The 144,179-nt window shown below is 40.1% G+C and overlaps 1 long non-coding RNA gene across 1 annotated transcript; it reads left to right on the forward strand.

Moving 5' to 3' along the window:
• Window positions 1-6,227: 6,227 nt before the first annotated feature.
• Window positions 6,228-9,597, forward strand: LOC137501501 (uncharacterized). Its single transcript, XR_011018580.1, has 3 exons — window positions 6,228-6,323; window positions 6,407-6,470; window positions 9,324-9,597. It is a non-coding gene; the product is annotated as an uncharacterized lncRNA (long non-coding RNA).
• Window positions 9,598-144,179: the final 134,582 nt, after the last annotated feature.

The following is a 144,179-nucleotide window of genomic DNA, read 5'->3' on the forward strand; positions in this document are numbered from 1 at the left end:
ATTAACGTACAGCACATGTTGTAAACAGTGGAACAGTTCGATTATGGCCTATGATAAAGAATACCAACGTTGTTTTAATGAGACTCGCCAATTCAAGGCCATTAAATTTGGAAGTTTATTGAGGTTTATGTTTGCGTTAAATACAAGCTGTAATGATTTGCATTCCCTGCAATTTGCACATAAATACCATTCTAGCCTATCATGGTAATTTCTCGTATCCTATGTGCTTAAAAATCTGTCGCTACCCTTGGGCTTATGAAACACCTACTTGCATGCCATCATTTACTGAGAAGTGTATCTTTAAAGTGCCAATAAACTTATGGACGAAGATCTGAATTTAAACATGAGGGCTTTACAAAAATACCTCCTTGTTCTTTTTTTCCTTCGTCTTAATTATATTACCCTACGGGGTTGGTTTTCCGTCAGACTGAGTGAGGGATACCATCTCTACTTCCTCAAGGGCAGTGTCCTGGAACGTGAGACTTTCGGTCGGAGGATGAAACTGAGGAGAAGGACCAGGACCTCACCAGCTACGCTTTGTGGGAGATGGGAAGTTTGGAAGGGATAGACAAGCAAGAGGGAAGGAATTGGCTCTGACCTTAAGTTTGGTACCATCCCGGCATTCACCTGGCACGTGAGTTGGGGTGTTGTTAGCCTGGAGGATGCACCAGTTGTTTCTCCATGAGACTGGTTTTGTCTCTAGGGTGTTTGGTAATTCCTGCGAATCCTGGACATGCTACAGACGGCACATTTAAAAGTTGGAACAATATCACCATCTATGTATAAGGAGAATTCTGCGTATAACCTGGCAAGATAGACGCACAAATGTCAGCGTCCTTGAAGAGGCACAGACCACCAGTATAGATGCTATGATTTTAAGACTTCAGCTTCGAAGTAAAGGGCATTTAATACGCATGCCCAATAATCGCATTCCCAAGCAAGTGTTTTACTCTGAGTTAACACTGGGTTTACGTTGTTTGGGAGGTCAGAAGATTGAATTTAAGGAAGTAATTAAGGCTAACATGATGATGTGCCACATTTATCGTAACAACTGAGAGACCTTACTTCTCAACCGTTCAACCTGGCGATCATTAGTTCATCGCGGTATATTACGTTTTGAAAAAGCCGGAGGCGAATAGCGAACAATAATAGGCAAAGTAGATGTGAAAGCGAACGAAATAGGAGAAGAATTGCTGCTCCACCTGGGAATATCTGCCATCTGTGTGGCAAATTGTGTTCCTTCCGTATTGGACTGTATAGTCACCTACAGACTCAGAGATGAAGAGGCGTTCTGTCAGGAAAACCAAGATATTTGTTTTTGTCTGTTTGCTATTGCTGTAATACCGGGGATTCACTGTTGAATCCAGAGGCATGAATTCATGGTGTAGGCTACAACACCACTGATGTCAATGAAGGCAATGAAAAAAATTACCAAAGAATATTTTAACATTAACCTCCTACTTTTTCTTCGGTAGCGACAAATCGTCATGAAGCGCCTTCTTAATTTGTTACGTCCTTTTAAACGTTTTCCTAAGTTTGAATCAGTAGTGAATGTTGACATCTCGGCAATCTCAATATGTCTTCAATTACAGCAGGGGCAGATGCTGCGGAAAATAGCCGCTGTAGAATGAAGAGGCAGTGTCCATCTGCTGTAGCGTTCTTCACTGGAACAAATCAAATGACGTTTTCACAATTTGCAATCTATAAGTTTACAAACCGTATTTCATATTCGTTGCATTTCTTGACACTGAACTTTTCATTAGCCCGCAGCTTCCTTGTATGGACCAAAACCACTACTCTTCAAGGCGCCGCAGTAGGGCGAAGTGACGAGGCTTACCTCGTGTGTATCTCTTCCAATGGATGTTATTGAAATTCGGATTCAGTGATATTGTATGAATTAATACTCCGTCCAAATTTAGGACTTAGCACTCGGTCGTACAGTGAGTAAGCGAGTTTCTATAATTCTGAAAACAATGAAATAAGACAGCGGTTTTCAACCTTTGCATCCGTAAATAATTTCACGCCCCCTAATGAACTATTGATTTACAAAATTTCAACTTTTCCGTTAGGGTTAATATCTCAAAAATATTTTAGCGATTTCATTATTATTAATTATGAGTGCCAGTAGTATAATTGGACAGTTCGGCCGCCTCCTCCTCCTCCTCCCGCCGCCTCCTCCGCCGCCTCCGCCGCGGCCGCCGCCGCCGCCCGCGGGAAATTTGAATTTTGGCGGGAAATTTGAATTTTGGCGGGAGATTTGAATTTGTAAACAAAGCCACGTGCTTTTTGACAGCTGTCATCGCCAACAACGCAACGCTAACCTCACTGCTGCCATCTTGACGGGCCTAAACCTCACTAGTGCCAACTTAACCTAACTAGCATGAGGTAAACAAAGCCACGTGTTTTTTGACAGCCACGTGCTTTTTGACAGACAACAACGCATCGCTAACCTCAGTACTGCCATCTTGACGGGCCTAAACCTCAGTAGTGCCAACTTAACCTAACTAGCGCGAGGTAAACAAAGCCACGTGCTTTTTGACAGCCACGTGCTTTTTGACAGATTTGTAAACAAAGCCACGTGCTTTTTGACAGACAACAACGCATCGCTAACCTCAGTACTGCCATCTTGACGGGTCTAAACCTTAGTGGTACCAACTTAACCAAACTAGCATGAGGTAAACAAAGCCACGTGCTTTTTTGACAGCTGTCATCCGCCATCTTTGAGCACAGTGCTGTCCTCTAAACAAAGCTACGTGCTTTTTGACAGCTGTCATCCGCCATCTTTAATCCAGAGAGAACAGTGCCGCCCTCTATGTGGTGACGGTAAATTCCACGTGCTCTTGTTTGTAAACAAAGCCACGTGCTTTTTCAACTTAACCTAACTAGCGCGAGGTAAACAAAGCCACGTGCTTTTTTTGACAGCTGTCATCCGCCATCTTTAAACTACAAAGCACTGTGCTGCCCTCTATATCGCAGTAGCTGCAAAATTCGTCACCTGTCATCGGCAGTGCTGCCATCTTGACGGGTCTAAACCTTAGTGCTACCAACTTAACCTAACTAGCGCGAGGTAAACAAAGCTACGTGCAGCTGTCATCCGCCATCTTTGAGCACAGTGCAGCCCTCTTTAGCTACTTACCTTTGAAATGTGGTGGCGGATAATTTGAAAAATGCTTTTTTGACAGCAGCCATCTTGCATCGCAAACCTCAGTGCTGCCCTCTATGTAGACAAATCCACGTGCTTTTTGACAGCTACGTGCAGCTGTCATCTGCCATCTTTGAGCATAGTGCTGCCCTCTTTAGCTACTTACCTTTGAAATGTGGTACGTCATCTGCCATCTTGCATCGCGAACCTCAGTGCTGCCATCTTGGCGGGCCTAAACCTCAGTGCTACCAACTTAACCTCACTAGCTCGAGATAAACAAATCCACGTGCTTTTTTGACAGCTGTCATCCGCCATCTTTGAGCATCGTGCTGCCCTCTTTAGCTACTTACCTTTGACAGCTGTCATCCGCCATCTTGCATCGCAAACCTCAGTGCCGCCCTCTATGTAGACAAATCCACGTGCTTTTTGACAAGTACGTGCAGCTGTCATCCGCCATCTTTGAGCATAGTGCTGCCCTCTTTAGCTACTTACCTTTGAAATGTGGTACGTCATCTGCCATCTTGCATCGCGAACCTCAGTGCTACCCTCTACCTGTGGTGGCAGACAATTCTACGTGACAGCAGTCATCTTTGAGCACAGTGCTACCCCTCTTTGTAGCGGCGGGAAATTCCACGTGCTCTACGAATTCACGTGCAGCTGTCATCCGCCATCTTGCATCACAAACCTCAGTGCTACACTCTATGTGGTGGCGGCAAATTCTAAATGCTTTACAAACCTATGCGCTTCAGCTATCATCCGTCATCTTTAATCACCGTGCTACCCGGTGGTGGTAAATTCCACGTGCTCTTGTTTGGAATCAAAGCTTTTAATCCAGAGAGAACAGTGCTGCCCTGGTGGCGGTGGCAAATTCTACGTGCTCTTGTTTGGTAAACATAGCTATGTGCAGCTGTCATCTACCATCTTTGAGCACCGTGCTACCCTCTTTAGATGTAAATTCGTCACCTGTCATCCGCAGTGCTGCCATCTTTAGCTAGATACCTTTGAAATGTGGTGGCGGATAATTTAAAGAGAAAAATTCTACAGCAGCCCTCTCTCGACGCTAATTGCATAAGATGGTGGCTATACATGACTCCTTAAGGGTGCTTACGCAAGATGGCTGCTATACACAGGTTCTTATGAGACGCCCTTGGGATGCTTGCTCAAGATGGTAGTTATACATGGCTCCTTATGAGATGCCCTAGGGATGCTTGCTCAAGATAGCGACTGCTCTTATGGGACGGCTTAAGTGTCCTTGCACAAGATGGCTTGAGACGCCCTAAGGATGCTTGCGCAAGATGGCGGACACAAGATGACGGCTATACATAACTCCTTATGAGACGCTTTAAGGGTGCTTGCGCAAGATGGTTGCTACTCTTAGCTTAGAAGCTAACGTGTCGTGCTAGTTCGATTCATTAAATTTAGGGCTTAAATGCAAAATGTTAAATATATCGAAAACGGTGCACCGTAGAGCAAAACGGACAACATTTTTCTGCCTAATACCTAGGTTCGCAGTATAAAGAACAAGAAAATCATAGTCTAATGATAGGATCAACGGTTCGGTTCCTACTTAGGCCCTTTGGCATTTGCTCTCTTTTAGCTTGTATTGAAGCGAGTCTTCGTAACATGATCAGGTCTAGCTATGGTAGAGAGTATAACGTACCGTGCAGGTTCGATTCATTAAATTTGGAGGCTTAAATGCAAAATGTTAAATATCTCGAAAACGATGCATCGTAGAGCAAAACGGACAAAATTTTTCCGCCTAATACGTAGCTTCGTAGTTTGCATCAGGAAGGGCAACTCAACAAATTCTTGCGATATTTCATGTAGCTATTTCTAGCTAAGTGTAGTCTAAAAAATAAATCCTAGTCTTGTTACATCAGGAATGTAACAGGCTCTAGAACGAGGAAAAAATATTCTGGGATAGCGTGCCTACACACACACGCGCACGCAAGCTGCATCCGGCTCGCTAGCTCCTCGCTGGAATGCGTTTGCCTCAGCAGGGTACAGAGTCCACTACACGTGTACAGTTCGCATTAAAATTATTAGCAGCTTCTCGAGTTGAGCTCAAACCTCCCCCCCCCCCAGTTCAATCATAGTACAAGTACGTCAGCTTGTAGAACTTGTATATTTCGGTACCTCAGCGTTTCGTGTTATTGCTAGCAGGTAGGGGGTACGGTAGATGTAGACTTAGCTTAGTAAAACTCACGACAATGTCCGACCTCAGTAGGCTGAAACTTGGTTTCTTCCGAACATTACAACATAGCCTACTCCTACCGGAGAAGCCAGCTTAACGCCTCCATCCGACAAATGAATCACCCTCAAACACTCTTCAATCATTCTCGCTACTTGAAGATAGCGGGTTCGAACTGGAAGCCGTAAATGTTAGGCGAGGGACCTGTGCGATCGTCATAACATGATCTAGCTAGATGCCCTTCCCGACGGTATAAGTTGCCAGGATTTGAATCGCGTACCCCGACTAGAAGAAGCCTGCACATAGCTTAACGCCTCCATCCGACGAATGAATCACCCTCAACACTCTTCAATCATTCTCGCTACTTCGGAAGATAGCGGGTTCGAACTGGAAGCCGTAAATGTTAGGCGAGGGACCTGCGCGATCGTCATTGCATGATCTAGCCGGATGCCCTTCCCGACGGTATAAGTTGCTAGGATTTGAATCGCGTACCCCGACTAGAAGAAGCCTGCACATAGCTTAACGCCTCCATCCGACGAATGAATCACCCTCAACACTCTCCAATCATTCTCGCTACTTCGGGGATAGCGGGTTCGAACTAGAAGCCGTAAATGCTAGGCGAGGGGGCCTGCGCGATCGTCATTACATGATCTAGCTTTAGCTCAATACCTACAGGTAAGGAATACTACGTATGTACACTCGAGAAGTCGAGGATCACACGCTAACTTTCCAAGGCTCGAACTCTTAAATTCTGACACCTCGGCATCAACAGGAGATTCGAATACGTCAGCCTGCAGGTGGGAGCTCTTGTTGCATTCGTTCCGACTGTACCCGCAGTTTGTCAGCGATTATCACATCCGCTTGGTGATAAGGAGCATATTTAGTCGCTACAGTCTGCGCGAAGTGCTCCTCACAGTTCTCTGTATGCGTTTACTACATGCACACATCTCCCGTCTGCAGTGAATATTATTCTTCAGCCTTTATCTTAAGGTAAGGTAGAACTGTTAGTTACTTTTTTGCAAAGCAACTTCTACGCTAGACATCTACATTCATATATGTTTATTCTTTTTTAGGTACCGTTCGAAAGTACACAATTTTATTTATCCGAGTAACAGTCTGCAGTGCGAAGATTTTAAGGTATGTCTGACCTCTATTCATTGAAACTTGGTTTCTTCTAAAACATCGTAACTTTAGTCTATTGATAAATAGTTGTTCTCTTTAATCCTCACGCTATAGACGAGGTGCGTACATAGCTATGTCTATCCTCAACAGGCTGAAAATTAGTTTCTTCTAAAACATCGTAACTTTAGAGTATTGATAAATAGTTGTTCTCTTTAATCCTCACGCTATAGACGGGGTATAATTTCAAACAGGCAGACATGGCTATGTCTGCCCTCAACAGGCTGAAACTTGGTTTCTTCTAAAACATCATAACTTTAAGCTATTCATAAATAATTGTTCTCTTCAACCTACATACTATAGACGAGGTATAATTTCAAACACGCACACATAGCTATGTCTGTCCTCAACAGGCTTAAACTTGGTTTCTTCCGAACATCGTAACTTTAGTCTATTGATAAATAGTTGTTCTCTATAATCCTCACGCTATAGACGGGGTATAATTTCAAACAGATGCACATAGCTATGTCTGCCCTCAACGGGCTGAAACTTGGTTTCTTCTAAAACATCGTAACTTTAGAGTATTGATAAATAGTCGTTCTCTTCAATCCTCATACTATAGACGTGGTATAATTTCAAACACGCGTACATAGCTATGTCTATCCTCAACGGGCTGAAACTTGGTTTCTTCTAAAACATCGTAACTTTAAGCTATTGATAAATAGTCGTTCTCTTTAATCTACATACTATAGACGTGGTATAATTTCAAACACACGTACACATAGCTATGTCTGTCCTCAACAGGCTGAAACTCGGTTTCTTCCGAACATCGTAACTTTAGAGAATTGATAAATATTGTTTCTCTTTAATCCTCACGCTATAGACGAGGTATAATTTCAAACACGCACACATAGCTATGTCTGACCTCAACGGGTTGAAACTTGGTTTCTTCTAAAACATCGTAACTTTAAGCAATTGATAAATAGTTGTTCTCTTTAATCCTCACGCTATAGACGGGGTATAATTTCAAACACGCATACATAGCTATGTCTGACCTCAATGGGTTGAAAGTTGGTTTCTTCCGAACATCGTAACTTTAGTCTATTGATAAATAGTTGTTCTCTTCAATCCTCACGCTATCGACGAGGTATAATTTCAAACACGCACACATAGCTATGTCCGCCCTCAACAGGCTGAAACTTGGTTTCTTCTAAAACATCGTAACTTTAAGCTAATCATAAATAATTGTTCTCTTCAATCCTCATACTCTAGACGTGGTATAATTTCAAACACGTACACATAGCTATGTCTGACCTCAACAGGCTGAAACTTGGTTTCTTCTAAAACACCGTAAATTTAGAGTATTGAAAAATAGTTGTTCTCTTTAATCCTCACGCTATAGACGTGGTATAATTTCAAACAGGCACACATGGCTATGTCTGCCCTCAACAAGCTGAAACTTGGTTTCTTCTGTAACTTTAAGCTAATCATAAATAGTTGTTCTCTTTAATCCTCACGCTATAGACGAGGTATAATTTCAAACACGCACACATAGCTATGTCTACCCTCAACAGGCTGAAACTCGGTTTCTTCCGAACATCGTAACTTTAGAGAATTGATAAATAGTTGTTCTCTTCAATCATCATGCTATAGACGAGGTATAATTTCAAACACGCACACATAGCTATGTCTGACCTCAACGGGTTGAAACTTGGTTTCTTCTAAAACATCGTAACTTTAAGCAATTGATAAATAGTTGTTCTCTTTAATCCTCACGCTATAGACGAGGTGTGCACATAGGTATGTCTGACCTCAACGGGCTGAAACTTGGTTTCTTCTAAAACATAACTTTAAGCTAATCATAAATAGTTGTTCTCTTCAACCCGCATACTATAGACGTGGTATAATTTCAAACACGCGCACATAGCTATGTCTATCCTCAACGGGCTGAAACTTGGTTTCTTCCGAACATCGTAACTTTAAGCAATTGATAAATAGTTGTTCTCTTTAATCCTCACGCTATAGACGAGGTATAATTTCAAACACGCGCACGTAGCTATGTCTACCCTCAACGGGCTGAAACTTGGTTTCTTCTAAAACATCGTAACTTTAGTCTATTGATAAATAGTTGTTCTCTTTAATCCTCATACTATAGACGTGGTATAATTTCAAACACGCGCACGTAGCTATGTCTACCCTCAACAGGCTGAAACTTGGTTTCTTCTAAAACATCGTAACTTTAAGCAATTGATAAATAGTTGTTCTCTTCAATCCTCATACTGTAGACGTGGTATAATTTCAAACACACGCACATAGCTATGTCTATCCTCAACGGGCTGAAACTTGGTTTCTTCCGAGCATCGCGAATTTAGTCTATTGATAAATAGTTGCTCTCTTTAATCTCACATGCTGGTTAATCGTTAGTAATTAAATTTTCGTTTTTTCTTTGTGACTAGAGGAAAGGATATTGAGTTACTATATTTTTTAACAACACGAGTGCTTCGACTTTGTTAGGTATAGAACATTTATCGCTTTCTGTTTGCTTTTAAAAACTCACGACCATGTCTGACCTTAATCAGCTGAAACTCAGTTTCTTCCTAGCATCGCGAATTTAGGCTAATCTCTATTGATGAATAGTTGCTCTCTTTAATCTTACATGCTGGCCTTAATAGGCTGAAACTTGGTTTCTTCTACACGTTGCAACTCTAGGCTAGGTGACTTGTCCTTTCGATATCCTATTATCACATTTGCTTTTACGCTAGGCAGTAAAGGTCTTCAGCTGGGTTACCTGTTAACAAATTAACTTACTTTTCTATATCCTATCATCACAAGTACTTCCACGCTACATCTATATATTTTCGTTCTTTTTAGGCACATCGACATCTCAAGAAGTAGATGAATATACTGTTGCAATGTCGGATGTGAAGATCTAAGAAGGAATAAATACACCAGGCAAATGCTGGGGCTGTACCTTCATTAAGGTCACGGTTACTTCCTTCCCACTCCTAGCCCTTACATACCCTATCATCACTATAAGACCTATCTGTGTAGGTGCGATGTAAAGCCAATTGTAAAAAAAATAGGCACATCGACATCTCAAGAAGAAGATGATTATACTGTTGCGATGTCCGATGTGAAGATCTAAGAAGGAATAAATAATATAAAATAAATAATGTAGAATTAACATATTCTTTTATTTTAGTTTAGGTATTACATTCTCCTCCTCCTACTCCTTCCTCTCGAAGAAGAAATAAGACTAGGTGTTGATTAAATTTGAAAGTATGTTATTGTCTAGCTTATGTTCAGAAAGAATTTTTTTTTCTAAACAGTGTTTGATCGCAATGCAGTGTTCTACGACATCGCACTATAAACAGTAGTATGTTTTCAAGTCTAAACCTAATTTTTTTCTTAGAACAAAGGTATACCCCAGACATGTTGTAAACACATCTACTGATGTTCTGATCATATGTAGTATCGGGTACAGTGTTCGAATCTAGTCTTGATCACTTATCTAGTGTTTTGAACACATCAATTAATGTTCTGATCATATGTAGTATCGAGTGCAGTGCTCGATTCTAGTTTAGGTATCACATTCTCCTCTTCCTCCGACTCCTTCCTCTAGAAGAAGAAATAAGAGTAGGTGTTGATTAAATTCGTAAGTATGTTATTGTCTAGCTCATGTTCAGAAAGAATTTTTTTCTTTTTCTAAACAGTGTTTTGATTGCAATGCAGTAACAAAGGAATACCCTAGACATGTTTTAAACACATCTACCGATGTTCTGATCATATGTAGTATCGAGTACAGTGTTCGAATCTAGTCTCGATCACTTATCTAGTGTTTTGAACACATCAATTAATGTTCTGATCATATGTAGTATTGAGTGCAGTGCTCGATTCTAGTTTAGGTATTACATTCTCCTCCTCCTCCTCCTCCTACTCCTTCCTCTCGAAGAAGAAATAAGAGTAAGTGTTGATTAAATTCGTAAGTATGTTATTGTCTAGCTCATGTTCAGAAAGAATTTTTTTTCTAAACAGTGTTTGATTGCAATGCAGCGTTCTACAACATCGTACTATAAACAGTAGTATGTATTCAAGTCTAAACCTAATTTTTTCTTAGAACAAAGGTATACCCCAGACATTTTTTTTTTTGCTAGGGGCTTTACGTCGCACCGACACAGATAGGTCTTATGGCGACGATGGGATAGGAAAGGCCTAGGAGTTGGAAGGAAGCGGCCGTGGCCTTAATTAAGGTACAGCCCCAGCATTTGCCTGGTGTGAAAATGGGAAACCACGGAAAACCATCTTCAGGGCTGCCGATAGTGGGATTCGAACCTACTATCTCCCGGATGCAAGCTCACAGCCGCGCGCCTCTACGCGCACGGCCAACTCGCCCGGTATACCCCAGACATGTTGTAAACACATCTACTGATGTTCTGATCATATGTAGTATCGAGTACAGTGTTCGAATCTAGTCTTGATCACTTATCTAGTGTTTTGAACATCAATTAATGTTCTGATCATATGTAGTATCGAGTGCGGTATTCGATTCTAGTTTAGGTATGACATTCCCCTCCTCCTACTCCTTCCTCTAGAAGAAGAAATAAGAGTAGGTGTTGATTAAATTCATAAGTATGTTATTGTCTAGCTCATGTTCAGAAAGAATTTTTTTCTTTTTCTAAACAGTGTTTTGATTGCAATGCAGTGTTCTACAACATCGTACTATAAACAGTAGTATGTATTCAAGTCTAAACCTGAACACACTCGCTTTTGCGATGCATGTTCGATATTAGTGCAAGAACTAAGATTTTAATTCGCTGTATCACGAACTATTGTTTTACAGCCGGATGCCCTTCCTGACTAAGATTTTTAAAATCACAGGAATTTGTTGAGTCGCCCTTCCTGATGCAAAACTAGTAGTATCTAAGCTCTTACACTATTGTTTTCAAACGGTTGCCCTTCCTGACGTCAAAGAACTCGGATTAAGAATCTGTCGAGAATCGGGGGTTTTACAGCTAGCTTAGATTTTAAATCACGAACTATTGTTTTACTGCTGGATGCCCTTCCTGACTAAGATTTTAAATTGCAAGAATTTGTTGAGTTGCCCTTCCTGACGCAAAACTGGCAGTATCTAGCCTCTTCCACTATGGTTTTCGACCGGTTGTCCTTCCTGACAATTCAGATTAAGAATCTGTCGAGTATCGGGGGGGATTTACAGCTAGATGTACTTCTTAGATTGTAAATCACGAACTATTGTTTCACAGCCGGATGCCCTTCCTGACTAAGATTTTTAAATCGCAAGAATTTGTTGAGTTGTCCTTCCTGACAATTCAGATTAAGAATCTGTCGAGTATCGGGGGATTTACAGCTAGATGTACTTCTTAGATTGTAAATCACGAACTATTGTTTCACAGCCGGATGCCCTTCCTGACTAAGATTTTTAAATCGCAAGAATTTGTTGAGTTGTCCTTCCTGACGCAAAACTAGCAGTATCTAGCCTCTTACACTATGGTTTTCGACCGGTTGCCCTTTCTAACGCTGAAAGACCAGGATTTAGCCAGTTACCCTTCCTGATGTAACAAGACTAGGACTGCACTTAGCTAGAAATAGCCACACGAAATTATTATATAGAAAGAGAATTGCTGGGCTGATGACAGCTGTCAGAAAAGCATATAAGTTTGTAAAGCACGTCGAATTTGCCGCTACCAGGGCAGCACTGTTCTCTCTAGATTAAAAGCTTTGTTTCCAAACAAGAGCACGTAGAATTTGCCACCGCCACCAGGGCAGCACTGTTCTCTCTGGATTAAAAGCTTTGTTTCCAAACAAGAGCACGTGGAATTTACAACCACCGGGTAGAACGGTGATTAAAGATGACGGATGATAGCTGAAGCGCATAGGTTTGTAAAGCATTTAGAATTTGCCGCCACCACATAGAGTGTAGCACTGAGGTTTGTGATGCAAGATGGCGCATGACAGCTGCACGTGAATTCGTAGAGCACGTGGAATTTCCCGCCGCTACAAAGAGGGGTAGCACTGTGCTCAAAGATGACTGCTGTCACGTAGAATTGTCTGCCACCACAGGTAGAGGGTAGCACTGAGGTTCGCGATGCAAGATGGCAGATGACGTACCACATTTCAAAGGTAAGTAGCTAAAGAGGGCAGCACTATGCTCAAAGATGGCGGATGACAGCTGCACGTACTTGTCAAAAAGCACGTGGATTTGTCTACATAGAGGGCGGCACTGAGGTTTGCGATGCAAGATGGCGGATGACAGCTGTCAAAGGTAAGTAGCTAAAGAGGGCAGTACGATGCTCAAAGATGGCGGATGACAGCTGTCAAAAAAGCACGTGGATTTGTTTATCTCGAGCTAGTGAGGTTAAGTTGGTAGCACTGAGGTTTAGGCCCGCCAAGATGGCAGCACTGAGGTTCGCGATGCAAGATGGCAGATGACGTACCACATTTCAAAGGTAAGTAGCTAAAGAGGGCAGCACTATGCTCAATGATGGCAGATGACAGCTGCACGTAGCTGTCAAAAAGCACGTGGATTTGTCTACATAGAGGGCAGCACTGAGGTTTGCGATGCAAGATGGCTGCTGTCAAAAAAGCATTTTTCAAATTATCCGCCACCACATTTCAAAGGTAAGTAGCTAAAGAGGGCTGCACTGTGCTCAAAGATGGCGGATGACAGCTGCACGTAGCTTTGTTTACCTCGCGCTAGTTAGGTTAAGTTGGTAGCACTAAGGTTTAGACCCGTCAAGATGGCAGCACTGCCGATGACAGGTGACGAATTTTGCAGCTACTGCGATATAGAGGGCAGCACAGTGCTTTGTAGTTTAAAGATGGCGGATGACAGCTGTCAAAAAAAGCACGTGGCTTTGTTTACCTCGCGCTAGTTAGGTTAAGTTGAAAAAGCACGTGGCTTTGTTTACAAACAAGAGCACGTGGAATTTACCGTCACCACATAGAGGGCGGCACTGTTCTCTCTGGATTAAAGATGGCGGATGACAGCTGTCAAAAAGCACGTAGCTTTGTTTAGAGGACAGCACTGTGCTCAAAGATGGCGGATGACAGCTGTCAAAAAAGCACGTGGCTTTGTTTACCTCATGCTAGTTAGGTTAAGTTGGTACCACTAAGGTTTAGACCCGTCAAGATGGCAGTACTGAGGTTAGCGATGCGTTGTTGTCTGTCAAAAAGCACGTGGCTTTGTTTACAAATCTGTCAAAAAGCACGTGGCTGTCAAAAAGCACGTGGCTTTGTTTACCTCGCGCTAGTTAGGTTAAGTTGGGACTACTGAGGTTTAGACCCGTCAAGATGGCAGTACTGAGGTTAGCGATGCGTTGTTGTCTGTCAAAAAGCACGTGGCTGTCAAAAAACACGTGGCTTTGTTTACCTCATGCTAGTTAGGTTAAGTTGGCACTAGTGAGGTTTAGGCCCGTCAAGATGGCAGCTGTGAGGTTAGCGTTGCGTTGTTGGCGATGACAGCTGTCAAAAAGCACGTGGCTTTGTTTACAAATTCAAATCTCCCGCCAAAATTCAAATTTCCCGCCAAAATTCAAATTTCCCGCGGGCGGCGGCGGCGGCGGCGGAGGCGGCGGAGGAGGCGGCGGGAGGAGGAGGAGGCGGCCGAACCCGCTTATTATACTACTAGTGCCTAATGCATAATATTACATATTTTATGATGATGACGATGATGATGCTTGTTGTTTAAAGGGGCCTAACATCGAGGTCATCGGCCCCTAATGGTACGAAATGAAATAACAAAAAATCAAATTCATCGACTGACCAAAAAATAAAAAATGTCATGAAGAATGAATGGATGGACATAAACCCTACAAAAAAACAAAAACAAACAAACAAACAAACAAAAAAAAAGTGGATCAGACTCAAAAAGAAGGTAGTTAATTAGAGTATTACTGACCAAGGGACCATTTATAAAGTACAATGATGCTTGATGTCCGAAGGGGTGCTAAATTCACGTCTCAGGCCCCGCGGAATGGTACATGTCGCGAGTAAAGTAGAACCATGTTAGTTGTCATTTTGGGGTACTGATCAAAAGTAGCGAAGACCCACGGTGGTCCACACAAGATGGTACTACTCACAAGTATTGCAATTCGAACAGGGAACGCAGACCTATGGTGTTTCTCACACAATGGCGCCACTCATAGCCAACGCAAACCGGTAAGGTTCCTCACGGGCGCCGGCATTCCCGTGGTGTTCCTCACATAGTGGGTACCAATCACAGGCAACGCAGACCCACGGTGCCGCTCATATAGCGGTACAACTCACAGGCTACGCCCAGACCCGCGGTGTTGCCCACACGGATACAATGCACGGGTACTGGAATCCACCAGGCCAGGCTTTTTACTACAACTAATCACAAACCTATTTCGTACCAATTTAGTGATACTACTCGCAAGTACATGCAACCCATGGTGTTCCTCGCTTGATGGTACGAATCAAGAGTAGTTTCATGGTTCTAATTCAATCATCCCTTGGTCGCCCCTTGTAGTCGCCTCTTACGACAGGCAGGGGATACCGCGGGTGTATTCTACATGTGCGTCCCCCACCCGCAGGGGGTAGTGTGTTTGGTCCGCGAGAGGTATTTTATTTCCCTCAAGTCCGCCGGCAAGCCGGTTAGGACTCCCATATCCGCCACCTGGGACGCGCCAAGTGGGAGTATCGCCTCATATTCGTGGTTACGTATTTTAAGTAATAACTATAATGCAATGACTTTACAAAGAAAATCGTGAATAACACAACAAGGGAATAAAACAAATTACAGTAAATAAGGTACGGATAATTCTATACTCACTGCAATTAGCATTTCAGTGTGATAGCGCACATCTCAGATGACGTTCAACGTCTAGCCACGCTTGATGTTTGATTTGATATAAGCCAGTGTAGAAAACTCAGATTTACCTACGAGGGGCGTTCAATATGTAATGTAACACATTTTGTTTCTCGGCCAATTTTGGTTCGAAAAAAATGGAAATTTGTTAGGGACATATTTGTATATTCGTCTCGCAGAGTTTCATTAATTTCCGATAGGTGGCAGTGCTATTACCAACCTTCAAAGTATCGTCCGTAACGGAGTTGCGTACAAAACAGAGAGCAGTTATTGCGTTTCTTTTGGCGGAAGGCCAGGGCATCACAAATATTCATAGGCGCTTGCAGAATGTCTAGGAAGACCTGGCGGTGCGACAACGCAAGACCTCACACAAGTCTGTGAACTCGACATGAGCTGACAAAACTTCAGTGGACTGTTCTTCCTCATCCACCCTACAGCCAGGATCTCGCGCCTTGGCACTACGTGATGACTAGGACGTTATCGATGCAACACGCCGTTGGCTCCGATATCGAGCAGTCAAGTGGTACCATGCAGGCATACAGGCCCTCACTTTATGGTGGCGTAAGGCCGTAGCATTGGACGAAGATTATGTTGAAAAATAGGGTATGGTAGCTAAAGGATTGGGAAATAACATGGCGTATTTGAATCCTCAATGAAAGCAACCTGCTTTCAGAAAAAGTGTCTTCCATTATATATTGAACGCCTTTCGTAGATATTTTGATGGAAACTGCACACTACAATTCGGAAATAAAATAAAAATATTAAAATTATTTCCCGTAAATTTGTCATACATTCATATTTGTCAGTTCATACACCAGTTTATTATCATTGTCATTTTATTACATTTTTACACACGTATAAAAAGTTTGCATAAAAATGCTATAATTTTTGCTATACTTCCGGATAAAAATTCACGAATTTTTGTAATTATTTACACATTCGATTACACATTTGTTAAACATGAATTTCTTATCCCAACTTTACTATAAAGTATTAGGAAACTTTTTTCTACGTGTACCATTTAGCGGTAGCGAAAATAAGTTTTTTCTAGTAAATTCGTTTCGTTGACACAACTTTTTGCAGTTTGGCAAATTCGTGCGTGTTTTTCATTGATCACCACGTCTCCCCTGAAACACTCCAAGACCTCCTCATGTTGAGAACCGTTGGACTAAGGAATTAGTTGTTATTTCCTACGGGAAAAGAAGCAGATCATAATCTATAGAGAATGCCATTCCCGTGGTGAGCAAACCATCGGTATAATAATAAATATGTATATACAGGGTCGTCCTGCTAAGATGTCAACCACAATGTAATTCATTAATCGTTGAAGGTATCGATGTTCTCTTTTCATTTTCGTTACTGCTATCAAATAGCGCACCACGGCTTGCTAGCCAAGGAATTTTCTGTATTCAAGGCGCCGCCGGCTTTGAAAGCCGAAACTGTAATGAAGGCACAACTCCGCAGAATCAGCTATGTGGGCAAGTAAGTTACATCTGGCTGTTCCCCTACTGTTGTTTTTGAGAGAGGGCTAAGCCATTTTCAGCCAGTTACCTGCTACAGATAATGTACCCTTAGTGGAGTCTCTCTTCTCTCGCTCGAAATATTATGGACTATAATATTTACCTAGAAGTAGCTCTTCCGCTCGAAATCGTGTCTCTTCATTCGTTTCCTCGTTAAGCTTCATCGTAGCATAAGTCCGCCTCCGTAGATTAACGGGTAGCAGTATTAGCTACAGTCTTCGTAGGCCTGGTTTCGATTCCCGGTTCTGCGAGAAATGTAATAATGACAGGAGTGGTATGTTTTTCAAATGGTACATGGAGCTCCATTGGGGGTGTGCCTCTTCAAGAGTTGCACAAGCTCAGAATGAGGAAACGAGTTGTCCGGCTCCATGGCTAAGTGGTTAGCGTGCTGGCCTTCGGTCGCAGGTGTCCCGGGTTCGATTCCAGGCAGAGTCGGGAATTTAACCATAATTGGTTAATTCACCTGGCACAGGGACTGGGTGTATGTGACGTCTTCATAATCATTTCATCATCATCATCATCATCACGACGCGCAGGTTGCCTACGGGAGTCAAATCAAAAGACCTGCACCTGGCGAGCCGAAGTGCTCGGACACACCCCGGCACTACAAGCCATACGCCATTCCATTCCAGGACATGAGTTTTCATTTTACATCGTAGCATAACAACAGTCAGTACGCCAATAGAAGGCAGACAGTGTGGAAGTTATCCTGGATTTATATTTGGTGATTCACTTGTTGATAATAATAATAATAATCTGAAATATCTAGAAGTAATAGGACATCTAATAGTGTCTCGGGCTGTTATTCCCAAATCCTTTGAAATCGTTTCAGATAAAATTTGAATTACCACATGAGACGAAATTATCAGAGCGATGCTGAAGAAATCGTACCTAATTTTAGACCATCACGGTGCATAAATATACATTTTCACATTGTAAGCAAAAACATATTTTGAGAGTACATGTCCGATGGGACTACCTGCAATGAAAGACAGTTTTCAAATAAATAAATAAATAAATAAATAAATAAATAAATAAATAAATAAATAAATAAATAAATAAATAATATCAAGAACTTTCACTCTGGCTCCTTGACTGAATAGTCACTATAGCGGGCTTCAACTCGGAAGAGTTCGAGTTCATTTCCCAGTTGATCTGGGTATTTTTGTCGAGTCTGGTTAATTCCTTCAATTTTTTACAATACGTTTTACGTCGCAAAGACGCAGATATGTCTTATGGCGACGATGGGACAGCAACGGGCTAGGAGTGCGAAGGAAACGTCGTGGCCTCAATTAAGTACAACCCCAGCATTTGCCTGGTGTGAAAATGATTAATTCGTTTCAGCATAGAGACTGGGTGCTTGGTTGTTCCCTTAATACACATCTCGTTTTTTACTCACGACATACCACATTGACAACCACACACAAAAAGTAAATTTGAGCATATACCTCCAATTAGCACTGGTGCCAGGAGGAGCCTCCGACGTGAAACTGGATCAAATCGTAATGCACGACATATATAGGATTTTGGAATAGTGTGAAAGAAAGATTATTAAAAATGTCCTGAATAGTTCCTATTTATGAATTATTGAACAGGAACTGAAAAAAGTGGAAATTTAATAATCATTACTTAATTCTAGCAGCGCCCAGTTCGTTCCTCTGACTTGTGAACTGGGTGTTAAAGTTCGAATTCGCACCTCTTCATGTACACTCAGTCCAACAATGTCGCTAAATGGTCAGCGTCTTGGACTTCAGTCCTCGGGGTTCAGAGTTTGAGTCCCAGCCAGGACGAGGTATTGTTCTCTTAAACAGTTAATTCCCTTGTGTTAGAGGCTGAGTATTGGTGTTGCCCCCGACATCCCTGAAACTCTTTAACTTTACATAGTCTAACACTACAATCCATTAAACTAGCATGCCAATGCTGCACCTTCGTCGGAGTGTCTGCCTTTCATGGCTTTCATCATGCTCTAATAATCACATGAAGTGAATTCAGGTACATGAAACAAACCATACCAACAACCACCACACAGCTTGGGGTTGGTGACGACAGGGGAATCTGCTAAAACAGAGCTTATACACGTGACTCCACCGTAGTGTGAAGAAGCGTCAGAAGAAGGTTTAATTCCCGTTTTATGAACGTCGTTGTTATAAATGATTTTTCATTTCACAAGTTGAAAACAGAGCAATAAAATTACTAAATGTTAGTTTCTTAAACACTTAACAGGTGTGGTATAAGGCTCTACGCGAATGATATTGTTACAAAAGTTCAATTCAACTAAGTGGTTAACTATATAGCTAACTTTCTCATTATACTATAGGATACCGGTTGCAAACAAAAATAACCTTCGCTTATTTTGCGTGAGATGTTAGCAGGTGTGCGGGCGGCAGTAAAGTTAATTCAAATCTCCATGCTTTACGCTCATTAACCTCGCTGGAGTTCGCTTCGATGTCTACCGAGCGAAATGGTATCTGCGTCAAGACTATAATGTAGGCCTATTTCAGGTTAATGAGATATTTTGGTGTGACAGGAAACTTGCTTTATATAAGCAGGGTTCTGTATTATAGGTTTCAATAACAAAGCTGTACTTCGTTTCCGAGCTAATTTAAACACACCATTCTTTAATTAAAAGCCTCCAAACTGTGAAAGCTGCTCAGTTACATTAGTTGTTATATTTCACTAAACCCTCTCTTTCACTCAGCAAGAAAGGTGGATTCCTCTGTCGGTCAATGATAAGGGCGTCCCTCTCCATTACCCCAATAGATCGTGAGTTCGAACTCAGCAGCGGTATCTGGAAGTGCAGAATGCAGTCCGTTCGAAAGTCCATACCGTACTGTATAGGAATGAAAAAGGCATCTGTTTACATAAACGGTGCTTATCCGAGAAAGCAATTACAAATACGGTCTCAAATCGTCTAAACAGAGCCCTGGATTCCCTGTCATCTGATAAAGCAAATCCGGTCGATAAAATACACACGTAACTAGGCTGAATGTTGTCAATCATAATATCTGCAACACGATGGCTGAGACCATGCAATTATTAATAGATTGAGAGATGATGGATTGTGTAATAGCTCTCTGGGCGTGTTGGAAGGAACAGTCTCTAGCTGTATGCTTCGTATGTTGTTAGTTCGAGAGTACTTTCTGAATCAGAGGTACGGTTGCGTGTGCGCTTTTATTTTACCTCATTTACGATATTCCCAGATGTGTATGTCTGTCAGCCTACTATGAAAATTACGTCATCATTACAGCCTAATTTAACAGGATTGAGTATAAGTTTCTTAAGAACCATTAGTTTTAGTTACATCAGTAGATCTAGTGCTGAAAAGTCCCTATTGATATATGTATGGTTGAAATTATGCATCAATAATAATAATAATAATAATAATAATAATAATAATAATAATAATAATAATAATCCCGTGTGGGGATTTACCGGTTACCTCCATCGGGCGCGTCCCATTGAAATTGGGGAAGCTCGCTGGCTCTGCCGCCAGCAGAGTCAGAGGGTAGTAGGGAAATAAAATACCACCGTGAAAAAAAAAACTGGTCCCTTGCCAGGGTTACGGCGAAGACTGGTAAATGACCAGAAGCCAGAAAACATCTTGAGGCAACCTCTAGGGCTAACAACCCTAGTTGTAAAAGGATGGGTACCCGTCCAAAGCAAAGTCAAGTCAAAAACCATGATGGCACAACATTTCAAGAAACATACCCCAGGGGGTAAATCTTCGGATAAATCCCTCGTCGTGAATGCCACGGCGCACGAGTCTCGTTCGGATTCTGGGGGAGACTCGACATCATGCAAGAGACGAGTCGGAGCGTCTCGGTGTACCCCGAAGAGTCAAAAACTCAGGCCAAAATCTAAAACCTTTCTAGCAACTTTCAACATAAATTCACTTACACAAACTGGCAAGCTGAAAACCCTCACCAAAGCTCTTCACGAAAATCAGATATCCATAATGGCCCTACAGGAATCAAGGTACCCAGATGAAGAGATTTTTGAATCCGAAGGCTACCGATTTTTCAAAAGCAAAGCGCAAAGAGGAATCCTCAATGGAGCTGTGATGCTTGGAACCGCGTTTGCTGTTAGAACCAAGATCCTTAAATCGGTTGCAAATTTCGAACCTGTGAATGACAGATTGTCTATACTCACAATTAAATGCTCGAACAAAACCTACGCTCTAGTTAACGCACATGCTCCTACAAACGATAAGAACAAGTCTGATCCAGACGAAGTCGATAATTTCTGGAACCTACTGGATGAAAAATTAAACAAAATCCCCAAACACCATGTCAAGCTCCTTTTGGGTGACTTCAGTGCCCAACTAGGTCGTGAACAGAAGTACAAGAGAGTTATAGGAAATTACCCTGATCACAAAAGAACCAATCCCAACGGCAAAAGACTGGTGTCCATTTGCGAAAATCACAACCTGCAGGTCATGTCGACCCATTTTCGCCATCTACCCAGAAAGCAAATGACTTGGCGTTCTCCCGTCCAAGCTCTCGGAGAGTTCCAAATTGATCATGTTGCAATCTCCAGGAGAATCAGCCCTGAGATTATGAATGTCAAGGTAAAGAAAGGCATCAATGTGGCATCAGATCATTATATGTCTCTTATCAAATTCAAACCAATTTCCGCAAACACAAGGAAGACAACCAAACAGATCACACGCTTCGACAATGATAAACTTCGGCAAAGTGTCGAGGAGTTCCAGGAGAAGGCTAGACCAAATGACACTGACTTTAACAACGCCAAAAGTCTCCTTGTTGAGGCCGCCAAAGACGTTACAGAAATCAAGAGAGGTAAAAAGCATGCCTGGTGGAATGGTACCTGCGAATCAGTCCTCCGAGAAAGACTCAATGCGTGGAAACAGTACTACTCTACGAAATCAGAAAATGATTGGGAAACCTACAAAACCCAACGTGCCCAAGCAGCTAGGGTGTTCAGAACTGAGAAACGTAAATACGAAAAATCTCTCATTGAAAGGATAGAACAAAACTTTAGGAAGAATGAAAGCAGAGAGTATTACAGAGCCTTCAAACGCAAACTCACTGGCTATAAACCACCATGTCTATGCTTTGAGCGAAAGGACGGCACACTGGCGACATCAAATGAAGAAAATTGAAGCATTCTGGCAGATTACTTCAAGAATTTACTTAATTGCTCTAAACCTCTAAGCGCCATTGAGACCAAGGAACCCTTACTCAGGTACCCAGATTCCAGACCACCCGACAGACATTAAATCAAGGGCCACATTGCCCGTCTCAAAAATAACAAAGCGCCGGGGAAAGACTCATTAGTAGCAGAACTATGGGAATATGCCCCAGAAGAATCACTTGATATCTTGCAAAAGCAAGTAGAAGAAATTTGGAACAAGGATACCCTACCCGAAGATTGGAAAATAGCTTTGATCCATTCATTACACAAAAAAGGCAGCATGAAGAACATCAACAACTACAGAGGAATATCTTTGCTACCCGTGACTTACAAAATTCTATCACTTGCCATCCTGGAGCGTTTGGAAGCACAAGTCGAACATCAAATAGGTGAATACCAAGGAGGGTTCAGAAAAGGTCGCTCAGCAGCTGAACAGATCCAAAATCTCAAAAGATCATCAGATATTGTACACTAAGGTCCAAGCAGTATGTGTCTGTCTTTGTGGACTTTAAGAAAGCGTACGACTCCATTGACCGGGAAGTCCTGCTAAACATCTTAAATGAATTTGGAGTTGATTTGAAACTTCTGGCATTAATTAGAGCCACCCTGACCGATACAAAATCCAAGGTGAAGTTCCACGGATGTCTCTCGCATTCCTTTGACATCAAAACAGGAGTCCGACAAGGTGATGGGCTATCCCCTATACTCTTCAACTGTGTTCTTGAAAAGATCATCAGAACCTGGCGGGTGAGATTACAGGAAACCAACTACAGTCCATTGAGAATAGGAACCAAATCCAAGGGGATCGCAACAGACTGCTTAGCATTTGCTGATGATATTGCTGTTCTCTCAAACGACATAGAAACCGCTAGAGCTCAAGTTGAAATTTTAAAGGAAATTGCCGAACAAACTGGTTTGCAGATATCGTTTGAGAAAACAGAAGTAATGACTTACATCAAAGAGGCTCCACCAAAACTCCATACAAAATACGGGGACATCACCCGAGTAGACAAATTCAGATACCTGGGTGAGATCATCATGAAAAATGGACTGGACAAAGAAGCACTTCAGGAGCGAGTACGCAAACTGGAAATAGCCTACCAAACATCCCGCACAGTCTACAACAAAAAATGCCTTTCCCAAAACACCAAGATACGTCACTATGAAACAGTTCTGAAGCCGGTAGTTCTATATGCAGCCGAAACCCTGTCTCTAAATGCCAACAAAGGACTCCTTGAAGAACTGGAGAAAGGAGAACGCAAAATTGTGAGGGGAATGTTGTGATCAAAGTACAGAAATGGAATCCATCAAAAGAGATCCAACAAGGAAATCTACAGCAAAATAGAGAAAATTACCGACACAATCAGAAAAAGACGGGCACGATTTTACGGTCATCTGAAAAGAATGGACGGAAGAAACTTAACTAAAGAAATCTTTCACTTTTTGGATTCAAACCCCAAAACCACAATTCCCTGGTTTAGAAATACCAAAGATGAATGCTACATATCTCAGCTGAAGACGCCCTTAACAGAGATCTCTTCCGCAAGAAAATATTGACGAACGGGCTAAACCGAGACGAGCAGCCGAAGAGAAGACACGGTGCCCCTTGGACAGAGGAGCGTAAGCAGGCCCACTCGCAAAGAATGAGGGAAATTTGGGCTCTAAAGAAGGCCAAGTTCAGTGTCAAATGCAACAAGACTTAACGTGGTCCTTGATGGCCCCAGCGAATTATATAATAATAATAATAATAATAATAATAATAATAATAATAATAATAATAATAATAATAATAATAATAATAATAATAATAATATAAGAATAAGAGTTTTATCTGTATATTGCTTCAAACTTAAAAAGAATGGTACTTCTACATAAGTCGTGTCCGTAGTATCAAGGAAATGCACTTCTTAATTTTCCATCAATTTTCTGTGTCTGTCTCTCTGTCTCCCTACCTGTTTGTATGTATATACGCGCATCACGATAAAATTGCTGAAGGGAATTTAATGAAAATCGGTATGTAAAGTCGGGCAATAAGGTACAAAGATCTTGGATATAAGTAATTGTATTCACGCCGAGTGAAATAGTAGTATAGGGAAAGACCTAAAATTCAATTCCCAAAAATCAGTGTTATTCGTGGTCCTATTGATAAACAATGCATAATTAATGTTATATAGAATTACATTTCCAATCATTTACACCTTATACAGTTTTACCGTACCGGCTATGACAACAACAACAACGAACAAATTGGAGAAAGGGATTTAATGAAAATCGGTATATAATGTAAGGGAATAAAATACTTCTGTCTAGACTGTAAATAACTTTATTCAAGCTGTATGGAATGGTAATTTATGGTAATACCTTTAAAAGTTTAATTTTAAACACCTGTGTGTTTATTCCCTTTAATAAATTCTTATTCCGAACGTGTAAGCTTCACCTAGAACTCTCCCGTACTCAATCGCGGGTACATCAGATAATAATAACAACCGTACGACCTCAGTTACCGTGTGCAAGCATCTTTTAATTTTGATGCCATCTGGCTCCTTGTTCTGCCGTTCTGTTTTACTCTATGTCCAGTAGATGGCAACATAAACCGAATCTCTCTTGGGCGTCCATGGCTGAGTTTGTCGGATAAACATCAAATGAGACACCATGTCAACATCGTACGACATGGAGTGTCAAATGAACTTTCTTCCGCCCTCCAAAAACCGCAATAGCCCTGCGGGGTTGGAACCCGCTATCTTGGAATCTGCAGCCGACGCTCTACCACTGTTTAACAGAGGAAGTTTTCTTTTTTTAAGTATACTTCTAACTTGTTCTTGAGATTTCAAACTTCTGATTTTAGTTTAAATTTCCCCTTCGTTTCTTCTTCCTGCGATAATTGTCCTGTATCATGTTTCCAATGTTGGTGCTGTATAAAGAGGATATATAGCATCAACGACCAATTGTAACCATTAAATTCATTTCAGTAATCCTACCACTAAAGCCGGCTTACACGCTCGCCTTCATCCATTGATTTCGTTCCTAAACTCAGCCTGTAACTGACCAGTATCACTACTCTTGATGAAAAGGATCTGTTCAATTTATGTAACCATTATTATCTAGAGGGCTCCCACATTTTATGGGTTATTCCTCTAAGTTTTCCAATTAATAAAATTCCAACATCAGTAATAATAGAATTACTTTTCATCCTACTAAATACACTTAGGAGAGATGTTTTACCTGGCGGTAAATATTTTGTCACCAAGCTGGCGTATTTGAACACTTTATAATGCGACTGGTCTGAGTTGGGAGGGATCCTATCAACATGGACCCTAGAGACCAGTGCTTCAACCGTCTCAGTCACTAAACACGGTACCGATACATTACATGTAGTCAAACGAATAGATCCGTATCAGCTAGAATGTTTGACCTTCTGCTGATATAAGGGGCATAATTCTGTCCTTATATTCATAAGATTACCGGGCGAGTTGGCCGTACGGTTAGGGTTGGCAGCTGTGAGCTTGCATCCGGGATATAGTAGGTTCGAACCCCACTTTCGGCAGCCCTAAAGTTGTTTTTCCGTTGTTTCCCATTTTCACACCAGGCAAATGCTTGGGCTGTACCTTATTCAAAGCCACAGCCGCTTCCTTCCCATTCCTAGGCCTTTCATATCCCCTCGTTGCCATAAGACCTATCTGTGTCGGTGCGACGTAAAACAAATAGCAAAATAAATGTTTATAAGATTTCCACCTCACAGGCCACATGTCATGCAAATCTCTTATATACTGTATTTGTGTGATTACTACACTGCATCAAGAGGCCCGACTATCTGTCAGAGGATCAGAGGTACTGCATGGCCCATTTCCTTTAGATTAATGTGACTACTCAAGCGTCCTCTTGTCCTCATGTAGTGCCAGGCGGGCTTAATGGACATGATGTAAAGACGTACATATCCGCCCTCAACGAGTATAGCAAGTTAGATATTTCCTTCCTTCCTTCTTTCCTTCGTTCCTACCTTCCCTCCTTTAAAAAATGACAGCTTTTTATTGCCATGTATGCAGGATGACCAATGACAAATTTTCACCAAAGCCTAATACTGAAAATGTAATTAAAAATTAAATTTCGTGTGCCTATTTCTAGCCGACTGCAGCCCTTGTAAGGCAGACCCTCCGATGAGGGTGGGCGTCATCTGCCATGTGTAGGTAACTGCGTTTTATTGTGGTGGAGGATAGTGTTATGTGTGTACCGAGCTCGATAGCTGCAGTCACTTAAGTGCGGCCAGTATCCAGTATTCGGGAGATAGTAGGTTCGAACCCCACTGTCGGCAGCCCTGAAAATGGTTTTCCGTGGTTTCCAAATTTCACACCAGGCAAATGCTGGGGCTGTACCCTAATTAAGGCTACGGCCTCTTCCTTCCCACTCCTAGCCCTTCCCTGTCCCATCGTCGCCATAAGACCTATCTGTGTCCGTGCGACGTAAAGCAACTAGCAAAAAAAAAAGTGTTATGTGTGGTGTGTGAGTTGCAGGGATGTTGGGGACAGCACAAACACCCAGCCCCGGGCCATTGGAATTAACCAATTAAGGTTAAAACTCCTGACCCGGCCGGGAATCGAACCCGGGACCCTCTGAACCGAAGGCCAGTACGCTGAACATTCAGCCAACGAGTCGGACACTGAATATGTAATACAACGTATATTGTTTACATATGAATTTAATTTAGGAATATAGGAAATGTATTGCAACTGAATATAAATGACATTTATCTTGGATTCCTTCTAGGCTGAAGGCTATATTCCTGTCTACTGGACTGCCTGGCTCAGGCAGTTAAGGTAGGATTGGTTCAACCGAAAGAATGTGCGTTCGATTCCCAGTTCGGAAGTATAATAAATTGAGAAACGAGATTTTCACTTTCCGACGTTCACATGTCTCTGAGGTTCACTGAGGCTACACCAGGTTAATTTCTGCGGGCGAAGACGGCCGGGAATAGAGCTAACAACCAGTGCACCCCAACAAGTGCCGAGGTTACGAATAGTGAAAGCTTTCAGTCGTATATTTCAACGCTCCAAGGGCTTCCATGGGATGATCGGAGATCACTTTACATCTGCCTTTGCTTTGTTTTTCTTTTTTGATCGTTATGCCCAGCTAATGAGCGCGTTCGAACGTTTAGCAAGTTTTATCATCTTCTTCTTCTCCTCCCAGTATCTGTTCATCCCCTTGCCGCGTCCCTTTTGACGTTGTTTCAGTCCATCCTGTATTTCGTGGGATGGGCTTTACAGAGAATTTGTGTTTGTGAATTAAGGTTCAGAATTTTGATCTATTTTTGCATGGTTGCTCCATTAAAGCCAATCTCATTTAGGTCTTCCTTAATTTCTTTTAGCCAATTATTTTGATGTTTCATTGATTAGCCTGAGTTAAAACTGTCTTTATGAGCCAGTTATTATCCATTCTAAAGTGACCTTAAAATTTTAATCGCCGTTTCCTGATGGTAGCGGTGATTTGTTCTGTAACTTGTAAGATTTAATGTGTTTTTATCATCCAAATTCTATTTTCGCATATTGGTCCTAAGATTTTTATGGGGTATTTCCTTTCTTGTTTTTCGATATATTCATTCGAGATATGCCACCAATTATAATAGTTTCAGTTGCCTAAAGTGCTTCTGTTTCAATTACTGTGTTATAATGTCATTATTTTATCTTTTTTTGATATACACTAATCCTCTTATTGTATCTGGTCCATCTCATTTTGTACGTTCTTTGACAACCTGTCTTTGATCATCTTCGGTTGGATATCCTACATATTGCTGTCATGCACCTTAAAATGATTTTAATGTAGAACTTCTGTCCCAGGGTCCTTCTTATTTCTATTCTCCAGATGGTGTCTCCTCACGTAAGGTCGGTGACAATAAAGAAGCATATTTTATCTTGTGTTTCCTGCATTAGAGTTCGTGGATGCCAAATATTTTTAGGAGATTTCGTGCCTTGAGTTTCACCCACCCGCATACAAATTTCCCTTCATTTTTGGTTTCTATGCTCAAGTGTGAGTATGGTTGCCAGCTTTTTGAAATGCCAAGAAGGGAAAGGTAATGTTGACACAACATAACGGTATTTGCTGAAGAAAACACTGAGATATTAGATAATTACATTGTAGACACAAAATTTATTACAGTATTTTGCTGTTTCATTTTCTACATAAAAAAAATTTAAACCCGTATTTTTCTTCTCTTTTAGCCTTTCTCAATAATGCCGGATCTCTCATAATCAAGTTATGGAATTCCTGACAATATTGATCAAAGTTAAGATGAACATCATTTCAATTTGTTTTTAAGAATTCAAAAACACTCTTTCAACATATGCACCCGAAGCAGGTGGAATCTAAATTAACTTTAGAGAAAAACTCACGCATAATGTAGAATCGCTAGATGAACATTAATGATCTGAAATACAGGATCGTTAGACTGCAAACAGGTAATTTTAAGCATGACAGAAGTGAGTTGTTTTTATATGTTAAAAAAAGGACGTCCCGCATGTTGTTAAAGCATGTTAGTCTTCCAGACCCTCATATACGAGAAGTCCCGTTTAATGCGGGGCACTTGGCAATCTTGGCTGTACCAGTCTCTATTTGTCATTCGAGAGATGGCTGTTTCTCTGCATGTTGTGAGGGTTGAGTCTCTACAAGATTCTCTCATACCTCGGAGTACCTCCTCATTGGTGACATGGTCTACCCACGGAATTTTGATAATTCTGCGTCACATCCACATTTCAAAGGCCTAAAGTCACTTCATCGACGAAGCATTTAGTGTCCATCCTTTGACACCATAAAGTAGCACCACTAACATAACATTTCATGACATGCAGGTTGTCGTTTAACTTCAGGAACACTTAACAGTCCCGGGGGGCTGCGCAGTAAGAAATAAAATAACATCTTCCCTTACTTGTTAGAATAAAATGCATGACATCTAGCTTGTATTACGTTGAATGTATTTAGCTTAACTAATTGGCTGGCAACATATATTAAGTCTTTAACTAGGAGCCTCTCACAAATTCGACCATACATACAACGTCGATACTCCCTTCATCAGCGACTACTGCATCACAAAGCTTCCAATATTCTAGGATCTAACAATCATAACTTATACTTCGAATCTTAAAATTATTCTAACACATACCCAAAACGTTCCTCGATACTGTTTGTTGTGTTGTTTCTTACTTCTTACGTCACCCGATTTTTCTTGGATAAACTCAGAAAAAGTTTAAAATCTTGGCCTTTTTTTGCAGTTAAAAATCTTTCCAAAATGATCTTTTCCTCCATTGAATTATTACTCTTCATAAGATCTATCATGAATAATGACTACAGTATAACTCGTTAAATAGGATATTGTCGCTTCACCGGTAAAAGGTTGTAATCCACAGAGCTCTTCGTATCGATTATTCTCCTTAAGACTGGTCACGCCTCCCAACCACATATGGTTATGCAGTCCATCAGGACAAATTTTGTTGTGTTCATTTTCCTATGCCGATGTGTAAAGAAAAATTAACCTTACTGTACCGTACTATACGAAGGTAAGCTTGCATTACGTATTTACGCACTCCTATTGTATAATGCATGTTAGGTTCATTTTCGGTTACTCGTCGGCATAGGAAAACGAACGCAACGGACATTGTTCTGATGGGCTGCATATCCATATGTGGCTGGGAGGCGTGACCAGTCTTAAGTAGAATGATCGATAGGAAGAGCTTTGTGGATTATAACCTTTTACCGGTGAAGCGACGATATGTTATGCTGGTGTTAGGCAGACCGGATCGAACCTCCCGTGGTATCTCCCGGAATATGTACGACTGAAAGCAATTGGATAAGCTTACGAATTTGAGAATATATTGATATGGCGGACCCAGCAATTAACTGTAGTATTCATATCAGTCCATCACTCTGAGTTAATATTTGTACTAATCTACACCTTAATGGCTAATCTCAGGAACCACTGGACCGAACCTAAAAATTATTTAAACATCCATTATACCTAAGGGACATGGGCTGTATTTTATTTTCAAATCAATTCGATGGGAGGTACGGGGAAATATCTAATATGCTAGGCTAATATAGGTGAAATATCAAATATCGAGACAAAGTTCAATTCAAACCCCTTGACGCAAAGAACAAAACTCATTAAGCCCTACGGGCCCAAAAAGCATGTTTTAAGGTCCTAAAACCAAACGTTAGGAATTTATTGTTCTAGGAATCGGACAAAGAAATAAACTGTCGTAACCATGGCAACGTCAGCTCCAGGAATCTACGTATCATGATACAGACATGAAAACTGGTATTTGTAATCTCTTTAAAAATAAAAAACACAAATTTTTGTTTTCAGAAAATCCAATTAAAGGGTGAGGTAGGGGGTGTAAAGAAGTGAGGAAGGAGTTGAATTCTTTACATGAGGATACATATGAGTATATCTCAGAAAGTGAAGATGTTAGAGACGTTAAAACTTGCACTTGGAATCTCTTTTAAAAATAAATGAACACACTTTTTTTGGAAAATCCATTTAAGGGGGTGAAATAATAAAAAGAGGGTGAATTTTAAAAATGAGTATCTCATTCTTCTACCGCTTTTACCAAACCTGTGGGGTCGCGTGAACGAACTGTGTCGCACATGTGGATTTGACCCTGTTTTACGGCTGGATGTCCTTCCTGACGCCAACCCCATTTGTAGGGATATAGTTACTATTGCGTGTTCCTCTTGTGGTTGGTAATGTGGTGTGTTGATTGAATATGAAGAGGATAGTGTTGGGACAAACACAAGCAACCTGTCCCCGAGTCAGATGAATTAAACACACGCGACTAAAATCCCGGACCCAGCCCGGAATAGAACCCGGAACCCTGTGAACCGAAGGCCTCAACGCTGACCACTCAGCCAAGGAGTGAGGCACCTAGCTTTCAAAATGAGTATATACACAGTATATCTCATAAACTTAACATGTTACAGACGAGAAAATCGGTATTTGGTATCTCCTTTAGGAGTAAAGCTACCCTTTTCTTTTCGACTTAAAAGAGTTCCATGTGGCATGTTCCAGATTTAGCTCTGCCAGTAGCCTGGTCATCTTAGCCCCAAAAGGCAATGCCACAAACGTGGTTTACAAAGAGGTTCTGGGGTAAATGAAATGCAGTTTTTCGGTGAGTTTTTCTACTTTAGGGATTATCAGATAATGTCTTAGTGCAGTGCCGAGGGTCAGTCTTTTTTTCAACTTACCAAATCCTCGCGAGCGAAGCCGTCGTTAACAGACAGTAATGTAATAAAGAGAGAGTGCGAATTGCGTGTTTGTGTATATCTGGAGGGTAATCCCAGAAACTACTGGAACAATTCTAAAAATGCTTTCACCGAGCTCGATAGCTGCAGTCGCTTAAGTGCGGCCAGTGTCCAGTATTAGGGAGGGAGTGGGTTCGAACGCCACCACTGAAGATGGTTTTCCGTGGTTTCATCTTTTCACACCAGACAAATGCTGGAGCTGTACCTTAATTAACGCCACGGCCCCTTCCTTCCAAGCCGGGCTGAGTGGCTCAGACGGTTAAGGCGCTGGCCTTCTGACCCCAACTTGGCAGGTTCGATCCTGGCTCAGTCCGGTGGTATTTGAAGGTGCTCAAATACGTCAGCCTCGTGTCGGTAGATTTACAGGCACGTAAAAGAACTCCTGAGGGACTAAATTCCGGCACCTCGGCGTCTCCGAAAACCTTAAAAGAGTAGTTAGTGGGACGTAAAACAAATAACATTATTATTTACCTTCCTTCCAACTCGTAACCCCTTCCTGTCCCATCGTCGCCATAAGACCTATCTGTGTCGGTGCGACTTAAAAATGCTTTCACTGATAGAAAGGTACATTATCCGTGAGTGCTATAGGCTATATTTTATATTGCTAAATATAAGTTTTCAGTGACTCCAAAGGCGTTTAAGGGTCGTGACAGAAAGAAAGGACTTTTGGCACATTAACATAGGATAATATAGGCGAAATATTCAATTTGTCGTACAGGGACAAGACAAAGCTCATTTTAAGCCTTACGACGAGTGGAATAAAACTAGGTAAGGTCCTAAGGGCCGCGAAAATTATTTTTAAGGGCCTAAAAACAAGCGGTTTGGAGATGTTGGCATCACACTACCACGATCTAGGAACTGGATGAAAAAAATGACCACCAATATCAATGGCAACGTCAGCTCAAGGATTCTGAAGTAGAATACAGGCCTGGTGTCCGAAGTAGGCACGTGTGTTAATGTAGGCTACGCCAAGGAGATATTCTGCTACACATATTACTGTCTCGAAAAAAAGCACTGTGACGGTAAGCTACCCCTAGGGGGTTGTGGTCAGTGAGGGGGATGGTGGCATATATAAAAATAATCTAAAATAATGCCGAAATCATAGGTTTCGTGGTCGGTGAGATGAACAGTGACACTCGGCATGTCAGTCCCCGTCGGCATGGGGCTGGTAAGGGCTGAACATAGTCCAAAATGGCCCAGTTTATGTGTGTACACCCCTCTGAGCGGGAGTGGTAAGGGGATGAACTATAAAAGAAATAGAAAGCTACCAATATTTTTCGGGGTCACTGAGATGAATATTCACACTCCAGATGACCTTTAAGTCCAAGTTCACCCACATGGGCACGGGGCTGAGAAAGTTTGAAAAAGAAAATATGCAGTAAAGAATGACCGAGATTATAGATGTATGTTACAGCATAGCTTTCAAACAAACAAATAATGACTGTGTGGGCAGGACTCTCCTAATGCCGTGACACTTTGGATGTCCTTGAAGTCATACTTCAGGCCTAGTCGGAATGGAGGTTAAGAATTGGTTAAAAAAAAGCACGTCCGAAATGGCCAAGAGTATGAATTTATGTGTTATATTCCAGTATAGCTCTCAACTAAAATTGGTGCAAACATGACTTTCTATATTATCTGGAAAAAATTACGTGGGTTAAGGCACCCCGAGCAACTTTGCCGGAAGGGATGATACTAGCAAATAATCGAAAACGATGAATATTACTGTCGAATCCATAGTTTTTGGCGTCGCTTACATGAATACTGACACTCCGGATGCCTGTAAGTTGAATGTCATACCCCATCACAGCTCTCAACAAAACTCGATATGTATATGAGTTACTATCTCGAAAATATACTGTAGGGGTAAGACATCTCTGCGGGAGGAGCTGACATGTAAATAATATTAGTGAAGAATCCATTCTTTTTGGGGTCACTGAAATGAATGGTGACAATCCGGATGTCGTTTAAGTCCATCGGCATGGTGATTTAGAAGGGGCAATAAATAAAACGCCCAAATTCACCGACATTAATGTGGTTTACAGAGTTTTCGGTGTCGCTCGCTGATTAGTGACAGTTGAACTCGTGTATATCATGTCTATAATGCGACGCGTAAATACATTACGTTATAACTTATTGTTATTATTGTTTGTAAGGATCAAATACTTTCGAGAAAATCTGGACAGCCACAAGGAAATACTTCAAAGAAAAACAAAGTTATTTCAAGCTAAAACGTAAAATTGTGCACATAAAAATATTTCTAAATTTATAAATTTGCAGAAGAGTTTAAAAACGATCAATGAACGTCACAATTAGAAAATTACAAAAACACTTAAAACAGGTAATATAAATCCTACAAATAAAAGGTGGGAAAGAGAAAATTACCAAAATTGTGGATGTATTTGCGTACAGTATCTTTCGGAATAGCTCTCAACCTAACTTCGTACAAATACGAATTACTATATTGAAAAGATACTGGAGGAATAAAACACCTTCTAGCAGACCTAGGGGAGGGAATGGCGTATGTAGGAACCACATACTATTCTTTGACTATTGATATAGTTTCTGAGAAACCCTCCTTTATTATTAACCAAGAAGGCTGTTTTCAATGAACAAGTGATAGTGCTTGTGTTAAATTGATGCTGCATTTCAGTTAAAATAAAAAGTAATAATTACATGTATTTTGGTTATTAGGTTACGTGTAGGCTAACTCGTTGAAGACCTACAATTGGTAACCCCGAAGCACTACGATAATGTGTGTTAACCTTACATTGCCCGTCATCTGCACCAAAATGGCGAGTGAAAATAGTGACGATGCCAAACAATCGATTCAAGAGGTGAGTGTAAAGCTCGAATGGCCCTTTATTATTGTTCAAACATCCAAGGGTATTTTAGGAGGTGACTTTATTCACCAATTCGGTTTATTAATTGATTCAAAAAAATCAACACGAAGTTGACTGTTTCAGCTGACCACGCAACTGTATCGGAGGCTGATTCAGTTAGTACATTGAAAGCTAACAAGTTAACTGCCTATTTTCTGGGCTCCTAATGACATTTCGTGACATAACAACACCTGCCATTACACTTGGAGAAATCAAGCATGACGTTTGACATGTCATTTCATTACCCACCAGTATTCTGCAAACCTCGTAGACTGGATCCTCAGAAGCTTAGCCTCGCAAAAGAAGAATTCCAATTTATGTTGAATAATAACGTTATCCGACCAACGAAGTCTCAGTGGGCTAGTACCCTGCACCTTCTTTCCAAGAAGAACAGACAATGAATAGTGTGTGGTGATTATGTCGTCTTACCGATCACATCATTCCAGATAGCTACCCCATTCCAAGTTTCGATGATGTAGATACCCGTACATGAAGACTTTGTGAATTCAATTGTATGCCATTCGGGTTACGAAATGCCCCGAGTACCTTAAAAATATTCATTAGCAATGTGGTACGAGGACTGGACTTCTGCTTCGCCTACCTCTACAACATTCTAGTTGCGTTTAAATCCACAGAAGAGCATGCTGAACATCTTAGCTTAATTTTTGAGAGACTAAACTATTTTGGACTGCGCCTTAACGCCAGCAAGTCCATATTTCAAGCAAAAGAGAGAGTATTTCTTGGTTAGCTAATCAGCGAAGAGGGAACACAACCAGACCCCGTAAAAGTAACTGGTACAAAGAACCATAAGCGATCTGAGACTGGCAAGGAACTTTGAGAATTCCTTGTTTTAATCAATTTCTATCCCCGACACGTAAAGAATGCTGCTGAAAATCAAGGACTTCTGAATGACTACCTCAGAAACTCTAAGAAGAATGAAAATCGCCAAATAGAGTGGTCCTGCCATCCAAAAAAGAAAGAAGGTGAAGAATGGAAACCCATTGGATTTTATTCTAAGAAGTTCTTTGGCGCCCAAAAAAATTATTCGACATATGACCGTGAACTGCTCAGCATTTATCTAGCAGTCAAGTACTTCAGGTACCTTCTAGAGGGCAGAGTTTTCTCAGTATACACAGATCATAAGCCCCTGCTTTTTCCTTCAAGAAAAACAATGAGAAAGCTCCTCCAACACAACTTGGACATCTCCAGTACATTTCGAAATTCACAACTGACTTGCGCCATGTATCAGGAAAAGAAAATACAGCTGCAGGTCATCTTTCCAGAACAGAATTGCTTTCCATCGATTATGATGATATCGCTAAAGCACAAATTAAGGATGACGAGCTTAACTTCTTGCGTTCAACTCCTCAAACTTCGCCGCAGTTTAAACCACAGCCTACCTCAGCTGAAAACATACTATGGTGTGGTGTATCTACAGGCAATATCCGTCCATATGTTTCGGAGAAGTTTCGTTTAGCTGTGTTTCAACATTACCATAATACGTCCCATCCAGGCATCAAAGCAATTGTGAAATTGATTTCTTCCAGATTCGTCTGGAAAAAGAAGAAGAAAGACAAAGTGTTGCCTGTCCTGTCAGAAAAGCAAGATATCGAAGCACACAAAAACTCCCATTTCAGAATTTCCAATAACCGATCAATGAAATGTAAAATGAAATGTCGTATGGCTTTTAGTGCCGGGATAACCCAGGACGAGTTCGGCTCACCAGGTGCAGGTCTTTATATTCGACGCCCGTAGGCGACCTGCGCGTCGTTTCGAGGATGAAAATGATGATGAAAACATCACATACAATCAGCCCCCGTGCCGTTGGAATTAACTAATTCAGGTTAAAATTCCCAACCCGGCCGGGAATCGAACCCGGTATCCTCTGAACCGAAGGCCAGTACGCTGACCGTTCAGCCATCGAGTCGGACAATCGATCAATGATTCAGTGTAGTGCACATAGACCTTGTAGGACCACTACCACCATCCGCTGGCTTCAGTTACTGACTAACATGTGTTGATAGATTCTAAAACTAGGTCGAAGCTATTCCTCTCAAAAACATTACAGCGGAGACAGCGGCACAAGCTTTCTACAACAACTGGATAACCCGGTTTGGATAACCTAATCAAATAATTACATATCAAGAAGACAGTTGTCCGCCTCTGTGGTGTAGTGGTTAGCATGATTAGCTGCCACCCCCTTAGGCCCGGGTTCGATTCCCGGCTCTGCCACGAAATTTTAAAAGTGGTACGAGGGCTGGAACGGGGTCCACTTAGCCTCGGGAGGTCAACTGAGTAGAGGCGGGTTCGATTCTCACCTCCGCCATCCTGGAAGTGGTTTTCTGTGGTTTCCAACTTCTCCTCCAGGCGAATGCCGGGGTGGTACCTAACTTAAGGCCACGGCCGCTTCCTTCCCTCTTCCTTGCCTATCCCTGCCAATCTTCCCATCCCTCCACAAGGCCCCTGTTCAGCATAGCAGGTGAGGCCGCCTGGGGGAGGTACTGGTCATTCTCCCCAGTTGTATCCCACGACCAAGAGTCTGAAGCTCCAGGACACTGCCCTTGAGGCGGTAGAATTGGGATCCCTCGCTGAGTCCGAGGGAAAAGCCGAACCTGGAGGGTAAACAGATGATGATGATGATGATGAAGAAGACAGTTACAATCCGATGTCTTCTGTGCACTAGCCAAACTACGTGGATGCAAACAGTCTAGAATCATCTGTTACCGTCCGCAGAACAATGGAAAAATCGAGAGATTTCACCACACCCTTAAAGCAGCAATAAGAGGGCACTCAACTGGCAAATGGACCGAAGTATTACCAACCATTCCCTTACGACTCCGATGTACAGTCCCAGAAGGCATCAACTTCTCTGTGGCTGAAAAAGTGTAAGGCACACCTTTCGGAATCCCTGGTGATTTCTTTATTGAACCATATTCTAAGCCACCGATGGAGGTGCCAACTGTTTTTAACCAACTTCGCCACAGAGTGAACAATTTAGAATTGGTGAAACAGCTTCAAAAGAATGAGACAACGGTATTCATCCACAAAAATCTCCACGAAACCTCTCACGTCTTTGTTCGAGTTGATCGAGTTAAGTCATCCCTCGAATGGCCGTATGATGGTCTGGACTGAGAAGTATTTCATTTTGAGAATCAAGAGAATAGAGGTTAATATTTCAATCGGCCGGCTCAAACCTGCCACCTCCTGCCTGATCTTGACCAAAAGGCTGATCACCCAAGACTTCGTCCAGATCATCAAGATCACCATTCTGGTATTAATGATTCTGCCAGACCCGATCGAACTTCACAGCAACAGCAGCCACGGAGAGAAAGTCGGGCTCGCAGTGGAAGAACGGTTCGTTTTTCAGCTAGATTCGTAGACGTTGTACACTGCGGGGTGGGGGGTGTAGGAAACCACATACCATTCTTTGAATCTTGATATAGCTCCCGAGAAACCATCCGCTATTATTAACCAAGAAGGCTGTGATGGTCTTGAATGAGTAAGTGATAGTGCTTGTATTAAGGTGATCAGTTAAAATAAAAAATAAAAATGGAATGTATTTTGGTTATTACGTTATATATAGGCTAATTCGTTGAAGACCTACAACGTACAATAATAATTGAAAATGACCAATATTAGCCTCCAATCCATAGTTTCCGCGGTCGCTGAGTTGTATTGTGGCTCTGCGGATGCCGTTTATGTACCAGTGCAGCTGCGTATGCATGACTAAAAGTGGTGATGAAGAAAATGTCGAAATATACTGCACCCTGGTGGGGGTGTGATAAGCGTCATGCAATTGTAATTATGATGAATTATTGAGGAATATATATTTCATGTTCAGAATAAATAGTATCTTACTGTACATACAGTAAGAACAGGCCAGGCCGAGATGGCAGGTTTCACCATACCACAGAATGTTGTCTCCAGAGAGATTAACAAACACAATGAGGGACAGAATTAGGTTTCTCAGAATTTGTGACAACAAGGAGAGAGAGAGGGTAACTTGTTGCCAAAGTTTTCATAGCCCCGGGCAGTCTTGGTAGTAGCAACAGCGCAGGGAGCCGGGTGCAAATTTCTGAGAAATGATGGCGAGGTGTCTCCATGTAACTAGCGGGAGTGGAACACGGGGTTGGCACTGGAAGAAAAAAATATGAGCCTTCACGGTCACGTGGTTAAGGTGGACCAATGGAAAAATTCACTTGACCAAAGCAAGGCGACAACTTCGTATTGTAAGAAGCACTAGCGAGGCTAACTCCGTGGATTAAACTGATAGAAAGAAGTGAAATATCGATTCAGAATAAAGTGGAATTTAGGAGCCTTACTATACCATAAAACTCATATAAAGTTAATAATTACGGGAGATTGCATGGTGAAATTCTGAGAATTCATGGACGCTATTCGTTGATTGGCTGAAGGCAAAGGACGCCACAATAGAGCGCGAAACCCCGAGCCGGGATACGGCAGCTAAATTCGCGAATATATCCATTACCAGCGAACGAAAATAGTTGAGAATTGGTATAGAGCATTTGAGAACATAATTACATCATTGGATCATATATTAAAGCCACGGGCCAAACCGCAAACTGTCGTATGAAGATATCGGGACTGTGCATCCCAAGATGACCTCCGTTGAACTCGGAAGAGAGGGGATACAAGGATAAATATGAGGTCGTATACTAGGACTAAAAAATACTTCTGATATTGTGTTCGAGCGGTCACCACGCCAGTGGTGCGAAAGTACTTCTGATATTGTGTTCGAGCCGTGATTACGCCAGGGGTGCGAGTGTGTACTTACTCGTGGAGTAGAGTTCGAAGTATTATATTGTTACATAGTACAGTGATTCATGACGTGATGTAGCTCATATTACAGTCTTGAGCAGTATACTAGTATGAAGTGTTTCAAATAGACAGGACTCAGTAAAGCCTAACTTACGGAGTGTGAGATTCTACCACCAGATTAGGAAGTGCGTTACATGAGAACGGTCAGGAGTGTTTATGTCACCTAGTAAACAGTCGATTTTAAACTGATACCTGGTCAGCTACACGAACGTGAGACGGGAAATTCAAGTGCGCGCACGGGCCGTAGTAAAGGGAATCCCGAGGTCCTAGTGTCCGGGAAAGGAATGAAGAATGTAAATCTACATTAAGTGGGCTAGATACAAGGCCTAGAGTGTAAAATTTGTGAATAGAATTTAGGGTGGAAATTATTCCAAAGTGCAACAGTTAATTTATTTGTTTTTATTCAAAATGTGTAAAGTTGAAAAGGGTCAAGGATTAATTCTTCAAGCTGGCATGAATACCAGTGGAATGCATTGCTAAAAACCGGAGGGGCTATGGCTTCTCGTCCGGTTTTAGCAGACTACAATGGCAGAGTTGAGTACCTTTTAACATATTTATAGATTGCTATCGTTAGGGGGAGGAAATCATATTTTATCATGGTAACTTGATTGTGAAACGAGCCGTTACGGCTCGTATAAGTTCAAAGATAGATAGACAAAGGGACAAATTAATATGTAGATTAGATCAAGCACTCATCATAATTTTGATTATTAAATAGAGTATAGTAGGGTTGAGTTGTTCATTCAAGTGCTTGAGTTGTTTGCTATGATATGGAGCACGTTTCACGTAAAGATAATGATAATATTCATTTAGAAGTGCTTCCAAAGTGTTCTTCCGTTATCGGAACTTTTATAGATATTAAGGCATGTTGTTAAGATAATCCAGAGGTAGGATTGCCAAGTGATTTAAATTGTTGTGGGACGGAATGAAGTCCATTGATTTGTTTGTAAATATCGCGAAGTTCGCCAGTGGACAAAATAATAATAATCTGTACAAGGGTCGAAGTAGGACATTAGAATTTGGTAATGTGTAAAGGCGTGTTTAATAATAATCTTTGAGAATAAAGGCACGGGCCTAGTTGGATAGTATGATTGCAAATTAAAGTAATTTAAATGTGGAAATCACATGTGCCGTGAATAAGTATAATTTGTGCAGTGAATCCGGTTTTAACGCTAATTTTTGATTTAACGTTTTTGGACTCCATAATAATCATAAATAAATTTGGTAGAAACGAGATAGGCACTTTTATAATATGGTCACGCTATGTTTGAGATCCAGAGGGACTTGAGCCAAAAGTTGAGATTTGGCGTTTTGTGGGACAGAAATCCGGCCCGAAATGAAAGGGAATTGTACTGATGTTGATGAAGAAATAGATGGATCTTAAGGCCCACATTGAGGTTGTATTTTTATACCGGTGTATTGAGTGGCAGAATAGAGTCCACACACCGAGGGTTAATTTGTGAAAATGTTTTGAAGAGTTCCAATGGATAAATGGACTTCAAAATGGAAAAGGAAGGAATAATTTAACACTTGCAGAGATTGGAGGTATTTGCCCAACTGCGAGGTGTTATGGGATTTGAGAATTGTCTTAGGAGCATATGGTCTCCATGAATTGACGACAGTACGAAAATAAGGTTGCGGGTTCGACAATTATTATGTCCCGACCGATGTGAATTCGGATCTTGGTGATTTCTGTTTGGGAGAGAACGTATGTGGCTAAATTATAAAGATGAGGAATAAAAATAAAGATTCTCGAAATAATAATAATATTAATAATAATAATAATAATAATAATATTCCAAGTAAATCATATCTGGATTGATTAGTGCCGAAATAAATAGGAATTGTAAAAGGGGTTATGCGTTAAACATATTAAGAGTGGACTACCGTGTAACAGGCGAAATTAATTTTTTTAAATTAATAATAATAATAATAAATAAATAAAAATTACTTTTTTGAAGAAGAAGAATTTACTTTTTTTATATTTTGGACATAATAATAATGTTGGGAGTTGAAATGAAAAATTTGAGATTTTAACTAATAATAATAAAAATGAGAATATTTGAAGAAGGAGAAGAAGAAGAATCAAAGAAGCTACTTTTATTTATTTCAGATGAAAATTTAAAAAATCGCGAAAAGTTGAAATATTATTCCGAGGATGATTACGGGTTACGATAATCATGATCTCCACGAAACACAATAATAATAATAATAATAATAATAATAATAATAATAATAATAATAATAATAATAATAATAATAATAATAATTAATAAAACATTTTTTTGATATTTATTTTTCTTATTATTTCGGATGATGATGATGGATGATACTAGGGAAGTCAGCTGGCGAATTAACGTAATAATGTCAATTGGTTGTAAATAATAAGTTAAGTTAATATGTGTAAAATGAAGGCAAATCCCTACATCTGGACCATTAGGTTAGAGTCCCTTTGTCGTATTCCTTCAACTAACGATTAGCATATCTTGGTTAGGAACCCGGGGAGAGTTTGTAGTTTCCCGGGTTGGTCTCATCTCAATCAAAGTGGAGGCGATAACATGTGATCGCGCCTACTTAGCCAACAGGTATTTGGTCCATGATCAAATATGGTCATGGTGTTAACGAAGGTAAGTCTCATACCTTCAGATATCAACGGTTCCACCACCCAAATGGAAGGGTGGTCAAAAGTGATAAATATTATGTAATCATTTTTCAGGAATAATTTGCCAAATTACCGGCAAATCAAGGGTCAACAGATTTTGATTGTGTGTAAAGTTTAATTTGTTTACTTAAATAAAATGCTCCTTTAGCATTTGCAAGGAAACAGTTCCAGGTTCTTGTTCTTGTAGAATAGTAAACCCTTGGTGACCGTTTAAATATCCGTCCCCATTCCTAGGACGGAGCCTTCATAATTTCCCTTTGATCTGAATATATATAATTTGTGTGTTTTGTGATGAGCCTTAAAGTTAAAGATTAGAGTGTCCCGTTCAACCCTGTAGTACTGATTGGATGGCGCCCTTACATTTAGTTTGAGATCTTATATCTCAAAATATTTTTTTTTATTGTTTATGAGTTGCGATAGATTCGGACCGTAACACTCCCTGAGATAAATGCTGGTTGGGACTCAGGCTTTGAGCGGGTACAATACCGAGATTAGTTTGATTAACGAGAAACAAATTAATCTATAAGACTTGAAATTAAACGTATAACAATAACTTCTTAAGTACAAAATAGTACTTAAACAGTTAACGTCACCATAACGAAGTCAACAAAAATTCTCTTCACTCGTAATTAACAGGTAATAAAATACCTAAAAGTAAACAGTCACTAAATTGTACCACTGCCGGTTTCAAATCAAAAATAATATGTAACCGAGGGGTAAGAAGATTTAAGCACAACTTCGGACCAGGAACTGTATCGTTCAATTATCTCTGTGATCGTCTTAAGTCTGTCTCTACTTTGTTCAGCTTTATCGTACTTCACGTTTCTGCCATGTCCTTTCGTAGAAGAATATCAGTTAAACACGCAGCATTACGTTTGAATACAGGCATGAAACTTCGGATAAATTCAAGAAGGAATCGTGAATCGATTACCAAATCCCGTGCGAAGGACGGGTACATATGCTAGCCAGTTATAATTGAAACGTTCCAAGGGGACGCAGAAATCAACAAATTACAAGCCCCAAGCCATGCAGAAAGGAGGTACCGAGAGAGTTGACCGTGGGGTTAGGATGTCCTGACTGTGAGCTTGCAATCGGGAGATAGTGGGTTAGAACCCCACTACCGGCAGCCCTGACAATGGTTTTCCGTGGGTTGCCATTTTCACACCAGGCAAATGCTGGGGCTGTGCCGCTTCCTTCACACTCCTAGCCCCTTCATATCTCATCGTCCGCGTATGACCTATCTGTTGCACCTCTCCCAGGGTCGGCAGAGTGCTAAATATACACTTTAATTTCACTAATAAATATTTGGATGGAAATCTTCTGGATGAGGAACTTCGGATATGAAACACGGGGATCAATGCCCCACCCTCCCTACTTTCATCTGGGACAATGGCTACACTCAAGAGCATACGGGTCAATGGTTCTTTTCGTAAGTAAAGTGGACACATAATATAAATATATACATTTACTAAATAATAATAATGGATTATTCCCAATTCAAAACATAATTTTAATAACTGATAGAGTCATATAAAAATATCTCTATACGCGAGAAATGCAATATTAGTACCGACGTGGCAATTTTAAATACAAAAACTAAATATATGGTTGATGCCGTTGTCCTTTATCAGTCTTTGTCACTTCTGAATCTCATTCTAGCATTCCCAAATCAATTCAATAACGCTGAACATACGCATTTCACTTCTTAATCAATAGGGATCTGTCCCTTTATTTAAGGCTTTCAGAATTTGTCACCCCTTTCAGATATTCTGGTGTTGATCCAAGGACATCGATACCAATTGGGTATCGAACCATGCGAGGTTGACTTAAAGTTTCTATATGAATACCCCTTCTACGGTCTCGTTTAACTACAAAAGTTGGATGAGTGAACTCCACCTACCGGATCACGAAACACACAGCGTTGATGGCAACAAATTATTGGCACGTGAAGATTCAATACAGTGTGAAAATGAGGGAAACAACTTATGTGATTTTTGCGAGCATTTGGCATACCTATCGGGACCGGCCCCTTTGGGCCTGGCGCATCCCATCTTGTCATTTATCCTGAAGGCCGTAAATCTCTCTCTCTCTCTCTCTCTCTCTTTGAGAAAAAGCCTGTCTCTGTCAGCTGGGCGAATTCTTTCAGCTTCACCCAAATATATAAGTACGTAATTCTTAGTTCATTAGTTCTGTATTTAAATCTGTCACCTTAGACATTTCACATATAATGCTCTGCCCTTCAATTTCACACACGTGTAACTCGCATCCACGCTATTTACATATTGAGCAGATCGTATTCAACAGGTTTTTAACTTTAACATCTCACTGACTCGCGTAGCTATCTGAGGTCATTTGTTCGCACCTCGAATCAGTCTTCCTCTCTCCAGCCACTAGCAACCTTAAGACTAAAGGGGAAAATAACTGTATGCATGCAGTCAAGTTACGAATCATCTAATAATCTATATTTAAGAATTGAGGAGATCCATGTCAGTTGATTATAATTCAAATGGATTATAAAATCCGCTAAATTATCTAAACCCACCCTTACGGAAGCTTCACTCAAGCATATACTTCATGCAAAAATCCACGGAATAACTTTGTGAATAACCCATAATCACAGAAAACAGAAAACAGCAAATTAATAAAGAAACAGTACCCCATAGGGATACGCATATTGCTTCACCTACACGGTGGAATATACATAAAAATGCATGCTGAAAAATTACATTTACAAAGTTAAGATTTACATATTAAAGCGACACTTCTTATTTCCGTGCTTAGAAATATCATGGATTGTACTTGTCATTCCTGTGTGTAACCATGCTGTCATTTCATGATACCCGTACGGACTTAGATCTCCATCCCTGGTGCCTTGTTAAGAGGGAGTTCTAGGTTCGTCTTCTTCGGGGTTGAATCCATAGTGTCTTGATCTGCAATCTCCTACTGTTGGAAGTTCTGCGTGGTCATTGGCAGGGATAGTGCAGGCAAACCGGCGCGTTGTGTTAGAGTGGAATCATGGGTTCGACGAGCACTCACATACATGCGAATAAATGGGGAATTAGTTATTTGAAGCACTGTGTGTATGTCTTCGAATAACATGACCTTGGTAGACCCACTCATGGACTCGAATGGACTACCAAAGTAGTGGTTATTGACCTTGAAGGTCGCCATTCGATTCCCCTTTGTTATAGAACGACATATTTACTAACGGTATTTGTTTCTATGTGAGCGTTACTGTTCATTAATGGAGCACTTCCTGGTTGATCTAACAACATTTACTGGTTAGGTCGCTTGTCTCCTACACTGCACGTACCTTAATCACGGTACAATAATTACTGGCACTCTATAGTCAGTAATTCACTACATCGTGTCGATTCTTGGTCTGTTATCCGTTCTCTTTTCCAGATAGTAGGTAATATTTGTACGCCTCCCACCCCAACGCGGGCCAAACGAGTAATACTGGATTAATACTCGTTTCTGGAATTTTTCTTGGTATCCTTATAGAGAAAATGCGAATCGTACGCTATGGAAGGGGTAAGCTCCGCCAACAAGGGACGAATCGCTCCGCTAATAACGATTCCTCAGGGTTGTATGAATATTCACATTGTAGATCTTGACTTCCCCTTTTCACTGATCTACTTTCTTATAAATCGCATAATTGGTTCTCTGGTTATCTCACAAGCTTTCTCTTGGATTTAACGCGCGAAGTGGTAGGAGATGGGGACTTCCCTATCTCTGTCAAGATAAGCGCTGACGACAGATGTTTCCTATCATGCACATTTGTCTAATGTGCGTCATTAATAATGAGCTCGTTAAGTAATACCTCTTGTAACATTATCAAATCTTGTAAATTATACTCAGTTCATTCAGTCCTTACTTGTAAATTTCTAAGGATTGTAACGAATTTTTATATTTATTATTACTTGACGCGCAAAATTTCGGGGTTGTTATCTACGAATATGCAGGGAATTCGGTGAGAATATCCAGTTCTCAAGTTGGAACCCTGTACAGTTAACTACGCCTCCTGACATAGGCAGTATTTGAGCGCGGCGACATGCTTCCTTCGCGCTTGCACAACAGAGAGAGTGAGTAATTACAAGGTCTAGCTGTACTGAGAGCTCTCACTCTGTCTCTCTCTCTCTCTCTTGGAACGCGCAATTGGAGCTTTGACCTTCAAGCTGGCGCAGTGGCGCTCGTATCCAGGACCGGGCATATATATCTTATTGGGCATCATGGCATGTCTCTTAGCGTGGTATTGAACGGTTACACTGTGTCGGTGCAAATTCTAAATAAAGTTAAATTACATGTTATCATCAAAATTAGACGTACATTTTTACATCCCCTCTGGCGTTAATAACGGCTTTAATGTGACGTGGTATATTTGTGATTCCTCCAACGTCTAGTGTCTTGATATTATCATCAATGTTGCACTTTTACTCAAAATACGACTTCGCACATCATGAAAATAAAAAAACATAAGCCTATAGTTGTTATTTGAGTACTACAAACAATAAAAAATTATATCCGTTTTTCAAAGTGCTAACCGGAAAGCAGGTATAAAATTCATGGCAATCAATTTGTGTTCACACTATTCATTTAGTAGTATTAGGAGTTGGTATTGTGATAAGGTGGATTAAGAAAGTGTCTTATCTAGGAAATACAATCTAGATTTTTTAAATGAAAAAAGTCGGAATCCAGTGCCTACCTCTGTACTGTAGGCGCATTATTTTTACGATTGATTCGTATATAACCTGAATTAAATCAAATTTCTCATTTTGTTCTGTAAACGAAACCAATTAAACATTTTTTTACTGGTGTCCCGTCATCTTGAAGAGCCGTATTCCACCGAACTCTTGAATTACAGCAGAAAGCTGCCGTGTGTGACAAACTGAACGTTCCCACGGCGCTTTCAGTCTCCTTCGTAACGTTTCCAGCTCATCCAATTCACCTGTCAACGCCAAATAATTATTCATTTTTTATCATTTCGAGATAAAGGCAATGTAGAAAATGATGGTTGCCGTGGCATTGCGTATTTGTTATTCCATTTCCAGCTGTGCCACGAATATCAGACGTATCTGAGTGACTGGAATGCTGTGTACTCTACCTCACATTACATAATTGAGTAGAAAAGTGAATTAAATTTCCATTCTAGGGTCATTACAGGAATGAGTAGACATTGTTTCCCACTTTAGTTCCACACGAATACCGGATTGATATCTAATATACTGGTCCTCAGGACAGGGGTGAAATATACAACATACGCCTCCACGAAGAGGGAATCATGGCGGTCATCTGCTGATCACTCAGAGAAGCAGCAAAACAGATATCAAATAGACATTAAGATGTCCGCATGAAGTGGTGATCTTATTAGTCATCATGGAAGTCATAGTGAAAAGAGGACACCCAAGTGTAAATTACGTAACTGAGAATTTCCACGCGAGGAGAAGCTCAACAAGCTAAAGAGGCACCTCCACAAACATTGTGAGGACAAGCTATGAGAGAACGAAATATGCAGAGATACGCTTTCACAAAGAAGGAATCTCAACCCTCCCTGGGGAAATTCTGTACAAGTATCAAGAATGTAATGATAGGTTTTAACGAATCATTCCTGTCGAAAGACACAATTGCGTTCACTCGGATGTGAGATTACACAAATGTACAACATGCAGTAGTTTCTTCTCACGAAACGAACTAGGAAATGCTTAGGTCCTGCTCACTCTGGCTTAACTGAGCATTGCCCCTGCATTGCAGCAGGCCATAGCCCTTAGGGGATCCAAAAGGCTATTTACTTACTTATTTGTTTCTTAATTAATTAATTTATTTACTTATTTATATTGTTACTGGTCCTAACCTTCATCAATTTGAAGTACACACACACTGTATGGAAAGATTAAAGTAGTAGTATTTCTTGTCTTATTTTCTTTCCATGGAATTACGTGTTGTACTTTTGTTGTTGTTGTTGTTGTTGTTGTTGTTTATGTTGTTGTTCTTGTTGTTGGGTAATTATGTTTTAATTTTACCTTATTATCACACTACAGTAAGTGACCATTGCCACCTGGAAATTTCCCAATTGCGATGTATTTCTTAATAATAATAATAATAATAATAATAATAAGATTCAGCACTATGCCTCCAAAGATCCGTAAATGAAACGAAAAATGCAAAACTAGATTAATCCATTCAATTCCAAATATTTTTTTTAGAGCAGTACGAAAGTTATTTAGTTCATTTCAATTGCAATATCAACAGCTTTTCGACGGGATAATCTCTTGAACTGCTACACCTTTCCAAGAATCTGGCGTCTACGGGGACGTTGAGACACCAGTTTAAGCCTCACGTGTAGAGCAATGCTGTAGCATTGTACTAAGAGAGATACCAGTAGGCCCTACGGCCCGGCTCTTTCTATGTTCAAGTGTCCCGCATGCACTGATGAGAACGGTATGCCTAACTGCTGATTTACAAACGAGTGCTGGCATGTGTTGTATTTTAGACGTGAATCAAATGGCAGTCATTTTACTACGTGCGTTCTGTAAAAGGATGCATTCCCAAATACGCCAAAGAAGCAGAAAATAAAGTATAATGACTCACTAATTTGTACACCTGCAGGTATTCCACTCAACTAAAGAGTTACTTGTGTGTGCCTTGAACGATCCATTAGCTCTTAACTGAATTTATGTTAGAAGAAATACGTGTGTGGAAGGCCGGCGGCTCTTTGAAAACTCCTGCGCAAACCGTCTTTGAACTTCTGTTCCATTCCGACCAGATTCTCCATAGATCAATAATATGCCTGTCCATTAATCGTTGCTCAACACATCAACCATTGTCGACATGTTGACATCAACTGTAGTACTACTCTACCAAATACTTGCCTACTGCTATGCGTTCGAAAACAAAGCTTACACGCAAAAAGGTGCATTAGTCGAGTGGCGGCAGCGAGCGGCCGTCCGGTTGTTATCACTTTGTATTCTGGCGTAACCTTCCTGCAGACTGTAACGCCCCTGCTACTAGATATCCCGTTCATCATTAGGACACGCCGGATCGGCTCTGGCATGCCACCTGGTATATACGTCCACTTTCGTCTTCACGTCAAAAGCTTACGATCCCAGAAGGATTGTTGGATGTCTGGACGATGCATTAGAAGCCTGCGTCTTGGGGAGATGTAATTCTAGCCAGGAGGTTGCAGTCACAGTGGAGTAAAATACTGATAACTTCATGATTGAAAAGGTATAAAGGGCTTGAATACTTCGATATTCACATTCCCGTGAAATTAATTTATGGTTTCTGCCTTCGAATTCAAAGCCTGTTCTTTAACTTTTAGTGGAAACATACTATACAGGGTATATCATAATTAATAGCTCAAATAGTATCAGTTGTAGATGGAGGCACAATAGTCTTAGGGAACATGGGTTCGTAAATGAGCCTTTTGCGAGATATCTTAGAATATGTGGTTACTAACAGCTACTGACTTGTTTGTGTGTAAACGTCATCCTAGTTATGAAACATTGAGAAAAGTAATTAGTTAATTGATAGAACTGTAGTTGATTTTATTGAACAAGAAAGCCGTCTTTCTCAGCATATTACATTTACATGTTACAATGATTGTACAGTGTCCTTACTCGTAGTTAAAGGAAGAGTTCAAAGTGTCGTTCTTGTACCCAAATATTCATACTATCCTGGAAGATGATGCTACAGATTTCGAAGGTAATTCCGTCCAATGAGTTGCTTTCGTAAAATGTACGGTCCAATAAGACGATGACTTGGTACCCCTAACCAAACATTCAACACACAGCATGTGGGTAACATACTGAGTGAGATTATTTTCTTGTTCATTAAAAACATATTCACTTCTATCAGATTATTAAATAACATCTCTTAATTCTGTATTGGTGCCTTTTCCTAACTAGGATAAAGTTTACACTCAATCCAGTCAGTAGTGGATGGTAACCACAAGTCCACAAGTTCTAAAACACCTCGCCAGCGGCTCGTTTGTAGAGCCTTGTATACTAAGACTTTTGATTCTAGCGTCGTGTACTTACAGCTGTTTCAATTTGCGCTACGTAACTACATTGATGTTCGTGAAAATTTGCAACACCGTAAATGAAGGTTGACTTATATGCCCGCATACGTGAACAATTATGTACTCATGACTTATATAACTATTGGACCGTTACGTGATTACAGTACATTAATCAGTTTTTGAGTTTCGGTGGAAACGAAAACATATTCGCATTTGTTGTTGGTACTACATTAAATGCACTTTAATCAGGAATGTATCACTGGAAATGTAGGCCACAAAGCTACAATTCGATCGCTTCTTGGATACACCTAGCGTAAACGTTTGAACCGAAAATCAGTAGCAAAAGAAATAGGCCTATATAAGATAGAAAATTAAGATTTGATTTGTTCTACAACTGCATCAAATTGGCTCATATAATTCACTCATGCACATATCGTCCTGGAAAACAGCTCTCACTCATAACAGCCTCCAGTTACAAAACATTAAGCTCCAAGCGCTGTGTTTAAAGAAGAGCCACTTACCAGTAACAGTATTACTCGGCAGGTCCTGGACTTTTTAAAACTACAGTTGCTGTGTATTAGGCATTGGTCAGTCTCTTAGAGACACTTAAAATCAGTCCTACATACATTTATTTTTATTTGAACCTCATTCTGTATACGTGGTTGTTAGAAATATGAATACAGTTTAAAGTGAATTTAAAAGTACAAAAATATTATAGATGTATGTTTGGTTCTATAGACTCTGGAAGCTTATATGAGGAATTGATTACTACCCTATCCTACATAATATGGCATATTTTAGAAAAAATGAATATGAAAACTAGGAGTAATATCCTAGTTTCTGAGATGGCAAAAACAAAATATTGAGGTATGACTTAGCGGACGTTCTAGGATATGAACTTAGCCAACTGAGTACCCGTAAATAAAACTTCTGAATTAATACTAAACCCTTGAAAAGTATGTGGTCTGCCGTGACTAAATTTTTAATGATAAGAAAAGTCATTGTGTGATATTGCGTGAAATTTTCGCTCTCCTCATTCATTATTCATTTGTAATGTGCCTCTGATAAACACGCTAACACGCCTCGTGACAACGAAACAGCTCGGTATTTAATACTGTATGTTGACACGAAACTTTACCAAGTCACTTCTACCAAAGTTAAATGTGTGTTCTCTGTGACAAATAAGTCTGTGACCAGGAAACAATGTTGTTTCTAAGGTTCATCAACGTTATTATATTTCTTGCTCACGCTAAGTCTTATTTTGCCTGATTATTCGTTGATACCTCCAGATATGAACAGACTCCACGGCTCAGACGGCAGCCAGCTGGCCCCTCACAGGTGGGTCTCATGGTTCAAATCCCGGTCACTCCATGTGAGATTTGTTCTGGACAAAGAGGAAGTGGGACAGGGTACTTTGGTTTTCCCTGTCATCTTTCATTCCAGAAACACTCACCAATATCTTTTCATTTCATCTGTCAGTCATTAACCATTGCTCCCGATCATTGCGACAGGCTTCAGCAGCCGGCACAATTCCTATCCTCGCCACTAGATGGAGGCTTCATTCATTCCGTTCCTGACCCGGTCGAATGACTGGTGAGAGCCTAACAATTTTCACTTTGAGATAAATTTCAGCATGCACTGTTGGATTGTGTTGATTTCGATTCTTCGAGCGTTTACAATATAACGTTTTTATATCTATATAAAATACACGTTGTCTGAAAAACAGATTAACTCAGAAAACGAAATGCAGGCCGACGACCTGTATGGTAGGCCCCTTGATTAATAATCATCATGAGCATAAAATTACAAATTACATTACATTGCAAATGATTGATGAATGAGAAGTGTTAAAATGTAGATAAACAGTCGGAGCCAGACTTATACAGTAGGCCGTCCTCGATTAGCATGAATGATAAGACAGACGGTCCACAGTGCAATAGATCTCTGGCGAATAACAAAGGAGTGTGGTTAACAACACCACCTTGACCCTCCTCTCGCAAAGGGGTGTAGAAGCCGCCATCTCATTAGTGTACCTCTGCTCACCGCACTTCATAAGGCACAGTGGTAAAGTAACACCACTAACACCACCATTGGAGTCTCGAAGCACGGAAAAATGTGGCCTGAAGATATGACTACAGGTACCAGATGGTACGCCCCAACACATAAGGCAAGGGATCCCTCTGCAGTTCATGTCCGCGGTGGTGCTATCCTCCTATGGAGACTGTTCGCATGGTATGAAATGGGATCCACCCTATATATCCCAACTTCCCTCACTGATTAACATACAAGAACCTCCGGTCAAATCATGCCAACCCACTTGTTCACCTACAACACTCTGCTGGAGACTGGACATACAGCAAGAAAATTCCCTGGCCCATGGTTCCAAAATTGTGGCCAATTCGTCCAATTAATATTTCTCGGACATGCGGATACTTGCCTGAACACCTCCCTTCCCCCACCCACCAATTCATGCTATTGAACTAATCTGGAAATATTTTGAGGAACATGCTGGAGCCTATGATAATGCTTCGGCGAACTTACCATGTGTTAAGGAGTCCATCTTTGTCGTCGTCAGGGTGAAACTGGGTGCCAGACGCTCCTAACACACTCTTACTGATTCATTTGCTGACGATTGTGATATTCCTAACTTACATAATTTCAGTCGACTTCATGCTTGTATTTGCACGAGGCATCTTACGAATTAAAAAATATTGTGAAATGAATATTTGTAGACGCGTGTTAGTTGATCAACACCCACCTTCTTTCAGTGAGCGTTTGAAAGAATGACGTAATATAATGAAATCCATGGAAATACAAACTGAATAAAATTTTCCTATGAAGTATAAACAGGAGAAAGCCACATTTTACGCCATCGTACTAACTGATTCACTATGTCGCCAGAACGAAAAGTTACATTTCGTTCAAGTATTACGGTAGGTTAGCCTAACAAGATTTCCATCAAAATGTCTTAAGACCTAGAGTTTCAAAAACACAATCATCTCCTTCATAAATTCTTACGTCACCTTTCCCACCATTGTATGGAGTATTGAGTGCCAAATGTGTCACACAAGTGGAAATCATCCTGTTTTACTACCTGATGTCCTTCCTAGCCAACACTATATCGAGGATGTTTTTATTACTGTGTGTTTCTGGATATGTTGTGCGTACGTAGAGAGGAATTAGTCCAATACTCGAAACAAGAGAATTAACCAGACGAGACTGAGATTCCCGACTCGACCGCAAATCGAACCTGGATACCTCTAAATTGAAGACCTCTACGATGAACATGGAGCCAGGGAGTTGGTCAACCATATTTGTTAAAGGTTCATTAACTTATTTGAATACCGAGTCGAAGGAAGTTAAAGCTTTTTCAGTTAATTATTTCTATAATTATTCATAACGTAATTAACGCAGGTTTTCGATAGAGGGTAGAATTAGGAAGGAACTTTGATCTTAATTAAGTTCCAGCCCTGACAAACTGCACTTGTGAACATGGGAAAACCTGAGAAACCTTCTTCGGGAATTCCGACGATTGTATTTCAACCCTCCACATTCCATCAAACTAAAAGCTACAAGACCTGTGTTATTAGTGCAATATCCTTGCAAACGAACGGAACGTCAATCCATCCAAGTCCGTACCACTTGCCGAATTCCGAAGAATGCCTTGTTGTACGCTCGTGTGATCATGTGGTGTTTAGCAGAAATCGAAATGGACACTATGGACTTCAAGCGGCAGTTGTTGCGACTTTCTTCTTCTCAATGTCGCCGAAATGTTGCAATACTCGCTCCACCAGGATTAAATGCCCATGCTACTGCATCACAGATTCTGTAGAATGAGAAAAATGAACGTAGTTTTCTGGTGGGGTGAGGACAAACGGGTTTCGCTACTCCGCTAATACTGTCACATGCTGTCACCAAATGCCTGCCAGGCATTCACAAGTATAGAGCTTTGGCAGCACCTCGTAACCAACATTCATTTATTTCCTTCATTCATTTAACTTTTAGTATATAACGATTTTAATTTATTTTCTACTGAGGGACAAATAAGTACGTCTGTTTAATAAGATATACATACCTTTGATATTCGTAAACTCTATCTCACGAAACCAAAAACTTTGGCATTACAGCCACAATGACCGGTGATCATCTCAAAAGTCTGCTGATTATAAAGTGATTATTTCGGGCATTATTCTAGTTTTCCTAGAGCGAGGCCACTATCCCTCCGTCAGTAGATCCTTATTTTTATAGAGCAGGTTGTGTGTACCGCGAACCAGGCCTCTTATCCAGGGAAAAATCCCTGACCCGTTCGAGAATCCTACCCGAGACCTCTAGATGAGAGGCAGGCTAACTACTATTACTACTACCAGTACAGTTCGCAGCTGGCAGTATACTCTACATATGTTCGGATACTTTTTTTATCGAGCCGAGTGCTGTACTGAAGCCTGAGGCCAATCACACAGCTATGTCATCTATACATTCTGGTCAGTGACGCAGTTCTGTAGTGGGGGTTGGGGAGACAGCTGATAAATCTCCTCTCGTGGTCAGTGGAGTTAGTAATTACGCCAACATGGCTTCAAAAAATACAAAAAATCCCATATCAATTCAGTTTACAGAGGGAGACAATTTATACACCATTGAGATTACAATTTGGAGGTCACACATGTCCAACAATGAATTGGTGTGCGTGGTACATATGAATAAAGGCTGCCTAGCTGAGATGGTGAAGGCTTCTCTGTTCATGCGGGGTTAGACTTCCTACTAGAAAGTCGAAATACTTAAGAATGTGATATCAATTTTAGTGAGTCTACTTCAAAAACTAGTTAATTACTAGGGGTAAAGGCAGCACCGCGTAGAGTTAACAACCCTTAATTCCACTTGCAGCTGAGGTTACGATTGGTGAAATACTTTACCTTCCACCTCACCAAGGATCTTGTTAGCTTGCACATAGAGGGATTTTATTTTGGAACGTATGATAACCCAGGGGCGTAACGAACGTAATGATTTCCAAAATAAAAATTCGGGTGTCTCAAAGAACCTATGAATAACTAATACAGCCGGTAGAGGTAATGCAGTATGTTGTCAAGTTAAAAGGATTTTTTGGTTTTTGTGAGGAACTAAAAGAAGAAGGTAATAAAGGTCTTCAGGTTCTAGTGTTTACAGGCGATTTGACAGTATGGGATGAAACGGAGGAGGGAGTGCAAAATAATCTGAATATAAAATGTAAGAAGTTTGATGTTTATGGAATGAAATTGAGCCCATCAAAAACAGAAGCATTGAAAGTCAGCAGACATAATACAGAATGCAAATTAAAAATACCACTTACTCGAGCAGCTCGTCCCCTTTCTCCCAAGTCTTTCCAGCTCAGACTTTGCAACATTTTCTTAACGCTACTCTTTTGTCGGAAATCATCCAGAACAAATCGAGATGCTTTTCTTTGGATTTTTTTCATTTCTAGAATCAAGTTATCCTGTTGTGGGTTCCATACATTGGAACCATACTCTGGTTGGGGAATAATCATGTGCAGAGATCTGTACCCTTTATTTATAATCCCAGTTATGTGATTACCTGTACGAATATCTTTCCTTATCTTAATAACTAGCTACTTACAGTCATCCCCATGAAAAATTAAATGGGGTATGGCTTTTAGCGCTGGGAGTGTCCGAAGACCAGTTCGGCTCGCCAGATGCAGGTCCTTTGTTATGATTTCCGTAGGCGACCTGCGCGTCTTGATGATGATAAAATGGCGATGAAGAAGACACATTCACCCAGTCCCCGTGCCAGTGAAATTAACCAATTATGGTAAGATTCCCAACACTGCCGGGAATCGAAGCAGTGACCCCTGTGACCAAAGGACAGCTAACCATTAGCCATGGAGCCCGACAGTGATCCCCATAACGAAGTTTAATAAAGTTGATTGTACCTTATTGCGAGACATCCTACAATTGTCCCAAGAATTTGGAGAAATTTTTGACTCTACTGTTTGCTTGGAAACATCACGTGCTCAACAATTCAATGGAAACATGATAATTTCTGAGACAACGTGACCTTTTAAATACGTTTCAGATCTATGATCAAGGGGTCCGAGATTTGCATGACGCGATCTACTACGAAAATGTCGATTAGTTGGAGAGAATTGAACCCCCTGGGAATAAGGATGTAACCAGCAAAACAGTGATTTTTCAGGGGAGAGAAAAACTATTTTAGGAGACTATTGCATAGTGCACATTATTTGAACCTATTGAATATGCATTTGTACAAATACGTTCATTAACATAGATGCACCTGTAAGCGGATTGGTACGCGCTCGGTCTTACGGGTTAAAATATCCACAAACGTACTGGTCCGCACCCGTATCCGCATTAGAGCATTGGAAAAGCGGTGGAGAAAAGAAAAAGAACAACAATGGATGAGGGTTTACTCGATCTAATACGGCTCCTATTTATCCTCTTTTCTTATTTCCTTATTTTTCTTTCCTTCTTCTTCTTCTTTCGGAACAACAGTGGAGAAAGTACAAAGCACAGTAGTTGCTGAGGGCTTACTCGATCAAATATGGCTTCTTTCTTCTTTTCCCATCCTCTTTTTTCTCCTATTTTAATCTTGTTCTGAATTAGAAACTGTAGTAGAGAAAGAAAAATAACAGTTGCTAAGGACTTGCGTGATCAAGTATGGCTTATTCTTTATCTTCGTTTCTTCTTATTTCCTTGCTCTTCTTCTTCCCCTTCCTTCCTTCCTTCTCCTTTAGGAAAAGCAGTGGGGAAAGAAGAAAAATAAGTGTTGCTGATGGCTTACTCGATCAAATATAGCTTCTTCTCTTCTTCCTCTCAATCTTCCTTTTCGTTCCTTCTGCCTCTTCTTCTTCTTCTTTTTCTCCTCATTTAGGAAAAGCTTTGGACAAAGAAAAACAACAATTGTTGAGAGCTTGCTCGATCTTTTCCCCTTCTTTTCCTTCTTCTCCTTGTCTTTTAAAGGGGAAAGTAAAAGAATAGTGGCTGGGGGCTTACTGAATCAAAAATAACCTGTTCGTTTTCCTTCTTCTTCTTCTTTAGGAAAAACGGTGGAAAAATACAGAAAAAGAACAGATCATGAGGCCTTACTCGATCAAATATGGCTGTTTTTTTTGTTTTGGAATTTTGTTTGTTCTGTAAACTTACCCCCTAATTAACACACAGCCAACGCAACAGCGTCAGTTTCCAGATATCTTTCAAGCTCCCTAAATAATTAACAAGGCTGTTGTCAGTAACACACCGTTCCCTTCGTTTAAAATACGAAGGATGTGAATACAAGGACCACGAGAGAAGAAGGTGTAACTGAACTCTTCATCAACAAATTGCTATCCTGGAAAATTCCATTCACTGAAAGACAATTTCTGTCGCTCTCATTCTATTAACCTAGTTAATTATTCTCCTCTTTTTCAAATTCTCCGCTCATTACTGTATATCGCGTCTGCCCGCTCGTAGGTCTTCTCAAGTCCTTTCCTTATCTGAAGAACATGGTCCGCTAAGATATCAGAGACTGTTTCTTCTCGAAATAACTGCTCAGCAACAACTGTATGACTGATTCCAGTCTGCCCTCTGTAGATCTTCCGCCAATACTTTTCTGAGATTCTTGAACTGTTTTGTTTGTTAATTTCCTTTTCTTTATGTGACTCCCAAGCAAGGTGGGTGTAGAGGGAAACGAAATAGCAGACCAGGCTGCCAAGGAGGCAGTTACACTGCCCCTTTTCCGTACAAGGTTCCAGCAAGTGATATTCGCTCTCAGCTGAGACATCTGGTTATGTCCCATTGGGAGAATGAGTGGCAGGCCACTCCTCATCCAAATAAGCTGAGAGCGATAAAAGGTACAACGAAGGTGTGGAGGACTTCCCTTCGGGCTTCGCGGAGGGAAGCAGTGGTAATTTGTCGTCTTCGGATCGGCCACGGTATCCTGACTCACTCCCATCTATTGAAATGAGAACCCCCTCCGGTGTGTACTGGCGGCGATCATCTCACCGTGGTACACATCCTTACGTAGTGCGTGGACCTGGTCGATCTAGTCTAAAATTCCCTCGTACCATCTCCCTCATCCTGCGAGATGACGAGCAGTCAGCAGACCTCGTCATCAGCTTTATGAGGGATAGTGGTCTCTTTTATCGTGTGTAACGATGTCCTTTGTTCCAGTATATTTGTGTTAATGGAGCTTTTATCCCATTGACCTCATTTTAGTTTGCGTTGCCTATCTTAATGTGTGTTTTTAACGTCTAACGTAAATTGCATGTATATATCTCTACTTCCAGGCAACGCCTTATTGTTTTGTTTCTTGTATTTTCTCCTATTTTATTAGAAAATGAGGCATTGCGAATTAGATCCACTGATTGTTTTAATCTCATACTCATTTTTCGTCATCACCATCTTTTAACTCTGGTCAGTGGATACATTTTAAAATTTTAACTACCATATAATTATCATGTCATCCACCTCGTTCCATTAGGGACCGTTCACCTTCGATGCTAGGCTCCTTAAACAGCAAGCATCACCATCAATTTCCTTTTCTTTGGAAGTATAGACTACGGTTTTTGTTATCATCAGAATGTTTGTGTTTTTAAAGGTGAATTTCATGTCGCATTCTGTGACTTTATCACTAAGGCACTGTAACATTTTTAGCGTGTTTGAACTTCCTGTCGGCAAAGCAAGATCGTGAGCGAATTCAATATTCTGAATAATTCCTCCACCTTTCACACCCTCGTTTGTTTTCTTTGCGGACTGAACCAGGATCAAAGAAGCAAAGTCGTCCTGAGAGCAAGCAGCTCTGTCGGTCGATGTTATAAATAATTGCACATCCTGTATCTTTATTTCCGACCCTGACTGCAGCATTCTGATGTTGGCAGAGAACAACTCGAAGTGTGCAGCCGATTTCTTCAAAGAAAGGAAACACCCTTTGTAACTTTACCTTCTTGAATGTCTTCTCATAACCAACAAAACACAAATACAAGTTTCCCCTACGCCTAATATTATTTCTCTAACGCAGCGTAGAAGGCTAATATCATCACGTGTTTGCATGGTTCAAGGAAATTCGAACTAAATGTCGTTCAGATAATATTCAATATAGGATTTCATTTGTCTTTTCAATATTTACAGAGTGAGCTTCGATCACTGCGGGATAAGAGTAAAAACCGATGCTCTTTTCTTTCGAATTGAGATAAGGACTAAGTTTTAAAAATGATGTGACCGTTTTCTTTTTGAAATTAATTGGAATACCCAGTCTATTGCAGTCTCTCTACTACACTTGTTTAGTTCATCCCAAATGCTGTCATTGTCTGCTGCCTTTGAAATAAGGTTTACTTGCCGAAATTGATTTTAGGGCATCTCGAAACGCTGCTTTAAATATTGTACCTTCTGGCGTTGGTCTTTCTTCTTCAATTGGACTCTGACCAAATAAATGGAACTGGTAAAGCGTAGACGTCTCCTACATAATTTATTCATTTCATATATGTCCCCCGGATCAATCTGGTACGAGAAAGGTTGTTGATATAAAAGAGTGGGAACAATGTCAGGAGGGTACTCGGAATGAGGATATAAAGGCTAAGCTGGAATTACCTAGATGGATTAAGCTGTACGCATAAAACGGCTCCTGTGGTAGAGTCATGTGACGCGAATGGGGGAGCATAGTTTGCCAGGGAAAGTAATGGACTCTGTTATGGATGGTAAGAAGGGCAGAGGGAGACCAAGACGTCGATGGTTAGACTCAGTTTCTAACGATTTAAAGAACTAAACGAGGCTACAGAACTAGTTACAAATAGAGGATTGTGGCGGTGATTAGTATATCCACAGAACGCTGAAAGGCACAACAGTCTGTAATGAAGATGTATGTATGTATGAAATCCTATTCGTTTCCTACTTGGTTCACTGTTCTATGTACACTAGATCTGTTCTCTCTTGTTTTCTCTAGAGGTTCAGTTTATTTCTCAACATTTTCACTCGCTCAATTGTGTTCTTTTTCTTATGAAGGCTGTCAAGTGCGGTCTTCGGTACTCGATAATTTCTACTGCGTATTTACAAAAAGAAATGTTAGAATTTCCTACATTGATACATCGTGCAATTTACACTTTTCAATTTCCCTACGTTTTGTGTCGCAGCGTTTTCAATGCAGAGCTTGACTGTCGTTCATAACTGAGCTAACGTGACGTATGTGATAATATTTTCTCAGCAGTAGCTTTTCTGACAATCTTTCCTTGTCAGATTGCTTTTAAGTTCCGCATGGTTACATTTCGTGCTGGATTTTGATGTTGTTTGAGCTTAGGTTTCAGAATCGTATTCATTGTCACCAGTGAATGATGAGCTGATATCAGCACCTGGGTAGGTCAAGGATTTCTTCAGCTGATTTTTCTATTGTGGGTGACAAAGGTATAATCTACCTGCGGTTGTAGCTTGGCCTCTTTCAACTATATGCACGTATTTTAGGTGCTGTAAATCAGATCTTCGTTATTATAAAACTTTCATGTCCACAAAAATCGTGTAGTCGTTGACCTCGTGCGTTTCTGATACTCATTTCGTACTCGTCGAACACAAGTCCTTCCCTTCTATTTCCAATCACAGCATTCCCGTCACCCATTATGATGACATTATCACCGGCCTTTAACATTCGTACGAATGAAATGGTGACAATTTCGCATTGTCGGAGCGTTTAGTGATAATTATACTGTAATTTATTTTCATTCAGGGAGTCATAAATTTTGGTCAAAGAAAAAACGCGAACAACTATATGATTTAATAATAAATAAATGTCAAAATATAGGTGATGTTATTATGAAATATTTACCATATTTTGTTATTTAAATTGATAATTATACGAAGAGGTAAAGACAAAATATGAAGTCAAGATAGCAGTGCACAGCCAATAGGTACACGCCATCACACATTGGTGGTGGTCCGAAACAGGGGCAGTAAATCAGCCGAGTAGAACTGGTTTGTATGGCAGACAGCATGAGTACTGCAAAAAAGTCATACATGGGAAGTTCATGGCCACGAAAGCAGGTAACCGGCTGATCCTTATCGCTAGTACGTCGTGAAGTAATGAATGAGTTTTGTGCGTAACTGGGCTCTTGGATGGAAAACTTCCATCAGGTATCCTCCTAAAATGTATGGTTGATAATGAGTAAGAATGTGTTCATTCCATATATACAGTAATGAATGTAACAAAGAGGTGCAGTCTGGGATTTTAGCATGTTTCTGCATGTAATGGGTTCGTAATATTCCCAACGCAAGAGTCTGGCACCGTAGCTAGTACCAGGCTTGAATGTTGGCAGTACATTACCACTCCATATGGTATCTGCTCATAGACTTAATGTATGTTTCTTTTTCTAACGTAAGTGTTGTGATCGTATTATGTCATTACAGTGTCTGTCACTGAAGTAACATTGGTACTAACGTTTCAGTATGAATTGTTTGGTTTAAATCAAGTATTCATTCACAGGAACACGACTAGGATGGACATGACGTCTGATAACACGGGAGCTATTTCGGTGAATTATGAATCAAGGATTGGAATAATTTTTCACGGAACATGTTTTAAGTTCTTTGATATTATTTAGTTATTTTACAGTTTGTTTTAAGCCGTGTCGACACAGCTCTTATTCCGACGATGGAATGGAAAAGGGGTAGGAGCGGAGAGGAAGCGAACCGACGCAGATATATCTTATGGCGACGATACAATTTTAGGTGTTAAACCACGCGTTCCAGAGATTATGGTCGTTATGGTATTGGTATTTACCGACATTGCTCTTGGATTATTCGATAAATGTGAAAATAATAAGAAGTGGTTACTCCTATTACAAAATCAAACCCAGCAATTCACTTAAATCACATTTTTCTGCAAGAAAGTTGATGTGAATTTCCTTTCTAACTCTGTTGGTTATCCAGGACATTAATCTTTTGCTATTTATGTTACGCATTTCAGAGTACTCGCTGGGCGATCACTGTTCATCTTGGGCCTTGACAGGTCCTTGGATGTTCTTGGTATTCACAGGAAAGACATGAGTCGGTTAGCTGCAAAACTCAGCATGTCCACAGAAGTTAAAAGATGAGATATTGTATTTTCCACAACCCTTCTCATTCCCTAGATGTTAAATCTCAAAGTTTGAGTTCTGCCCCAAAACTATGTCTACAACATGTTCTGTTCCATAACTTGATACGTCCAATGTAACCGGATAACAGAACGAAGGTTGTTGTTGTAAGAAAGGTTTGCTTTTTAATGCGTTGTTCAATGTATCGACAGAGACTTGTTCATTATAGAGAAGCCAGTGTGCACTCTCATATAGCTTTTATAACTAGTGAAATGGATGAACGAGACATTAAAGTCGGTGAAAACAGTATTAGAGCTGCCGAAACACGACGTAACAGGAAATGATCAAGAAATGTGTGTATATGAAAAAATAGAGAAATCAGTCAGTGAATTTTCAAAACCAACTGGTAACTGGCATTTCAAATTCATCATTCAGTATTAGACCTGCCGAAACACGACGTAACAGGAAATGATCAAGAAATGTGTGTACATGAAAAAATAGAGAAATCAGTCAGTGAATTTTCAAAACCAACTGGTAACTGGCATTTCAAATTCATCATTCAAAGGAATAAAACCACAGTAACCATTCAAGGCGAAATAACACGTTTCACAAACCTGGGCGAGCCGAAAGGTGTTTGCAGAACAGACAAGCACATAAACCGAATATTAGTGAACAAATACAGCTAGGTGTTTTACCTAGAGTAACAAAAGTCAATGATGTTCTAAATCTATTAAAACATATTTCTGGTAGTGAATGGGAATCTAAACTATATCTCAGCTTCCACAAGGAACTGTCAAATACTAGACACCTGAACTTCCAAGAGCAGGAAGAAGAACATGAGATGGAAGATGAGCCAAACCAGCTTACAGATGTGGGTAAGTTTTCCTTCGTAAATAGGACCATAAGGGATTGGAATATATTACCGGCAGCAGTCATTGATAGATTCCTCTCCGGTATCAAGTCATTTAAGCAGTGCTAGTGTAAAGTGAAAAATAGAAGTTGTAAATTATGGACACTGAATTTGTGATTTAGAATTTAAACTAGTAGTATATATATGTGGTATTCTCTTTCCGGGGAAAAGCTTGTCGCATTCCTGTTGTTGTTGTTGTTGTTGAGTAATTACCTAGGCTTTTACGATTAACTTTACTTTATTATCACTTGTAATGTTAAGCTAGTAGTAAGCTCTACCTGTAGTATTGAAAGCCTTAGTGTTAAGCACTGGAAATACTTCCGAAGTTGTATATTAAATTGTATATGCCGATGCTGGATTTAGAATGTTAAACTAGTAGTATTTCTTGTAATATTTTATTTCCATGGAATTTCTTGTTATACTCCTATTGTTGTAGTTCTGTTGCCGGGTAGTTATAGTTTAAGTTTACTTTATTATCACTTGTTGTGTTAAGTTAGTAGTAAACTGGACCTATAATATTTTAAGCTAGTGTTAAGTACTGGAAATATTCAAGCTGTGTGTTAATTTGTATACGAATAATGTGATGCTAGATTTACAATGTTAAACTATTAGCATTTCTTTTCATTGACTTGCTTGTTGTTATAGTTGTTGTTGTTGTGTAATTATGTTTTAACTTTTCTTTATTATTACTTGTAATGTTAAGTTAGTAGTAACATCAACATATAGTGTTGTGAGCCATAATGTTAGGCACTGAATATACTTAAGTTTTGTGCGTATTTGTGTATGATGATGCTGGGTTTAGAAAGTTAAACTAGTAGTATTTCTTGTAACATGTTCTGTACATGGAGATGCTTGTTGTACTTTGGTTGTGGTTGTTGTTGTTGTTGTTGGGTAATTATGTTTTAAATTTACCATATTATCACACTACTGTAAGAGACCATCGCCAACGGGATATTTCACAATTGCGATGTATTTGTTAATATTAATAAAATTATTTTTATTGACAGCGATACTACTTGAAAGTGTTCTCAAGAAGACAATATTAATTTACTCACATGTTGAAGTTATTGAAGATGAAAATGTCCTATTTTTCCCATCGCAAAGTATAGCATCGTCATCAAATAAGTGTTGCCCTGAACACGGTGTGAATGTAATAATGATTAGTTTTATTAAGTCTACAACTTCTATTAGAATCTATTCCATAACATATCGTCCCTGTTCTGCCAAAACGGCGAATGTTACAATGTTCTTCTTATCCATTATTTCCCTAAAGACTGGTCACGCCTTCCAGCCACATATTGATATTAGGTCCATCAGAACAATTTTCGTTGAGTTCATTTTCCTATGGCCGTGTGTAAAGGAAAATGAACCTTAAATACATCACTCACTAGGAGTTAGTAAATGTCATGCAAACATACATTCCTTCAGTATGGTACAGTAAGGTTTATTTTCCTTTACACACGCACATAGGAAATTGAACTCAACGGAAATTGTTCTGATGGACCTAATATCAATATGTGGCTGAAAGGCGTGACCAGTCTTAAGGGAAATAATGGATAGGAAGAGCATTGTAACATTTGCCGTTTTGGCAGAACAGGGACGATATTATGTCTATTGTTGTTTGTTCCAAAACTCAACAAGTCGAACAATCTTTCATTGTTATTTAACTCTAGTCAAACCTTACATTATTGTCATTGTTGCTATTTCAATCATAACAATTCCCTTTATCATAGTACACATCGTCATCGGTTTAATCATGCATTAACACTGATAAAATATTTCCCATTTTGTCTCAATTCACTTTAACATGGACATTCTGAGTTTTTGAACTAACCGACTTACACCAGTGTGTGCGATTGTTGCTGTACATTGAAACTTCTGAAACTAAATCACGGAGTCGTTAAATATTTTATTTCGTTACCAGTGTCTTAAGCACTGGCAGCTTGTATGTCAACAATGTGTACGTTCTTCTAGTGAATAAAAAATAAATATAAGTACATAGATAAATGTAGAAAAAAAGGTAAATATAACAGACAGAACTCTAGGGCTCACGGGGATGAATGTTTCTCGTGAAACAAGAGCGATGTTCTTGAGATTATATGTTCAATGTTATATCTAATGGACTTCAACTGCTTGTATCACAGATCTACACTATGTAAAACTGCTATTATCTAGACTGTTTAACATCGTTCCCTTATCAGGTATCTAATAATGAAACTTTGTAATTCGTAATGAGTACACCTTATCGTGGTCGCAGGGTGATATTAATGATACTTCCTGTACTGTCCACGTGATCTACACATTAGCACACTTCCTAGCCCACACGACACCACCACCGTGTGCTAATTATGTTTGGCTAATTACTATAATCTCTCTCAAGCGGCCACATGTCGCTCATTACGCTTGTTATTATCGTTCGATCAAATAAATTGCTTTATTTTCTTGAAAAATGAGTCGGCTTTCACCTCACTAACAATAGTCTCTTTATTAAAACAGGGTTTCATTACTGAGTGAGTATCACAATTTCAACGTCATATGACTACATAACACGAATTAGCGGATAGGCTAGGGAAGTGACTTCCTACTTTATATGGCCCTTCACTGCGTATGAGATTTTTAAAAATGAAAAAAGAAATAGGTCTTTGTATTTCAGATTCTCCGATCTCAGATAAGTATCACAATTACCTACAACCGTATAAATTATAAAATGAACTGTGCAAGCCACAAGGATAAGCTTGCAGATAAATATAAATTTGAAAAACCCGAAGTAAATAGATCTGAGGTCATGTTCGATGATTCGGGAAAGCAATTCTGATGGATGGCTATACTTAACAAGACTTACGAATATCCTTTTGAGGATGGATAGGCTGACACTGTGAAAATAGGAACAATGAATATCTCGAGCAATGTTTCTTCAACACCGGCTCGGAAATATTCTTCTCGTTGTATTTCTAAGCATCATACGGGTACATATTTCACAGTGCTAACATTCAAGGGGAAAATTTTTTTCGAGATTGTGTCGAAATGTGCAGACCCAGGTCTTCTATACTCTAATGTAACAAGAACAAACCATTTATTTTTGAACGATCTAGAATTTTCAAACACAGAATTTTCTCGACTTTCATGAAAGGGAACAGTGCACTTTGTGACCCGACATAGAAATCGCCTGCTAGCAGATTACAATGGGTGCTGAATCCTCCATTCCCATATCTGAACGAAATTACATCTGTGTTGTAGATGTCATTGACCAATTACCTGGAAGTAATACACACAAATATGTTATTTATTATTGAAAGTGTTTTTTGCTTACTTGTCAACTTGTAACACCATTTTCGTATTGTGATAATACTTGTTACTTATATGCATGAACTCCACAAAATTTGGAAATGTATTTACGATTAAATTTCTTAGGACCAGGCCCTCGTCTTACAGACAATAAAAATGTCCGATTTCCCCTTGGGAAAGCAAATGATATATGAAACTAAAATTGATGAGGATTAATTTGCTAATATTAACGAATCATTTTCGGGAGACATTTATATGGAATTCAGTGGATCGGGAGGGGGAATCTTTATCAGAGCAACAACCACGAATGAAATAATCTGTTCTTTAGAGTGGGAGGAAATAAGGCCTCTTTGATAACAGAGCCTTCTATATGTCTTTCAGTCATGGCCATCCATCAGTACTTCACATCACAGCCTACACGGTTGCTAGGTAACATCGCGTCACACGTTCTGCATCGCTAATATCGTGATGAAAATATTCAGATGACCGGCATCTAGAAGACATAATTATTTATGTCTCTGTGTGTCAGTGGCTGAGTTTCGGCCTACGGATCCCAAGATTGAAGCCGTAAATCTAACTTCAAGGGTTCAAGATAGCGGGTTCAAACCCGGTACAGGTGGTCGGATTTTTGAAGGGCATTAAAATTCCTCTCGGCCTTCCATGTCGTACGATGTTGGCATTTCCAAAGATCTCTGGTGTCACATTTCGTGCTTACGCGACAAAATTAGTTAAATCTCAGCCATAGACGCCCAAGAGAGTTTTGGTTTACTCGTTCCGCCATCTAGTAAGCATAGAGTAAACCAGAACGTCGAAATTGACGAGCAGGCAGCCAGACGGTGTCAAATGAAAACGCCTGCACAAAATATTATACTATTAAATAAAATTAACTTCAAGAAATTAAAGTCTCTAGTATAATTTGTGGCTTGTGGACATTTCTTACAGAATCTTGACACTTAATAATTTCAAAAGGTCTAGTGAGTGCCACATTGATAGATATAGCATTTTAATTCTTCCCGATAATAAAGAGTGTCTCAATAGATTTGTAGCTTGACTTATTGATTTCCGTTCCTCCACTTGGCGGCCTACATGCATTGAAAATAATAAATATGATGCGTTTAACACACGTAAGTTGTTCCATTTAAAAGCGGACGCAAGAAGTTAAAGTAAGCTAATACTAGTATAGAAATACATCCACGTACTTCAAATAAGAGCAGAACTGGTATTTCTCGCTACAGAATCTCTGCTTGACACAGTCAGTTCCAATTTCCTAGAATCATATGCTACACCAGGGGAGTCTGACAAATAGTTGTTAACCACACTGCTGGCGTGATTGGGGACCAAGTTTACTCATGTCAGCACTTTATAAACCGATCCCCTTCCTACACCTTCTACATACTGACCACTAACATTTATATATTTACTATGGTGACTCCTTGAAATATCAATACAAATAGTAACCATTAAAAGTTGAATTCTTCAAAGCAGTATTATTGAACACACACACATATATATAAATTATAATAGTACAGAACTGGAAACAGACGTAACGATGTTGTTGCGAATGACATTATAATATACAGAATAATAAATAAGTTACAAGATTGTGAACAACTGCAAGAAGATCTCGAAAATGTTGTGAGACGGATAGCGGGCAATGGTATGATGATAAACGGGGTTAATAGTCAGGTTGTGAGTTTCACAAATAGGAAAAGTCCTCTCAGTTTTAATTACTGCGTTGATGGGGTGAAAGTACCTTATGGGGATCAGTGTAAGTACCTAGGTGTTAATATGAGGAAAGATCTTCATTGGGGTAATCACATAAATGGGATCGTAAATAAAGGATACATGAAAAGGAGGGGCATATAAGTCTCTGGTAAGAGCGGTTCAACGAATGGCCACTTCAAAATGCTGGTCGGGTCCATCTCGTTGCAGATTCTTCAGTCTACAACGATTCAGAATCAGGAGGAAAACAGTTCCAAACAGTCAGTGCACTAACGTTTGACGACGATGTCGCCATTATTGGATATAAGAGGGGTCGAAGATAGCAAGTTCCATGAAACATGCTTCAAGTTTTGTCTCAAAATCAGTGTTAGACAAAGTAAGGTGAAGAAATGTGAGTTTAATCCCAAGGAGCATGAACCTGAAACCAATATTAGTGGGAAAAGTCCGTGGAGAAATTCAGGTATCTTGGTAATACTTTGATGTAAAGAATTCAACGAAACTGGATATGTACAGGGTAAAATTGTTCTCCCAACTCTTTCGCATGCCTCAGGGACTTCATTTTCATATCAACGTCACATTAAAAAAATCCTCAGGGCGATGATTTCACACCTAGTGGAGTTATTATGTGGTAAATATTGATGCACTGGTCAACTGCGAAAGATAGGAAGCGTGGTCCAAGTGGAATATGATCATATGCATAAGAAAATCCTTTACGTGAACAGCACAATGCGAAAAGAAGAGTTATGAGTTACAAACTCCATTATAAAGATGTCCTGAAACAGGACACAGGTCACAGCAAGCTGAAGCGTGCTGAGCTTTAGCAGTTATGCAGCAAGTGTTGTGAGTAGTGACGCAAGGATTACGTTCCGGCTGAAGCCTTTGAAAAGAAGATCCAATGAAGTTGGATGCAAAAAAAAAAAAAAAGTCATAAAATCTAGACAAAAGCAACAGTTGCTACACACCTACCGAAGTGAACATCCTTCAGTGTGCGAACAGTCCACTCCTCTTTAAACCGGGCGAGTTGGCCGTGCGCGTAGAGGCGCGCGGCTGTGAGCTTGCATCCGGGAGATAGTGGGTTCGAATCCCACTGTCGACAGCCCTGAAGATAGTTTTCCATGTTTTCCCATTTTCACACCAGGCAAATGCTGGGGCTGTACCTTAATTAAGGCCACGGCCGCTTCCTTCCAACTCCTAGCCCTTTCCTATCTCATCGTCGCTATAAGACCTATCTGTGTCGGTGCGACGTAAAGCCCCTAGCAAAAAAACTCTTCTTCAAAAATAGAGTTCATAAGTCATGCCGGAGCACATGAAAGGAACATAGATAGCAATATAGAACAGTAGACACTGTGGCAGGATAGGCGAAGCATTTGTGTTGTATAAGTATTATTATTATTATTATTATTATTATTATTATTATTAGCTTACCTAGAAAAATCATGGATGCAGGCAAGGAGGGTGAAATAGTGGATTATATTAAGGTGGCGGTTGTTAGAGAACGTTTTTAAAGCTTAAATATACCGTAGGTGCTTTGCAGCTCAACCAGGAAAGAGAGCTAGTTGCAAAGAGCGGATTGTTAAATGGAGAGGCTTGTAAATTGAAAGCCTAAAGGCACAACAGTATGTAATGAAGATAGTATTATCATTAGATTTTCAGATGCCATGTTATGTTATGATAAACAACCAGGACAATGCTACTTTTTTGGGATACCTACTGCACTAATAATTACACCAGTACAGATCCATTCATTTAAAGTACGCTGGGGTGACTGGCTCCGACGGTAGAGGGCTAGCCATCTGAGTAACTTAGCGGGTTCGATTCTGGCTCAGTCCGGTGTTATTTTAAGGTGCTTAAATACGTCAGCATCGTGTCGTGTTTTTGCCACGCGAAAGAAATCCTGCGGGACAAAACTCCGACACCTCGGCACCTCCAAAAACCGCAGAATTATTTAGTGGGACGTAAAACTATTATTATTATTGTTATTATTATTATTAGTCCTTCGATTTCGGCCTACTTTGAACCACGGTAAACAATTGACTTGCCGGTTAGTCCTTTTTTCTTTTTCCAGAACTGCTTTATCACTTCGCTGTGGTTCCTCTTTCTCTCCTCTGACGACATGTTCTTGGACTTTTCATTTCGCTTTTCCTGGAACCCATTGAATTTATGAATTTTAGCTTGAAACATGTCTCTATTGAGGATATCTCTTGGTCTGATACCAACTACATGTCCTTCCTTGATTCCTCTACCCATTTAGTAGTTGCTTTAATTTGATGATATAGTTAAAGCTTTTCTTTGTTAGTCCGCTCTCATTCTTGTGCGGTGCCCATAAACTTGCCGTCTCCTCTTACGTATGGTCTATCTGTCTGTCATCATCATCATTGTACAGATCCAGTTTCCCGGGTACTGTTGATAATGCTCTTCCACTTCTTCCTGCCATATACAACTTGTCGTGCAGAACGTCATCCACTGTCCATCGTCTGGTAACTAGATCAACCTTGACCATGTCCATCCATTGGGTTTTAGCTCTTTTCCCCTCCAGCTGTCTTTTCAAACTTATTCTGGCTGTTCTTGTAGGCTCCATCGTCATCACATGCCGTACTACCGTAGTCTTGATATGCCGATTCGGCCTAAGAGGGATGTCTTTATTCCGGCTCCATTCCTCACCTCCTCATTTCTCAACTTGTCCATCTTGGTCTTCTGGACGGTGGATCTAAGAAATTTCATCTCTGATGCTTGCACTCTTAATGAATCTCTCTTTGTGAGGATGCACGCTTCAATACCATAATTCAACGAAAATCCGCAGCCGTTTTCCAGTCATTCGACCGGATCAGGAATGGAATGAATGAAGCCTCTAACTGTCGGCGAGGATAGGAATTGTGCCAGCTGCCGAGGTCTGTCGCACTCCTCAGGGGCAATGATTAATGAATGACAGATGAAATTAAATGATATTGGAGAGTGAAAGATGACAGGGAAAACCGGAGTACCCAGAGAAAAATCTGTCCCGCCTCCGCTTTGTCCTGCACAAATCTCACATGGAGTGACCGGGATTTGAACCACAGAATCTAGCGGTGAGAGACCGCCTAAACCACGGAGGCTCGCATAGGTCAATATTGGTATGAAATAGCTCTTAAACATCATCAGTTGTGCCGGTTTTGGAATCACGTCATCCCATAAAAGTGCTGTTACTTATTGGCAGAATTATGATTCCTTTTGCATTCTGTTTGTAATTTCCTTTATTACCAAATTATCACTGGAGATTACACTTCTAAGGTAAGGAAAACTATCCGCACACTCTAGCTGGTGGTCTCCTAGTTTTTGCACTTGCTGGACGCCCTTCTTTATCGACTGCCATCGTCACTGTCTTAGTCTCGCTGATGTTGAGGTTATATTCCTGGAATTATGATTTATGTATAGATCTTTATTTCTCCTTTTTCTCCATGTACAATCCGTTCACTTTTCAGGTCCTACGGTTCTATCAAGATGTTTCTTTCTTCTATAGCTCATCCATTTCCCCTTTCTTATTCAGTATCAGATATTATGAACTGTGAAGTCCCTCTGACTTGATGATGATGATGGTGCTTGTTGTTTAAAGGGGCCTAACATGTAGGTCATCGGCCCCCTCTGACGTGATAACCGTGGTATACTCTCTGATCTTTGCCCTGTAAGATATATTTCTTTTGTTGCATCTATTCAGTGCTAATATATTCCAATCCATATTTTTCGCTCTTTCCTTCCTTACTTCTTTATCATGCCCATTCGGCTGGATCCAAACACCAAGTATTTAAATTTATCTGACCTCTTGATTTTCCCTCACTTTATTACCAGGTGCTTTTCTATTATTATTATTATTATTATTACTATTATTATTATTATTATTATTATTATTATTATTATTATTATTATTATTTACCACGCTTCTCAACAGGAAATATGGGTTGTGACATTGCACGGGAGGCACCAAGTGCCTTACAATAATTAAAGTATTTACACAATATACTGTATAATACAAACATTGATGTACAGGTATACAGAAAACTGTAGACCACGGGATCTTCATTCTTGCGAGAGGAACGATCGCACAATGTTGCATGTTGACAGGAGGACAGAATGTTGTATAATTTTGTAGATGTTCGGCGGAAGACCCAGTTCTTGCAGACTCTTGTGGGATGAGGCCGTTGACTGACAGAATCACAGGTACTATCCGTACCAGTTTCATCTTCCAGATACTCTTGATCTCTTCTGCAAGTTCTTTGTAATTGCATAATTTTTCATGGTACTTCCTGTCGATATTTGTGTCATTGGGGATCGCGATGTCAATAGTGAAAGTTGTCCCAATTTTCTTGTTTACCGGTATGATGTCTGGCCTCTTATGGTTGACTGTTTTGTCTGTCACTACAGCAGTGGCCCAATAAAGCTTAATCGACTTGTTCTCCAGGAGTGGTGTTGTATGGTACTTGTAATAAGGGATACGCTCCTGAATTTAGTTAATTGGTTTTCCAGAGCAAGTGCCTGGTGTATAATTCCCGAGACATGATTGTGTCGTCTCGTGTATTCTACGGGGGCAAGTACTGGGCAGCCCGCAGTGATATGGTCGATGTTCTCGAGATGAACGGAGCATCGTCTGCATTTGTCGGAGAGTATGCTGGTGACTTTGATGGTGTACTTTTGTAATTGTTTGTAGCCATTACTTGTTAACCCCAAACCCCACTTTGTAACCACATGCATGACGCTATCTTGCCTATGCTCTGTTTGTTTAGATTGATGAAGTATTTTACGTGGAGGACCTTCTCTCCTCAGGTCCTTTCTTTCTCCTGCAAGGATACTTGGTGATTAGTATGCTGGTCATTTGTATGAGAATCAGAATACAGGTAGAGTACAGTGTAACAGTACTACAGCTTTATGGACAAGGCTGTTTTCTTGTATTTTATGGAAGTACGTTCTTAGGTTCTGTATCTGATTTAGGAGCATGACTTAAAGATCCAGTACTCCTCGGCCTTCCGATTTTCGTGGAAGTGTGGCACTTTGCTAGAATGAACTTGGATAATGTAATCTATAGATGATAAGCAAAGTTCTCGTTTTTCTATGTATGCTGTCTATTTCTGTAGCAGACCATTTCAGAATTCCGAACGAATAAACAAAATTTGGAACAGCGTACGTGTTTATTGATTTAATTTTGTTCTTGGCATATAGCTAGCTACGCAAATCTGATGCAACCTCGATGAATATTTGTCTTAGAGTTCCTGATTGATTTTCTTGTGTTCCAGAGTTGTATTTTAAGTAAATACAAGGTACTTGCAGGTCTCTGTTTGTGTCATTCCCTCAATTAATGATCCGGTATGAAGCTAATATGGTTGTGAGTTTGCGTACCGACCACGTTCAATTGTTAGCAGATTACACTTCTTCACTCCCAACGTAATTCCCACACCAGAAGAGTAGCAGTCCATTATATTCAGCAGGGCGCTCATTTCTGTTTCATTGTGGGCATACACTTTCAGGTCAACCATATAAAACAAATGGGATATTCTGTGTTTCCTATTGTTATACTTAATATCAAGTCCAAAACCAGTAGTTTTTAGAAGATTGGATAGGGGATGCTTTGCAAGGCTAAACCACAAAGGACTTAACGAATTTCCTTAAAATATACTACGTTCAATTTTAATGTGTCGGATATGATTCATTTCTTTTCTGTGTTAGTGCAGAGCACTGTCTTCCAAAAGTATGGCAGGACTGATCTTGTACAAATGAAGTACTTCTTTTAACCATGAGTGAAGAACTGAGTCAAATGCTTTCTGATAATCTATTTAAGCTGTGTACAGGTTCCTTCGAGCGTGCATTGGCTGTTGTGTTACAACGGAGTCGATGATTATCTGTTCTTTGCACCTAGTGATGACTTTTTGCATCGCTTCAGGTCCTCAGTCAGAATGTTATGTTGGTTGACATGTTTATACATTTCTTCTGTGTGTATGGATGTAAATAGTTTATGGATCGTTTGTTGAGAAGTGATTGGTCTCTAAGTTGATGGATCTTTAGCATTTCCACCTTCCTTAGGCAGGAGGTATGTAATTTATGACGTAAGAAGTTCAGGACACTTTTGAGGATGATGCACGAGGTAAGTGAATTATTGGGCTATTTCCTTGTGCACGTAAGTAAAATGTTTGTACCAAAAATTTTGTACTTTGTCTGTGCCTGGAGATTTTCAACTTTGAGTTATTCTGGCAGCGTTACTCATATGGCTTTCTTCTATGGTAACAACACTCATTTCTGCATAAGCATTGTTGTTTTGATCTTCCTTAATCCATGTTTTGTTTGTACTGTGTTGGAACAACAAATACGTTTCCAAAAGCCTTGCATACTTGGAGTTTTTCTTTCATAGTTTGCCGGTTTTGCTTGAGCATTATTTTTATTATTACTATTAAAGTACTATTATTGCTCCACCTTTGTGGTGTAGTGGTTAGTGTGATTAGCTGCCACCCCCGGAGGCCCAAGTTCTATTCCCGGCTCTGCCACGAAATTTGAAATGGGATACGAAGGTTGGAACGGAGTCGTCCTCTCAGCCTCTGGATGTACAGAGTACAGAGGGATTAGAATCGCACCTCAGCCATCCTCGAAGTGGTTTTCCGTGGTTTTCCGTGGTTTTCCACTACTTATTCACGCAAATGCAGGGATGGAACCTAACTTAAGGCCACAGAGGTTTCGTTCCCTCTTCCTTGTCCATTACTTCCGATCTTCCCATACCCTCACAAGGGCCCTGTTCAACATAGCGAGTGAGGCCGTCTGGGTGAGGTACTGGTCCTCATCCCCCGATGTATACCCGACCCAAAGTGTCACGCCTCTGGACACTGTCCTTGAGGCAGTAGAGATGGGATTCCTCTCTGAGTCCGAGGGTAAACGAATTACGAAAGAATGTAAGAAAGAAATAGTAATTATTGTTATTTTATTATTATTATTATTATTATTATTATTATTATTATTATTATTATTATTATTATTATTATTATTATTATTATTATTATTATTATTATTATTATTAGCAGTTGCAAGTATTTGAGATTAAAGTTTATATAAAAATATTTGGCACATAGTTCGATACTATCTCTTAAAGATGGCAGAAAAGATCTAATTGTGAGATTTACACCCTCTCTCAACAACACACTGTAATGGGTGTGAGAGAATCCAAGAGACTCTGCTGGGCTGGACATGCACTGAGGATGCAGGATAACAGAGCGCTAGTAGATCTATACAAGGGATCTCTTAATGGGAGAAGACCTTCAGGAAGATCCCGAAACACCTGGAAGAAGGAGATCAACAAGGTATGCGGGACCCATCCTTAAGCTGTCGAACTCCTTCTATGTGCCAATGTGACGTTAAACCACCAGGAAGGATTTCATTGCATTGTTTTCGTTTGCATGAGGTATTAGCATTACCAATTCATGATTTAATTCGTCTATCAATTAAGGAGTTTGGAAAACCAGCAGTTTTACTTTAATGATTAATTTATATTCTGACATTTCATATTTGTTCTGTGGTATTCAGCAAACATAATCAACAGCTGTATCAAAAAATGTCATATCTTTGACTAATAACTAATATATACAAAATAGAGAGTGTGTAAAAAACTTAAAGTAACATAAATATACACACAGCTCCTCTGTGAGATGTTAATCATACATAAGTAATGAGTGCATTCTGCTCGTGCACAAATGGATTATTACATCTTATCCTATCACGTCGTCAAGTGGTAAACAATCTCACTTCCCTACGGCGCACAGTGGGGCTGAAGGCCTCCAAAGTTGATTTTAAATAGTTTAAAGGAAAACTAATGGAATGAGTTGATAACAAAGGATAATAGATAACATAAATAACGCTAAATATAACAATATTTGTTAGTTTATCTTTAAAATACAATAGGTTATAGCAACGTTGTTTCAAAAATGTGCACGTACAAACTTTGCCAATGAGGTAATGCAATACTTAATGATTTTCTTTATCTGTACTCTATTTTGTCATCATTATATGACTCAGTTATTATTAATATGATGAATCTGAAGACTTCTCTGTATTATCATCTTCTTCTACTGCGCACTGCGCTTGCCAGGCAATATCATGTTTAAAATTTATATCGGAAGTTCTTTAATTTTATTTACACGCAGTGGTCTGTAACTTGTGATGACAGGGTCAGATGACATGGAATATGCTGATTCTTCTAATTAGTACGTGTGCAGAAATTCTTGGGTCCTCTTACGTTTAGTGTAGTCAGAAGCTTCAGGAAAAGACATTGATGGGCGACTTCTTTTCTTTTCTCCACTGACTTTATATATAGGAAATCACAGTGACGTCTGAGCCGCCTTTCATTCACATTAATAAATATTTCATACGTTGTATGTGATTCGGACCATTTTTGCTTATATGACGACACAAATTGAGAAATAAGGTGATTGAGTTCATTCTCAGAGGATTCGGGATATTTAGTTAACACTGTAACGTTTTCTTTTAAGGAACATATCGTTTTTTTTAATATTCTTGTACCCTGTTCCCCTCATGAGATTAAATAAGTTCATTTTAATTATGTCTAACGTCTCTTCCTGAGATTCTGAAAAAAGATGGAAGAGCGCATGATTTTAGAACACCGAGCAAAGTTTCTCATTATATACTTAAAGTAGAATGTATGCTCTATGCAATGCAACAAAAAAGTTTGCTTGGACGTATTTAGAAGGTATCCAAATCTTCATTAATTCATAAATTTATGGCAATTGTGCCAACAGTTGAACTCATATATCTTTATACGACCACAGACAGAACATTTTCGCAATATCATGACAAAATAATTTTACTCACCTTTCGGTGTAGCAGCCACGTTAATTTCGTTCCACAAATACTTCGCGTTTACGCAACGCAAGCTCAAACACACTGGCATACACCCATCGCGCACTGCATGAGCTAACCAACTGACCAGATCTGACATTGCATCTCATCTGTCCGAACAGGCCAGGAGCCTAGTCGGTGCATATTTCAGATAGAGCACTCTTCCTTTTACGCAGCCAAGTTCAGGAAACGTGAATCAGCCGAGTTTTGATTTTTCAGTCTTTATCACGTTTCACTGTCTCCTGCCCCACTATGCGTCGGCGCCGGTGAGTACATAAAGAATAGCAGGTAGAATTAGACGCCGAGAAAGATTACTTTCCCCATGCCCCATATATATCTTCGTTGCACCTAGAAAAACCGCTGTGTGATAATATTTCAGCCTAGAACTCTGACCAGAAAGGTTCTGTATTGTACGAACGATATCAACGAATTTTCCTTTAACACTTTCCCACGGACAATCCTTGAGTCGCTGTGGGGCGAAACCTAGAGTAATTGCTTGTCAGGTATAGTTGTGGAGTACCTTCACTGAATAATTTATTCTGTAGAAACCACTTAAGATATCGCTTTCAAATGTTGTAACAATTGAAAATACACTACAGTTACTCTAAAATGATACAATGAGATCACCTAATTACTCGCAAAAACCCACCTCTCCCCTGTTCGGAATGATACATCAAGAAGCATCAAATATAGTGCATAATGTGAAATTGCTTGTCCTTGAAGCCAGTATGAATTGCTGAACCTGATGGGGCTCTTATTTCTTGGTAATGCGGAGAACGCAGGAATTCACCCTGACTCTCCCAATTTATTTCATTTTCGTGATCCGTCGGATGAAGATATTTAGATAGAAAATCATACTTCCTCTCAGACATACAAATTATAAACAATTCTTCGCTGAATGTGATTGGAAGATTGACATTAGTTGGAATACTATGTAATTAAATAGAGGCTCATAGTCCGAAACAGAATTAACTGGAGAATTAAAACTGATAATTATGTTTTTTACAAGTAGGCCTAATATTTTAAAAGGAGACAGTACCTGAATGAACATTCGCTGTCATGTGCCATATTTCTATTCCCCTCAAATTCATATCCTGTCCCAACTGCTTCCCATACCATTTCTATCATCATACCTACAACTTCAAACTCACTGCCATTGCATTTGTCAACATATTGATCTAATTTGTAACAAATATCCTCCGCACTCAACTGATTATGAACAGTCATGTTGCTGCAATGTGTTTACATTCAGTCAGATTGGGTATAAATAGTGATCAGACGTAATTTTAATTTTTAAGGTAGTAATAAATTAATTAATTTGAGATCAACAGGTATTGACTCCGGTGACTTACGTATAATCAGTAACCTGTATTGGAATCAGTTTGCAAATTTTCGTTATTTCACTTTATGTTAGGTGAGCCGTTGGTCTACCGATTACTTGTAGTTTGGTTTAATGGGGCAAGTGTTGGTAGACAGATTTGTACTGACAGTCGTAGTTACAGAAATTCGGAAGATTTCCTTTATTTGGTTTGGATGTCGACTTTATTAAAATACAATACTTAACGACATAACTATTTATGACTTGAAAGTCGGTTTAGTGAGAACATTTTCAAGTGACTCATCACTTTTCTTTAACTTCAGTGTTTGGCATTTCTTCTAATTGCATAATGAATTAATGTTTCCTGCATTTCGCAGTTGTGATCCTTCAGGACGTGAGATCCCCTCGGATCAAGTTGTTGTTGGTTCCTTCTGAACATATGTTTGGGGTGATGCATGTTTCAGCATCGCGATTATTCTGTAACTTAAGGGTGTCATGAGATGACAATACACGGTGGAGATTTATTTTTGATTGTGACCAATGCTGTTAACTTGCATTGAACACCATGCTTTCTAGTAATATTTCGCAACCTATCCAAAGCAACTGATAGTCGATTTGTTTCGATTAAGGGTCCAATATCCGATATCCACGAATTTTATAATATATTTTTCATTTTTTTAAACATAATGTTAAACGGTAATAAGAAGATAACACTCACGTTATGTATTGTGACTGCGTCAAGACATAAATTATTAAGTGATAATTTATGGAAGATTTTAATAAATATTTTTGTCGTGATTTAATTGAATAAAACTTAAGTAAGCACATTTTTGCTCCTCGTTAAAAGTAGTCAGGCTCTCTTCTGAACCCCATCGTTTGGTCAATGTAGTGACAGAAATAAACCCTCTACGACCCCAAGATCTAACAGTTCGATATTACTCTATTGAAGCAGCTGTGGCAGACGACCAACGATGGAACGGAAAGTTCAAGTGTTAAATATTTTGTCTAGTTTAACATATCATCTATACTATATCCTTAAGAAAATGGTGTTTCTTTATGACGTATACTATTATGTAGATACAGCTGAAGGAAATATATTTAAATTTGAATTTAGAGGAGCTTACAGCTGTCAAGTGACGCTTATTTGAAGATATTCCATTTTCTCGAGAACTATTTTTCTGATTTCGAAAATAATCTGTAAATATATGAGGTCCAGTACTCTAATGCTAGGTAAGGAAATACTGTACTTCATGTTAAAAAGCAAAGTCAGATCATTATCTCGGAAGATATTGACGCTGTGCAAAATTATTTCTAGTTACTCTATGTTACGACCCTCTGTCATTACTAAAACTGAAAACTGATTTTCGATATACTTAACTGTTTATGAATTATTTAAGGTGAACGTTCTGACTGAATAATGCTATATGTATTGCAGTGTTTAGTAAATATAAAAAGGGCTATACATTTTAAGGAAGCCTTAAATCAGTTTAGAGGTAATTATCCAGAAATCAGCTCCGTAGGTAGGCTGAGAGCATTAATTCATTGGTTCATCTATTCATTCACCCATTCACCCAGTCGTTCATCCGTTAATAAGGACTCTCTCCCCACTTGGTGGTTATCCGTGACTGGGAGAGAGGAGTCCATTCATTTCTACAATCATTCAGTTAATTCACAATGTCCGTTGTGAACTAAGGAGAAATCTGTATGGACTCGTGACAAGAACAGATACTTGCACTAATTAAGAATCAGGGTAAGATGCAGCTTTTCCTAGACTATATAACACTGTTAATGTCTGGGACAAAAATTAATAAAACGTTAAAAAGTTCAATTGAATCGATTATGTTTGAAATCGCGTAAATCAACAAATGTAAACTTGTGAGAAAACAGGAAAACTTACTGGTGAATAAAAGATAAACTATTTGTAAACTATTTTGTCTCTGAGGATTGATACTTATAGAAAGACATCATGGAAGTAAAGATATGAAGTTTTATTCTTTATTAACTTTGCCTATAGATCAATTTGCCAGCCCCGTGGTGTAGAGGTAGCGTGCGTACCTCTTACCCGGAGGCCCCGGGTTCGATTCCCCGCCAGGTCAGGGATTTTTACCTGGAGCTGAGGGCTGGTTCGAGGTCTCAGCATACGTGATTAGAATCTAGGAGCTATCTGACGGTGAGATAGTGGTCACGTTCTAAAAAGCCAAGAATAACGGCCGAGAGGATTCGTCGTGCTGACCACACGACACCTCGTAACCTGCAGCCCTTCGGGCTGAGCAGCGGTCGCTTGCTAGGCCAAGGGCTTTCAAGGGCTGTAGTGTCATGGGGTTTGTTTATGTATAGATCAGTTTAAAACTCTGTGACTTACGGAATTTTGAAACCAAATGAGCAATACTGTATTATTTACTTTAAAAAATCAAACTTGTATGATTTACTGATGTGCATATCTGCTTTATTCATGCGTAAAAATCTATAAACCCTTACAGTACCAATAAATTCTGCCCAAAATCGTACTAGAATATATGTGTGCTATTTTAATACATGGAATGATACTAGGAACATGCTTCTTAAACGGAAATTCTCCATTCACTCCTTGTTTGTGGTGATCCAGTTATATACAGTATTCCAGAAGACAAATTAGAACGGTTGGAGAAGTTATTTTCAATTAAATTATACATCATTAGTAAGCAAATATTAGAATAAATATGAAACTACCTGCAAGGTAGATTAGTGTTTCTTGGATACGCTACAATTCTTTGTCATTGCAGCCTACATACGAAGTTTGTTTCACTCTTGCTCTTTGTATTTGGTTACACTTATATAAATGCGTATTCCCAATTACCTTTTTTCTTTTTGACACTAACATCCTTATCGTCTGAAAAAGACATACTTGCACAACAATCAGAAACGCTTCTATAAACAAACGTAAAACAATGTGTTAACGCGATTAGTGAATTTCTTGTTACCAACAGCACACTCTAGCAGTAAAACACTGTTACCTTGAGAAACCCAGCAAGTCAGTGACTTAAAGAGTTTTAAAACCTAACCAAATATTGACGACCCCTTCATGGCCTTTGCATACAGCAGACTTGCAGGGGTTCCACACAAAGTGATGTATCTACCCTTCAACATTCATTTTGTCGCATAAAACGAAATTGTCAAAAAATGTGACTTACGGGATTTTAAAAATAACTGACTCAATTTAGAGATTGGGTGTAAATAGTGATTAGACGTAATTTTAATTTTTAAGGTAGTAATAAATTAATTAATTGAAAAATAAAGGATATATAAAAAGTAATATGAATTGTAATAAATTATTACTCTCCCTCCAGTACCAGGCGATCCGGAACTAGGGGATGGGAGTAATCTGACCTGATTATCCAGAAATCGTTCATAAATATCTTCACCAGCCTTTCAATGGAAATAAAGGAGATTGCGTCTTGAGATTAATTGTAATAATAACATGATGTTAGTGAGAGGTGGCGAAAGCCTAAGAGCTACGTGATGCAGTTCGACTTTTCTGAGCTTCTTGTACAGATGAGAATTCATGATACGAATGTCCTTTGACGTGAGGGCGCCAGAGCCGTGCTGGTCGTTCAATCAATAGTAAGAGGCGGGTGAACAGACGGACGGAGGCTTTGTGAAGTCCGTGACAGCTGACCGCCCCGGAACACATCAACTTCTTTGTATCCTCTGCAGTCAAATTCGAGGACACGTTCGTTCTTTGTTCATTAACGAAGCTTCCTCGACGAACAACTGATGGTTGTAATGAGCACCGAACGCTCCAATGACAACACATATTATCCTCGGCTGACAAGTGGATGACACGTCGAACATCGAACTGAGCGTTGACATAGAGAGGGTGATCCGAGAAGTAACGTGGGTAAATCACATTTATTTGAGTGTAACTAAAATGCTTTTCCAGGACGCAGAAGTCACATGTAAAATATAAGTATTACACTACAGCATACCTCCACAAACCACATTGTTAAACAGGAATAAATGCTATTGAGCAAAGAATGACAAGTTTCATTCTTAAAATGACAATGATGCTTGTTCTAAGGTCATCGGCCCTCGTTCTTTAAGGAATATAATCGGATTGTAGCAAGTCCCACTCAATATTGTGATCTGCTTATGTTTATTTCTCCCAAAAAAAACGATTTTTTAATCGCTGCGCTGTGTATGTTGGAGTTGAATAAAGGCAGCACTTCATTAAGATTAGTTCTAAATTTCAAATTCATCGGTGTTTGGAGAGAAATATTTCCAAATATTTAATGTAACTTGACAGAATCTGATGATGTTTATCTAAGAACAAAACATGTAATTCTTTATTTAATAGTTTGTTCCTGGTTAATAATGAATTGTCGTACAAGTACTTAATTGTACCGGGAATACTGGTGCATCAATTATTTATTGAGCATTATGTGTTATAAATCAAGAACACGCGTCAACTCTCAGTCAGCTGATGTTTCTACTTGTTTAGCAGGAGGTGGATAGGCCACCCGCTGACTTTATACACCGCTATCTTATTCACGGTATTGGCCTAAGCAAAGGACAGATGACGTCACAGTTTCGAGAGAATTCCAAGCCAGGAAGATTAAAAGTTTTAGAATAATTAACATAGCTACCTGAGAAGTACGGCATTCTACGCGTAACGATTCAAAGGTCTGGATAAGCATAAAGTGGATCTGTTCGGGGGACTTGCATGGAGTGGACACTTGTCTAAATCATAATGACGAGTGAGGTGACCCCGCGTCAAGATCGTCTAGAACTTCCCAGTCTGCGCCAGATTGGAGTGCTGTGGTGGTGAACGCTCGTGAATGGTTGTGGTGTCATGGTGGGAAACATCCAGGTGATCCAGCTCGGAAGACGAAGAACAAATCTATATTGAGGTAATACGTGTTTATGTTTGCAAGTTTTGAATAAATTCAAGTTCAGATGTTTTAAAAAATGAATGTAGTTAGTAACTCCTCCCTCTGTACCATGCATTAGCATTCACTGGTAACACTCTGATTTAAATACGTGCTCTCAGAACAAACATTAATCCTGTTCGCGTGATTTACTGGTACAGTATGTTACACAGTAATATCTACATTTAAGTTATGTGTTGGACAGACTGAGAAGCTATTAAGTTACACTTAACTCAGTCGACAATGGAAAGTGTCTCCATTATTAACAAAATACCAAAAAAATGTATTTGTGGTAAATTATTTCTTTCAACCTGAGAAGCTACTTTGTATGAGCATAGTATAAATTTTATTTACATATGGACTCCATACAAATCTATGCATTTGTTTATCAATCAATCAATCAATCAATCAATCAATCAATCAATCAATCAATCAATCAATCAATCAATCAATCAATCAATCAATCAATCAATCAATCAATCAATCAATCAATCAATCAATCAATCAATCAATCAATCAATCAATCAATCAATCAATCAATCAATCAATCAATCAATCAATCAATCAATCACCCATACTTAAGTCTGTTGCTCAGGTGGCAGCTACCCTATTAATAGTTTGCCTAGTATTTTTTAAAAGATTACAAAGAACAAGAAAATATATCGAACATTTCTCTCGATTTATTATTCCAATCCCTAATTCATCTTCACATAAATGAATTAGTCTTAGAATAATGTCCTGTTGAATTCCCAATGTATTAATGATCTTTCCTACCTTTAAGTGTTCCACTTAAGTTCACACATCTACTAATGTCATTCCACGCCATCTCTCCCTTGACAGCTCAGAACTTACCGCATATTCTAGAATCTCGTCTCCTTACTCCCAAGTCTTCCTAGCCCAAAATTTGATTTTTTTTCGAAATAACCCAGAACAAATCGCGTTGCATTTCTGTGTTCCTATCAAGTAATCCTGGTGTGGTTACAATACTTTCAATGGGGGTCATACCAGACACTTATACGCCCTCCCATTTAAATCCATTCTACAACCCCTAAAGACCCTCGTAACCATAGGAAGATGATGATAATGATGATGCTTGTTATTTTAAGGGGCCTAACATCGAAGGTCATCGGCCCGACCATATGAAGAGATCGGTAACCTCGTTAATCTTCTTACCCCCAAAGGAGACCTTTCCTGATATTAAAATCTAATTACTTACAGTGATCTAGTTTACCAAACCAACCATTCCCATGGTTTAAGGGTAGAGAACCGTCGTACATGACGGGACTGGACGGGACGGGACTGCAAAAATTTCAGGAGCTATTCGACTGTGAGAGAGCAGCCTGGGTCTAAAAGGCCAACAATTCATTACGCTAACCATTCATTCTCTGCAGACCTTCAGGCTGAGCAACTGTCACTTGGTAGACCAAGGCACATCATGTTTGCAGTGTGACCGAGCAAACTATGTTGGCAGCATCAAAGGTAAGTATAAACATGTTCAGTCGTATTGAAGAGATATTCACCAAGATGTAGTAATCCAACTGATGAACCCACTGCTCAACTCGTGCGAAACGCTGGTAATTTCACGATTGTAAATGCCCAAAGAGCTTAAATGCTTTCATAAATTTTATTATTCTGATTATGAGCACCACCAGCACATAAACGTGTACTTCAGATAATTATTTGCATCATTATCTCGTGTTACGTTCTGAATCATTCTACACACCCTATGTTTTCTTCTTTAGGTTTAGGAATGTCTTGTTAGATACTTACCTACAGGCGTGAAGGTACTTGCAGTACCAAGATTATTTTTCTCAATAAAATCTTATTTTCTCAAATCTCTAAGTTCAAAACTGTTGTCACATGATGATAGCTAAAATCGGCAGTAGTTGTCGTTTTTCTGAAGAGCGAAAGAAAACACGGTAAGCTCTACCGGAGAGACAGACATAAATTCAATGCGTAAATACGTCGCTTGGGATGGGTAATAATCACAAATGTCCTCTGGAGGGGTTCGCTTGTGAACTTCAAGTGTCTCCAAATCAGACGATCTCTGGAATTTTATTCGAAAGTCTATCGTATAGTGTTTTGTAGCTTTGTATACATCGATATACTTGTCCACATCCATTGGTTCCGAGAGAGGCGCGCTAGAAATTACGCGGCGCAGTCGACTCGCCTTGGTGGTTCGCATTCCTCACTAAAATGGAACACCTCTAGTAATGATATCAACCTTGCTTCTTTATCTTAAGTCTGTGTAACAAATGAGTGCTAGAATGCGAGAGGGAGGTATCCGACACAGACATGGAACTGAGATACTTTGAGTTTTGCGCTTGTCATTATTGTCTAGAATTGAGCACATTAACACTCACAATTTTGATTCAAAAACATTACTTATGGTTCAAAAAATATAGAAAAATTAGAGTCATCTTCTAATATCCATTATTTATCTGAAAAATGTCAGGCTTCATGTCATCAAATTGAAAAATGAAATTGTAGATATCGGTTACTTTTACAACAGTCGAATTTTCATCAATTACTTGTTTTAAAATGCAGTCAGGTACAGATTTACTTCAACATGAATTTCCTGTTATATTTAAGGCTAACTAATAGTGTCTAATGTTTATGTCGCGTCAACTGTATGCAGCCATCTTTCATCGTCAGCTAAGATGTCAACAATAAAACATGTAAAGCAAGCGCGTGTGCCATTAGATGACGTAATGTAACCGCATAGCTTAGCTTCATCTAGCACTCCAAAAGCTTGCTATTGTACAGTGGGAAAGTAAAAGTGTGTAATAATTATTCATATATATGCTGGGATAATTATATAATACTAATATCCAAATATGTCAATAACTCATTTTGTAACAATTTCTGGGTTATTGCCTCTCGCATTCTAGCACACATGTTGAATACTGGTATAAAACTGGGTAGTTCTGTTCGGGATGCGAGGAGATCCAATGTTTTCTGTTAATTTGGGCTCAGAATTAGGAGGTATTTACAGAATAGTCGAAGGTCATATTGATCTCTTCTACGTCTCTACATGGAACATGAGACAGATTCCAACAAATTCAAAGTTGGCATGTTGCAGACTGCAAAAATTGCAGTAAGTGAGAAACTTATGGTGGGTAGAGTAAAACAGGACAGAGAACCGCCAACTCTCAAACAAGTAGGGTAGGTTATATTCTGCTGGGTAAAGAGAAGCATATGGGGAGCTACGTGACATCTTTGTGACATTTATGCTAAATCACTCTACATACTAATTTAATACCTACAGTAATTTAACTACAATTTGTTCACATTAAGTGCATTAAGTTATTATCTCTTGTTCTCCTAGCGTTTTTTGATCAAGTGGGACGAATTTTGGGCTACATTTTCAATATTTGGCCCTGTCACATTGAGGTCCACAGCGCGCATACGGTGTTCTGCATCCACAGCTTCAACACTTGTCAGCGTCCACCTCCGTCAAGCTGGAGAGTCGTTTATTATCGCGGAATAGTCGTTGCTCCCTATGACATGGCCATGTCGCTGGTTATTAAGACACACAAATTAATTATTCTATTATAAATAATCTGCTATCAGAAACTTCTCTCAACTGAATAAAATTTTTACTTCTTCACTTTCATTGTTATCACTCGCTATCCTGCTTTTAAGAACACGACTAAATCTAACATCTTGAACTACCTGGATGTAATTGATCTGAGAAGCCGTATACACCTTCATAAAATAATCAATGGTTATGCCAAATGTAATATTCTTCCAACGTACTTTCCTATAACACCCCCCCCCCTCCCAGGAATACTCATCATGTGTACCGTCCGCGCCTAACCTTACAACAACGCTCTGTATTTCTCCGTCTCCCAACTCTTGGTAAATCACTATCGGATATTGACGTATTAAAACACTTTGTAACTTTCAGACACAAAATTAAAAGATTCCTCTGAAGTCCTCACCAGGTTTCAATTTCCTTCCACCCTTCCAACCCATGACCTTTCTTCATGCCAACTCTGTAACCGACCCTCGCCAATTATAGTTGTCATTGTTGTTAATTTACTGTTGATACTTAATATTGTTGTTTGTACCGATTGTTATCTTATCACACTTATTTAAATTTGTTATTTTCTTGGTGTAAATGGCCCTCTATCGTCTGTATCTAATTATTAATTAATTAAATAAATCTTCAATGTGAAACATATTTAAAACCAAACATTCGCAAAATATCTCGGAAGATCTATACCGGTATAATACAGAATGGTCCGCCAGCCCCTTAAAACTAAATTTTCTAAAACTCTCAATTTATATACAATCTAAATAAACTGGTTCCAGCTTCTACAGAGGATCGGTGCAACGATATGTTGACAACATAGGTAGAATCGTTAGCAAATGAATCAATCAAAGCTGCGAAGAACTCTTAGATGAGAACAGATTACGCCTATGAACAGATCGAACAGACTGCATATTTCTGACGGAATTCCAGCGGCAATGTGGCTACAAAACAAGGCCGTGCTAAGACAAGTTCCTTTGTTTTGTTACCTTATGGTACCATAGGATGTGCACGTACTGTACTACTCATTTCAAAGGATTGTTATTGTCCTCAGAAAGTCTACAGGATTTCTCATATAGACTAAGAACGTCTAAGCGGCGTGTTGACCCTTCAATTGGGGTTCTGCAGTATGGGATGCGCGCCCATAGTTCTTGACCTTCGATCTGGCAAGCATCAGTCGCCAGTCTGAATGTCATCTGTTAATGTGGCGAGACAGTTATCATTACAACACCGTATTTTCGTATGTAAAAGTACTTGTTTCATCTTAATGGTCGTGTGAACAGTCGTAACTATTGGTGTGCAGAAAATCCTAATGGTACTTAGAGTGATTTTAGGTGGGCTGTTAGTGCATGACAAATAATTAGTCCTATTTTTTCGAGACGACAGTAAGTGCAGAGAGGTACCAAGGTGTCATTTTGACGCCCTTCTTTCATCGGTTAACGGATGAAGAAAAATCGCGTGGATTCAGCCCCTGCTCATAAAATCAGCCTTTCCAGCATTAGATTGATGTCAGTAGGTAAGAAATCCAACAGAATTAAATGTCAGATTGGTGATACAAAGCTGGAACAGATAAATAATTTCAGGTATTTAGGATGTATGTTCCCCAAGGATGGTAGCATAGTAAGTGAGATTGAATCGAGATGTAGTAAAGCTAATGCAGTGAGCTCGCAGTTGCGATCAGCAGTGTTCTGTAAAAAGGACGTCAGTTCCCGGACGAAATTATATTGGTCTGTTTTCATACTTTGTTTTACGGGAGCGAAAGTTGGGTTAACTCAGGATATCTTATTCATAAGTTAGAAGTAACAGACATGAAAGTAGCGAGAATGATTTCTGAAACAGGTGGGAACAATGGGAGGGAGGTGCTGGGAATGAGGAGATAAAGGCTAAGTTAGAAGTGAACTCGATGGGTGAAGCTGTACGCATAAAATGGCATCGGTGGTGGGGTCATTTCATGCGAATCTGTTACTAGAAGGATAATTGACACTGTTATGCAGGTTGAGAGACGACGTTGGCTAGACTCAGTTTCTAACGATTTAAAGATAAGAGGTATAGAACTAAATGATGCCACAGCACTAGTTGCATATAGAGGACTGTGGCGACGTTTAGTAAATTTGCAAAGGCTTGCAGACTGAACGCGGAACGTCATAACGATCTATAATGCTGATCTACTTATATAACATGTAAACATTAAACACTGTGTTTGCAGGTTACAAGTCAGCAAGTTCAAAGTAAAATGTAAACTGATTATTGTTCGTTTATAGACCCAAGGATTATCCGATTCACTGTCATTGTCTTTTAATTTAGTTATCATCGGCCTCTTAAAAGTACAAAATGTACTGAACTGATCGTAAAGCGCGTCTTGCGCTATGTGTTTATCGCCGCCCCGTCCCGTAATGATGATGGGAAAGGAAAGGGCTAGGATTATGAAGAAAGCGCCCTTGGAAAGCCACAAGGAATCACGTTGACGGCTGTCTACCATGTCAACCATCTGTCAAATGCTGGGAAACATCTCCATGCTCACACCGCGTAGCGAACTCACTCTGTAGTACAACTTGCTGTAGGAATGATATCCTCTAATGACCACGATGAAGTCAATCAATCACCACTGATCTGCATTTAGGTCAATCGCCCCGTTTTTTTACTTAGTCCTTCCTTAAATAATTGCAAAGAATGTGTAAATTTATTGAACATCCCTTTTAGTAAATTATTCCAATCCCTAACTCCTCTTCCTATAAACGAATACAGTGGACGCCGTTTATTGTTTTCACGGATAATGTTATCAACCGTATTATATAATCACTTTTATGAAGTACGGTACAGACAAATACTAGAACATTGAAAATCTTCCGTTTATTGTGATCATGAATTCGGTATATGTTATCATATTTGTTTTCAAGGATTTCGTTCTCAGGTATGCGAGTATTATAGCGCCTTCCCTGAACACACTTACTGTACTTCTTCAAATATGAAAGTGCTAAAGACCGTAAAACCTCCAAGGAAGGAGTAGGAGTTTTATGTTTTGCGAGTATGCCTGGTGAAAAGAAAAGACTGTTAGTGATTGGGAAAAGTAACAACCCACGTTGCCTTAAAGGCACCAATAAATTTCCAGTGGACTATCATTCCAACTCTAATGCATGGATGACTGCCCTGATTTTCAAAGAATGGCTACTGAAGTGGGATAATAGGATGGGAGTAGTATAATACAGGGATTCTGGCGCCGCCACCGCCACCGGGCTCCCAGAGGCCACCTCCACCACCACCACCACAGCCAGAGGCCTCCCAGATGCCTCCTCCACCACCACCACAGCCAGAGGCCTCCCAGAGGCCTCCTCCACCACCCGCGGGAAATTTGAATTTGTAAACAAAGCCACGTGCTTTTTGACAGCTGTCATCGACAACAACGCATCGCTAACCTCAGTACTGCCATCTTGAGGGGCCTAAACCTCAGTAGTGCCAACTTAACCTAACTAGCGCGAGGTAAACAAAGCCACGTGTTTTTTGACAGCCACGTGCTTTTTGACAGACAACAACGCATCGCTAACCTCAGTAATGCCATCTTGACGGGCCTAAACCTCAGTAGGACCAACTTAACCTAACTAGCGCGTGGTAAACAAAGCCACGTGCTTTTTTGACAGCTGTCATCCGCCATCTTTAAACTACAGAGCACTGTGCTGCCCACTTTATCGTAGTAGATGTAAAGTTCTTCACCTGTCATCGGCAGTGCTGCCATCTTGGCGGGCCTAAACCTTAGTGCTACCAAGTTAACCTCACAAGCGTGAGATAAACAAATCCACGTGCAGCTGTCATCCGCCATCTTTAATCCATAGAGCACAGTGCTGCACTCTTTAGCTACTTACCTTTGAAATGTGGTACGTCACAGCTGTCATCCCCCATCTTGCATCCGAAACCTCAGTGCTGCACTCTTTAGCTAGATACCTTTGAAATGTAGTGGTGGTGATTTGAAAAATTCTTTATGCTCTTGTTTGGAAACAAAGCCACGTGCTTTTTTGACAGCTGTCATCCGCAATCTATAATCCAGAGAGCACCGTGCTGCCCTCTTTAGCTACTTACCTTTGAAATGTGGTACGTCACAGCTGTCATCCGCCATCTTGCATCGCAAACCTCAGTGCTGCACTCTTTAGCTAGATAACTTTGAAATGTAGTGGCGGCAAATTCCACGTGCCCTTGTTTGGAAACAAAGCCACGTGCAGCTGTCAACCGCCATCTTTAATCCAGAAAGCACCGTGCTGCCCTCTTTAGCTACTTACCTTTGAAATGTGGTACGTCAGAGCTGTCATCCGCCATCTTGCATTCGAAACCTCAGTGCTGCACTCATTAGCTAGATACCTTTGAAATGTAGTGGCGGCAATTTGAAAAATTCTTTATGCTCCTGTTTGGAAACAAACCTATGCGCTTTTTTTGTCAGCTATCATCCGCCATCTTTAATCTAGAGAGCACCGTGCTGCCCTCTATGTGGTGGTGGTAAATTCTACACGCTCTTGTTTGGAAACAAACCCATGTGCTTTTCTGACAGCTGTCAACCGCCAGAGAGCACCGTGCTGCCCTCTTTATGCCGGTGGCAAATTCTACATGCTTTTTGACAGCTGTCATCCGCCATCTTTAATCAAGAGAGCACCGTGCTGCCATCTTTAGCTAGATACCTTTGAAATGTGGTGGCGGCAAATTCCACGTGCTCTTGTTTAGTAAACAGAGCCACGTGCTTTTTTGACAGCTATCATCCGCCATCTTTAATCAATAGAGCACTGTGCTGCTATCATGCGGGTAATTTCGTCAGCTGTCATCCGCCATCCTTAATCTACAGAGCGCCGTGCTGCTCTCTGTAGTAGCGGGCAATTTGAAAAGTTATGTTACTTGTCATCCGTCATCTTTAATCAACAAAGCTTCGTACTGCTATCTTTAGCTACATACATTAAACATGTGGTGGCGGATAATTTGAAAATAAAAAACCTTCCGTTAGCTATCATCCGCCATCTTTATTCAACAGAGCATCGTGCTGCTATCTCTAGCTACATACATTTAACATGTGGTGAAGGCAATTTGAAATTCTATCTAGATGCCATCTTTAATCAACAGAGCACCGTGCTGCTATCCCTTTGAATTGTGGTGACGGATAATTTGAAATTCCGTTGGCTATCATCATTAAACATTAGTGCATTCGCTAACCTAACCTCTCATCTACTATCTTGAAGGAGACTATACGACACCTCCTCTACCTCCTGCACTTCCTCCTCCTCCTCCTCCCCTACCACCCCCGCCTCCTCCTCCTCCTCTGTCAAGGCATAACTTTATCGAACACGCATCGCGAAGGCTAGAGTGTGCAGCGATATGCATGTTTAGACTTGCGGATTACGAAAGAAACATAACAAGACTTGAATCGAACACTGCACTCGATGTCGTTAACTTCAACATGTGATTGTCTGGTGTGTTCAGAACACTACATAAGTAGAATCGAACGCTGTACAACATGTTAGGGGATACCTTTGTTCTAAGAAGATCAGATTGAAAAAAACAAGACTAGAATTGAACACTACACTCAATGTCGTTAACCTTAACATGTGATCAGAACATTGATCGATGGGTTCAGATCACTAAACAAGCAGAACCGAACACTGTACAACATGTCAGGGGGGACCTTTGTTCTAAGAAATTTGATTGAAACATAACAAGACTAGAACCGAACACTGTACTCGATACACCATGTTAGGGGATACCTTTGTTCTAAGAAGATCAGATTGAAACATAACAAGACTAGAATTGAACACTGCTCTCGATACAACATGTGATCAGAACATTGATTGATGTGTTCAGATCACTAAACATGTAGAACCGAACATTGTACAACATGTTAGGGGATACCTTTGTTCTAAGAAAATTAGATTGAAACATAACAAGACTAGAATCGAACACTGCACTCGATGTCGTTAACCTTAACATGTGATCCGATACAACATGTTAGGGGATACCTTTGTTCTAAGAAGATCAGATTGAAACATAACAAGACTAGAATTGAACACTGCTCTCGATACAACATGTGATCAGAACATTGATTGATGTGTTCAGATCACTAAACAAGTAGAACCGAACACTGTACAACATGTTAGGGGATACCTTTGTTCTAAGAAAATTAGATTGAAACATAACAAGACTAGAATCGAACACTGCACTCGATGTCGTTAACCTTAACATGTGATCCGATACAACATGTTAGGGGATACCTTTGTTCTAAGAAAATTAGATTGAAACATAGCAAGACTAGAATCGAACACTGTAAGAACATTGTTTGATGTGTTCAGAGCAAAAGTACAACTTCAATGATTTACCTAGTGTAAAAATCAAAAACACACACTGTTCACATATCGCATAGCTATCTCGCCTATCACTTGCCTAGTATGAAAATCAAAAACACACTGTGCACATTACGCATAGCTAACTCGGCAACACTTCAAATGATTTGCTTAGTACGAAAATAAAAAATCTATACCGCGTAGCTAACTCGTTCATCGCACTGCTAAGACGCTTAGTAATTGCAAATACACTGATATATGTCATACGAAAATCAAGAAAGCACACTGCGTAGCCAACTCGCTCGGGTCACTCGGTTAGTAATTGCAACACGACTAGTACACTGATGCATGTTACTCTTTTTTTTCTCGAAACACACACACACACACACACACACGGATAAGAATGTTCCGAGATACTACATACTTACATGATTTTTAAAAAAATAGGCATTGAAAGATCATAAATTATATGTACACATGTTGTCTCCTCCATGTTGTAAGACGAAATAGACGCAGTACTGCGAGTTTCCGCTCTAGCTGGCGAACGGAAGTAGCATGATATCTCAGCAAAAAAAAAAAAAAAAAAAAAAAACGCGTGAGCTTGCATACACGCAAGTCAGACACAATGATGGATACCGTGAATGAAATCCTGGCAACTTATGCCGTCGGGAAGGGCATCCGGCTAGATCATGTTATGACGATCGCGCAGGTCCCTCGCCTAGCATTTGCTATTTTTTTACGACTTCCGACACTAGGCGTTCGCAGAAGAGCATCTAGCTGTAAATCCCCGATTCTCGTGTTAGAAAGGGCAAGTAGTTGTAAAACAGATTCTTAATCCGAGTTCTTTGACGTCAGGAAGGGCAACCGGTCGAAAACAATAGTGTATGATATAAGAGGCTAGATACTGCCAGTTTTGCGTCAGGAAGGGCAACTAGTCTTAAAACAAATTCTTGCTATTTAAAATCTTAGTTTTGCGTCAGGAAGGGCATCCAGCTGTAAAACAATAGTTCGTGATACAGCGATTAAAATCTAAGAAGTGCATCTAGCTGTAAATCGCAGATTCTCGTGTTAGAAAGGGCAAGTAGTTTTAAAACAGATTCTTAATCCGAGTTCTTTGACGTCAGGAAGGGCAACCAGTCGAAAACAATAGTGTGTGATGTAAGAGGCTAGATACTGCCAGTTTTGCGTCAGGAAGGGCAACTAGTCTTAAAACAAAACAGATTCTTAATCCTAGTTCTTTGACGTCAGGAAGGGAAACCGTTCGAAAACAATAGTATATGATGTAAGAGGCTAGATACTGCTAGTTTTGTGTCAGGAAGGGTACCTAGTCTTAAAACAAATTCTTGCGATTTAAATCTTAGTTTTGCGTCAGGAAGGGCATCCGGCTGTACAACAATAGTTCGTCATACATCGATTTAAAATCTAAGAAGAGCATCTAGCTGTAAAACCCCGACTCTCGTGTTAGAAAGGGCAAGTAGTTGTAAAACAGATTCTTAATCCGAGTTCCTTGACGTCAGGAAGGGCAACCGGTCGAAAACAATAGTGTATGATGTAAGAGGCTAGATACTGCCAGTTTTGCGTCAGGAAGGGCAACTAGTCTTAAAACAATTTCCTGCGATTTAAAATCTCGCGTCAGGAAGGGCATCCGGCTGTAAAACAATAGTTCGTGATACAGCGATTTAAAATCTTAGTTCCTGCACTAAGAAGAGCATCTAACTGTAAATCCCCGATTCTCGTGTTAAAAAGAGCATCTAGTTGTAAAACAGATTCTTAATCCGAGTTCTTTGACGTCAGGAAGGGCAACCGGTCGAAAACAATAGTGTATAATGTAAGAGGCTAGATACTGCAGGTTTTGCGTCAGGAAGGGCAACTAGTCTTAAAACAAATTCTTGCGATTTAAGATCTTAGTTTTGCGTCAGGAAGGGCATCCGGCTGTAAAACAATAGTTCGTGATACAGCGATTTAAAATCTAAGAAGTGTATCTAGCTGTAAATCCCCGATTCTCGTGTTAGAAAGGGCAAGTAGTTTTAAAACATTCTTAATCCGAGTTCTTTGACGTCAGGAAGAGCAAACGGTCGAAAACAATAGTGTATGATGTAAGAGGCTAGATACTGCCAGTTTTGCGTCAGGAAGGGCAACTAGTCTTAAAACGAATTCTTGCGATTTAAAATCTCGCGTCAGGAAGGGCATCCGGCAGTAAAACAATAGTTCATGATACAGCGATTTAAAATCTTAGTTCCTGCACTAAGAAGAGCATCTAGCTGTAAATCCCCGATTCTGGTGTTAAAAAGAGCATGTAGTTGTAAAACAGATTCTTAATCCGAGTTCTTTGACGTCAGGTAGGGCAACCGGTCGAAAACATTAGTGAATGATGTAAGAGGCTAGATACTCCCAGTTTTGCGTCAGGAAGGGCAACTAGTCTTAAAACAAATTCTTGCGATTTAAAATCTTAGTTTTGCGTCAGGAAGGGCATCCGGCTGTAAAACAATAGTTCATGATACAGCGATTTAAAATCTAAGAAGAGCATCTAGCTCTAAATCCCCGATTCTCGTGTTAGAAAGGGCAAGTATTTGTAAAACAGATTCTTAATCCGAGTTCTTTGACGTCAGGAAGGGCAACCGGTCGAAAACAATAGTGTATGATATAAGAGGCTAGATACTGCCAGTTTTGCGTCAGGAAGGGCAACTAGTCTACAACAAATTCTTGCGATTTAAAATCTTAGTTTTGCGTCAGGAAGGGCATCCGGCTGTAAAACAATAGTTCGTGATACAGCTATTTAAAATCTAAGAAGAGCATCTAGCTGCAAATCCCCCATTCTCGTGTTAGAAAGGGTAACTAGTTGTAAAACAGATTCTTAATCCTAGTTCTTTGACGTCAGGAAGGGCTACTGGCCGAAAACAATAGTGTATGATGTAAGAGGCTAGATACTGCCAGTTTTGCGTCAGGAAGGGCAACTAGTCTTAAAACAAATTCTTGCGATTTAAAATCTTAGTTTTGCGTCAGGAAGGGCATCCGGCTGTAAAACAATAGTTCATGATACAGCGATTTAAAATCTAAGAAGGGCATCTAGCTGTAAATTCCCGATTCTCGTGTTAGAAAGGGTAAGTAGTTGTAAAACAGATTCTTAATCCGAGTTCTTTGACGTCAGGAAGGGCAACCGGTCGAAAACAATAGTGTGTGATGTAAGAGGCTAGATACTGCCAGTTTTGCGTCAGGAAGGGCAACTAGTCTTAAAACAAATTCTTGCGATTTAAAATCTGTAAAACATATTTTTAATCCCAAGAGAATCGTCCGAGACTACCGGGTGAGAGGCATGCACACTAAACCAAACTGTAGGCTATAGGTTAAATTTTTTTTGTTCCACAGTCTTTGAAGTTGTATTGGCGCAGTCATTCAGAGCGAGGTACGGAATGCATGTGTTGGCTGAAATTGTACACGCATCTTCCAGCTGTAGTAAGCTTGAACGAAGACACTGCGTGGTGATAAGCTACTTGTAACTCACGGAACGTCTTCTTAGCTGAGTAGCATTCAGCCCGTGTAAGCTCCTAACATAAAATATCATGATTGTACGGAGAGGTTAAAACACAGTGCCAGCATATAGCCCACTCCTATCGAAAGAGCCTGCACGGCGCCGGCATGTAGGCTAGTCCTGTTGAAGGAGCCTGTACAAGGTTTAACACCCCTCCATCAGCAGCCCTTACTTAATGCTGGCTTTTTGCACGCCCTCGAAACTACCTAAGAATGTAATATACAATAGTAGGGAGAGGGTAAAACCCGGTGCCGGCACATAGCCTACTCCTACCGAAGAAGCCTGCACACAGCTTAACGCCTCCATCCGACAAATGAATCACCCTCAACACTCTTGTACTCACAATCATTTTCGAAGGAGTCTGCATAAGGTTTAACGTCCCCATCAACAGCCCTTACTTAATGCTAGCTTTTTTGCACACCCCGCCTCTTAGATCATACACCATAGTTTTACGACCGGTTACCCTTCCTGACTAGGATTTTAAATCGCAGTATACGCGATAAATTTGTTATAGCGGGTTTTATAACTAGATATTCCGGTACCGGCACATAGCCTACTCCTACCGAAGAAGCCTGCACAAGGCTTATTGCCTCCATCCGACAGATGAATCACCATCAACGTCTTGTACTCAAAATCATTTTCGAAGGAGTCTGCACAAGGTTTAACGCCCGCTATCAACAGCCCTTACTTAATGCTGGCTTTTTGCACACCCCGCCTCTTAGATCATACACCATAGTTTCACGACCGGTTACCCTTCCTGACTAGGATTTTAAATCGCAGTATACGCGATAAATTTGTTGTAGCGGGTTTTATAACTAGATATCCCAGTGCCGGCACATAGCCTACTCCTACCGAAGAAGCCTACACACAGCTGAACGCCTCCATCCGACAAATGAATCACCCTCAACACTCTTGTACCCGCAATCATTCCCGCTACTTCGGGAGATAGCAGGTTCGAACTCCTACTGTCGGAAGCCGTAAAAAAATAGCAAATGCTAGGCGAGGGACCTGCGCGATCTTCGTAACATGATCTAGCCGGATGCCCTTCCTGACGGCATAAGTTGCCAGGATTTGAATCGCGGTATCCATCATTGTGTCTGACTTGCGTGTATGCAAGCTCACGCGTATTTTTTTTGCTGAGATATCATGCTACTTCCGTTCGCCAGCTAGAGCGGAAACTCGCAGTACTGCGTCTATTTCGTCTTACAACTTGGAGGAGACAACATGTGTAGATATAATTTATGATCTTTCATCCCCCTATTTAAAAAAAAACATGTAAGTATGTAGTATCTCGGAACATTCTTATCCGTGTGTGTGTGTGTGTTTCGAGAAAAAAAGTAACGTGTATCAGTGTTCTAGTCGTGTTGCAATTACTAAGCGAGTGACCCGAGCGAGTTGGCTACGCAGTGTGCTTTCTTGATTTTCGTATGACATATATCAGTGTATTTGCAATTACTAAGCGTCTTAGCAGTGCGATGAACGAGTTAGCTACGCGGTATAGATTATTTTTATTTTCGTACTAAGCAAATCATTTGAAGTGTTGCCGAGTTAGCTATGCGATATGTGCACAGTGTGTTTTTGATTTTCATACTAGGCAAGTGATAGGCGAGATAGCTATGCGATATGTGCACAGTGTGTGTTTTTGATTTTTACACTAGGTAAATCATTGAAGTTGTACTTTTGCTCTGAACACATCAAACAATGTTCTTACAGTGTTCGATTCTAGTCTTGCTATGTTTCAATCTAATTTTCTTAGAACAAAGGTATCCCCTAACATGTTGTATCGGATCACATGTTAAGGTTAACGACATCGAGTGCAGTGTTCGATTCTAGTCTTGTTATGTTTCAATCTAATTTTCTTAGAACAAAAGGTATCCCCCTAACATGTTGTACAGTGTTCGGTTCTACTTGTTTAGTGATCTGAACACATCAATCAATGTTCTGATCACATGTTGTATCGAGTGCAGTGTTCAATTCTAGTCTTGTTATGCTTCAATCTGATCTTCTTAGAACAAAGGTATCCCCTAACATGGTGTATCGAGTACAGTGTTCGGTTCTAGTCTTGTTATGTTTCAAACAAATTTCTTAGAACAAAGGTACCCCTGACATGTTGTACAGTGTTCGGCTCTACTTGTTTAGTGATCTGAACACATCGATCAATGTCTTGATCACATGTTAAGGTTAACGACATCGAGTGTAGTGTTCGATTCTAGTCTTGTTATTTTGCAATCTAATTTTCTTAGAACAAAGGTATCCCCTAACATGTTGTACAGTGTACGGTTCTACTTGTTTAGTGATCTGAACACATCAATCAATGTTCTGATCACATGTTAAGGTTAACGACATCGAGTGCAGTGTTCAATTCTAGTCTTGTTATGTTTCAATCTGATCTTCTTAGAACAAAGGTATCCCCTAGCATGATGTACAGCGTTCGATTCTACTTATGTAGTGTTCTGAACACACCAGACAATGTTTTAATCACATGTTGAAGTTAACGACATCGAGTGCAGTGTTCGATTCAAGTCTTGTTATGTTTCTTTCGTAATCCGCAAGTCTAAACATGCATATCGCTGCACACTCTTGCCTTCGCGATGCGTGTTCGATAAAGTTATGCCTTGACAGAGGAGGAGGAGGAGGCGGAGGTGGTAGGGGAGGAGGAGGAGGAGGAAGAGCAGGAGGTAGAGGAGGTGTCGTATAGTCTCCTTCAAGATAGTAGATGAGAGGTTAGGTTAGCGAATGCACTAATGTTTAATGATGATAGCTAACGGAATTTCAAATTATCCGTCACCACAATTCAAAGGGATAGCAGCACGGTGCTCTGTTGATTAAAGATGGCATCTAGATAGAATTTCAAATTGCCGTCACCACATGTTAAATGTATGTAGCTAGAGATAGCAGCACGATGCTCTGTTGAATAAAGATGGCGGATGATAGCTAACGGGAGGTTTTTTATTTTCAAATTATCCGCCACCACATGTTTAATGTATGTAGCTAAAGATAGCAGTACGAAGCTTTGTTGATTAAAGATGACGGATGACAAGTAACATAACTTTTCAAATTGCCCGCTACTGCAGAGAGCAGCACGGCGCTCTGAAGATTAAAGATGGCGGATGACAGCTGACAAAATTACCCGCATGATAGCAGCACAGTCCTCTATTGATTAAAGATGGCGTATGATAGCTGTCAAAAAGCACGTGGCTTTGTTTACTAAACAAGAGCACGTGGAATTTGCCGCCACCACATTTCAAAGGTATCTAGCTAAAGATGACAGCACGGTGCTCTCTTGATTAAAGATGGCGGATGACACCTGTCAAAAAGCACGTAGAATTTGCCACCGGCATAAAGAGGGCAGCACGGTGCTCTCTGGCGGTTGACAGCTGTCAGAAAAGCACATGGGTTTGTTTCCAAACAAGAGCGTGTAGAATTTACCACCACCACATAGAGGGCAGCACGGTGCTCTCTAGATTAAAGATGGCGGATTACAGCTGTCAAAAAAAGCACGTGGCTTTGTTTACAAACAAGAGCATAAAGAATTTGCCGCCGCTACATTTCAAAGGTATCTAGCTAAAGAGTGCAGCACTGAGGTTTCGAATGCAAGATGGCGGATGACAGCTGTGACGTACCACATTTCAAAGGTAAGTAGCTAAAGAGGGCAGCACGGTGCTCTCTGGATTAAAGATGGCGGATGACAGCTGTCAAAAAAGCACGTGGCTTTGTTTCCAAACAAGAGCATAAAGAATTTTTCAAATCACCACCACTACATTTCAAAGGTATCTAGCTAAAGAGTGCAGCACTGAGGTTTCGGATGCAAGATGGCGGATGACAGCTGTGACGTACCACATTTCAAAGGTAAGTAGCTAAAGAGAGCAGCACTGTGCTCTATGGATTAAAGATGGCGGATGACAGCTGCACGTGGATTTGTTTATCTCACGCTAGTGAGGTTAAGTTGGTAGCACTATGGTTTAGGCCCGCCAAGATGGCAGCACTGCCGATGACAGGTGACGAATTTTACATATTCTACGATAAAGAGGGCAGCACAGTGCTCTGTAGTTTAAAGATGGCGGATGACAGCTGTCAAAGAAGCACGTGGCTTTGTTTACCACGCGCTAGTTAGGTTAAGTTGGTCCTACTGAGGTTTAGGCCCGTCAAGATGGCAGTACTGTGGTTAGCGATGCGTTGTTGTCTGTCAAAAAGCACGTGGCTGTCAAAAAACACGTGGCTTTGTTTATCTCGCGCTAGTTAGGTAAAGTCGGCACTATTGAGGTTCACGCCCGTCATGATGGCAGTACTGAGGTTAGCGATGCGTTGTTGTCGATGACAGCTGTCAAAAAGCACGTGGCTTTGTTTACAAATTCAAATTTCCCGCGGGTGGTGGAGGAGGCCTCTGGGAGGCCTCTGGCTGTGGTGGTGGTGGAGGAGGCATCTGGGAGGCCTCTGGCTGTGGTGGTGGTGGAGGAGGCATCTGGGAGGCCTCTGGCTGTGGTGGTGGTGGAGGTGGCCTCTGGGAGCCCGGTGGCGGTGGCGGCGCCAGAATCCCTGTATTATACTACTGCTGGGCCGTAAAATAGTTTTGCTGGTTGACAACTGTGCAGCACACATTGTGAATTATGAGCTCAAGAACATCAATTTCGTTTTCATACCGGCGAATACGACTTCATTAATTCAACCACGCGATCAAGGAATCATGCGCACCATGAAAGCGTATTATCGCCATGAAATGCGCACGAGAATCTTAGAAAATACAGAGGACTCAAATAAATCTAGTGCCAACGCCCTTGCCAAAACAACCAGCCTTCTCGATGCCGTGCATCTTCTAGTCATGTCATACAATAAGGAACTGTTTCCGGTACAGGGGTTACCGGAATTGGTCGAGGATGTTGAGCTTTGTCCAACAGGCTTAACAGAAGATGAATTGCAGGAATGGATGAACATTGATGAGGGCATCATTACTGATACGGAACAAAGACGACATATGTGCGGCAGAATTAGATATGAGAGGTGAAGAACACGGAGCAGAAGATAGCGATGCTTGATGATGACGATGTTGTCGAAACTTTCCGAACCCCAACGAATGCTGAAATGCTACAGGCGCTAGATATTAATGGGCTTTTGAGAGACAACCAGAAGCATACAACGATTAGAAACTGTTTTACATAGCTGAAAACAGTTAACGGTATTGCATTGCTGCGTGCGGGTATCTGTTTCATTGCAGTGCATGCAGATTATGAAATAATAGGGTAGGCTACCTACCAATTTTTATTTTTCGGCTACTGTTATCAGCCGGTTAATGTTATCAAATTATCTGCATCCCAGAGTGATCATAATAAGCGGCATCCACTGTATTTGTCCCAGTTTGTCGTCTTGAATTCCAACTTCATCTTCATATTGCCACCTTCCCTATTTTTAAAGACACCGCTCAAACGTATTCGGCTACTAATGTCCTTCCATGCAATCTCTCCACTGACAGCTCGGAACATACCACTTAGTCTAGCAGCTCGTCTCCTTTCCACCAACTCTTCCCAGCCCAAACTTTGCAACTTTTTCTTAACACTACTCTTTTGTCGGAAATCACTCAGAAGAAATCGAGCTGCTTTCATTTGGATATTTTCCAACTTTCATATTAAGTAATCCTGGTGAGCGTCCCGCACATTGAGACCATACTCAAGTAGGGGTCTTACCACAGACTTATACGCCCTCTCCTTTACGTCCTTACTACAACCCCTACACACCGTCATAATCATGTGCAGAGATCTATACACTTCATTTACAATACCGTTTGTGTGATTACCTTTATAATTAAAAATGTGGTTATCAGACTGCTGATTCAACATGATAACGCCAAGCTGTTATTCTCCTCCACAGATCAGCATATTTAGTGGAATTCTGTATACCATCAGTTGAGAACCTGCTTGGATATTAAGAGAGGACATTGTATCGAGTTTTATAACTTCTCCGTCTTCGAGGGAGCTGAACTAGACGAGAATAAAAGTTTAATAGTCTTCTCGCTTCTAAAGGAGTAGGAACACTACGAACATAAGTTTTCTTCATAATAAAAAGTAATTCCAGGCTATGTACATTCATAAGTACCTTATTCTAAAATCAAGAGTTCTTTTCTTAACGTTTGCTGTGTTAAATATGCTCGTACTGGGAACTTGGTATTTCCATATTCACATGGCACAGAAGGTTATAACTTATGGTGTAACTCCCCTGCGTATTTAATAACATTACCGTAACAAGTAATGTTGTCTAGATTATATAATTTAGTTTGTAATTTAGTGCTTTGCTGTATGAGCTTAGGCACTGAAATACATTCGTCTTCTTCTTCTCCTTGTCGGGCAACCAAGCGTATTGCACTTAGTGGCTGGCTACCTTTTAGGATCAGGAGGGTAGATTTCTAGAGGAATACTAAGTGTGGTACTATCGAGCCACTTCTACGTCAATATACAGAGTGACCCATATAAACCGTGTTCCCACTCTGCGCTTCTCCAGCCGCGGTATGGTTGGCACGCTCATAGTTCTTGACCTTGCAAGCATGAGTCACCAGTCTGAATCTGAGCTGTTAACATGGTGAGTCTGTTATCATTGCAATATTGTAAAAATTCTAGTTTCATTTTAATAGTCATGTGAATAATCATACCTTTCGGTATTGGTGTGCAAGTCCCTCATTATGACAGGAGGATTGTTGTTTGGTGTGCTCTTAGTGCCAGACTAATAATTGGGCCTATATTTTGCGAGAGGAAAGTAAATGTACAGAGGTACCAAGACGACATTTTGAAGCGTTTGTGCTTTCAACAAGATTCAGCCCATGCTCATACAGCAGAAGATTCACTTCTATTTTCCCCTCGTTCTTCAGATCCAGCAATGTGTGATTTTTAAACATAAAGAAAATGTATCGAACAAATCCTCACCCATTTGAGGAAGTGAAAGGAAATATTACGAATGCAATCATAAACATTACAGTGGGAGAACTAACTCGCTTCAGTTACCAAATACAGTGTCTGTATAACCCAGGAAGGACAACACTTCCTGCATCCTTTATACGATAATTTATAATATAAGATTGTATACACGCTTAAAGCAGGGCGGCCCCGTGTGACGGAAGTTGGGCTGAGGCAGCTGCCGTAGCGCAGAGTGGAAACACCGTGCGCTCGGTCTGAGATTATATGAGAGAATCTTGAGTTATTTAGGAAGTATATACAATCGAAATAAACTTCTTTTGTTTAGCACGGAAAAGCTACGTACAACTGTGCTATTTCTCACGTTTTACTTGACGCGTTATTATTACTAGCGACCACAATTTAGTACTTTGTTACTGGTCTTATAGAATAGGTAGCCTTACTAATACGGTGATGCAGTTACATGGATGCGTGTCCTCTAGAGCGCGAAGCGGCAGAACTTCCGCCAATCACTGGGCTACTGTCTCCTCAGCTCTTGGCTGGCCCCTGTTATACACCTCATATCGCTCACGTGACCACCCCATGTTATATTTGTAAATATTCTGTTTCCCCTGTGATTCCTCACATTTGTTAACATGATAACATTCTTTCTAAACCTTTGTGCCTTCCTGAATACCGCCTTATTAACAACAGTTGCAGTACTCTTGTGTACTAGTCTTGGAAAAATTCTACGCACCAGACGAGGCCACGTGGCATTCTAATATTCATTTTAGTTTTCATTTATTTTGGTTTACGTCGTACGACACAGATAGTTCTTATGGCGATGATTCGATAGGAAACGGCTAGGATTGCGACTGAAGCGACCGTGCCTTTAAGTAAGGAACAGCCCCCGCATTTGCCTGTCAAAATGAAATGGCGTATGGCTTTTAGTGTCGGGAGTGTCCGAAGACCTCTTCGGCTCGCCAAGTGTAGGTGTTTGATTTGACTCCCGTAGGCGACCTGTGCGTCGTGATGAGGATGAAATGATGATGAAGATGACACATACACCCAGCCTCCATGCCAGCGAAATGAACCAATGATGGTTAAAATTCCCGAACCTGCCGGGAATCCTACCGGGACCCCTGTGACCAAAGGCCAGTACGCTAACCATTTAGGCATGGAGCCAGACATTTGCCTGGCGTAAAAATGGGAAACCACAGAAAACTATATTAAGGACTGCCGACAGTGGGGTTCCAGCCCACTATCTCCCGAATGCAAACTGACCGTTGCACACTCCTAACCGTATTTGCACGGCCTCCATATCACTTATGATTGCAGACATATTAAATCTGCAGTTTTCTTGTCCATGACTTCATACAGTTTCATATTTATGGGCTTGGGTTCGTACCACCAACAGAACACTCTTCTTACGCTCTTCCCTCACCTGTCGGTTCGCGGGTGTGAATTATGTCGTACAAGTGGATTTAGCCCTATTTTGCGACTGAATTCCCTTCATGACGCCAACCCTACATCGAGAGATGACGCACTGAACTACAGTATGCGGCTACAAGAACAGCACTGAAATTACAAACATATTCCCAAACGTCAGAATATGTCATTATAACATGAAAAAAGACGACGGGAAGCACGTATCTAACTGTCCCGATACAACATGTGCTCAAAATGTCCACCTTGTCCGTCCTTTAGATTGTCAAACGTATCATTGTACACAGCTCGCCGCGAGGACACGCAAACCGACTGTATCTTCTCTAGCAATTCTCGTAATTCTGAAAAAAATACTTTTAAACGGCACCTGAAATTCTGAGCAAGTAGGTGTGCGGTTGGGTACACGTAGTTATCAGCTTGCTTTCTGGAGATAGTGGGTTCGAACCCCAGTCGGCCTTCCTAAAGATAGTTTTGCGTGGTTTTATATGTTCACACCAGGCTGTACCTTAATTAAGGCTAGGGTCGCTTCCTTCCCATTGCTAGATCTTTCCTATTCCATCGTCGCCACAATACCTTCATGTGTTGGTGCGATATACAGCAGAATGTAAAAAATAAAAGCGTGAAACTCGGTAATTGGGAAGAGTTCAAGAAATTTAGCGATCTCCGAAGTGTTGTTGCAAAAAGGCAAGTGACCTTGTCACAGCTCCATCTTGCTGCATCCATTGTCGTTGAGACAGCTAGTTTCTGGCCACATTCTATATACTTTGACGCTCAGAGCATTTCTCTTTAAATTTCAGTACTGTTTAAATTTTCCATAACCTGTGTTAAATTTCGAGTGTTTGACATTAGCATAGTAATAAATTCCATTGGATCACAAACATTACCACTTTGAGAGATGGTATAAAACATCTAAGAGAAGTTATTCAAACTAAATTAGAGGAAAATATATTTTTAATAATTTGCATGGAATTATCATATTTTAAATGCGGTCTTTATAACTATAGAATGACAGAATTATATAAGTGAAAAACGTTTTAGTTCAATATGGGAGATTACTAACTCCTTTTTAAAGGAAATTTAACTTATCGCAAGTAGCAAATCTCAAGGGATTAAACTTGGACATTATTGCTTTATTTAATATTTCTATAACTATTTACAATGTGTTTATGATTGCTGTTTCCATTACTGTTTCATTCTAAAGCGCAATAATTATTTTTCCTATTAATGCTCAGTTTAAATATATAAGTGTTATACAGTGAAGACTCAGAAGCCTCCGTGGCTCAGGGGGCAGTCCGTCGGCCTCTCACCGCTGAGTTCCGTGTTTTAAATTCCGGTCACCACATGTGAGATTTGTGCTGGACAAAGCGGAGGCGGGAGAGGTTTTCTCCGGGTACTGCGGTTTTTCCAGTCATCTATCATTCCAGCAACACTCGCCAATATAATTTCATTTCATCTGTCAGTCATTAATCATTGCCCCAGAGGAGTGCGACAGGCCTCAGCAGCCGACACAATTCCTATCCTCGTCGCAAGATGGGCGCTTCATTCATTACATTCCTGACCCGTCCAATGACTGGAAAACAAGTTGTAGGTTTTGATTCAGAGTGAAGTCTCAGCACTACGATACAGGACGGACCAGAGAAAAAAAATGTTGTAGAGGTAATTAGCGCTATATCGATAATTTAAATGCAAATTATTCTCATTTGAGCAAGTAGAAACTCGTATCATTGACCTTCATTAGTTACCTGACCATTAAGGTAAGGTAAGGTAAGGTAAGGTAAGGTAACGTAAGGGTGTATTCTGCCCGAAGGCAGGTCCGAACCTCCACAGAGGTGTGCCTGAGCCGGAGTTTACGTACGGTAGGGTGGCTAGTTCCTTTCCACTCCTCAATTCCCTTACCCCGACCAACAGCGCGTGGCAACCCATTCAAATCTTTACCACGCCCAATGTTGCTTAACTTCGGAGATATCACGGGATCCGGTGTTTCAACAGGGCTACGGCCGTTGGCACCTGACCATTCATAACATTTAATTCCGACAAAGATGAGATTTTAGAGCACACAACACAGAATACACAAAAACTTTAAACAAGAACTGTTTACTGTGCACTATTAATAATTATGTTAACACAATTTTGTTCTGTTTGATCAAATTTGGCTTTAATATTAGGAATGGACTACAATACTCATAGCATTCCAAATTGTTAACACTGCTGAAAACATCGGAAAAAAGAGTCTGTTTGATTTTCTTTACAGACAGAGAAACGCACAATGATGTATTCCAACTGAACACAACCAAAACTCTAAATGAAATTCGTGAGTGATTTGCAAGACGTAATAGCACCTGCCGGAAATAACGACGGTTCGTTCAGATTTTCACTTTTCGAATGACAGCGACATGCTTTTGTAACTCTTTGATGTTTGGTATTACCGTTCCTATTACCGGAGGAAAGCACGCCATCGGGGTTTAAGAAAGCAATCTTAGTAGAGAGACTTATCGTTACCGAGAGAATCGTTAAATGGATATGAATTTTACATTGAATTAATGAAATTAATGCCAGTACTAGAATATTTTGTCGTTGCTGACGCAGTTATCGCTGTATCGGTACTCGTATTACAGCGATTTCACTGTACCAAGTGGCCACAGTCTGAAGTTCTTCTTAACAACGTTTCAACTATAATCACTATAATCGTGCAATATATGACTTCTGATAACGCTATCCGTGATTCTGTCCTTCAAAAAATACCACTCTGCATTAAAATTCAAAATCTTCAAGAATTAGGCACACATTTACAGTATCTTTCTTCTAAGTTATTATTTACTTATTTATTTAATTATTTATTGTCCGCCTCTGTGGTGTAGTGGTTAGTGTGATTAGCTGCCACCCCCCCCCGGAGGCGCAGGTTCGATTCCCGGCTCTGCCACGAAATTTGAAAAGTGGTACGATTGCTGGAACGGGGTCCACTCAGCCTCGGGAGGTCAAATGAGTAGAGGTGGGTTCGATTCCCACCTCCGCCATACTGGAAGTGGTTTTCCGTGGTTTCCCACTTCTCCTCCAGGTAGATGCCGGGATGGTACCTAACTTAAGGCCACGGCCGATTCCTTCCCTCTTCCTTGTCTATCCCTTCCAATCTTCCCATCCCCCGCAGGCCCCTCTTCAGCACAGCAGGTGAGGCGGCCTGGACGAGGTACTGGTCATCCTCCCCAGTTGTATCCCCCGATCCAAAAACTCACGCTCCAGGACACTGCCCCTGAGGCGGTGGAGGTGGGATCCCTCGCTGAGTCCGAGGGAAGAACCAACCCTGTAGGGTAAGCAGATTAAGAAAGGAAGAAAGATTTATTTATTTATTTATTTATTTATTTATTTATTTATTTATTTATTTATTTATTTATTTATTTATTTATTTATTTATTTATTTATTTATTTATTTATTTATACTTGACAATAAATTAGGAAACTAAATTATTGAAGATGTGATGAATAAACTTAATGAAATGTTTGTAGCAGCAGAAATTATAATTCCTTTGAGAGTTCCACACGACAAATTCTTTCGGTGACACTCAATGTCGAATCTTGTACTTCAAAGCATGGCACAGTCGAGCAATAAATCGTCCACTCACAATAACACAAATATTCGTCTGAAACATTAATTTTGAAGCTGTCAAAGTATAATTTATACTTTCCATAACCGGAGACAAACTGAGTGAGAATGAATAATATAATATAATTCTTTTGTGCGTGACCTCTTTGTACTTGATGTCCAGAGGTTGTTCCACTGACGTACTAAATATATTTCGATTCGGGATTTTGTGAAGGTTGGGGGCGATTCGTTGTAGAATTTCTATATTGAATGAGGAGGCTGATTTTTGCTAGGATGTCTGCCTTTTCATTTCCAGGACAACCGTTGTGTCCTCGGATCCGAGAAAGGCAAACGTGGGGCACTGCTGTGTTGTAGATCTTAGAGTAGCAGTTATTGGGTTGACATTGTGCTGTGTTCAACGCAGCCCGCGAGTCACTCAGTATCCGAGCACTACTACTGTTGTTGTCTTCACAGCAGACTTGGTGGCCGTTAGCTCGGCTTTCAAACGTTTAGAATAAGAAAAAGAACACTAATTGTATCTTCACCACAAATTCCATTTAAATTACATTCATTAAACGTACAACATAGATAAATGTTTCCTTCTGGACGTCCTCGCTTTGCCTGGGTGAAACGGTATCACCTTTTCTAATCAAGAGGCACCATTCATACGATGGAAGCAGCTAATGAAACTTCAAAATTAGCCTATACCTTGAGATGTCTTAGAAGGAGACTGTAACACGAATTTAGAAATTTATCTGTATAGGGCAGTCCATCACCCTGGCATTTAAGTGTCCGAGGACATTTTCGGCTCCCCAAGTGCAGGTCCTTTGATTTGATCCCCGTAGGTGACCTGCGCGTTGTGACGAAGATTATATTATTATGAAGGCGAAACATACACACAGGCCTCGTGTCAGCGGAATTAATCAATGATGGTTAAAATTTCCGGCCCTGCCGGGACCCCTGTGATCAAAGGCCTGCACGCTAACCATTTAGCCATGGAGCCGGACTCTACCACCATTTAAGAGAGAGACGATGATTAAGGTATGAGTTGGTCCCACAAGAATGAAGACAGGAAGGAGCAAGGTTCAATTAAATTCTAATTTCAAGAAAACTTTCGAGAGCCATTTTTCACCGCTAAGTGACAACTGGCTAATCGTTCGCAAGAAACACACGATCTCACTAATAACCGAACTCTTCTGAGTGTTCATTCATTTAAAGACGATCATGAGCTTTACTTTAGTGGGGGAATGCTTTCTCCCCCCCCCCCCCACCTTTGGGAACTGTAAGCAACATATCTATCTGCGTTCATTACGCCATATTACAGTGATCAGGAGAGCTACTATTACATGGTCATAAATGAACGTTGCTACGGACAGATTAATTTAACACGGTGCAGCTCTCCATATGCATACCAATCAGAAAAACATTAACTGTGAGTAAAATATAGAAACTGGCTTAGAGTGTTTACACATTCATTGGATCATGATGAAGGTCCCAAATGTTTAAAAACAATTAGGAATATATGCAAGCAAAAACTAGGTCATCAAGTCTGGAAAAATCAGAAAGGAAAGGTAATCATATAAAGAGTACAGAACTCAGCACTTAGTTATGAGGGTATTTAGGGGTTGTAGTAAGGATGTAAATGGGAGGGTTTATAAAACTCCAAACAGTGCATGGGACTCTCACCAGGATTACTTGATTCAAGAGCTGGAAAATTTCCAAAGAAATGCAGCTTGATTTCTTCTGCGTGATTACTGACAAAAGAGTAGCTTTACAAAAACGTTGCGAATTTTGGGCTGGGAAGACTTGGGAGAAAGGAGGCGAGCTGCTCGACTAAGTGGTATGTTCAGAGCTATCAGTGGAATGATGATGTGAAAAGACATTAGTAGACGAATACGTTTGAGTGGTGTGTTTTAAAGTAGGAAAGACCGAGCTCGATAGCTGCAGTCGCTTAAGTGCGGCCAGTATCCAGTATTCGGGAGATAGTAGGTTCGAATCCCACTGTCGGCAGCCCTGAAATGGTTTTCCGTGGTTTCCCATTTTCACACCAGGCAAATGCTGGGGCTGTACCTTAATTAAGACCACGGCCGCTTCCTTCCCACTCCTAGCCCTTTCCTGTCCCATCGTCTCCATAAGACCTATCTGTGTTGGTGCGACGTAAAGCAACTAGCAATTAAAGTAGGAAAGATAACAATATGAAGATAAAGTTGTAAATCAAGAGGAGAGCTTGGGGCAAATATTCGCTTATAGGAAGGGGAGTTAGGGTTTGGAATAAGTTACCAAGGGAGATGTTCAATAAATTTCCTAATTCTTTGAAATCATTTAAGAAAGGGCATGAATTATAACAGATAGAGAATCTGCCACCTGGGGGACTGCCCTAAATGCAGATCAGTACTGAATGACTGATTAACTGCTTTCTATATGTAAACTAGATACTTCGATCTTGTAATAAGTCAGCACTGTTCTGCTTTAAGGCCGTCACTCAGATGGTAGTTTCCCTTGTCTTACTTTCATCGTTGACATTTTACGACTTCCCATGCATGTCCCCAACGGTACGGTATACGCTGAAATGAAATTTAAAGGTCTAAGTTTATTTTTTGCATCATGGGAGATATATCGGCAACATGTTAATGCATGTAAAATTATGAACTCTTCCAGTAACGCTTTTTTTACACTCAATTGAAAATTATGTCAGGAAATCAAAGCTGGCTTCGCCGCATTGAATGTAGCAGAAGCAAAATATATTTGAGACCAAAGGCATGGTTTTGAAGAAACAAGTAAAATTCAACTCCAATTTAGAAGAGGAGCTTTTGACAACTGGAGCAAGGAAGAGCATGAAGGCAAAGGTGTAGTCCTATTTAAACTATATACTCCAGAGAATACATAGATTCGTGATCATAAAGGCTTGTCTTGCAATGAATGGCGTGAGGTAATAAAAATTAATGCCAGTGTGTCTAATGTGCATACTGTACCTGGCAGATCTCAGGGCAACAGCCTCTGTCGGCCTTGCCACAGAGATTTCGAAAGTATTTCACATGTCCTGGGAGACTGTCCACATAGAGAATTACTACGCACCTCACGCCATAATGTAGCCAGATCAATGATAGCCAACGCTTTGAGGGGACAAGGTTATAATGTCTATGAAGAAATACACGATCTCTCCAACAGAGAAAACAACAGACACATTGGCATTATTGCTTTTAAGCCATCCTGTTCTGAAGGTTTCATGACTGATCCAACAATTCGATTTGAGCTCAACGAAAACCAGCCAGAAGAGGTTGATGAGGAAAAGAAAAATTATGACTAAACGGTGGACTTCTATAAGGAAACGTTTAAGCTCTCTGTAATCGCCTTGATTTTAGGTGCTCGAGGTAACATAAATTTTGCAGTACCTTTGGGCTAGGTAAAGACTTTATCTATAGCATCGCCATTATTACTCTCAAGAAGTCCATCATGATCTTCAAGAACCATGCTTCCGGTCCTCAGATAAATGTTTGATGTGGCTCACTCTTTTAGCTACTCTTAACTTCATGCTATCTCTTGTCTCTCTATATCTGTTATTGTGGTTCAGGTACTCTTTTTCCTTGGGAAACCTGCAGCTGTTGCAGAGAGATTGGATAATAATAATTGGCATTTCCTTAAAGGAAATGCATATCACTCGCTGTATGTCACGGTGCGTAGAATTTTCAAATTCCTGGCGTATACCATTTCTTCCAGGGTGTGCGGATATGTCTTCATAAAGAGCTTGGATTGTTTTACGACCGGAAGCATTCCTCAAATCTTGTTTGAATTTGGCAAGATGTGTTTAAACTTATGACACGTATGATGTAGTAGTAAACACATACTGAACGAGCTCGATAGCTGCAGTCGCTTAAGTGCGGCTAGTATCCAGTAATCGCGAGATAGTAGGTTCGAGTCCCACTGTCGGCAGCCTTGAAGATGGTTTTCCGTGGTTTCCCATTTTCCCACCAGGCAAATGCCGGGGCTGTACCATAATTAAGGCCACGGCCGCTTCCTTCCATCTCCTAGGCCTTTCGTATCCCATCGTCGCCATAAGACCTATCTGTGTCAGTGCGACGTAAAGCAACTAGCAAATAAAAACAAAAAACCACATACTGACTCATACTATTCTTCACTATTACGTACACAACACAGAGCCGCATACAAGTCATTTGATAGGCTCTCATTCACCAACAAGTTTGCCCAGCAACCCGCACTGATACATATGCACTTGTTATACGTTGAGCGCGGTAGATGGTGTCATGTTGATGATGGGAGAAGCAAGGCAGTACTTATTTTAAATGTTCTCATTGTATTCCTTAGCCCCTGTTATTATCAGCTTAGGATTTCTCCATAAGCTGTCTTCTATCCACTCTTCAACTTCTTTTGGTATTCTAATGCCAGCAAGCCTAGTGTCAACCTCTCCTCCGTATGTTCTATACTTTAAAATATTCAAACTGGGCGGGAGTTGAACCTGGGGTCTTTCTTCATTCTCATTCAGCCAAGGAGCCAGAGCTTTCTTCAAAATTTTATTGGTTACTAATTACGAAGATTTTTCTAATTAAAAGACGTTTTTTTCACTTCAGACACAGACATACGTTGTCATCAGTAGTCGTCTTTCTACCATAATAACAGTACTGATTTAAGTCTTAATTCATAATCGAATTTCACCAGTATTTTGTCAACTGCATTCCCGTCTTTGTCTTCTTTTCATTTTGGACATCTGAGGATCGCTTTAATTCGTATCATCTTTCTTTCTTCTGGTGTTTCTTTTTGCCCAATATTCTTTCATTCTCATACTTTCCAAGCTTCTTCGCTCTTCTCTCAATGACGATTTCGTTCTAGGCCTAGATTTTTATTTTAAAATCTGTCTGTTGTTAACCTCTAGTTCCTATATTCACATTTTTTTCTAGATCCCCTTTGTATATCTTTAGTTCCTTTGTTCACAATAAACTGTATAAATTGCAGTGTTAACCTGCCCTGGTCCGTTCTCAAGATGTGTCCGAAGAACACGTTCCTTCCTTTCCGTATGACGATAGAGATTTTCTTTGCAAGCAGATCTCGGTTCACTCCTTTTCTAAATTGACCGTCCTATGTTCTTCACGGTCCAGAGAATCCTTCGTTCTATCATTTCTAATCTCTTGAGTAGTCCTGTTCTTACTAGATTAAGAGTTTCTGCTTCTCTTTGCTTTGAATTTATTTTCATTTCGTACTCTAGCCCCTAGACAGTGCCCATACCATTCAGAATTTTTAATTTAGGATCTTCTGTCGACTCAGCTACAATAAAAAAATCATTGGAAAATCTCAGTTGTGTTTTCTTCTTTCCTTGAGCTGTGATTACTTTCTCAAATTCCTCTATGATTATCTTTAATATCTGTTCTGTATATATTGAAAGAAAACAGGAAAAAGCAAACTGCCTGGCATTTTCTAAACAGTTGCTTCTTTTACATAGCCTTCGATTCTAGGTTACTTTACTTGTCAATAAGTATACAGCAGGAACAGACCGTAACATTGAACCAAATCTACATCGAGTCAAGACTCGAATAAACTGGGAACGGTCTAGGAAATCGAGGAAAAGAAGATGAATACTTAGCAGGAACAAAGGACAATAGATTTTTATACTATACCCTAATTGGAACGCCCAAAAATGCAACACAGAAGAAAATGTAGGGTAATGTTATACTGTATTTTGAATATCTGTTCCCAAACCTGCATTGAGAACAAGAAATAAGGAAACACCTTCTAATCGGATGTAATTCACGACCAAGGAACAAGGCTTTATTTTGCTGCAGAAGGACTGTGATGTATCTCTCAAATGAAGTTAGGAAGTTTCCTGCAGTGACTCGAGTCTCCTGTTTGTGTGGGTCGGGAGCTGGCAGCTAGGGCAAGGCTGTCTCGGTGAACGACGGACGGACGGGATGGGGTCGATACGGAGAGGGCCAGAGCTGTAAACTACTTCACACATTCCTCGTCATTCGATGGCTCGCTTTTCTAAACCCACAACGAGAAGTTTAAAATATATCCCAATTCTCTTTCACAGCAGGGAAAAGAGAGATAAGGACAACGTGTTATTTAATGAAATTTGACTACCCCGGAGATGACATGCAAGTCGATGTCTAAGTCTATTCCCTATGGATTCTCAAATTTATTGTTTAGAGATAAGGTAGGTTTTCTAGTCGTGTTTGCATAAATATTTTCTGTATAAATTCCATATACAATATAATGGTAACAACAACAACAACAACAACAATAATAATAATAATAATAATAATAATAATAATAATAATAATAGTCCGCCTCTTAGGTGTAGTGGTTATTGTCATTAACTGCTACCCCCGGGGGCCTCGGTTCGATCCCCGCCTCTCTCACGAAATTTGGAAAGGGATATGAGTGCTGAATCAGGGTCCACTCAGTCTGTGAAGAGGGGTTTCGATTCCCACCTCAGCCATCCTCGAAGTGGTTTTTCGTGGTTTCCCACTTCTCCTCTAGACAAATGCCGGGATGGTACGGTACATAACATAAGGCCACGGCCGCTTCTTTCCCTCTTCCTTGTCTATCCCTTCCGAAATTCTCATCCCTCTCACAAGGCCCCTGTTCAATATAACAGGTGAAGCCGCCTGGGTGAGGTACTGGTCTACCTCCCCAGTCGTATCCCCCCGACACAAAGTCTCAGGCTTCAGGACACTGCCCTTGAGGTGGTAGATGTGGGATCCCTTGCTGAGTCCGGGTGAGAAAGTGATCCTGGGCGCTAAATAAATAAATAAATAAATAAATACATAAATAAATAAATAAATAAATAAATAAATAAATAAATAAATAAATAAATAATACATAGCGAGTTGGCCGTGCGGTTGAAAGCGCGCAGCTGTGAGCCTGCATTCTGGAATTACCGCGTTCGAACCCCACTGTCGGCAGCCGTGATTTCCCGTTTTCACAACAAGTGAATGCTGGGGCTTTACCTTAATGAAGACCATGACCGCTTCCTATCCCACCGTCATCAAGACTTATCCGTGTCAGTGTGACGTAAAGCAACTTGTAAAGTAATAATAACACTGCGCGAGTTGGCTGTGCGGTTAGGGGCGCACAGCTGTTAGCTTACATTCGGGTGTTAGTGAGTTCTAACCCCACTGTCGGTAGCCATGAATATGGTTTTCCGTGGTTTCGCATTTTCACACCAGGAAGATACCTGGGCTGTATATTATCTAAGGACACGGTTGCTCCTTCCATTTTATGTCCCATTGTCGCCATAAGACCTATCCATGTCCGTGCGACGTAAACAAAGTAAGTTTTAAAACATTCAAACAAATATTTCCTCAGTTTATCCCAACTATTGCTGGGGTCTCCGAAGCCCCCCAGGCTCATGTCGGTTCCGGCCGGGAGTTTAAGGCCCAATACCCCTACTGCTGTCACGTGATTTGTTAGAAGAAAATGTCAACACTGGATCGGCCAGCATTCGAACCTCAGACTTCCGGGTTGGAAGCCAATAGATAAATCACTGCTCTACCGAGTAAAACACCCCACCCGGTACCTAATTCCCCAGTAATAATAATAATAAAAATAATAAATTTATTACCATCTAATACTTTATTCACAGGGAAAAACTTAGATCATTTCTTACTGTAGCTTTTATATGTGAACTAATTCAAAGAAATAATTAACTTTTCAATAATACATATTGGGTACTTTCATCACATGAAGTACTTGACCAGGTACGAAGGATATTTAGGATGTAATACCCAGGTGAAACATTTCCTCCTCTGTCGGGTTAACGAGCGATTGTTTCGATTGTACGGAAGCATTTAATCTATAAGCACTTGTAGCGTCTGGCTTGTGTTTCCAGGCTGCATGGTTGGCAAATTACTCCATTGAGTTAACAAGCATCAGGTCTACCGTGCACGTCGAATTTCTACAGCAGCAGATTCCACCTCTCCCCCTCTTCGTCTCATTCTCTCTCTTCCACCTCATTATTTCATCTTAGCTCGACTCTGACGGAGTATACCCTCCTCTCACTATATTCTGTTTATTTAACAGCATAAATGCAACAGCCTTCCTTAGTGATAATGCCATTCTCTAAATCAGCCATTCGCAGTGTATCGCGCGACCCTTCTGTTTCACGGAGCCATGTGAGAGCTTCCGTGAAAATTCACGAAATATTTCAAGAACTCAATCTTTGAATTTCTCCAATGGACGCTGCACACGAACTATGCTAATTGTCGTGTTTTCAGGTTGAGGTCAGGAAAGTATTTAATTTTCTCTACAAGACACGTCGATATCGTTTTGAACTGTCAGAGTCAAATACACTATGCATTTAAAGAGATGTTTAGGTTTATGACTGAGAGAGAGAGAGAGCATCATACACATTGTGTTGTAAAGAGAGTATTAATAACATTTTTTTAAACCACACATGTAGCCCTTCAGGCAAGCAACTCAATGTTGAAAGCATTCTAGACATATGAGCTACGTATTTCAGGTAAATAAAATATAGTAAAGTATGCGAATGTGTTTTTTATTTATTCCTAAAACATACAATCCATTTCTTAATCATCCCTTTTTTAACACCACAAGCGCTAGTGTGAGACAGTGCAGAGTTTCACTTAAGTCCTTATAACTGCACTCGGTGTAGGCATTTCTCAAAATGCGATAAAAGCTTGATATTATTCAACAAAGCAACACATTACAGAAATAATTTTGTAAATAAGTTAATTTTTCTAGGATTCGAATAAAAAGGAAGACAAAAAAAAGGAACAAGCGATTTTAGGCTACTTTTTCGGAACTGCATTTTGGCCCGGAGTGATTCTCGAAATTAGCTTTTTTAGTTTTACACATCTGTCCAGGACTCAAGATTTTAAATCTTTCTGGGCGCTTTAGCCCTTCAACTTTCGGCATAATTGAGTAAACTGCTTAATTGTACATTTTTCGTTGTATGGGGACCCTACTTTGTCTGCTAAGAAATGTCTTCATCATTACAAAAATGAAGTTCTTTCATATAAATATTTATTGAAGTTCGCAGCGGTGGTGGTGGTGGTGGTGGTGGTGGTGTATGATTAATGTTTTAAAAGCAAACACTGCTGGTCAACCTTCCCCTATTAACAAAGATTACACTTCAAGACCACAGCTCTTGGAAGACCTTGGAGTGCTATCGTACTCACACACATAAACACACACACACACATAAACACATACACGATATGCTGTCAGTTGTATACACTCTTCTATTTACAAATTATACACACATTAGTAGTATCTCATCAAATGAAGCACCATCTTGAACTCAATGGGATGCCACATTAGCATGGCAACCAACTACGGAACATTTGGTACCAACACAACATAACCACATTAACGGCAAAACCACAACATGAGTTCACATACTTAACTAACGACTCTCACTAAAACTCAACTAAGCAATCCAAGACTGTCCTTTATATACCTTGCATGCCCAGGCTTCCAGGAAAAGTATGACACAACATGCCTTCGCGTATTTTTTTCGAGCCTCCAATAACCTATATACAAATAATAGAACATCCTTAAAAACTGGAGTGACAAATGTGCGTTGATCTAGATTCTTACCCTGTGTTGCACAATATTACATCGGATTTATTTTCAGGTATTAATAAATTATATAACATTAATTGCGTGTTCCTGCATTAAATATAGTCGTATTAACACAAAGCAGAAGTATCGTGACATAACCTCACTTGTACCGTTACACAAGACAGATCATACAACACACAAATAATAAATAATACGATCGCGATTTTAAAAACTAAAGTCCGTACTGACAACCTGTCGTACATAACTACGTAGATAATAATAACAATAATTATAAAAGTAAATAACTTCATAAATAGAAATACCAGCGTTTATAGTCCCACCTCAGAGGTCAAAATAATGATAATAATAACAACACCGACTAATCGAGCTCGATATTTTCAATATTTACCCATGGGATTAGAAAATTATTTCCAAGTTATACTAGTCCATTACACTCTTGCATCAGTACCACTAGCATTAGGAGTGTGAAGGAGTTGGACAATGTGAGAATTTTCAAGGCGGAGATCTGAGCATTAGAAATGACTAAACAACCACAATCTAAGAGAAGAAGAACAGTAATGTTTCAACAAGGTAGAGAAGAAGATGAAGAATACCAACAGGAGGGTTTTAGGGTATTTATTCTACATAAAATAAGTTTAGGTGGCAATATTTCATTTTAAACTAAATTTTCTGCTAATATATTTTTGCGCTTAAATGCCCGTTATCTAAGAAACCACTGGTTGTATCTCCAATAAATTTGTACCACATGTACAGGATAGCACTCGATTGCTGTTGATTATCTGCAAACAAGTTTCCTTCACCACATTACTTAAGAATCACCGATTTTTTTTAAATTGGAGCTTCTATTAAAATTTCGCAGCCTTTTCTGTAGTAAATATTTTTATTTGAGTGAGGATTAGTGTGTTGAAGACGAATGAATAAACATCTTGTACAAAAGCCAGATCTCAACATCCGAAAAATCCTGAGAAAATGGGGCATTTATATCACCTTTTTAACATTGGTAAATAAAGTCGTATTAATAAACACACAGCAGAAGTGTCGTGACATCGTTACAAAAGACAGATCATACAATGCACAAATAATAAATGATACGACCGCGATACGACCCCATCCACTCGCCTATTGCTCAGCGCAACTCTATGTTTTGCCCAAGTTTAAAATGTACCCCAGGCAGTCTGGGTTTCCCAGTGTGTAGTTAAATATTTCCAGATATCTGTGAAACAAAAATGATGGGAAGGCACAGTGAATGAAATTGTGTTTAGCATGTTTAACCTGTACACAGCGCTTCTTGTTGATTCGTTAAGCCCTACTAAGGAACGGGTTTCAACTTATTATCACTTTATTTCTTCTTCTTCTCTTCCGATACCTTTTCATCCTCCATATGTTTTTTTATTATTTACTTTGTTTAGTCCATCCTGCAGTTAGTCGGGTGAGCTTTACAGAAAAGCTGTGTTTGTGAACTAGGGTTCTGAATTTTATTCTACCTTGAACGGAAGCCACAGAAATATTGACATCATTGCTTTCAAGAATAAGAAGAGATGTTACATCACTGACCCCAAAGTTCGCTTTGAAAGCCGTAAGTCGCAGCCCTCAGATGTTAACCTCCGGAAGAGGAATATTTACCTACCAACAATTCCTTATTACAGGGAGAAATACCAGATAGAGAAATCGACATAGTGGGTCTGATGATTGGAGCGAGTGGAACAATTCCCGTTTTTGCCGCCAATTTCTGGAATCAGATCTCTCTACCAGTTACATCGTTACAGGCGATCGCCATCATAGCCTTAAGGATTTCGCTGATGATTCTAAGAAATCATTGTTACAGTTAGGTTACCATCAACATTTCACAGGTATATCTACTCCTCTTCTAAAAGTAAATGAAAAAGTATACTTTGCTGCAAGGCAGCCTCTGCTTGAGAGGAAGTATTTCATAAAATTGAAATATAAAACATTGATGCCAATTCCATTTAGGTATTCACTGATTTATTTTAGTCAATTATTGTGACTTTCCATTGAAGGCTTATGTAACAAAAATAATAATAATTTACACTAAGTTTATTCACACAAGATTTACGTTTTCTTGAGTTTACGTATCTCATCCACATTCCTTATCCCTACTACCCCGTCCCTCCAATCCTGTACGCTCTCTACTTTAAGACGTCATCTTGACGCAATATTCCTTTTGTTCCTCCTGGTATAAAAGGTGTCGCATTGCCTCTATATTTTCTCCGCAGATGCTGCACTTCATTTGATCCTCTTTACCACAGTACCTGTTGGCCAGAGCTTCATTCCCGCACCTGAATCTGGACTGGTATATTCGCGCATGTTTGGGCTATACAGTTAACCATCCCCGTCGCTAGGTGATTAAAGTTAGTTCACAGTAAATGAGGCTTCTAAATATCCGCATTAGTGTTGGTTCCGCGCTGGAGGACTCCTGCATCATAACGTAGAAGGAGAGACTAAATTAAATTAAATTAATAAAAATTAATATATTTCTTCTGACAATAGAGCACCTCTCTACACTATTTTGATACGGTTTCAACTTGAATTTGCGTATTTCGAGCCCAACAAGTGGTTTGCCACCATCTTGGAGGAATTCGACTAGGCTATGAACAAGAATATTCCCACGATTGCAAATCTTAGCAGTTTTTATATGAACCAGATATTGTATTCGTACTGAGCCAGTTGGGCATGCGGTTAGAGGCGCGCTGCTGTGAGCTATAATCAGTAGATTGTGGGTTCGAACCCCCAGTAGCGAGAATTTGGATGATGGTTTCGCGTGGTTTCCCATTTTCACGCCGAGAAAATCCTGTGGCAGTACCCTTATTGAGGCCATGGCCGCTTCCTTCCCACTCCTAGCCTTTTCCTACGCCATCGTCCCGGTAAGAACTCTCCGTATCGCAGCGACGTAAAGCCAAATGAAAAAAGAAATATTATTTGTTTCCCAGGTTCATAGTATTTTACTAACAAAGTATACTGTACTTTAATTAATTCTTCTGATGTGGTTCAAATTATCTGAATGGGTTGATCTGTGAAGCTGTCAACTTGGATTAGTCAGAATTGAAGATGATTTTCTGTGGCGAGTTTCACTTTCTTCCTATGTTAATCCGTTTACCCTCCAGGGTTGGGTTTTTCTCTCGGAGTCAACGACGGATCCCACCTCTACCACCTCAAGGGCAGTGTCCTGGAGCGTGAGATATTGGGTCGGGGATACAACGGGGAAGCGGGACCAGTACCTCACCCAGGCGGTCTCAGCTGCTATGCTGAACATGGGCCTCATTTGAGGGGGGGGGGTGGCATTGAAAGGGATAGACAAGGAATAGGGAAGGAAGCTTTAAGTTAGGTACCATCCCGGCATTTGCCTGGAGGAGAAGTGGGAAACCACTTCAAAGATGCTTGAGTAGGAAATCGAACCCTCCTCTATTCAGTTGACCTCCCGAGGCTGACGGTACCCCGTTCCAGCCTTCGTACGACATTTTAAATTTCGTGGTAGAGCCGAGAATCGAACCCGGACCTCCGGGGTGGCAGCTAATCACACTAACCACTACACCACAGGGGCGAACGGGGAGTTTCACACCAGTTAAAGTTGATGTTACCTTATGTAAGTTCACAGCCATTTCCAATCCATTCCTAGTGATTTTGTATGCGAAAGTTGTCGAAAAGCTATCTCAGTTGGGGCGGTGTGAAAATGACGTGTTCATTGTTGCAGTATCTTGTGCTTTGTGAATAAATATGAAATTAAAAAACAAAGGAAAGAAGGATGATAATATGCTCCCAAAGCCTCTTAAACGAACACAGCCTGAGCAGGAAGAGTTAAAAGTATACAGTGAACCGCTATGACTCGTCGAGTAAACACAGTACAAAAAGCTCTCAGATTCGAAACTGAAGTGACACAGCCAATAGAAGTCGACAAGGAGAAAGATGTTATCCACTGCACGGTCCATGTGTCCTCTACTAGCCTGAAAAACACCACCTCAAAAATGTGGAAGTTGCGAGGCTTAGTCGGAGCGAGGGGAAGGACAACGTGCTTCTACATCGACTTGTGCATCAAAGTGAGAATCCATGAAGACGTCATCCACATCGCTCCGCTCACTGCACTAAAAGAGTCAAGCAGGATCTTGAGATATTTTCTACTTGTATTCTCATCTTTACGTCCACTGCTGCAGCAAACTTCTGTCTCTTTCCTATATTTCACTTTCATTCAAAACGACTGTAAGATTTAAATGTATAAATTTGCTGTAGTGTTCTGGAACCTTGGGGTCACTTCTTATTTCAGGCAATGGGGGAGTTGGCCATGCGGTTAGGGGCGCGCGGCTGTGAGCTTGCATCCGGCAGATAGTAGATTCGAATCCCACTGTTGGCAGTCCTGAAGATGGTTTTCCGTGGTTTACCATTTTCACACCAGGCAAATGCTGGGGCTGTACCTTAATTAATGCCACGGCCACTTCCTTCCAACTCCCAGGCCTTTCCTATCCCATCGTCGCCATAACACCTATCTGTGTCCGTGCGACGTAAAGCAACTAGCAAAAAAAGTATTATTCCAGGCAGATTAATAAATAAAAACAAAAATATTCAATAGTGCATGACATACCTTCTCTCTCAATATTAGGGATTGGGAGTGAATATTGGCACGTATAAATGCAAAGAAGGGCCTTAGACTGCGTCAGTGTGTCGTGTATCTTCTGGAGCGTGACAGAGAGTTGATCCAATTCAAACGACGCCAACGCACAATAATTTTCTTTTTAGATTTTCAATTCTACATTCTCCATGACAACAATTTCGTCTATAATGGAACATTTTGCTAATTAACGGAAACATTTGAGTCAATTCATTAGACGTGATGCAGTAATAATAATAACTATTATTATTATTATTATTATTATTATTATTATTATTATTATTATTATTATTATTATTATTATTATTATTATTATATATTACCTACATACAGTACTTGTTCATTAAAGACCGTTATGCACTTCGGCGTTCAGTCTGCAAGCCCCTCTGAACTTACTAACCGCCGACGCACTCCTCTATTTGTGACTAGTTCTGTGGCCTCGTCTAGTTCTATACCTCTTATCTCTATATCATTAGAAACTGAGCCTAAGCATCATCCCCTGCGTCTCCGTCTGCTACTGTTACCCACCATAAGAGTGTCCATTGTTCTCCTAGGTAAATTATCCTCCTCCATTCGCCTCACATGACCCACCACCGAAGCCGATTTATGTGTACCGCTTCATCCATCCAGTTAATTCCTATCTTACCCTTTATCTCTTCATTCTGAGCACCCTACTCCCATTGTTGCCACTTGTTTGTACCATCCATAATTCTCGCTACTTTCATGTCTGTTACTTCTAACTTATAATCATTCTCAACTGATTTGTATTTTGGGCAATCGCCCATGTGGCAGATTTTCTACCCCTTTTTAGAGGTAGTCTTTTTTAAAATAATTACGGAGAATTTAGAAATGTATTGAACATCTCCGTTGGTAAATTATTTCAATCTGTAACTCCTCTTCCTATGAACGAATATTTCTCCACTTCGTCCTGTTGAATTCCAACTTTATTTTCATATTGTGACCTTTCCTACTTTTAAAAACACTACTCAAACTTGTTTGTTTACTACACATCACCCAGTACAAATCGAGCTGATTTTCTTTAGATTTTTCCAGTCGTCGAATCAAGTAATCCTGGTGGGGTTCCCATACACTGGAACCACTCTAGTTCGGGTCTTACCAGAGACTTATATGCCCCATATATGAATACGTTATCTTCAGTCCACCCAGCCTTCAATCCCGTAAATCAAAGTTGGTCACAAAACAGACTGGTATAAAGGCAGTTTCGTCAGGGAAATTACGGAATACTGTTGATCGCACTGCGAGCTCACTGCATTAGCTTGATGATAGGAATATGGCTGCCACCCCCGGGAGGCCCGGGTTCCATTCCCGGCTCTGCCGCGAAATTTGAAAAGTGATACGCGGGGTGGAACGGGGACCACTCAGCCTCGGGAGGTCAACTGAGTAGAGGTGGGGACTCCCACCTCAGCCATCGTGGAAGAGGTTTTCTGTGGTTTCCCACTTCTCCTTCAGGCGAATGCCGGGATAGTACCTAACTTAAGGCCACGGTCGCTTCCTTCCCTCTTCCTCCTCTATCCCTTTCCATCTTCCCATCCCCCACCAAAGCCCCTGTTGAGCATAACAGGTGAGGCCGCCTGGGCGAGGTACTGGTCCTACTCCACAGTTGTACCCCCTGACCCAATGCCTCACGCTCCAGGACACTACCACTGAGGCGGTAGAAGTGTGATCCCTCGTTGAGTCCGAGGAAGAACCCAGGCCTGGAGGATAAGCAGATTAAGAAAAACTGAAGGAAGATAATTGCAATACTAATAATAATAATAATAATAATAATAATAATAATAATAATAATAATAATAATAATAATAATAATAATAATTGTATCGGGAGGTACACCTCAACGCCGCGCATTCAAAATTGGCGCCTAAAGGAACTCCTCTATCAATCAAAAGTCAAATTAATAACACAACAAATTGGAACTTTAATCAGAAGATGTCTCTACTGAAATATTAACTAATTTTGTTATGGTGCCGTTTCCTAAACTGACTGAATTTCTCCTTACCAGTTTTGAATCTGGTCAATCAACATTTCTGTAATTAATTTTCAACCTATCACAGGCCTATGGCTCGATTCTGAGTATAAATTTGAGATTAACCAATTAAATTGAGAGGGTGTGGCTGGTTTAGTCTTGAATGATCTCGAACCTTCCCTGAAGGTTTATAAACTGCGGATTTTCACGTTTCTTGCTCAATCGATCATCATCCTTCTGATTGTGTGTGTTTAAGCAGGAGACGGGCGGCCTCATTCGTCGGCAGCTAGAACATCTACAAGGTAATGGCCACATAATTACATCTTTCTTGCTATAGCCGCAAATTATTCCTAGGGGAAGGTCCGAATCTTTAACCATGTAACCTACTTTTCTTACGTGTAACATTCCTTTGGCTTCATAAAATTTTTAATTATAAATCGCGGATAGAGAGTGAGTTACCCTCTCGAGCTCCCCTTCATATTGGTTTGAGATGACTATATTTTGTAACGGTTTTTCCTTCTGTAATGTGATAAAGTAATTTCTATGCCAGTCACCTCAGTAGTTTGGGAATAGCTCCTGTTTCATCGGCCTAGAGCCCTGTAAGTTTTTAAGTTTTCATTGTCTTGGAGCGCAGTGTACGCCTCAATTCATTTTGTGTTTGGGCCAGTTATTTAACCTGTTCTTTTTTCATGAAGGCCCCGAAGGTTGGATATTATATACCCCTGTATAAAACATTTTCCAATTGTAAGTTGTGCCTTGAGAGGCCAGTGATTGTAAGTTGATGTTCCCTTGAGTAGGCTTGGACACCTGAGAGCCTGTTAGCTCTTTATCAAGTTCTGTAACGGTAAAGTGTGCCTCTGGGAGGCTAGATATTGTGATTTAGGGAGCAAGTGCTCATGAATTTGGGGATTTCTGCCTCTCACTGAATAATCCCTCTTTCTTTTGCAAAATTGTAAAACTAGGGGCTTGAAGCCGAGAATTTGTAAAAATCACTAATCTTGGACTTTCCTACTCTTATTTCAAGATTGCTTTTGTACCTGATATGTTAAGTTTGTTTTTGGAAAAGTTTTAATTCAATTTTACTATTGTAGATAGATCCATTCACCCCGGCACCTTCTTTAACCTCTTTCCAAAAATACATCGGGGCTGTTCCTTAAATAAGCCCAGGCTCACACCATCGGTGTCGTAATAAACGTAGTGTTTTTGTGTTTGTGTTGCCATTCGTTTAGAGTAGGTAAGGTAGCTACACCATACAATAGAGGGTTAATATGGAAAGCAGTAAAATAAAAAGCAAGTAATACGTGAAATTGTCCAGGTCTTTTGAAGAAAGCGATCTGCATCGAGGTCTCCATTACAGTGGTTCCCGGGTTTAATCCAGTCTGGTTAATTCCTTTGACTCGGGAACTGGGTGTTGATCTCAACACACCTCACTACCAACCAGCAGAAAACACACAGTAGTGAATATACTTCTCTGCATAGGATTAGATTCAGAAAGGACATTTGGTCCGTAAAACTAGGCCATACCTACAGCTGTGACTTGGTGAAGGAATAAGTAATAACGACAATTGTGAAAGAACTGAAAGTCCAGATCTTTATTATCACAAGTTTCCGAATTCACATTACAGCATTCATCTCTTTTGTAACCTTTTTTAATAAATACTAATTGTAACTATTTTTTGATGATAATAATAATAAATAAATAAAAATATATAAATAAAATTACTCAAAAAATTAATAAAATTAATAAGCATAATTAACCGAAATGTCCGTAGTATGGGCGCCAGAGTTCACCAGAATGGATCCCTCGAATTTAGATAAGAGCATGATAAACTTTATATCCCAGGGCGTGTACATAATGCTGCGTACTGGTACATCTGCTGCAGGCCTTACCTAACCTCCTGAAAACGACTAATTAGGTAGGAACTGCACCTAGGTTCATCAATAACACTGATTCTAAAATAGCTAACTATATTCTTAACAAATTCCGTGCATGAGCACCTCATCAACATACAACATTATACATATAATACACACATAAGATATTGCTGGAAGACTCCATATTTACAACAACAACAATAATAATGAAAATCGTGGGAAAACGAAAGCGAGAACTAAGCTACCATTTGTAGATGTTCCGATGAACAATGTACATGTATGAAGATAAACACCCTTCACTGTCTCTATATCAATTCGATTTACCGATTCTCATAATCGGCAGTTATCACATCACACAGATACTGTACCTTGTACTACTGTGTTCACATATTTTAACACTTGTTGTAAAGATATATACACACGTCTGTCGATCCTCAACATATAAATTTATGGAAAGTCTGAGATAGCTTTCACCAACATATAATGCTAGGCCGCCACAAGTGCTACAATACTTAATGCGCAAGCACTCTCCACAATCAGTCACTTTCCACGAACATAACTAGACTACGCTCCACGAACGTTTGAAGTCCAGTCCATTGCTGCCGTGTCACTCCAGTACCGTGTATCAGCACCACTTCCTTCCCGTACAGTGCGTCAGTTGTAGTTGTAGTTGTAGTTATCTTCCTTCTCGTTCCTTTACAATCACCCTTACAATGTTCCTTACAATGTCCTGGTTGCCGCCGTATGATCAACCTTTATAGACATCATCATCCCCCTCCTCTCAGATGAGACGTCTTGATTGGTGCTTGCCCACCAATCATGAGTGAACCTCTTGTCAAGACCAAGCCCTGAACTACTTCTTCCTCCCAAGACAATAACAAACTCTCGGGAGTTTTACATGAATCACCAAATTTTCCTAATACAACAAGAAGCTCATCTCATCAGGCTGGGATATATATATGACGCATGGAATTACCCGACACAAGTACATCAACAAACACTGGGGTAGCCAGATGACTCATTCAAATTACCAGAGTTATTAAAGCAATGTTTTCCCACTCGTGCAAAACAAATTACTCATACCTACATATGTGGATATCTTCCAGCTTATAAATATAAATGACAAAACATACAAATGAAATACCGATAATAATAATAATAATAATAATAATAATAATAATAATAATAATAATAATAATAATAAATCGAATACTGACAATAATATCTCTAACTTCTACATATAATTCGGGGGTGTGATATATGTACTATCACACTTTTCTCAAAAGAGGATCTCCTGGTAATACTCAATCAACAATCAGTCACTACTGATCTGCATTTAGGGCAGTCGCCCAGGTGACATATTTCCTATCTGTTGTTTACCGAGTACTTTTTTAAAATAATTGCGAAGTATTTGGAAATATACTGAACATCTCCCTTGCTAAAATATTCCAATTCCTAACTCATCTTCCTGTAAACGAATATTTTCCCTAATTTGTCCTCTTGATTTCCATCTTTATCTTCACGTTGTGATCTTTCGTACTTTCAAAGACACCACTCAAATTTATTCGTCTACTCGTGTCATTCCACACCATCTCTTCACTGACAGCTCGGAACATACCACTTAGGCGAGCAGCTCGTTTCTTTTCTCCCAAGAATTCCCAGCGCAAACTTTGCAACATTTTCGTAACGCAACATTTGTTGTCGGAAAACACCCAGAACAAATCGAGCTGCTTTCCTTTGGATTTTCCAGTTCTTAAATCAAGTAATCCTCGTGAGGGTTCCATACACTGGAATCATATTCTCGTTTGGGGGTCTTACCAGGGACTTATATGCCCTCTCCTTTACATCCTTACTACAACCCCAAATACCCTAATAATCATCTGCAGAAATCTGTACCTTCTATTTTCATTCCCATTTATTCACATTCCACCAATGAAGATCTTTTCTTATATTAACACCTAGGTACTTACAGTGATCCCCATAAGGAACTTTCACCCCATCAGCACAGTAATTGAGACTGATAGGTCTTTGGCTCTTAGTGAAACTCACAACCTGATTTTTAACCCTTGTTTTTCATACTACCATTGCGTGCTGTCCATCTGAGTAATTCCTGACACAAAGAGGGTGGCGAGCTATTGTATCGAAAAAAGCAGCGTCAAGCTTTGTATATCTCGTATCGTGCTACTGTACTTCGTAATAAATTATATATCGCTTCTTTAATATACAGTACAGTTCATTTTATCCAATAGGCTCTTTATTAATAAAATTGCGTAGGAAGGTGAGAAACAAGATTTACAGAAATGCAACTGGTCTGTATCTATTCCTAGGAGTGTACCTACATGACTGGCCATCAATACTGTGAAATTTAATTATGTCGTGCATATATCAGTGATCCTAGCAAGCTTTGTCATTAGAACAACTGAACTGTATAGAATGTCATTTCACGGAGTTAGGTGTTCATATTTCTAAATGAAGTAACAATCCTATCTGATTTCAAACGCAGATCTTCTAGCAAGTATCTACCTGGTTACACACGATAAACCGTTCAAATCAACACACAACGCCCAACGCTGACGTTCTTGTTAGTTACAAATATATATACAACCATCAAACCATAAAGGGCGATACTGCATTCAGAGCGTAATCAAGAAGACAGTTTTTCCCGGGAAGGTTTTTCTTGCTACTTGTTTAATGTCGCATTAACGCATCGAACGTTTTCGGAGGCGGAATGGTGGGAAAGGGATAGGACTGGGAAGGTAGCGGTCATGGCCATGATTAAATTACAGCTCCAGCACAAATAAATACACAATTAAAGTGTTTTCTATTTTTTACATATTGCTCTACAGTGCACCGAGACCGGCAGGTCTTCTGGCGACGATGGGACAGCAAAGTGCTTGGAGCTACAGCATTTGCTTGATGTGGAAATGGGAAAACTTGGAAAACCATTTTCAGTGCAGCCGAGAGTGGGTTTTGAACCCACTATCTTCCGATTACAATCTGAAAGGTACGTGACCCAAACCGCAAACCCACTTACGTGCTTTAATTAGTAATTGATTATTTAAATGAATGAATGAATAAATATAGGCCACCCTAAAATAACTAGCCACAACCGCGTGTTACGTTCTGAGGTATCACCTTCAAGCCTCAGTTCAGGTGGAATACTGTCCTACATCCCTGAGGTATAGGATGTTGGTCACCCGGTGGGAACGCGACATGGCCGTTGTGAGGTTTATCGGTCCCACGAGAACACCCACTCTCCCCTGCGTTCTCACTGACCAACAAGCCGCAATCCCGCCATCTAAAGCCTCTTATCCTGCGTGACCTATCTCTCCTTTATATTCGATTCCAGCATCTTTTCCCTAAAAATAGCTCCTGCTGTCCCGTGGGTCACGAGGAAGATGCTTGCATTCTGAGTGAAGAAGCTGACGACCAGGTCTAAATCCTCACCTTGATGTGATTTTCCCAATATTGTATGTGCTTGATGAAGTCAGGTCATGCACGTGCTGGGATATCTTATAATTGTTATACAAATACTAGTAAATGTAGCCTACACGTTTCATTTTATATGGATATCAACGTAAATTACTGTATACGCAGTCTGTAAGATCATGTTAAATTGCATGTCTCTTAGCGCTATTCGAGAAGCACTCCTGAGAGCTCCCCATTGTTTGTTTCCGATGTAAGGTGAGCGTTGGGAAGTTTTGATGATGATAGCAGATTAAATTGCCTGCTGCCATTCACAATGGAGATGGGGAGTATTCATTATAATGACACGCCCCTATTCCTGATGCCTGTCACAAATGAGTTGCGGAGATTTGATTTGATTTGATTAGAATCGAGAAATGCCGCTTTATCTAACGTTTAAGGGACCGAGATACGGCAAATTGTCATAGGAGCAAAGTTGTACATCTCTCCAAGTCGATTGTGCTATCTCATTTATAATACGACTTACCGTTTATCCAGTACTACCCCGAAAGGAAGGTCTGCACCATCATTACAATTGCCTCCATGTTTCGATAATTTTAGGGGCCAAAATGTTACAAAGTGAAACATATTGGAATTTTTCCTCAAAGAAAAAGGAATCAAGTTTTCGGGATTATGGCTCGCATACATACATGCCTTTGCTGGCAGGATGTAGTGTTTACTGTGCACTATGTCTTGTGGTATTGGCTATAATAAATTTGTTACTTTGATTGACCTGTCTCAGTCTCATCCTTGGCTTTGACAATATGAAAGTGACTGAGGTATGAGTGATGCTAGTAATGCCATTCCTTATGCAGCCAGTCCCTGTTATGAATGGTGTGAAAATATCACTCATAGAGTCGGTTGGTGCATGCATTTCAGTGGGCTTGGGAGACCGATATGTAATAGCAACTTCTGGCTCAGTGAGGAAAGCAACAGGAAACTACCTCACTCCTCACTTCCCTAGAACGCCTCTTCAGTGATGCCTAGGCTATCTGTGACAGCTGTTGGTGGAACTGTAGAGGATCAAAACAGCCATCGGGCTGAATGCTCAACATACACATATACGAAGAAATTAAGGAGAAAATAATGCAGTAATATATGGGACCCTAACCATAATTACCTGATTCAAGAACTGTAAAAAAATTCCAAAGAAAAACGGTTCGATTTGTTCTGGGTGATTTCGAACAAAAGAGTAGCGTTACAAAAATGTTGCAAAGTTTGAGCTGGGAAGACTTGGGAGAAACGAGACGAGCTTCTCGACTAAGTAGTATGTTCCAAGCTGTCAGTGGAGAGATGTCGTGGAATGACATTAGTAGAGGAATACGTTTGACTGGTGTCTTTAAAAGTAGGAAAGATCACAATATGAAGATCAATTTGGAATTAAAGAGGACAAATTTTGGCTGTTCGTTTATAGGAGGGGAGATAGTGAATTAATGACTTACCAAGGGAGATGTTCAATACATTTCCATCAATACATTTACATTTCAAATCTAGAAAAGGCTATCAAAACAAGAGAGAGGGAATCTGCCATTCGGGAGACTGCCCTAAATGCAGATCAGTAGTAACTGATACAATTAAGTGAGTTGACATTATAGGAAGATAGGGTAATAACTAAAGACATCCGGAGAGGACAAGAAGAATGAAATGTCCCTAACTAAAATGTGATGATACGAGTTACGGATTTAAGGTAGCGGTAACGGTGCAGAAATTTACGGGCAGGGATTCTCAGACTTATGGTGAAATTACTTAAGCCTAAAGACGAAATGCAGAGGCAAACAGTTTAAGAAAACAACGGAAGTAGATGAGAAAGACAGTAAAAACTATATCTAATACCATAAAACACCTTATGGTGTGAAATAATGGGCTACAGTCCGTGATACTGTTGAATTATGAACAGCCAACCTTGCTGCTATTCGAAGACGACTGCAATATCCAACGGTATTACTCAAATATCCCGCAGAGTGGCGGCTTGCTGTCTCTCTAGCCTTCTACCCAACGAACAATCATGAGTTTACAGGAATCATGACAAAAATGACATTCCATTACTTCCCTTCTGGCAAGAAATCAGAGACGTTTGCATGGTGACCGTTAGGTTCGTCGTCGGTCTGCGCTGGTGTCCGACACTCAATGCAGGTCATGAAATCCACAAAAAATTGAATTTTCTCCGTCATTTGAAGAGTTGGCGAAATTGTGTACATAGCAAAAGTTGTTTAAAATGATGAGACGATCCACATATATTCTATGGGTTTTACTGAAAATCAATAGTATAAGAGCAACTTGAAAAATACTCTATTCTGGTCATCATATAAAACGCCAGTACCGGTATATTCAGTGATTTATAAATCATATGCATAACTTAACATGCTCCTGGATGAGTATACTCTAAATATGAAAATTGGTTGGTATATATTAGGTTGTATCGCAGTGATTTTCGAACAGACAAGCAGACATACGGTATGAGAGATAAACAAACAGACACGACAGCTAAAAACACTGATATGATCTAAACCAGAAAAATATATTCACTAACTGGCAAAATAAACGAAAGATAGATTTATTCATTTATTTATTTTGTTTATTTATTTAATTATGAGATACAGCCTATGGAGGGCCATTTTACACTAATAATGAAAATGAAAACCTACAACCTGTTTTCCAGTCATTGACCGGGTCAGGGATGTGATGAATGAAGCAGATATAGGCTGTTAGTACGATGGGGTCTCCAATCCCAAAGTGATTTATTAATGACTGATAAATGCTATGAAATGAGAATGGAGAGTGTTGCTGGAATGAAAGATGACAGGGAAAACCGGAGTACCCGGAGAGAAACCTGTCCCGCCTCCGCTTTGTCCAGCACAAATCTCACATGGAGTGACCGGGATTTGAACCATGGTATCCAGCGGTGAGAGGCCGACGCGCTGCCGTCTGAGCCACGGAGGCTCCACACTAATAATAATAATGTTTAAATACGTATAAACGATAACAAAGGTATAAATAACAATATTAAGTAACAAAAATAAATTAACAATTTTAACAGTAACAATGTAACAATAATGACAAGGGTAACTGGCATGTGTCGGTTACTGAAATTAGGAAGAAGAAAGGTCGAGGGTTGGAGGGACAGAAGAAAGTGAAAACCTGGGGTGGTCTTAGAGGAATCTTCAAATTTATTGTTCTACATGGACTACTATGCCTATCAGCGTTCAGTTTACAAGCGTATGGGAATCAAGTAAGCGCTTCCACAGTTCGCTGTTTAAAGGAAGCTCTGTGCTCTCCTTTATTTTCACAACTCCCATAGTTAACTAGCACTTCTACACGATCTTCGCAATGGAATTGTCATTGCATTAAATGTTTCCTTCATAAATTTGTGCATTATTGTATGCTTCTATTCATACGTGGCAGTAACATGAAGTACGATCAAGCTGATACTTTCTAGACAGAATCAGGACGGTTTCCAACGGGACTCAGACTAAAAATCAAATTTTTCGTTCATATTATCCGCTCTACGATAAAAACGTAGATAGCATAAACGAACGTAATTAACATATTCTTAAAAGTTTGTTACATGCAGTATTTTGATAGGCTTAATATTAACGAAGATATCATATGCACCTGACAACACAACCAGCCGTTTTCCAGTTTTAGGAACTAGCAAAATCCCTTAGGCGATCAGTGTCACGAATTAAACAAATAATTATAAGGCACTTTTGCTCATTTAATGAACGTACAGACACGTGGGTATTACGATTTTATCTATGTAGATGATGCAGGCATTTTCATGTTTTCTCGGTGTTCAGTTACGTTAGGTGGGAATTATATCAAAGCCGAGTGAAATATTTTGCATCCTCTGATTTCTGCCGTTATAGGTACTTCAAGCCGACCCCTTGGTGTAGGGGTAGCGTGCCTGCCTCTTACCCGGAGGCCCCGGGTTCGATTCCCGCCCAGGACAGGGATTTTTACCTGGACCTGAGGGCTGGTTCGAGGTGCACTCAGCCTACGTGATTAGAATTGAGGAGCTATCTGACGGTGAGATAGCGCCCCGGTCTAGAAAGCCAAGAATAACGGCCGAGAGGATTCGTCGTGCTGACCACACGACACCTCGTAATCTGCAGGCCTTCCGGCTGAGCAGCGGTCGCTTTGTAGGCCAAGGGCCTTCAAGGGCTCTAGTGCCATGGGGTTTGGTTTGGTTTGGTTTGGTTTGGTTTGGTTTTATAGGTACTTCAAACCACTATTCAGAACTTTCCTCAAAATACTGCGGGTTTCAGAAACCTATACATTCCGCAATTAAACGTATATAATCTGCCTAAGCCTTAGATGGAGAAATGCATAATGCGATGGTTCTCCCACGACTATTTCAACAAAGACCAGATATCTCTGATTAGCAGACACTTTTCTGAATCCATTCTCTGTAATAAGTTTAATTCCTAAAAGTGTTGTTTTCAACAAATTTGGATACCCGCGTAATTTGCAAACACGCTTTTCACAAATTCAGTAAAATGTTGCCTTATGTTGAATAGCTTTTGAGTACAATTTTTAATGATGGAATTCGGGAAAAATATTTAAAATATGGGATTCTTAAATATCCGGACGGCGACATCGTGATTATTTCAATCACTTTCAAAGTTATAGTTGGCTTAGTTTTAGTTTTAGTGTCTGCGTGTTCCTTTCGTGCTTTTGTGCTTCGGCAAAAATAATGGCGTCCTACAAGAATTTTTATTTGATTATATTACTCCTAGGAAAGGTAGGGGTTTACATGTGCACGATATGAGGAATGATAAACTGCATTGTTCGAAGAGGGAACGTTGATTTGTTTATTTTTATTTTACTCCTTTCGACCCTTAAGATCTCGAGTGACTTGCTCAGCATGTCTTCATTACCTCCACCCTCATATTTCCCTCCGCTTCTGTGATTTTGATCCTGATCTTAGTATCGGTCCATTTGTGACTTTCGACGAGCTTCTTGCAAACAGATCTATCTCGCACAGTCGTAGTTCATATTTATCTATTATGCCAATAGTCTCCTAATCCTCCATAACTTCCTTCATCCAGTTACTACCCGTTAAGCATATTGCATTCCATATCTTCTTTGTCAACCTCTTGCTATCCATCCTCTTCAAATTTTGCACGAAACTCAACCTTTTTTTTCCGTAATATATTAGAAGTTGGTTCTACTTTCTCGTATATCTCCTGCCTTAATCTACACACTCATATTTCACACTTTTTTTTTTGTACCCCATATATCTCGGATTTTTCTTTCCTCCTTTTCCAATCGAAAGTAAGCTTTTTTGCCTAATGTCCTGGTCTCACTACTGTACAATGCAGTGTTTCTAATGGTCATCATATCGTCTCGCAGTTTGGCGTTCCTCGTTCAACGTTGAAATACAGATGCTTACAGAGGTTTCCCCCAGAATGACTTACCTCCGAAACTTTTCGCATTCTCGCCTGGGTCATACTGAGATGGTATCGTGCAGGGTCGTCCATATAAAACTTGACCGCTCGCACGTGGCTGAGCCAAGGGCGGCCGGCTGGCTGGCTTCCGCCAAACGCATAGCCCACCTGGCTGTTTAGAAGTGTACACCTCCATTGGCCACTGTGTGCTGTACAGAAATAGCTTCAATCTCTATTGAGTTAATTATTCGTAGGTTCTTGATGATGCTTGATGATTCTTGTTGTTTAAAGGAGACTAACATCTAGGTCATCAGCTCTTTATATATATATTTCCTCACCAAAAAATACACAAGGTGCAGGTATATTTTTAAGGATATTTTTGTATAATAGATGTTGCAACAGATATTAACGTTAATTTTCTGAGTGAGGTATCAGAGCATTGAGCATTACGCATTAATGAAAATAATTTATGGATACTGTCTTTTCCGGCTCCATAGATGAAAGCTTACCGTCTTCGTATTCCGTCCTCGGGACCTAAGGTTCGATTCCCGGTCGGTTCGAGAGAATTCAATCGTAAATAGTTAAATGGTTTGGTTCGAGAGAAAAGCATTTTTCTGTTCCCAACATTCCTGAAACTGATACACCGCACACAGCACTTTACTGACACACAACAGGTGCTTCCCTTCCTCACTCGTTCGTATTGCTTGCTAAGCGTGCACAAGGCTGCAATTGCCAAACGAAAATATTATCCTGTTAGACAATATAAGTAAACCACCTTTGTACATCCCTCTAGTAATACATTATCCCCCTCTCCAAGTTTACGACCGTGAATCTCAACACCTCCGTTTCATCAGGGAGCTGTGGTTCAGCGAACACTGTTCGTGCAGGCGAGACCTAACATTTCTTCGTTACGTGTGTGGTTCCTGCGGGTAGGTGCTTCACGCATACGGCGCAGTTCATCATCTAATGTACAGTTTTCATCCATAATGAATCATACGGAGTAGTTGTTTTCTAATGACTCTTAAAGTTCTTCTTTGATATTCATTAACTTAAAACTGAATTTTCAGTTCGCCTATTCGTCACTTTGCTGAAGATTGCAATAACTCTTCTCAGTTACTAACAAGAATATTATTAACGCATATTCCACTAAAGCCCTTACCCGCTGTGGGTGGAAGGCTGTGGAACACTCTCCCAGTCAGTATACGTAATTTCACTTCAATGACCTGATTTAAACGGTTTTGTTGAGCTTTCCTCTTAAATACTTGAACAGCTTGCATGAATGTTAGTGTTAATGAGAGAAAGTATTATTTACAGCGCCCAACCCCCTAGGCTTCTGCAATTAACTTGACGCAGCTGAAAATACCCGGCCCGGATGAAAACCGAATCCAGGGCCATCTGATCCGAACACCAGTATGCTGATCATTTATCCAAGAGGCAGGACTGAGCAGTCCTTCGTCATATATATGTAATAAGTTTGCGAAAAAACTACAACTGACCTTACGGGATGTAGGGAAGAATGTCCGTACTACGTAGAATGAGTTTTTAAAATTAATAATAATAACAATAGTAATGTTATTTGTTTTACGTCCCACTAACTACTCTTTTACGGTTTTCGGAGACGCCGAGGTGCCGGAATTTAGTCCCACAGGAGTTCTTTTACGTGCCAGTAAATCTACCGACAAATTGAACCTTCAAATACCACCGGACTGAGCCAGGATCGAACCTGCAAAGTTAGGGTGAGAAGGCCGGCGCCCTAACCGTCTGAGCCACTCAGCCCGGCGTTTTTAAAATTAGTGTATGGTTTGTCGAAAGGAGAAACTTTAATTAGAGATATAGAGTGCGATGTTGTGTTTCAGGCAGTAACTTCGTGTGTTTCTCCACATACACCATACCATGCATGAGGCAGTATTAATGCTTAAATGTGTCTGGCTATGAGAGCTGGACTATTGGGAAAAGTGGAAGTGATTCCGTGGAAGGAACTGAAATGTTGATTTGGAGGAAACTGATGAGGACATGCTGGACTGAAAGATGTTCTAAAGGAAGTCAATGAGCAACGGAGACTGGTAAAGGATATGGAAAGAAATAAGCTAAAATTTGTAGGTCATAAACGTAGACATAATGACTTCTAGTAAACGTCTTTGAAGGAAAAATACTAGGAAGGGAAGAAAGAGGAAGACCAAAGAGGACATAGTTCGAGGATGAAAGAAATTTGATGGGATGTAAAGACTACATTACAACGAGGTGAAGAGAACAGCACGATTGGGAGGAGAACGGTTGCAGCGCGATGTGTAAGAAGCTATTTCAAGTACTCCACTGCATTTCACCTTCATGTAATATGCATAACTACGTTATATAAGAACGTTCCATGTGCAAGAACGAACGTTTTCACACTGGAAAATATTTTATGATAAGTAGTTTTTCATAAAATTTTACCTGAGCTAAAATATCACATTTTAAATTTCATTTTCTACAATGTTTGAATTATGACAATATTTTGAGGTCAATATATTCTGGGTGTTATGAATAACCAGCAGAAAAAATTGCTTAAGGGGCATTAGAATCATAAAGTATTATTTCATTAGAGAAATATAGACCTTACGACGTTTTCACACGTTTGTTGGGTTGCAAAAACTTAATTAGTAGGTGCAAAGGAACCGCCGTGTATAGAGTGTGGTCGGGTGTATGAGCATTAGAAGATTCGTCACACTGATAAATAATTTGGACATGTAAATCTCGCGCTGTTGTCATTTTATCAGCTACTGAAATTAGCCAATCAGATCGCTCCACGGGCGAATTCAAATAGGCATTCGTAGGCGGTGCTGCTAAATCTGCACGTTACTTAAGACCAGATTGAGAGCGCCAGTCGAAGAAATACAGCCTTTGCCACGGGCGGGATTTGAACATGGAGCAACGAAATAATAACATTTGCGCTACGGTGTGCTTGCGTTTGATGCTGATTTCTCCACAAGGCTCTCAAGCCGGTTTTAAGCCACGTGCAGATTTGGCAACATCGATTCGCACAGCGTATTTCATTCACCCGCGAAGAGATCTGAAATTCAGCAGCTGATAAAGTGACATATCGAATTTTCCAAATATTTATCAGTATGACCAACCCTCTAACGCTCGCATACCCGCTTCAGGTTGTTTCTCATCACCTTGTACACAAAAATCGAATTACTATCGACTCTGCGATAACCGATACTTTTAACTTCCCTTACTCAGTATGCTGATGGGAACATTTCATGGAGATTGATCGTGTTCACATAAAATTTTCCTCAAGGGAACGTATCCGTTTCTGCGATAATTTGCTGGAATTAGACATAGATGCGAATCGAATGGAACATGTGTCAGACTCGCTCTGGAGACATGAGGGAAGCTGGGACCTGCCAGAGGGAATGCGACATCTGTTCACTTACTCGCGATGTCGATCGAAGCTTCAAGCGGTTTAGAGAACATATTCAATATTTGTAGTTATTAAATGTACTTGCGAACGCTGTTGTAAAATTTATAAGAAGGGTCACCAAAGGTAAAAACAACGTGTTGGTAGATATACCACGTACCTCTACAAAAATCATATACGCACGAATAATGGACGTTCAGGTGAAGGTGGCTACTCGCACCACGATCGTGATATGCCGACTGTCGCAAGTGAAAAATGATAGCGATGTTTAAATTCGTAATGTTATTTATTTCCAATCGATGAGAGGACGAATCCGGCATAAATTAATTTAGAATGGAGTTTCCAATGCAAGAGGAGAATAAGTCCATTTCTCATATTTTTTACGAGATAAAAAACAAATTTATCACAATCTGCAACCTTTCACTTTTGCAATCAATCAATCAATCAATCAATCAATCAATCAATCAATCAATCAATCAATCAATCAATCAATCAATCAATCAATCAATCAATCAATCAAACAATCAATCAATACTGATCTGCATTTAGGGCAGTCGCCCTGGTGGCAGATTCCTTACCAGTTGTTTTCCTAGCCTTTTCTTAAATGATCTCAAAGAAATTGGAAATTTATTGAACATCTCGCTTGGTAAGTTTTTCCAATCCCTTAACTCCCCGTTCCTATAAATGAATATTTGCCCCAATTTGTCCTCTTGTATTCCAAATTTATCTTCATATTGTGATTTTTCCTACTTTTAAACACGCCACTCAAATTTATTCGTCTACTAATGTCATTCCACGCCATTTCTCCGCTAACAGCTCGGAACATACCACTCAGTCGAGCAGCTCGTCTCCTTTCTCCCATTTCTTCCTAGCCCAAACTTTGCAACATTTTTGTAACGCTACTCTTTTGTCGGAAATCACCCAGAACAAATCGAGCTGCTTTTCTTTGGATTTTTTCCACTTCTCGAATCAAGTAATCCTGGTGAGAATCCCATATACTGGAACCATACTCTAGTTGGGATCTTATCAGAGACTTATAAGCCCTCTCCTTTACATCCTTGGTACAACCCCTAAACACTCTCATACCCATGTGCATAGATCTGTACCCTAAAATGATAAAAATGTTACATAAACAAAATTACATTACAGAAGATGGGCAACACAATAAACAGGAACTTAACATTTGTATTAGCAAATTTATTTAGAACAAATTGAATTTGGACCTTTTTTACTCCTTGCTTTGGAATAGTATGTTTATACCCTTGAAGGGCCTTGGCCTACCAAGCGACCGCTGCTCATCCCGAAGGCCTTCAGATTACGAGATGTCGTATGGTCAGCACGACGAATCCTCTCGGCCGTTATTCTTGGTTTTCTAGACCGGGGCCGCTATCCCACCGTCAGATACCTCCTAAATTCTAATCACGTAGGCTGAGTGATCCTCGAACCAGCCCTCAGGTCCGGGTAAAAATCTCTGACCTGGCCGGGAATCGAACCCGGGGCCTCCGGGTAAGAGGCAGGCACGCTACCCCTACACCACGGGGCCGGCAGAATGTTTATTAATTTTAATAAATTGCTTCCAAAAGTGCAGTCTGCCAATAGTAATCAACGCCTGTCCAAAGGCAGGTTTTACGGTCCATAGCATTTCAAATTCTCGGAGTGGGCTGGGAGTTTTTAGGAAACAGAAACAGTAATTTCACTCTCCCACAAAAATATACCAGACCAACCTGCATGGGAATCGACCAACCCTGATGGAAATGCATTTCTAAAACTTTCTTCTCATATGTACATTTTTCGATAAGATGATTAATGAGATAGATATCATTAACTGACTGTCACGTCATTTCAATGTGGATCATTATAACTAATGAACCATTTTACTCTCTTAGATAGAATATATAATAAGAGAGGTTATCGTCAACCATTGATTTCACAAGTCTTCAGCCACAGCGCCAGCACTAGTTTCAGATGAACATTATATAACTGAGGAGCAGGGATAATTACGCACAGCTTCGGATTAAGAACTGTACCGGTCAACAAGCTCTGTGATCTTCGTCATTCACCCTCCACCTTGTTCAGTTTTATCGTACTTCACGTAATTGCTTTCGTAGAAGAATATCGTTTAACATGTCATATTAAACGTTTGAACACAGTCACGTAACTTCGCATACATTCATGAAGGATCCTGAAATAAAATACCAACTCCCATGCAAAGAACAGTTACATGTGCTAGTCTGTAATGTTCCAAGCTACACATTTAATCAGTAGTGTGAAACAATTAGGAGATATTACTTAAATGCACATATTTTCTAGAAACAAAATTTTGCAGAAAGGCAAAAATTAAAATGAATAATATTTTTGCAACAAGCCCCTTATTTCGCTTCAATCCCAGCATTTGTCCAGTTTGAAAATCGTAAATCACCAAGAGATATAATCAAGGTTGCTGGTAGTGTGGTTTGTAACCACTATCTTCCAAGTGCAAGCAATGACCCACACGTTCCCAATACACATACAACTCCCACGGTCATATGTTAAGACTAGGATAGGTCACGCAGGTCTTTGGACATGTGGAGGGCAAAGGAATCCGCCTCCCGAAACCTGGCACTACAATGTGTGGGGTAGAGTGATTAGCTCGTTGTCTGCCTGCTTTTGCACCTAGGACTGGGCCTATAGGCCTAGTGAACCTCATGATCATGTTCCTAATCGGAATTAGAAAACTCCTTACTAAATTTGTTGATTTCCTAAGGGGGAATTGAACCCACGTTATTTGGGGTGAATCAAGCACGCATTTATCACCTTCTCTAGTCATTCCCTCACGTCGAGGCAGCTTTAAATATCGAAGATATGATGATACAGTGGACTACCTGCTATTGACCCTGAGAAATTATCGAAGATTCAAATTCGAATGATGTCACGAGGTAGAAATTAAAATTAGAACATCGTCAGGTAGCTGGACAAGCATAGAACGACATGTGAACTACTGATCAAGCACAAGATAAAAAGAGCTGAATGGAGTGGGGAATATTACTTTTTACAAGTTGGCTCATATGGAACAGACACAGATAGGTCTTATGGGGACGATGGGGCTGGAAAGGGCTAGAAGTGAGAAGGAACCAGCCGTGGCCTTAATTAAAGTACATTTGCGTGGTGTGAAAATGGGAAACCATGGAAAACCATCTTCAGGGCTGCCGACATTGGGGTTCGAATCCACAATTTCCAGAACACTGGATACTGGGACCACTTAAGCGACTGCAGCTGGGATTATATTGATCATTTATTATAATTTATTATTATAAATATTAATTATAATTATACTTATAATTATTAAATAATATAATAATAATATTTTTTATTATTATTATTATTATTATTATTATTATTATTATTATTATTATTATTATTATTGTCCGGCTCGGTGCCTAAATGGTTAAAGCGCTATCCCTTGGTCCAGCCGATCCTGGGTTCGATTTCTGGCCGTGTTGGGGATTTTAAACGTCCTTGGTTAATTCAGATGTCCCGGGGCCTCAGTGTGTGTGTGTGTGTGTGTGTCGCCTTGAGCATTACCTATTATTATTATTATTATTATTATTATTATTATTATTATTATTATTATTATTATTATTATTATTATTATTATTATTATTATTATTCAACTTTTGTGTTTATGATTACAGGACTGCAAAGTATTTAATCAGTATTAGAAGAGAGATTCACAACAAAAAGCGTAGTCAAGGCAATGAAATGCTGAAGCTTACCCGGAAAAGAAAGAATTTTTTATTCTGTTTGCTTCGCTTTACGTTTGCTAGAAGAAGGGAATAAGAATGAAAACGAGAGCTTTTTATGTGGAGAGAAAGCGGCATAAGGACACTTCATATGAATTGCCAGCAGCAAGCAATGTAATGTATTTGTGTGGGAAGTGTAAAATTGATGACGGGAATTATTTTCCTCGTACGTAGAATAGTATCTGCTTAACAATAAATAGTGGAATTATAACCCTTTAATGACTACTATTTTTCAAATATCTGGAATTCGCCCTTTTCCTGAAATATTTCTTATTTCTGTATACCTAAGCTTCTTTCCATACACTGTATCCTAGTATCTGTATTCTGTATAAGACACAGAATTAGTCCTCCAGTCTCATTGTTTGAAATGTCACTACTGTTTGCTGACAAGGAGTAATTCTCATTCCCTAATATACTGCTGTCATCTTCAGCGATATCTTATTCGGCGTAGTAATTCTTCTTCATTCAGGGAACGACTTTAACCCGTCAGTCTTTATTTATAAAACATGATGCTTGGGAGTTGTAACAAACGCAACCATAGTATATATTGTGAACGAAGAATTCAATTCAGTAGAGATGATAAACCCTAGAACTTCGAAAATTCTTTCTGTAACATGAACTCCGAAGAAGGTGGTTCATCGAACCCACTTCATATTATTATTTTAAGGGAAAAAGAGTTAATGATCGATAGAAAATGTTTCCAATGTGTAGCTATTTCAAATGTTTTGAAATACGAAAAATTATGGTATGGGGGTAATCGAATAATATCTAAACGATAATACATAACACCATATTCACTTCATTCTGTGAAGATGATTATTCGTTTATTACTTCATTTAAAACACTTCGGCTGATGATTCACGTAGCCTTTTTGTCATTTTCTTGGAAATGATTTTTGAGAACAAACGCACGGGAACAAGAATTTAACTGACGGTAAGATTGAAATGTCCTATAGATATTTGGGAAGACGTGCAATTGTTGAAAAGCGCCATTGTTCAACAAAACACGTGTTCCAGAGGATTATTGATTATTGATTATTGTCGCTCCTCATATTCAAATATTGATTGTTGGCTACAGTCGTGAACAATGGGAGTAGTGTAGTCAAGTGAATATAAATAAAAATAAGCTGACCTTGTATTCCAATCATTTATACTTCTGAGTAGGTAGTTAAAGTATCCGTAATTTATATTTCGCTCCCTCGATCTTTCAGTATTTATGAGCGGTTAGCTAATAATAATAAAGTTCATATATCCCAGTAATTAAAGTTCAAGTCCCTGGAGTAGTAGGAGTAGTTTTGATATAAATATTTGAGAAATTATTATTGTAGAGAAACCTCGTATTTTTCAGTAGGCCTAATTAAGGACACTTTTATTCTACGTCCCTTGGAGTAGGGAAAATAATAGTAATCCACCAGCTGTAATAATCACATAACCACATTTCAGTAAAATTGTAGTGAAGATAAGGTATAATAAATTAGATAGTATCTTGCCAGTTATATTCGTGTTTTTCTTCGTGTACGGCAATCCTTTTGATACTTAAGCATTTAACCAAACACAGTGTAGTGTAGATACATTGTAGTATAGATACAGTACATTTATATAGTGCCGTATCTTGCCTGCTATATTCGTGTGTTATCTTTCATGTGTATCTATTAGACCGTAATACTAATAATAATTTGTCTAAGCATTTAGCTTCGTTGGTAATCTTTCAGTACAGTAGTTCTTGCAAATTTCATTTCTGTTGTGCTTAGTAGTGACATACGGTACCGGTATCGTAATTAGGATACGTCTGAACGTAGTTTAAAAATTACTGTAGTGTACTGTACAGTAGTATACGAGTAATATCCTAATAGAATTTAGTGTGCTTATTTTATTATTGTAAAATATTTGTGTAGTACTGGTGTAGTAGAGGTATCCGTAGAAACTCTTACTAAAATACTGTTGTAATTAGGATAGGCTTAATTGCAGTTTCAAATTGTGTAGTTCTTGTGTATTACTTTCGATATTCAGTAATTAACAGCAGTTTTTATCCTGTTAGGGGTTGTAGGATAACAAATAGAGCACGACTAAGTAGTATTGTAGTGTAGTCGTATATTAATTAAATTATTGTAGTGTGATCTTTGATTACTATCCCAGAAAATATATCCTTCCGTTCATTTATTTTT

Source organism: Anabrus simplex, chromosome 7, assembly GCF_040414725.1.
Source record: "Anabrus simplex isolate iqAnaSimp1 chromosome 7, ASM4041472v1, whole genome shotgun sequence".
Lineage (NCBI taxonomy): Eukaryota > Metazoa > Arthropoda > Insecta > Orthoptera > Tettigoniidae > Anabrus > Anabrus simplex.